At 37.6% G+C, this 121,896-nt stretch overlaps 5 protein-coding genes across 9 annotated transcripts in view; 1 reads left to right on the top strand and 4 right to left on the bottom strand.

Moving 5' to 3' along the window:
• Positions 1-536: 536 nt before the first annotated feature.
• On the bottom strand, positions 537-11,760 carry noxa1 (NADPH oxidase activator 1). Its single transcript, XM_065250248.1, has 16 exons — positions 11,637-11,760; positions 11,250-11,453; positions 10,647-10,729; positions 9,698-9,806; positions 8,758-8,892; positions 8,551-8,658; positions 8,164-8,223; positions 7,914-7,951; positions 7,623-7,761; positions 6,916-6,981; positions 5,263-5,344; positions 3,586-3,665; positions 2,744-2,898; positions 2,485-2,590; positions 1,418-1,541; positions 537-1,299 (listed from the first exon to the last, which is right to left on the bottom strand). Exons 2-16 carry the CDS (start codon positions 11,421-11,423, stop codon positions 1,220-1,222), a joined length of 1,539 nt encoding a protein of 512 aa, XP_065106320.1. The 5' UTR covers positions 11,424-11,453; positions 11,637-11,760; the 3' UTR covers positions 537-1,219.
• Positions 11,761-18,663: 6,903 nt separating this feature from the next.
• Positions 18,664-24,984, top strand: dpp7 (dipeptidyl-peptidase 7). The gene is made up of 13 exons (XM_065250247.2): positions 18,664-18,926; positions 19,204-19,348; positions 19,446-19,585; positions 19,716-19,879; positions 20,817-20,952; positions 21,284-21,365; positions 21,462-21,628; positions 21,926-21,986; positions 22,279-22,397; positions 22,483-22,639; positions 22,733-22,797; positions 22,962-23,032; positions 23,116-24,984. Exons 1-13 carry the CDS (start codon positions 18,855-18,857, stop codon positions 23,216-23,218), a joined length of 1,482 nt encoding a protein of 493 aa, XP_065106319.1. The 5' UTR covers positions 18,664-18,854; the 3' UTR covers positions 23,219-24,984.
• Positions 24,985-25,037: 53 nt separating this feature from the next.
• On the bottom strand, positions 25,038-38,248 carry man1b1b (mannosidase, alpha, class 1B, member 1b). Of its 2 annotated transcripts, XM_065250245.2 has the most exons (14): positions 37,914-38,248; positions 37,105-37,227; positions 36,913-37,021; positions 34,626-34,714; positions 34,330-34,478; positions 34,137-34,204; positions 33,819-33,998; positions 32,665-32,813; positions 32,232-32,420; positions 31,939-32,129; positions 30,030-30,150; positions 29,712-29,906; positions 28,128-28,259; positions 25,038-26,951 (listed from the first exon to the last, which is right to left on the bottom strand). In XM_065250245.2, exons 2-14 carry the CDS (start codon positions 37,201-37,203, stop codon positions 26,745-26,747), a joined length of 1,878 nt encoding a protein of 625 aa, XP_065106317.1. In that variant the 5' UTR covers positions 37,204-37,227; positions 37,914-38,248; the 3' UTR covers positions 25,038-26,744. The 2 variants fall into 2 exon arrangements, with proteins under 2 accessions (XP_065106317.1, XP_065106318.1); XM_065250246.2 differs by lacking the exon at positions 28,128-28,259.
• Positions 38,249-39,297: 1,049 nt separating this feature from the next.
• LOC135732300 (uncharacterized) lies at positions 39,298-80,953 on the bottom strand. Its single transcript, XM_065250244.1, has 63 exons — positions 80,834-80,953; positions 70,763-71,341; positions 69,233-69,277; positions 68,999-69,118; positions 65,184-65,222; positions 65,038-65,091; positions 63,902-63,955; positions 63,291-63,398; positions 63,023-63,076; positions 62,878-62,931; positions 62,611-62,655; positions 62,337-62,390; positions 62,193-62,237; positions 62,059-62,112; positions 61,738-61,782; positions 61,595-61,648; positions 59,327-59,371; positions 59,103-59,156; positions 58,124-58,168; positions 57,950-58,003; positions 57,752-57,859; positions 57,558-57,611; positions 57,412-57,465; positions 57,029-57,073; positions 56,894-56,947; positions 55,963-56,007; positions 54,889-54,942; positions 52,545-52,598; positions 52,417-52,470; positions 52,014-52,067; positions 51,848-51,901; positions 51,072-51,116; positions 50,932-50,976; positions 50,612-50,719; positions 50,438-50,491; positions 50,250-50,303; positions 49,614-49,667; positions 49,364-49,471; positions 49,218-49,271; positions 48,476-48,583; positions 48,240-48,293; positions 48,043-48,096; positions 47,873-47,926; positions 47,402-47,455; positions 47,208-47,315; positions 47,068-47,121; positions 46,892-46,945; positions 45,933-45,986; positions 45,784-45,837; positions 45,653-45,706; positions 45,529-45,582; positions 44,570-44,623; positions 44,418-44,471; positions 44,253-44,306; positions 43,673-43,726; positions 41,795-41,812; positions 41,643-41,696; positions 41,497-41,556; positions 41,025-41,190; positions 40,828-40,934; positions 40,665-40,742; positions 40,253-40,435; positions 39,298-40,162 (listed from the first exon to the last, which is right to left on the bottom strand). The coding sequence occupies exons 1-63, from the start codon at positions 80,918-80,920 to the stop codon at positions 40,007-40,009; spliced, it is 4,635 nt and encodes a 1,544-aa protein (XP_065106316.1). The 5' UTR covers positions 80,921-80,953; the 3' UTR covers positions 39,298-40,006.
• Positions 80,954-112,512: 31,559 nt separating this feature from the next.
• The window catches only part of cacna1ba (calcium channel, voltage-dependent, N type, alpha 1B subunit, a), a 163,776-nt gene continuing 154,392 nt past the window's right edge, over positions 112,513-121,896 (bottom strand). For all 4 annotated transcript variants that reach the window (XM_065250240.1, XM_065250241.1, XM_065250243.1 and 1 more), the window contains 7 exons: positions 121,871-121,896; positions 121,650-121,776; positions 121,445-121,555; positions 119,535-119,573; positions 117,667-117,877; positions 116,120-116,322; positions 112,513-115,504 (listed from right to left, as the gene is read on the bottom strand). The exon at positions 121,871-121,896 is cut by the window's right edge and continues 93 nt beyond it. In XM_065250240.1, the coding sequence (XP_065106312.1) occupies positions 114,986-115,504; positions 116,120-116,322; positions 117,667-117,877; positions 119,535-119,573; positions 121,445-121,555; positions 121,650-121,776; positions 121,871-121,896 (1,236 nt within the window). In that variant the 3' untranslated portion in view covers positions 112,513-114,985. The remainder of the gene's footprint in view (positions 115,505-116,119; positions 116,323-117,666; positions 117,878-119,534; positions 119,574-121,444; positions 121,556-121,649; positions 121,777-121,870) is intronic.

The following is a 121,896-nucleotide window of genomic DNA, read 5'->3' as shown; positions in this document are numbered from 1 at the left end:
GGCCATTGACTTCTTTTTGAGGCGTATGATACGAAGCTCGTCACAACATGTATGTAGCCTGTCTTGTATGGCTCGTCATTTCAAAATATGTGTGCTGCACGTCATGTAAACTTATGTGCATCACGTGTCATGTCAAAATAAGTGCCTGCTGCAGACCCTTCGAAGGGGTTTATGATAAAAGAGACGCTCGCATTTGCCAGATACTCGCTTAATTTCATGTGTAATCAGAGTTTAGTCCTACAACACTAATTTTTATCATAAACCCTTTCGATGCATGTGAAGCAGGCACGTATTTTAAATATGACGCATGATGCACATGGTTCACATGACGCAACGAACACATACAGTATTTTTACATGACGAGTAAATTTGAAAAAGAAAAGTCACCAACCACCACTGTATCTATGTACATATATCTATGCACTGAGTGAAATTGTGTTGAGGTTGAGACTAATTTGCATATTCATAGCGTATACTAATTAAGAAAAGGGTGTACAGTTACATTCAAGTTATTTTAAAGCATGAAGAAATCACTGTCACAGGAAAAAACTTTAATATATGCAGTTTTAAGAGATACAATTATTGACTACATGGAGACTTTAACAGTTCACGAGTTTGTGTGCTCATATAGTCTTAGCGTACAACAGTTTTGGCTGGCAGAGTACTCCCCCCTCCTTAACTGGGATAGATATACCAGCTGAGAGTGAGGCGATGCAGCAAAAAACTGTCACGGGACAGAGGTGAGCGATGGCTATAAATATATATAGATGCCTCTGTGCACTGATTGGTTGGATTACATGACCATGCTCCTCCCGAACTTAGTTAATAAAATTTCATAATATAGGAGAAAAGGAGGAGAGATGCTGAATTATCAGGAAGAAAAGAGTGCTTTTATATCCAGGGAATAATTTGAAGATTAGATGGGCGTACTCCTCCTCCTGAGCTTACATTTGTAAACGTCATTTAAAACCGTATATCATTTTTAACAAGACAGCAAGTACAGTAACTATAGGCACACTTCAGCAGAAAGAAAACACTAAAATACTGTTGTTTCAATAAATAGATACATTTTGGAAAGAAGAGTAATAGTTATCCCTATACAATGTTTATGCATATATTCTACAATACAATTTTCATCGATTCGATATGTACAGTATATGGCCTCTATTAATGTTTACGGGCTGTATCAGTGTGTTGATGCCTCACTTAAACTGATGCTTTATGTATCCAGATGAGCAAAACTTCGAGGGAAGATGCCAATATTTCCAGCAGTGTGTCCTTCTAACCATTCCTCATTCACTGCAAATGCATAAAGATACAGGTATACAGTATAGGCAAAGCACAGTATGTATAGATATATGTGCAGTAAGTTCAAATCTCTAATAAAACAAAATAATATAACTTTCTTTTGCTTTACCTTCACTGAGAATATCAATTGTGTCGCCTTCACTGAATTCCAGGTCTTCTGGGCCCTGTCCTGTGTAGTCATACAGTGCCACCATCTGATAGAGAATGGTTCTGTTGGCCAATGGGTCTTCAGGCTTAGAAAGGATGAAATGAAAAGACATACAATAATAAACGCTGTTTCCAAATTCTGTCTGCTACATTAGAGCAAACACCTGTACTTTCCTTTGTACAAGGAAAATAAAAGGACGTGTTAGGCCAGAGTAAGAGAATTACGGCCTTAGAAATCTGTACTGTAATCCACTTTCAATGCCCTTCAAAAAATTTTGTACTCTCTTCCAAGGAGGAAAGAAAGTCAATTAGTTTGAAAATGACATAATGGTGTTTTTTGTGTGGGAGGGGGGGGAACCCTTTAATAGATCTAACACAAAGGGGGTTTATGTAACCAATGGCATGAATTTGTGAAAGGGCTATATGTTTGTCTGACTAAAGCAAGATGAGGGGATATTTCATGCTCTTCAAACCAGATATTATTTTTGCAATTATATTTGGTAAAACTCGCAACAGTGGCGGCTTGTGACTGCTCATCCGAGGGACGGTAATTCAAAATAATTGTTAGAAGTGTCATGTGGTTTGCCTGCGCTTTCAAAATATGTGTTTGTTGCATCATGTGAATTGTCAAAATAAGTGCCCGCTGCACACGCGCCAAACCGTTCATGATAAAAGAGATGCTAACGTTCACAATACACGCAAGACACTTCCTTAACAGTAAACTGTGATTACGCATGAGATTATGCGAGTATCTGGCAAACACGAGCGTCTCTTTTATCATAAACCCTTAAGAGGCGTCCGCAGCAGGCACTTATTTTGACAAAACACGTGATGCACACAGGATCACTCAACGGGCAAGAAACATATTTGGAAAAAAGGAACCACACAGGATGGGCTACACACATGTTGTGACGAACTTCGCATCGAGCGCCCTCGAAAAAAGAAGTCACCGGCCGCCACTGACTAGCAATGCATAAATTACACACTTCACCTTTAATAACCGTTGTTAAGTGTTAATCAAAAGAGTACCTGACACCAAATTGTGGCACGTCCTAATTCAGCCACATCTTCAAGGCTGTCCAGTCCATTATCTAAATCCAGTGGAGTCAATACTGCAGAACCATGCTTTTTATGTCTGTGGGAAGTAATATGTTTTAGGGGTGGAGATTTGAACAATAAAAAATGTCAGCAGAAGCAACTCCTCCTACATACAGTACTTCAAAAACATTAGTTTATGGCAGCAGCAGAAAACAGGTCAGGAAAGCAGGCAGCAGGTCTGCAAAATTACCTAAGGCGAATGTTCGTCGCAGGCTGTCCTATTTTTTGAGCCACTTCCTCTTGCAGATCTCGGAAAGACGTTTCTAGGGGGACTTTCAGGGCCACGGTGTATTTGTAGTGTACCTTCACTATGACTGATTCAGGTTCCTGGATTGAAGTTGAGGTCTGGAAAAAAGGAATTCTCATATAAAACAATTGAGAGATACACATGCCAAAAACCTTTTTTTTTAGATAGAAATGTCATTTCACACGGATTAAGTTTACAGTACAGGAAAAGTGAACAGTTTTTTCCAAACTACAAAATGCTATGTGTATTGCATATTCCAAACTAAGTTTAGTCAAAAGTGAACCAGGTTTCTCTGTCAGGCAGTGGCCTCAGATAGTCCTGTTCAAATTTTTATGAGCTTTCTTTTTCTCCCTTGGGTGTATTTCTGACTGAATAAGGCCAAATCAAAGACCCGCTGCCTCAATACTCCACTCAACTTCATGTCTGAGTCACAAAAAACTCATTTTTTATCTCACACAAAAGATCAAGCATGACGGCCCCTGCATTAATCACATTCTGCTGCTATTTCCATCTGCGTGATACTTTCAGAAATATTAGCTTTCAAGCTTGCCAAATTGGGCAATGAGACAAATGGGTTTTCAGAAATGCATAATGCAATACAGAGCACACAAACATAAGCTGTGAGGTCAGAAAATCTTTTTCATTTTATGTATTATAGTGGAACACTGGAACGTCCATTTCTGGCAAAACCGAATGTGTGGGTGTAAGAAAAAAATTGGAGTTTTGTGTTTCTGCGGAAAGGTCAGCATTCTTTCATCATTTTTCCGTTGTGTTTCATTACTCACCTGCTGGGCAGGGATGTGGGTGGAGTTGTTGTTCATTGGAGGAGTTGTGTGGGCAGCACTGACACAGGAGGGGCGCAACTCTACAGGAGAGAGGATGACACATTACACAAAGTATGCAAAGACTTTTTCATTTATCTGTATTTCATTTGAGAGTTAAAGGGGAGACAACAGGGAGAAAAGTTTGGCAAATGACCCAAGATGAATTTAAACTCTGGTCACCCAAATATTTCAGAGCATCTGCTCTACTGACCAGACAATGTCCCAATTTAAACTTAAATGCTGTCACTGCAAATATCAGGAAAACCATATTTTTTTGAGAAGTTTAAATTAAAGGATTCTTCTACGTTCATAAGAATATTTCCTAATCATTTACTCACCCCCACGTCATCCAAGATATTTATGTCTTTCTTTCAATTCTTTGTCTCCTTTTTTTACATTCCAGGATTTTGAACCCTGGGTACTTAATTTAACCCAGTGGTGTAAAGGTCCAAATTCCATTTCAATGCAGCGCTCTAAACAATCCCAAACCAGGCATAAGGGCCTTGTCTAGCAAAACATTTAGTACTTTTTAACCACACCTTTTCATCGTGCACTAGCCCTGTGATGTGTGTCAACGACATTGCGTATTACATAATCACGGCAAAAGGTTGCGCATGACATAAGGGAAACTACTGCTTCAGTGTTTACAAGTGTGGAGAAGGAGAACCATTCAGAAGTTGCTGAATGACACTGTCTTTGTGTCAGTTTATTGTTAAAGGAATATTCAATTTTCTTAAAAGAAAAATCCAGATAATTTACTCACCACCATGTCATCCAAAATGTTGATGTCTTTCTTTGTTCAGTCCAGAAGAAATTATGTTTTTTGAGGAAAACATTGCAGGATTTTTCTCATTTTAATGGACTTTAATAGAGCCCAACATTTAATACTTTACTCAACACTTAACACTTTTTTTCAACGGAGTTTCAAAGGTCTATAAACGATCCCAAACGAGGCATAAGGGTCTTAGCTAGCAATACGATTGTCATTTTTGACAAGAAAAATAAAAAATATGTACTTTTAAACCACAACTATTTGTGTAGGTCGGGTCTAGCGTGACCTAACGTAAATGCGTAGGGACGTAGGGAGGTCACATGTTACATATATAAAACGCACATTTGCGGCCCTTTTAAACAATAAACTGCCACAAAGACATTAATTAGTATCAGTTGACATACAACAACGTAGGAACGGTCCTCTTTCAAGACGCTTGTAAACACTGGGGCGGAGTTTCGCGTTCGTCCTCTGTGACCTCTTGACGTCATGACGTATTGCGTGGGGTCAGTTTGGCACATCACGACCGGATCTACATGACGAGAAGTTGTGGTTTAAAAGTGTATATTTGTTATTTTTATTGTCAAAAATGACAATCGTTTTGCTAGATAAGACCCTTATGACTCGGTTGGAATAATTATGAATTTGTGTTCAATTGAAGTCCACTGTAGAGAAAAATACTGGAATGTTGCCCTCAAAAAACAAAATTTCTTTTCGACTGAAGAAAAAAATACATAAACATCTTGGATGACATTGGGGTGAGTAAATTATCAGAAACTTTTCTTATGAAAGTGGAGTAATCCTTTAATAATACTTTTAATCATTAACAAGTAATTTAAATTTGATCTGCAAACTTTTTTCTGTACCTGGTGGAGGTTGAGATAGTAAACCTTGGGGTCGATTTGGGGGTTTTAATGCCGGTGGGTGTGGAATGCCACTTGCAAGTTCCTTCCGAAGAAATTGTAGAGAAAAGCATTAGTAGTGTTATTGCTTTTAGCAACTTTAGTTCAGATACTGATCACAACATCAAAAGCTAGTCCTTCAACATGCCACAGAAACGGTTACAACAAGAACAATTTAAACTATTTCTTGCTTGTCTTGCAACTACAGATATGTGCAAAAGTCTTACGCCTGTTTCACACCGCATGCGTGAGCAGCGCGTATGCGTAGCGTGAGCAGCGCGTGAGGAGAGCATTTGCTGTGCGTGGCCATTGTGCTTTCACACCGGCTGCGTTTGCAGCGCATACTGTGCAGTTTAAATAACAGTATAAAAATCTCAAGTTCACATTACATTATTTTACATGCATTTATGAGCAAAACCTCTTCAAGACGCTTTTTGAAGGTCAGTGTAATTTATATAACTGTGATTTGTTTAATCCACATTGTTTTCGTGCTGTTCTGGTGCGTGTAATGACAGATATAGACACAATACACAATTATAGACATAAAAAGCCCATGGCACATTATAAAATCTGTTTCTCTGAAGTTTTACGATAAAATAAAGAATTCACTCAGTGATTGACAGCATATAGCAGTCGATCGTGTTTCCCTTCAACAGTTTAAGCATAAGATTTAAATTTATAGATGAATCTATTTCTCTGAAGATTATTAAGATAGATGAGGACTCATTTGCTGGGCAGAAAGTGAATGAACGCAGTCTTCTGGCAACAGTGTGTTAATATTTCATTGCTTTCTTTTAAATTGCTCAAAGTCATGATTGCTTCAAACACACTTGGCTTCACATTCGTGATTTTATTGTAAAATTACACTTTTTCGCGTCAATCCACGACCATTCAAACCATAAACAATGCACTGTCACTTTAATTGAGCGTGAGCAGCGCAGCAAAAATAGAGCCGACGGCGAAACGATAGCAGCACTGCTGCTTCAGCGACGCTCCTGCCACGCGAGCACGCGCTGCTCACGTGTGCGGTGTACATGCTTTAACTTGTTAACATGGGCGCCGAAAAAAACACGCGCTGCTTACGCATGCGGTGTGAAACAGGCGTTAGGGCCACCATGCCAGAATTACTGCAGGAACTCTTAAACCTAAATAAAATTAAATCCTAATTTCTAATTTTAAAGAAATTAGGCTTTTTATTTAATTCTGCTCAAAAATGCTCAAGATGTGTTTAGTGCCAAGAGAGGTCACACTAAACACTGACGATGCCTTAAGTAGTAATATATAGTAGAAAAATGTAATTTTTTTTAAACATTTCCTGTATTTTCTGTTTGTATCTTAATAAAATAGATTGAAAAAAAAATATGGATGGACATTAAAACTTCTAAAACAACAAGTCTGGTGGTGGTGGCCTAAGACTTTTGCACAGTACTGTATATTAAAGTGGTGAGATAACACTCAATCTTTGCCAAATCTCTCTGGTTTGCAAAGTCTGTAAGAACAGTTTTTAAGACCTTAAAAAGCCTTAAACTTGTCGCCATTCATATACTTTAAAATTTTATAAATAGCGTAACATATTTAGAAGAAATTTAAAAAAGAGGGAAAAACATAAACACTTACAGTCCGCCTTTTATCCTTGTTCTTCTTGGCCCTTGGTTCAAGCATGAACTTAGGAACCAGACCTCTCTGATAGATAAAAGGTAAAAAGGTGTCATTCTAAACACTAAAATTGGTTTATAAATCATTCACTAGTTATGTAGTTATGCAGCTATTTGCCAGTAACTTACTGCAGATTTCATTTTATGTTATTTACAGTTTGTTCAAAGTTAAATTAACATAAAGGTGCCAAAGAATGCATTGAAGTCCACATAGAAGGTTTGTAACTTTATTAAGTGTAAAAATTATCCAGAAATGTTTTACATGTCCATTTACAACCCTACAATTTGTCATTTGAATGAAATTGTCTATTTTTGCCCTATTTTGGGCCATGAATAATAATGTTGAGCTCTGCTCAGTTCATGCCAGTAGCTCACATTAGTAAACATGTTAGGTCATACATCTCCATTATTACATCACAGTCTGTGTTATGTTAAGATTGACCTGTTTTCCAGCAGTCTTTTCAGTTTTTAGAATGAGGAAACAAATGTGTTTAAGGCTCACGATATGTCATTACCATGTACAGAGCTCTTATTATTCATCTATGCCTAGGTAAATACAGTTTTTTATTCAATGGCACCTTTAAACATTAACAAGTCTTTGTCTTTAGAGAATAAAACTACAATATAACAGCCTCACATAACAATATAACAAAAAATAAGTCTCCCCACCTTTCCATCATATATGACTATTGCCAATCCATCCCTGTCCTCATCACTGTACACAAACAGTTCTGCCCCAGCAGGAACTGTTAGCTCTCCTGCTCCCTTAGCCACATATGAGTTCTTCATTGTCATGTAACGAGACTCCCTATGAAGCAATAATATAATATATAACATATTATAATCCAACAAGATTAAATTTGTTTTAAATTTGTGTTTAAAATAAGGATTTCATATAATCTTAAATGATAAAGACAGACTTTATATATTCTTGGAGAATTTTAAATAATGAATACTTACTGGCCTTCTTCTACCTTTGGCTCATAGTATCCTGGTTTCTGAAGAAAAATACATAATCATTGCAGTTTACTGACACACACACACACACACACACACACACAGAACATATTTCTACATAGTCATTTTTACTTTTTCACTTTTTGTTCACTAAATTTTACTTATCTTAAATAAGATTTCTTGGCAATACATTAAACCTTTTGCAATGCTAATAAAATATTGAGGTGGTATTTGTTGCAGGTGGTGAACGCACCTGTGGTCTGAGAGGATCAAAGCCTCTGAAGTCATCATTTGGAATCAATGAAGTTATGACCTGGTAGAAAAGTAGTTTGAAAAGAGTTTCAGTGCAATTTCTGTCATTAATCTAATAAGCATTTACTATATAAGAAGAATGAGAAGTCTCTAGTGTCCTAGTCTCTGAACTGAATGGGTTTTGTTTAAAACCACTTAGAGTACAGTATACAGCAACTAAGAGCCATGCCACTTAAACATTAATATACACAGTTTGCCATCAACATGTTAATTTCTCAGTATTTAATATGTTGTCTCGAAAACCGGTTCTTGGTGTGACTACATTTGCATTCAAATATTGTTTAGATAACTACATGTTAGTCTAAGTTCAATAAAGCAAATAATTTACCTTAGCTTCACCCAGGAAATCCCTTGGTTTAAGCTGCTCTACCTCCTTCTTCCTGGGACGAAATACTTCACCCTCTGGAACCAGAAGAGGTGTCAACACCTCTCTCCTCTGGGACACATACACACAGGATCATTAAATGACAACAAGCACCAAACCAGCATGGAAATGATGCTGGTTTTCATAATATAGATATCATATGGGCCTTACAGAAACAGTTTCTAAAGCTGCGTCCACCAGGCTGCTCCGTCCCACTCCTTTCTCCTCTAAAGCCGCCAGCAAGATGCTTTTGGCTTTGTCCCATTGCTGCAGTCTAGAGTGAACTGCTGCTGCGTTATAAAGGACCTATCAATCAAAGACACATAGTGTATACAGTTCACACACTCAGTGTATGCTTATATATGTGTATATATATATATATATATATATATATATATATATATATATATATATATATATATATATATATTGTGTGATATACTATATCAGCAAGAAAACAAAAGTTGTTGTATATGATCCTAGAGTAAGCAGACGTTTCCTACTGCTCTTTTATGAATCTGTCAATGAGTAATTTCCTTGTTTTTCCTTGTTACTGCCAGTACACTTCTGGTAAAGTGCATAATAAAACCTTGTCTAATGAAAAACAAGTGCTCCAAAGTTGGTGTGGTCCTACACTGACTTTTTGGCAAGTGCTTTCTCTGTGTGCTTATTTTTTTGATAAGTTGCCAAAAAGTTGCCCCCTAAAAAATGTCAGCTCACCTGTTCAGGCTAAAATAACAACTGTGGAATGCTGGATGTGTCTTATTTTTCTGCCCGGCATTTGACATGCATAACTTTTCGCTCAGCGCTCAAAGAGGCTTTGTGATCGTATCTGTGCAGGTGAATTCTACCAGCTTTCATGTTTAATGGCAGAATTGAAAAAAGGCTCAAAAGAAATTGTCAACAATTTCCTGTTTAATATATTACACTCTAAGAAATGTTGGGATGTTTCAAGCCACGGCTGAGTCAAATAGACAAATGAACTTTGGTTATTTTAAACTAACGGGGGTGTTTGTCCATATTTGACCCAGCAACGGGTAACAAAGTGAGAATTGTGTACATGATATTTCACCTAAGGTATTACATTTATTAAATATAGTTATGTTCTGACCTGCCAGCTGTACATTTTAAACCGAAGACCCAGCTGTTTGTAGTCAATAACAGGATTTTCTCTCATGTTCTTCTGAGCCCAAATACAATCAGACAATGCCTCCTCCAGTCTGGTATTAGATAGAGTGAGATAAATACATAAGAGAGAGAGAGAGAGATTGCAAAGGAAAAAAAAGAAAAGCAGCGTCAGATCCCATTTGGCAAAACATATGTTTTAAGCTTAATTAAATATATTTTTACATTTGAAAATATATTTAGTTTGAACCTTTTTGTTATAACCTTAAATATATTAACATGTATTTCAAAATGTATTTAAGGGGAAACAAATAATATTTTTTTAACTCATACGGCATACTGGGCAAAATATAAGAGTTTGTATAAAATGTATCAATTATAAGCATAAAATGTATTAGTATGTATAAAATTTTTGCAGTTGAAAAGTTGTTCTTCCAATGTACAGTAACATAAATATAAATGCTTTAAATTATATTTATTTTTGAAATATATAAAAAATACAAAAAATATATTGGTGAAAAAATGTATATAAAATATTTACAAAAAATATCTATTTTTTGTAATTTTTTTATATGGCAATTTTTTATATTTTGAAATATATTTTCAATTATATTTTAAAAAAAATGTTTTGCCGTATGGGATAAAAGTGAGTTAACTGTCGTAATACCAAATTAATTAAATGTTTACATTTACATTTATGCATTAGATGCTTTAATCCAAAGCGACTTACAGTGCATTACAAGGTATACATTTTATACCGGTGTGTTCCCATGCTTTACCAATTAAGCAACAGGAACACAATATTTAAAATATTTGTTTTGCTGTGGTGTAGCTGATACACCAGACAGACTGGTCTATTCCTTTAAGGAGTGTTTACTGTTGATGTTATGTAAACTTAGATGTTATGTAGAACTTAATTAAAAAAGCATTCTTACTTGTTTGCCATCATTTGAACGGCAGCCCTCTGAAAAAAACCCACAGCAAGACATTGATCCTTTGCGAGGGCCTGATCGAGAGCCTGAAAGGTCATATTTGACATTAAATGTAAAATGTCCCTGCTTTTTCCATCAGAAATGTTACACTTATGACATCACAAGTTATAACTCAACTGGTATAAAACAGAATATTTATATTATGATTAACTTTTAAAGGTGGTGTGTGTAAATTTTAGCGGCATCTAGTTGTAAGATTGCGAATCGCAATTAACTGCTCATCCCTCAATTTCAAAACGCATATGGTAGCCTGGCAGGACAAACATGTCTGGGACAACGTAGAGATGAAACATGATGGCGACTTTCATGTAAGAGAACATGCAGTGTTTCTAGATAAAACGTCTCATTCTAAGGTAATTAAAACAATACAAGTCATTATGTAAGGTCTTTATACACCACTAATAATACAGGCTAGTTATGTATATTATATTGCATTTGTGTCAAGAGATCCTTCTACAGTAAAAGTTACACACTGCACCTTTAAGCAAATCATAGATCTAGCTGTAATGCTCAATACAGGTAGATCTGTAAAAACTGTGGTCATACTTTAATGGCTAAGTCCAACTGGCCGAGGGCAATGTGTGCCGATGCAACCACAAAAAGAGTGCGACAGTTGTGATCAGTGATCTGGTTGAGTTTAGTGAGAGCACCCTGCCAGTCCCGGGCATCTATTAACCTCACAGCCTCATCCCAAAGCCTGATCAACTCTGTGTACAGCATGACTCTGCTGAGCAAGTCTAGTTAATATACCTAGGAAAAAAACATAACAGCATTTTGACACTAATAAATGAATTGAAATGACAACAAGACTGAATGAACTATAACTTGCTTCCAGCAAATCCTACAGTACATGTAAAACTAGCTATACAGGTTTTTTTTTATAATAACGCCATTACTGCAACAATCAATACTATTATAATAATTAAAACTTACCTCTGGACAGTAACCTTGACTTGCGTTCTGGAAACAACTATTCATAAGAATCACTCCAGCTAGTGGACAGGTGTATCTATACCGGAGCTGTGATCACCGGGAAAGGTGGTTCACACCCACTTACCATGTCATCAGGAAGACCTGCATTCCTAGAAGCAGAGAGAGAGAGGGAGAGAGAGATAGAGAGAGAGAGAGAGAGAGAGAGAGAGAGAGAGAGAGAGAGAGAGAGAGAGAGAGAGAGAGAGAGAGAGAGAGAGAGAGAGAGAAGTAGGTGAGGCACGTATACAATGGCCCTTTTAAACAATAAACTGTGAGTAAGTCAAGGAAATATAGTAGAGTCTGCCCACCAGGAAACACTTGGTTTGTTTTGGATAATTTTACCTGACATATATTTTGGATGAGTAAGACCAGAAAAATAGCCCGGGAATTCCACTATTGCTATAATAATATTATTAATAACTTTAGCAGTCCCCACACCAAATCCGGCGACATCACAACAGAGAAATAAAAATTACAATAATTTGTATACATCAAATATTATACACAAAATAATTTAACATAAAGTAATTTGACATAATAGATTGACGAGCAGAATAAAACTGGACTTTGTATTATTATTACTATTATCAGTGTATATCTATTTATTTGTATCTATTATATCTGAGACATAAAGACAACATTCTTCAGTGTTACCTGCATGTCTGGTCAGCAGATGGCACTGTAGATGTTTGGTATATACATCAAATTAATTCCTTATTCAAATGTACTATTTACATTTATTTACTTTGGCGGACGCTGTTATACAAATGAGGGAGAATGTAACATTTTGTCAGAGGAGCGAACAATAAGCTAATTCTACATAGCTAGGCTATATGTTTACAAGTTTAAGCTGTTGATGTAATTTTTTTGTGATGCTTCCTCTGACAAAATGTTACATAGGATATAAGCGCTTTGGATATAAGCGTCTACTAAATGAATAAATGTAAATACTACATTCAAAAAAATGAATTAATGAATGTATGTACCAAACATGATCTACGGATGAACACAACTTTTATGATTTTTGAATTCAAACTTCGGCTTTTTATATTTCTATAACGCATTTACACTTCAACATTAAAAATTGTATCAACCTTTGACAAAACGCTTTCTGGCGAGAGAAAGGCTGCGTCCGAAAACTCTAAATTGGTGCCTTCTGAGGCAGCATTCCAAGGCAGGAAGGTTTCGAGGCCTTCTGCGCATGCGCGTAATTACGTAAAAGAAAACGTCACGGTTTTCCTGCACTATCGGTGTCACGCATGGGACGAAACGCTTGACGGCCAGGCGGCATATTTGTGTAGGCTATTGCGTTTTCATTTAAAAGTTTGCGGCGGGTCTATTATGCTTTGCAATGCATTACAAAGTGTTTACGTGGTTTCCAATCCAAATTAATGAAGGGGTTGTTACATGAACCTGAACAAAATTTACATGTGGAATAAAGTCTAAATCTTTATGTCACTGCAAACCAATTCAGTTTCTTCCGATTTATTGCTGTATGTGTATGGCATAAATCTTACTTGATTTGCCGTGTTTCGGTCTGAGGTCAATAGTATTGTCAAATATTTTTTTTTTAAAAGCTGCTGGTTAATTGGTTAACTTTAATTTGAGTAATTATGTATTAGTATGGGTCTATAATATATCTATCTATTGGCTATAATCAAAACGAGGAAAATAATTCCTTTCTGTTGTGTTTACAGAGACAAAGACAATAAGGAACATAATAATATGACGATCTGCAATTAAATGAAGAAAGAACTAAACAAGTCTGGCAAACTGACAAACAACTTGAAAAAGCATAGTGTGCACATAGAAGTGACATGAGACCAGTGGTTCTCTTTGAAAGAGTAAAAAATCTTTATTTAGGAGAATAAAAATTGTCACACTGTCACACACACTCTCTCTCACAAACACTAACAAAATGTATATGGGTGACTGTGCACCCCAAATCCAGCATTTTTTTTCAGGTTGAGGGTGTCTTTGCAAACAAAAATGAAAGCTTCCATGTCTTGGATATTTTCAGAATTGAACTTGAAATGCTTCTTGTCATCCCACTCCGTCGACTCCATCAGCAACCTCCACGCATTCATTTGGTCATCATGATCCATCAACATGTAAGATGGTTCTTGCACCTGGCCAGTGAAAAGCCTAAGACTGTTCCTCACAATGTATTCTGCCTGGTACATGTGTTTTAATGTGAGGGGCAGCTACTCCACCTCTACTGGTTCTTCCTATAATACATAAAATACAATAAATTATTAAGCCATATAACATAAGATGTTTTGGGTCTTTCAAAAGGGACCTAAAGACATCTTTTCAGCATAAATTAAATAGTTATTATGAGTTATTGTTTGTATATTAATGTATTTTTTATTAGGCTATTAACTCTTTCACCGCCAGCATTTTTAAAAAAAAGTTGCCAGCCAGCGCCAGCGTTTTTCATGATTTTCACCAAAGTTTAATGCCTTCCAGAAAATGTTCTTCTTTAAATATATAAACATACAATATACCAAATGAAAGAACAGACCCTCTGCTTTCAAACAAAAAAAACCGTTTCATCCTACCTTTAGTGGTTCTTTTGCAATCAGCTTTTGAATATGGGTAGGTTTTTGCAAAAACACCATATTTTGAGCAAAAAGTAGAGATAATTCCATTTTTATGACGGACTTTTCATAGAGATCATATTCAGAGCGATCTTTAAAACAGACACGGACATGCAGCAGCTTGCCATAGGGCAATACTTCCGGTTTTAAAAAGTTGCGCCACCTGGTGGATAATAGCAGTATTGCGGAAAGACGGAAAATCTCGTCATTGGCGGGGAAGCGTTTTCTCTTAATTGACGAGATATCTCGTCAATGGCGGGGAAAGAGTTAACTGCTAATCTTTGTATTGTTTTTATTTGTAAGCCACTTTGGACAAAAGCATCTGCTGTGTGTTTTTGTCACGCACCTTAAGCGAATATTCATTTTAAACTTGACATTATGAAGTTTTTCCTGAACTCTGTCAACACGACTCGCTGTCAGCAGTCTGCCCTCATCTGTTTGTCACCCCTTAGACCATGCTGGCAAAATGATAACATCTTTAGATTCCACATTGTCCTATGAAAAAAAAGATCTCATTCAGATATCCATGGACATATCGTCACTTAAAGAGGTGCATTTGTCAACACATTATGCAACTTACTGTCAAACTAGGTTCCCTTAGTTTCCATTTAAGGACTTCAAATAGGTCAAAATAATAAAATTGTATGTCTGCATTTCATATACATATCTCTCACAAAATTCCCCCCAAAAACCACCCCTAACATTTAAACAAATACTCTGTTATATCTTTTAATTGGAAATATCCACTTACATCGCTTTCCATCTTTTTATCTAGTCCAAGGCTCCAAAAGTCCTCCCTTTGAAGACACACTGGGACATCCAGAAGAACAATTTCCTTTGCTGGACGTGCTCTGTCCAGTACATAGGTCAGTTAGAAATAACAAAAAATATCACTGTTAGGAATGAGCAATCACACATTTATTATTTAAAGCACACCAATGTGCATGTGAACTATCCAGGTAAGATTGGCACTCACCACTTGTTCTTGCTGTGGACACAACCTCTTGGACCACAGTGGACCATTGTTGGCATACTGGTGGTCCACTTGGCTGCCCTCAGATTCATGGCTATGATCTACACAACAGGAAAGTAAATACTAATCGTCATTGTCAAGTTTATATTTGCTATGTCACCAAGTAGGATTTATTACAATACCTTGTGGCTGAAAGTAGGGCCTTAGCTGTGCAACACTCACTTTCTGCATTTTCCCTAACATAGCGACGCTTGTCAGACCCTTCTCTGTCAGGGATGTGATGGTGAATGGCACTTGATGGAGATCCTGCAAACAATTTTCTTTCTTCATCTTATTTTTCGGCTCCCCAATTAGAACCTCGTTCCCTGGCTTAACTGAGCGCTGGGGAACCCCTTTCCTTTTCTTTGCCTCAAAAGCCTTTTTTTGTTCCCCCTGGGCCATTTGAATGTTTTTACGTACCTTAAAGATGAGAATATATTAATTACTATGCAAACATTCTTATTCAAATTGAACATGTCATCCGCACAACTCTGAACAAACCGTTTCATTGAGGGCTTTGACTCCAGCGAGTTTAAGCTCAAGCTCATCCTCTGGGTCCACCAATTCAAAGGCAGTGTCTGTTTCACAGCCATTTAATGCCCGTGGTAGACGGGGGTGCCTATTGTACATTAAAAAGTACGGGGTGTACTTGGTGGATCTCTAATTTGAAACAAAATGTTCTGTTAGATTGCATTGAACGACAAAATAAAACTCTTAAAAGGTGTATGCAATATACTTTATCTAGTGATTTTGAATAATAACCTGTTTTGTAGTGTTTATTCTATAAACTATGGCCTGCAGGTGGACGTCCCAATCATCCTGGTTCTGATTAACATATTTTCTGAGAGTCTCCTTTACACTTTGATTAGTTATTTCATCCTTCAATATAGAAAGGAATTACTACATGCACTTAAGTATAGACTGGCTAAAGTTGACTTTTCTGTTTTGCAGGACGTCATGATGGCACACTCACTTGGCCATTTGACTGGGGATGGTCTGCACTTGTGATGGCATGCTTGATGTTCATCGCTGCAAATATGTGTGCATTAAGCTGTACATAATTCAGACACACATGATTATTTTCGCTATTCGATTTTCGACCGCTTAAAAACAGCCTAAATTGTGATGATGTCATATGTCCTGTGTGAAGGGAGAGGGTAATAACACATACCTCGTTAACAAATGCACGGCCCGTGTCAGTGATGATTTTCCGGACCATAAACGTGTACAGCTTTGACACAAGTGCCTCAGCCACCTCAGTGCTGGAGCCACACTTCAAAGGCTCAGCGATAACCCACTTGGTGAACAGGTCTGTTACCGTAAGGACGTATTGATGGTCTTTCATGGTTTTTTTCAGTGGACCAATGAGGTCCATACAGACCACCTGCCATGGCTCTTTGACCTGTAGAGATATGTAATATTACCACATCACCTTATACATAACTAGTTGCTTCAAGTGGAACACAAAGGTAAGCTCTAACTTAATAGGGTGAAGGGCAGGAGACACAGTCTTTATGCGGTCATTCTTTTGGCATCTGTGACAGCTTTTGACCTGATAGATACATTTATTATTTAGACCCAAAGCCACTAAATCAATTCATTGCATGAAGGCCATAGAGTTAAATTCAATAAGAGTTCCAAAAAAGTACCCAATCTGCCACATCTGCCTTTATGGTACTCCAGTAGTACCCCGCAACAACCCTGTCCATGGTCGCCCTCACACCCCCATGGTTCCCTGTGATAGGGTTGTTGTGGCAACCCTCCAGGACACGCCGCCTCTGCTCCTCAGACAGCACAACCAGCCTCATGTATTGTGCACTGGGGCCAGTGTAGAATAATTTCCTTTCTGTGATAGACAAACAATGTTTGTTAAGTAATGATTTTGCTGCTTTGTTTGGTATTATAATACAGCACTATTATGTACACATGTGTTTTTGTTCAAGGATGCAAACACATGGCATGTGTGGTGTTAAATGCGGTTACTATGTCTGATAAGATGGAACGTCGTTACTGACATGCTCACATGTGTTAACTAAAACATTGCTGCTAATATTATTTCAAATACCGACAATCACTTACCAGTTATAACGAAATTTGCAGCCATTCGTGAGACCTTCTTCTTCAACGTCGCCTCCACCAAATATTCCCTAACGGCAGCGTAAACGGCAAACTTCTCATTTATTGCGCTGCACGCCAATATCTTTCGCTGTGAGTGAAACAAGTTCATAGACAGTAAAATAAAGTAGTTGTTTCGAGATACAAAGATGCGCATGCGTGTAACAGATCGTGCAGTCAGTTGCTGCGTCCGAAAACTCAAGGCAGTGACTCGTTGCCTCGCTGCCTCATGAGGAAATGACTTCGGAGGCATGAAGGCAGCTCAGAGAAAGACTTTCGGACACACTTCAAAGGCAGCGTGCTTGAAATTCAAACAGAGAGCGCCTTTGTGATAACTAATCACATATTTGAAAACTACAATACTAATTTCTCGCTAGAAATGCAATTAAAATGTGTAAAAAGTGAAAATTTACCTTTATTTACACTAAATTGGTGGTTCTTCCTGCCTTGGAAAGCTGCCTCAGAAGGCAGCAATTTAGAGTTTTCGGACGCAGCCAGTGTCGTAAATCGTGGCAAAACCGAATTACCATATGCTCATGCGCGTTATCTACTATGTCTACTAGGCATGCGCAGAACGGATCGTGTAGGAGGTAGGCTCGTTCGACTTCCTGCGGCGCCGCAAGAACTGACAGACGGATGACGTTAAAATGCCGCGAGAGCGAGACGAAATTACACTTCGTATGAGATCTCGAATCGTTCTCGCGGTACTTTGACGTCATCTGGCTGTCGTTTCTTGCAGCGCCGCATGAAGTCGAACAAGCCTAGTGTCATGATGGTCATGATGAGCTCGCGTCCTTCCGTCCTCGGGAGTTCGTTGTTCCTAGTCTGAATTTGCAAGTCCGAACTACGAAAAACGAACTTGGCGTACTTGTTGTTATTGAGAAACGCCCCCTGGCGACAACTACATGCAAACATTCGACCTTCCTTATCAGGGAATGTGTTTAATAAAGTTTATAACTGTAGGAAGCTTGGTGGTGAGGACGTTGATGTCGAGAGAACGTGACGTAGTTCCTTTGTAATTTTCTAGTAAACACATTAGACTTAATTCTTGTGTTTATCTTGTTGGACAACACGTTTAAGTATCACAAACTGTTGTTAAACAAATAGCTTATTTTTTTGCTATGATCCAAATGTCTATAGGGACAATAAATGGGCTTTTTAGGGAGGAATGTCCCCAACCTCCGCGTTGGCTTAACAATACGTAATCTCTGCGACACTCTATTGTTCGGATGAACGTGTACTTTATAACTATTCACAGAATCTGTACTTTTGACCCATACAACACTTAGGACAGAGGAATACGCAACAACAACAGACCCAAAGTACAGGAAGTTCGTAACATCGTCACATGACTCGTAATGTAATCACATGACAGTCAATAGACAAGACTTGTGAAATGTAATCATCCAACACTGGACTTCTTCTGCCTGGACTTTTGGGGTCTCTGTGAGAATGGCTGTGAAGTGGTTTTGTCTTGGACTCATTTTGCTGTTCCTCTGTTCAGCAGCGGAGACACGTTCTGTGGTAAGATCCGAAGCTTTGTAGAGAGCTGTAGTTCTCCAAATTAGATGGTTGCTTAAGAAACTGTTTTTGTTATGAGTAATAATGGTTGTAAAGATCATTCCTGTTATTAAACCATAGAAACCATCCCAGAAATTCTAATAGATTTAATTGTTATAATTACTTTGGTTTTAAAAGAATTCATTAGAATTTGTATTGTTTTTATTAGGCTTCTCTCTCTGCTCTGCTTTGTTAATCCTAACTGTGTCTCTCTTCTTGTGAATGTTATGTTTCCTTTTAGAGGGAAAAGCAAAATAATGAGGTCCGCCCATCTCACAGAGACCTCACACCTGATTTAAAAGAAAAGTACTTCAAGCAAATTTTAGATCACTTCAATTACAACAGCTTGGGCAATGGCACGTTTGATCAGCGCTATCTTATCACAGGTAATAATTTTCCAGACACACTATCAAACCATTGTCATTCAGGTTTTTTTTTTCAGTATTATCCATACATACTGCTTGCATTGTGTCTTTATTCTAGACCAGTACTGGAGAAAAGGCTATGGTCCCATTTTCTTCTACACTGGTAATGAAGGGGACATATGGGACTTTGCTTTGAATTCTGGGTTTATAACAGAACTGGCAGAAGTGCAGAGAGCTCTGGTGATATTTGCTGAACACGTAAGTTTTCCATTACTGTTGCTTCATGTGACAATAACACGATAATGAAGGAAGCTAGCAAATGAAAAAATCCACTCATTGCTTCATACAGTACCTTTCCACTCAATGGTATCATTGCTTTAAATTGTAGAGGTATTATGGAAAATCTCTTCCATTCGGCAAGGACTCGTTCAAAATCCCTCAAGTGGGACTGTTGACAGTGGAGCAGGCCTTGGCTGACTATGCAGTCATGATCACACAGCTAAAGGAGGAACTGGGTGCCCAGTCATGTCCCGTCATTGTTTTTGGTGGAAGGTGAGACTTTATTACTTCACTACATTTTTGTCTATAGAGCTGCAAGTTATATTCACTGGCCTTATAAATTGTTAAGCCTTGTGTCAAAATATTGCTTGTATTTATCATTTTGCATTAACATTTAACAGAGGTGTTTGCTTCTTGTCTTGTCATGTTTTATTTGTGTAGCTTTAAAGGAAAACACCACCATTTTTCAATATTTTACTATGTTCTTAACTCAACTTACACAAATAAATACATACCTATCTTTTTTCAATCCATGCCATTTAACTTTGTACAGCGTGTCGTGAATGTGTTAGCATTTAGCGTAGCCCCATTCTTTCCTTAGGATCCAAACGGGTGAATTTAGAAGCCACCAAACACTTCCATGTTTTCCCTATTTAAAGACTGTTACATGAGTAGTTACACAAGTAAGTGTGGTGGCAGAAAATAAAATGTGGTGATTTTTTTAAGTGGATAAAAAATGAGAACTATATTGTATGGCGGAAGAGCACTTAGTTTGCAGCACTTCAACCTCCTTCATTTTGTGCCACCATACTTACTCATGTAACTACTTGTGTAACAGTCTTAAATAGGAAAAACATGGAAGTGTTTGGTGGCTTCTAAATTCATCCCTGTTTGGATCCTAAGGAAAGAATGGGGCTAGGCTAAATGCTAACACGTTCACGACGGGTAAAATGGGTATCTATTAATTAGTCTAAGTTGAGGTAAGAAGTAAAAACATAGTAAAATGTTGAAAATGGTGGTGTTTCCTTTAAAGAATTCATTTAACTTTACAGATTTCTTTATTTTTTAATATTCTCCAAAATCAATGGTCATGTTTTGGTATGACAAAAAAACCTTGGAAGAAACCTAGATTGACTCTGTCCTATAACACACAACATTTCAATGCACTACATCAACTGTATAATTTAATATGGTTTTAAATGTCTTTCAGCTACGGGGGAATGTTGAGTGTTTACATGAGGATCAGGTATCCAAATATTGTGACTGGAGCATTAGCTGCTAGCGCCCCCATCCTGTCCACAGCAGGTCTGGGACAATCTAAGCAGTTCTTCCAGGATGTAACAACTGTAAGTTCACTTTGTTTAATCAAAGTAATACACTTTTCCCAGGTTTCACAGACAAGGCATGAGGCTAGTCCTAGACTAAAACACATGTTTGAGCTGTCTCAACTGAAAATAACTTGCACATACAGATCTTAAAATATGCCAGTGCCATTGATTTGTCTTAAGATACACACCAATAACACATTTTTCTATGGCCTGTTTATAAAAATGCTTAAATGTCGTCATTTAACCAAGGCCTTGTCTGTGAAACCGGGCCAAAACAAAACTTAAATGCTTATACCTACATTTCATAATATTGTACTGGTGTAAGACTGTGTTTTGTGTGTTTATGCAGGACTTTGAGAAGGTCAGCCCTGCCTGTAGAGATGCAGTAAAAGGAGCTTTCCAGATGCTAGACACTTTAGCACAACAGAAAGGTATAAATATCCATTCGATTAAAGATGGTACTGGACGTTCTTGATGCTGATTAAGTTTTTTCAAGTTTTTTATGTGTGTGAATCGCAACTCCACAGACTACGGACGTATCCAGTCTGCCTTCTCTCTTTGTAAAACTCCCTCTACCTCAAAGGACATCAAGCAGCTGAACGGGCTTTTACGAAACGCCTTTACATACATGGCCATGATGGACTATCCTTACAGTACTCATTTCATGAGCAACATGCCAGCTTTCCCTGTAAAGGTATATACCACACGTTACTAGTATGGTTTTAGAGCTAACTCCTTCACCTTTTGCATCAGACTCCACCAGTAGGAAAATGAGATGGCATAAAAATAACAGCATTTCATTATACTGTATGTACAGTAGTGATATCACCAGTGGATTATTTACAGGTGACTGAAATGCTTTAATGAAGGCAAACGTCATACAGGACCTAATGATGTTACTCAAATGTTTCTCTTTTGATTTGATTAAGTGAAACGGCGGGTGTGTTGTGATCGTTCATAAAGATAAACTACAGAATTTTTGCTTTTACAGGTGGCGTGCGAGGTCATGCTGAATGGCACCGACCTTATGTCTGCACTCAGAGATACAGTTGGTAACAAAAATTACATTTTCACATTAACTTTTTTACATTTTGATGAATGCAAAATAGGGTATTTTGATAAATGATGGTAAGCGCACAGTTGACGGTACCCATTGAATTCCATCGTATTTGTTTTTCCTACTATGGAAGTCAATGGTTACAATCAACTGTGCGCTTACCATCATTTATCAAAATATCTTCTTTTGTGCTCTTCAGAAAAAAGAAATTCATACAGGTTTAGAACAACATGGCGATGAGAAAATGATAGAATTTTTATTTTCTATTTCTTTGAACTATCCCGCAGGCATTCTGTATAATTCCACCGGTGAATTTCCATGCTACGACATCTACTCTCTCTATGTGGAGTGTGCCGACCCTACTGGCTGTGGTCTTGGATTCAACAGCTTTGCATGGGATTACCAGGTGCCTAGATAAGTGTATACATAACCCTTAATTTGAAAGTTTTAGTACATTCTGAATTGTGTTAAAAACTGAATTTCTTCATAAGGCCTGCACTGAGATCGAGATGTGCTTTGAGAGTAACAACGTGACAGACATGTTCCCCCCTATGAAGTTCACTATGGAACAGAGAGAACAGTACTGCCTCAAGAGATGGGGTGTTGTGCCTCGTCCAGGCTGGCTGAAAACCCAATACTGGGGAAACGGTAAGCTGACAAACTTTTTCGATCATAAAAAGGTGTCAGCATATACTGTATGTATCTGTGCCATGTATCATGCATGTTTGGGTTTTCCTTTAGATCTTTCTACTGCAAGCAATATCATATTTTCCAATGGAGACCTTGATCCTTGGGCTAATGGAGGGGTAAGATACTTGTACTACTGTATGCCACTAGATGACAGTATAAAGCAAACATTATTGCCATATATCAGCTTGCACAACAGAAACAAAAGGTTATATTGTTGCAGACTAAAATTCTTAACAATGTTTCTCTGTGAAACTATAATGGTGCATTACCTTTTTTGTAGATCAGAAAGTCACTTAGTTCGTCACTGATTGCGATCAACATACCGGAAGGAGCTCATCATCTGGATTTAAGGTGCAAACTTTCAGGATCTTCAATTAAAAAAATTGGCTTTGTCATGTTCAATTTCTAAAGTGTTTTCCTTCTTTTTTTAACAGGGGATCCAACCCTGCAGATCCTGAATCAGTGATCACTGCTCGCAAAATGGAGTCTGAAATTATTGCTCAGTGGGTGAAGCAAGCCAGGAAAAAGTCATCATGAATTTTTTTTTTACATTTTATTTGAAAATTTTTAATTTGAAAATATTTAATAAGGGGGCGTTACACCAATGCGTTTTTCCTACGGCCGGCGTATGTTTTCAGTTGTTTCCAATGGTGTTTTTCCGCGTTCAGCACTGAGCTCCAGAGTTTTGGGTGAAATGCTCAGCTTGTCAATCGCTGTGTCTTTTTCAGTTGGCTGTCCCATTTCAAAAAAAGAATTAGGACACTCCCAAATACGACCTTCTTTCATAGGAATTCGGAAAATGCATGAAATGCATCTTTCACTGCTGCAAAAACCCACATTTCCTTGCGTTGCCACAAACAATGTCATTTCTTTACGTCATTCTACACTGGCAGCTTTTAATACAGGAAAGCTGTGGTGTTTAAAGTCGCATATTGTGTTGACCTAAGGACAACATTTTTTTTAATAAAAACCTAAATCCACCCCAAACCCTAACCATAACCAAACCCCAAAATCAGAGGGACATGAAAAGTGAAAAACAATAGTCTAGAAACAGCTAATCCTGGTTGTAAGCTTAAACTTAAAACAAACTTACTTATTCATTTAGCTGACGCTTTTATCCAAAGCGACTTCCAATTGTTATATAGGTCAGAGGTCACACGCCTCTGGAGCAACTAGGGGTTAAATGTCTTGCTCAGGGACACACTGATGTATCACAGTGGATTCGAACCCGGGTCTCTCACACCAAAGGCGTGTGTCTTATCCACTGCGCCATCAAACGGTGAACTTATTTCTGAAATCTGATTAGTTGATTGAAATGCTGTCCCAGGGTCAGCATAATGTTGCCCTGAGGACATCAACCACTTGGCAAAATCAGGAGAGCCGTTTAAAGTCCTCCTGAACAGGAAGTTGCGATCAACGTTACTTCCGTGTTGGGACGTATTTCCGTCTGATATGGAATATCATGCAAGGAAAATATTGGGTGTGGCTTGTGTTTTCTACTGTGCTTTGATTGGATATATAAAAGTAGGCATTTCATTCAGAAATAGAACTGGCAGCAGACTGACCGTTGGAGGGGGCGGAGTTAAAGGATGCATATTTGATAGATTTTAATTGAAGTTTATAAGGATGCACATATAAATTGTTTGTTATAAACACTGCAATATAAAAAAAAGAATTGTCAGTATGGATTTCATTGGGACTTTAAATGTAAAAGTATGAAAAAGTAGTTTGTAAGTATTAAAGTAGATACGGTAAATTTAAATTAGTTTAGACACATAAATGAGGCACGAGAAAGAGGTCTCGTTTAATTTGAGGTTGAGGACCCTCCGTATACCGCATCTTTCAGCGGATGCAACCTCCAGAGGACGTAAAGGATGCAGTCTTTTGAAACAAGACGCAGCTAATGTAACTTTTCACTCAGCTGTCTAATTACAGTGGAGAAGGGGCGGGACAAATACCCCATCAACCAACTGGAGCATCGTACAACGACAAAACAGAAGTATCATAGCATCACTTTTTCACAAAAATTCACATAAAAAAAAAATGTGTGTACAGTCTCTCCTAAATCTGAGTTGAGGTGCTTCAGTCAAAAGTAGTCAATATAGTATATATCACTAATGTATCACATAATACAGTATGTATCACTAATGCTTTCCCATTTCAGATTACTCTTTTGAAATTTAAGGCACATCTTTGGTGTATAAATTAGTATTAAACCTTGTTGATCTGTCATATGCATGAAGCAGATTATTAAGATGATATTAAAACAATTGAGTGTGTAATAAAAAGCTCTTTATTTTAAATGAATCTTTCATTTTTTTTTAAATGACACACAGAAACATTCCACAGACTGTAATATAATCACAAGTGTTTATTCACAAAAAGCTTAGTTGTAAATAGCTTTAGAACAGACATGAGATGATAAAAATAGCTTTAGATAAAAACAAATCTCAGGATTTAAAATAGACATTTCTCATCATTGCTCAGCATTGATTCAAAGGCACACGTGAACCGTAACATCACACACAACACGACATTGACCAACCAGCGTATGCTCATCCCTTTATCATCAGCATCATAATCTGTAATGGCTACTGTACACACCACCTACACAAAACTGGGGCTAGCTGAAACTTAACTAAAGATTCGGCAAGGTGAGATTTAATCTTTCAAATAAAATGTACATAATACATGTGATTTTTACACACAGTGGGAATATAGCAGATGAATAAAACAATTTGCCCCACCTATTATTTGTTATCTTAAGACATTTTGTGCACAAAAGAGCATTTATTTACGCTCAGGCCCAACCAAACTGACCCAAAATCAACAGAGAAGAACAAACATCCTGCGACAAAGTGAAGACTTTTAAGTTTTGAGAAAAAAGTAATTATCTAAATTAATAAAATCTCTTAAATTACCTACCATATGTTAAGCAAACAATTTTACACATGTCATTAGGGCATACAAAACTACTACTGACAATCACATCTGATGTAGGTCCCCTGAAAAAGCGATAGAAGTACATAATATAGACTCTTGATTTTTAAATATTGTGCTTGACTAACACTCCATTACAGTACTTACATTTCTATCACAAAGATCTAATAACATAAGACCAAACTAAATATATAAGTGTGGAATAAGAATACAGGTTCATACAACCACCTGCTAGAAAACTATTTTATTTATAATAATAATAATAATAAAAAACCCTTCAACAAACACTGTACACAAAATGTACACAGGAATGGCAGTCAAATCCTTCACAGCAGGTTTAGTTTTACTCTCAAATCAAAAGAAATTTTAAAATAGTAAAATGCACAGAGAAACTTGGAATGTACAGTGCATTTTCCTTTTCTTACCGTAAAGGATTTGCTTAATCATAAGTTAAATGATTTACACTTGACTGAATGCAGTCTTATTATTGTATTTGTTACTGAAAAAGATCCTATTAATTACAATAAAAAAAACTTTACAAAGGAAAATAGTGAATAATCAACTAATGATAAAAGACCCCCTAAACCCCCAACAACATAAACAGCAGCAGGTCTTTAATAAAAATACAAACATGAAAACCCCTATAAACATCATAAAGTGCTTGCAGTCCCTGTAATGTTTCACAGTATGAATGTTTGTTTGTTTGTCTGTGTGTGGGCTGAGAAGACTGCAAAATGCACACACTGATTCAGTGGGCTAAATGAGCCAAGCAACAGCATCATTTGTACCTCTCATACAGAGATCACATCTGCCTACTATCCACAATAACTACAGATGTGTGCTTTAAAATCAAGCAGCACAGACAAAGATCGGTCGCTGAAAACCTTTGTTATTATCCTTTATAGAATAAATACCGTTACAGTCAGAAATTCCATTAACAGAAACATACAGACTGATCGTTTGTACTATTACATTGATTTTGTCATGGCTCTTATAAGTATTTCAACTATAAAGAGAATTCCCATTGTAGAAAAGGAGATATCAAAAGGACAGAGTAGGATCTGTGTGTGCTCATGGCCCTGAGAGAGGTGTGTTTGGTTATGAGTGTATGCCTGTGGGTCCATCACTCTTCGTCCGGAAATACGGGTAGAGGATGAGCCTCAGTGTTGAAGACATACTTGTCTAGGCTGATGAGGCTGGGGTCTTCTGAAAACAGCAGGTAGAAGTATTTGAGGGTCTCACCCAGAAAGAAGCTCTCCATTTTGTCTCGAGGGTTCGGATAGGCTGGGTCGCGAACGTTGTTTATGGACGTATAACCTCCGGTGGAAACCTGGCGGGAGAGGGACATTTACAGTGAGAATTGTTTGTGAACATTCTTTCATTTGAAATGTGGATACGAACTGAATGCCGAATGTGATGTTTAGAAATACAGAGATGGAAACTGTAAGCAAACACGGAAATGGAGCGAGACAAATGTTTGTATAAACCGTAATATGAGAAGTCAAGTAGAAGCATTTTTGACACAGGATAGTGCAGGATACGACAGTACAGTTTACATGTACCCTAAACATTGCAACAATTCCGATTAAAATGTTTGTTTACATGTACATGCAATATAATCCGAACCAAACGTCAAGGTTGCCAGATTCGTGTATTAAAACCAGCCTAATAGACATTTAAAAGCATCCCAAATACTACTAACTAAAAAACAAAAGTCTTTCATCTTTAACCTGCAGAAAAAAATCAACTTGTGAAAAAGTTTAAAAGTACCCCAAATCTAAAATCAGCAAAAAAGCAGAGGACCTGGCAACACAGCATCTCTCCTTCATTTCACGCTTTATCTCTGGATGTACAAAGTTAAAGTTAAGTTTTTTGATATAAGCAAAGAAAACACTTTGCTATTTTATTTGATGTAATGTTATAAAAGACAAGAACGCTGCAGAATGTACAGCGAGTGACCCCTTTACCTTAATAACGTGTGTTGCCATTGCCTTGCTATTGCATGTTTTTTATACAAGATGTTTCAAGTCATAAGTAAATCAGAGGTAAATATAAGCAGTGAACTCAAGCATTATTCTTCTGCGCATGTGCACAAGGTATTTTTGCATCCGATTAAGAAAATACTACAATTCATGCGTTTACATGCTTACTCTCTCCTGATGATCGAATCAGGCTACCACCCCTTCAATATGATCGGAATTTGCATCCGATCGACCTCAATCGTATTGATTAAAGCGTTTACATGATGGCTTTTCAATCCGATTGAGCCATCAATATGATCACAAACGAATTATTTGTTTGCACGAAACGTATCTAATGATACCACAATCAGGTTCTTGTTGGGTTTGTCCGTGTTTGCATGGGAAATTTATTCCCAAGTTTGGCGAAAACACATCTACATCCTACTCAGCGTGACTAGGAAATTCACTGGAAACAGAACGGCTTGCAAGAATTTGCATGTTGCAAAAAACACCTAAGGGTCAGAGAGCGCATTAAGGTCACACACCCTGGTGTATTTATTGAAGTTCTGTAAGATCTCCCAGCCCCACTGCTGGTACTTCTTATCCTTGGTGAATCTGTACAAGTAGAAGAGGCTCTCCACAGTCTCTGGACGTAGAAGGTTATGCCTGTCAGCAATCTGGATGAGATCACAAAATGATATAAATGTAATATAAATGTAATTTCACATCCTCATCAAACAAACCACCAAGATTCAATAAATATATTTTTTTCAGCCACGCAAAAAATTAAGAGACCACTCCAGTTTTGACTATAATCATCATTTCTTTATGTATTTTAACCATTTCAGTCCAGTATCTGTTGGATTTCTACAAAAGCAAACCTCGGGAGTGACACCCAACAGCAAATGTAAAAGACTGAAACATGACAAGACCCATGAAAGATGTGACTAAAAATCAGTGTTTTTCAAAAAAAAAAAAAAAAATCTGTATAAAATAAATACAAAAAACCCCATCATTAAGAATTTTGCAGAATTTTTTTAACTTAACATTTTAGTTAAAGAGTAACTAAGCCCTGTTCAGAGCCTGACTCCACCCACTGCAATATTTGAAAAATGCAAGAAAAGTCGGCAGATCCCAACGGAGATAGAGGGGACGAACAAGCTCGTACCAAGTGTGTGGTGAGATCGTAACAAGGGCGTGGTGAGCTTGAACCTGCTTACGTCACGAGTCATTTTTTGGACCCAACATCCAATAGGAAAATTCAACTGCAGTAGCCACCGTTCAACCTGAAGAGGGCAGCACTCAGACGTTTTTACACCATATATTGTAGTATTGAAACACTTTATATCCAAATGTCAAAAAACTTACTAAAATCAATGAACAGCACTAATAAAGCATCATTCTTACAGATCATTAACTAAAAAAAGTTGGTTTAGGGTTTAGTTACTCTTTAAACACATTAACGGCACATTCACACGGGGCGTCAGTATTAACGCTTCCCATTCACTTTTAATGGGTGATGTCATGCGTTGCAGAACTGAATTGTGGATCCGTCGGCGCCGCGTCAGTGCCGTTGCTCGCGGCAGAAGTTGAACATTTCGCAACTTTTCAAGCGGCAACGCGTGCTTCAGCCAATCAGATCGCCTTATGCAAATAACCTAGGCAGAGCCAGCCAATTACGTTTATGGAAGAACGGAGCATGTGTAGAGACCACTGTGATTGGCTGTTGGCCACGCTTTAGACAAGCCTTCTGTTAAGCGTTAACGCTTACGCCCCGTGTAAATGTACCGTAATAGTAATTCTAGAAAAACTGAAATAGACGATTAAAATGGTCTCTTATTTTTTTCTGCAGCTGTACACACACACACACACACACACACACACACACACACACACACACACACACACACACACACACACACACACACACACACACACACACACACACACACACACACACACGTAGATAGATTAGTAGTAAATTTAGATACAGCACATTTATAGAAATACGTTGCTATGAATATTCATATTTTAGTGGTGGATCCACTTAAAATGTTAGCAATGGCAAGTACAAATAGAAACTGAGTAGAGTAAACAAAACTACAAGGTCTTCCTAAGAATGAGCTCACCTTCACATCTACATCCTTTGTGCTGCCGTCATGCGTGTTGAAGTGAACTATCTCTGGGCTCAGACCCGTCTCCATCTGAACGTACATCTGGTAACAAGTCTCGATCAGTTGTTTTGCCAGCTCCATGTGGTCGGCAGGAAGACCGTGATGTGCTCCCAGTGCTAGTGTGCCAGGCAGGAAACATACCAAGTGGTCCTGCAAAAAAGGCAGAAGAAAGGTAACCACATAAGCTACAGTATATAGCGGTGATTGCAGATCTCTGTATCAACAAGAGACATATTTTCCCTTCCTAACTTCATTTAAGAGCTGGCTATATACCATTTTGGGACTCAACTGTCCATGGGTCAACTCTCCTGCAAACGTGAGGCCTAGAGGAGTAGTCTTTCTCAGCAGGTTCTTCTTTATCCCCTCCACAGCCTGCAGATAGTCCTCCAGCAATCTGAAACATAATTATAAACTAAAATCTAAACCCATAGCACCATAGTGAATATGTGTTGTGTAAACTATTGGTTTGTGCTTTAGGACCTAGACTTATGTTAATGTTAAACATTAAAGAAAATAGATTTAACGTTGCATGGGTTGCTTTATAATCTTGCAGCACAGTTAGTTTTTTTAACTATCTATGTTGGTATTTTGCTTACATTTGCACAAAAACAAAGTAAAGTTTAACTGATTTCAACGACAAAAGACATGAAAACAACACAACATTTTTATCCTTGGACCTGGAATCCGTATCTTTGCCAGCTATACCATCATCTCTTTTTGAAACATAAAATTGCAGGTTACATTATGTAGTTATAATTATGTAGCTTGAAGTCAGATGACGTCAAACTGACAGCTAACTGTTGCGGATATTTTAATCGCACTTATTTTTGCACCGCGGAACATTTCTCATTTGATAAGTTTCGGCGGACTGATTATACTGGAGCACCAACTAGCGTTCATGACTTCAGACAACAACAAACCACAGTGAACATGAACGAAGAAGCTGATGAGACCGCTTTGGTTGGCCCCGTGGATGGGACATTTTTTTATAAAAAACGAACGAATGGAAGCGTCGATAAGAGCATGGTTGTGTGTAAGCTATCCAACAAGGAATTCACATATCACCGCAGCACATCAAGCCTCAAGTATCATCTCAATGTAAAACATATAGCAGCTAGCGTGGACGTTAGCTCCGGGTACAACGACTTGGTTGAACAAAAATAAACAATATTTTGTTGCTTAAGCTTATGTATTCAGTCATTATTGATGGTATACTAAAAATCCATGTGAAAAAATAACTTAATGTTCTCAGGTCAAATATTTATATGTGATTAATTTCGATTAATTAATTACAAAGCCTCTAATTAATTAGATTAATTTTTTAATCGAGTCCCGGCCCTAATTTTAATACATTAATAATCTAGTATGTGTTCATTTTTCTGTTATAGTTTCTTCAAAATTATGTTTTATTTTAGTTTTGATAAAAAAAAATTCACCATGGCGTGTATGCCCCACCCCTTTGATTGCCCCGCCCCCAGTTAATCGAGTACTCATTTTCAGACCATGGATTAATCGAAATAAAAAAATGACATACATCCACATCCCTAGATTGCAGCTTTAAGCTTTTAATGTTTATCATAAATATGCATGGTTGTATGGTTGGCCACAGAAGACCTGCAACCTAGCTGACAATAGTACTGGATCACTTTAATTTATTTAACTTGCAAAACAAGTCAATTTAATCTTGCTTGTTTTGGTGAAAAATTTATGTGGGTTATGTGCTGCCTGACCATGACATACCAAAACCATTTTGTTTGAAGATAACAGCAAGAACTTTGCAATCTGAAAAAAGCAGTCTCCTATAAAACTTCATCATAGAAACAATCCTTAGCCGTAGGGGTGCTGTTAGATCTTATTTAAAGTGGAAATGTTTGCATATGTGAAATGTACACAAGTGTACATGCGTGAAATTATTTGGTACGCCCACATGAGGTTGACCAGTGAACGATTTTAAAATTCAAATTTTAAAAGACGACACCTCAGGCAATGAGTTGCTCTGCGCTTTTATCTGTGCCACTGCAGTGCAGTCTGGATTAAGCACTATTGTATCATGCTCAACCTTAAGTAGTTTCATGGCAATGCTGAAACAAACTCAAGTTCAAGTCACTTTGATATGAAGGCTACAGAACAGTGTGCCTAATACAGGACAATGAAAAATGTGTATAGATAGACAGACACTCACTCTTTCTCATTCTTGCCTCCTTGAATCCACTGCTTCAGCAAGTACTCGTAGTAGCTGTCTGCCCTGGCTCCCAGCGTGTAGACGCCCTGATGGGTAAACTGCCCATTATTGGTATTGATGAACATTGGTACTAAACCATCCTGCTTCCCATCCAGTTTATGGACCTGTCTCATCACCTCCATCACTGCCAGCTAGAAATGATGTAATAAAGTGTATATCAACATGACAGTAGGTATGTGGGACAACAGGCTTGAACCATGTATGTACCCTTAATAAAGAAAACCTGTCCTGACCTTGAATTTGGGGTCTCCTGTGAGTCGGCTGAGCTCTCTGAACTCAAGCTGAATGCTTGTGACCTCAGCCACGGTGCTGTCTGAGGTCCACCGAGGCGGGTGTGCCGTCCCCTTTCCGATATTCACATCAGAGTAAGGGATTTTAGATGGTGTGTTGAAGGCGGGCATCAGTCTAGAGCCAATATCTTTCTGAAAAATGATTCAACAGACAAAAATAGTGCCAATTCACCAGACTATAGTAACAGAACTGAATGAAGCTCTGTTCTCTGGGGGTTTAAATGGACAGACTCCAGCACTTTCTTCAGAATGCTGATGCTTAGAGAAAATAAATGGGTTTCGTGAATGAATACCAGGACAGGACAGAGAGGAGTAGACAGAGTGATAGCATATAAGTTTCTTCTCTATATCACCCCACCCACTATCTTCTCCTTACAGCTTTATCCAGGAACACTGAGTCTCCAGTCAGATGGTAAGTGCTCAGCAGGCCACCCAGGATACGAATGGTGCTCTCAAACAGATTAACTTCTACGTCCTTATCGAAGGACAGTTCTTTGGCCACCCATTCCCTGGCCTCTGCAAACTCTGTCGACAACATTTGAGTAAATAAAAAAAATAAGCAACATAATAAATAACTTCATGAAAAAATGAAAAACAAACAATTCAAGCAAAAGCAGCTAAAGGTTAAAGATGGGGGGTATGGCCAATGTTGAGAGGCCATGCATAAATGTTTAAAGCCACAATATGTAAGATTTTTGTAATAAAATATCCAAAAACCACTTGCACAGTGTAATACATTTCATGGAGTTGTGTACTTACATCTTAAGTAACTTAAGTCCCCAAAAAAATTGTAAATAATTATAAATAATGGCTCGTTCCTTGTCTCCTTTGTAATTGTCGCACTTTTAGTGATTTAAAGGGACACCACGTTTTTTAAAATAGGCTTATTTTCCAGCTTTCCTAGAGTTAAACATTTAATTTTTACCGTTTTGGAATCTGTTCAGCCAATCTCCAAGTCTGGTCTAATCAGATTCAATGGATTATGCTAAGCTATGCTAAAAGTGGTACCGCCAGACCTGAAGATCAGCTGAATGAATTCCAAAACGGTAAGAATCAAAACATTTAATTTTCGGGGAGCTGGAAACTTAGCCTATTTTCAAAAATGTGGAGTGTTCCTTTAATATCCGCGCTATCCTCAGTTTTCCAGTTGTAGAAACTATGGCAACATGAGTGGACAATGTGGATATGACGGGTATACGGTATTGAACACACAGGTGATGTGCCTTGCAGCTGATTCATTAGGATAAAATAATGTGATTAAATGTACAGGTATAAAAACATTAATTTATTACCTCATCCATGAACATGATTAGCGAATTCCATACGTCTCTGGATGGTGAAATAGCAACATCTAGTGGTAAAAATCCTACATATTGTGCCTTTAGTATAACTTTTCCCCTTATTTTTAATGTGCGTATCCTAATCATATTCATATTGTAAACAAATGTAAAAGAAATGCAACTTCCCCCAGTGACAGGGACTTTTTTTCCCCCAGGAATATAAGTTAAGATCACCGCAATGCTTAATTACCTTCTTTTAGACCCAAGATCCACATAGTATCCAGAGCATCAATCAGAGTAAGCCCAAGTCCAAACCACTCTCCATATGATTTAGAGATGGGTTTGAGCTCATCGTGACCCCAGGCGAAGTCTTTGTAACCCTTCCAGGCATGTCTAAATGCTTCCCTTACAGCCTCAAGCCTGCTCTCAGCTGAAACCAACAAAAATACAAGAAACAGCTGGGTTAGACAGATTGGCTACTTGAGAAACATATTTAGAAAGTACTGATACATTTGACTACTTCCTGTTCTAAACTGAAAGAAAACCATGTAATTTCTAGTGAACTCACCAAGTGCTAATAAAGAAGGGTCTGCATTGTTTTCAAAGGCTTCTTCTTGGTCTATTACCTCTCCATGCCTATACATATACAGGAAACAAAAATAAAAAACATAAACCCTTCCATACTCTGTTGTTTATACACAGATTGTGTATAAAACTGCTGTATATGGCATTTCTGTGAGAGTAGATGCTGAAAATCTAACCTAACAATTGGCTTTTCTCCCTCAGATCCTTTGTCCACATTCTTCAGATTTGGTCCATGATTTTCTTTCTCCAAAAGACCAGACACATTCGTTTTGCTTTGTAAACGGTTTTGTAAGACAGGTGGTCCACGTCTACGGTAGCCCTTCTTCTGTTTTTACAAATAGGAAAAAACACACTAATGCCACAAAATGCAAAAACCAGCACAAAGCCGTGACCGAGTTTTAAGAGTAACCTGACAGCTCAAGGTTGCAGACTATCCAAAAATGTAGACAATAAACAAATGGGTCACACTTACCTCAGAGGGCATCTCCGGAAGAATGGCCTTGTACTCATTTTTCAAGTCTAAAACAAATGTCTGTTTTCCATCCTCGCCATTTCCCCCATCTGTAAAAATGAGCACATGAGATGTCAATAATAAACCTTGATACAAACATAGTTTTACAGGGACAATATGTAAAACTTTTCCATGAACATATCCAAAAATAGCCTAGTGGTTAGATAGTTGAGCATTTAACCTAAAGGTTCACTTTTCGAGTCTCACAGCTGGCAGATTGCGACTGTGGGGCCCTTGAGCAAGGCACCTTAACCCCAGTAGCTCCCTGGACAGTGCAGGGATAGCCCCCCACAGCTGAGGCTGTGTGTGTTTATGACTTGCAGTGCGTGAGCCTTTTTTCAAAATATACATTTCTTTTGGGATGTTATATTACAATAGTAAATACTATTATTATATTTTACGAAATATTTTCATGTTAAGTTAGATTGCCATTTGACACTCCCCTCTACCTTTCGAGGTTTTTCACACAAGACTTTAAATAAAAGGGAGGGGGATTTTTCAGTAATAAAAAACTAATATTTGTTTATCTTAATGACATTAATTATGACATATTTTTATATATATGAAGAGTTTGGTTCCAAAATGCCTTTTTTAACTCTTTCCCCGCCATTGACGAGATATCTTGTCAATTAAGAGAAAACGCTTCCCCGCCAATGACGAGATTTTCCGCCTTTCCGCAATACCGCTATTATCCACCAGGTGGCGCCCTTCCACAACTTTTTAAAAACGGAAGTATTGCCCTATGGCAAGCTGCTGCATGTCCGTGTCTGTTTTAAAGATCGCTCTGAATGGGATCTCTATGAAAAGTCAGTCACAAAAATGGAATTATTTTTGCTTTTTGCTCAAAATATGGTGTTTTTGCAAAAACCTACCCATATTCAAAAGCTGATTGCAAAAGAACCACTAAAGGTAGGATGAAACGGGTTTTTTTTTGTTTGAAAGCAGAGAAACCTTTCATTTGGTTTATTTATTTATTTAAAGAAGAACATTTTCTGGAAGGCATTAAACTTCGGTGAAAATCATGAAAAACGCTGGCGCTGGCTGGCAACTTTTTTTAAAAACGCTGACGGTGAAAGAGTTAATTAGTTACCGCCCCTAAGGGGACATGGAGCAAAATTAAATAAAGTTTAGTTTCATGTGCTCATGTGAAACTTTCATGTGCTCACGCGAAACCTTCATGTGCTCACCAAAACCTTCATGTGCAGAATTTTTTGTTTAAGTTTAGTTTCGCGTGCTCACGTGAAAGCGATAGTTTCACGTGTGCACGCGATCGTTTCACGTGAGCATGCGAAACTAAACTTTTAAAAAAAATTCTGCACATGAAAGTTTCGCGTGAGCACATGAAAGTTTCGCGTGAGCACATGAAAGTTTCGCGTGAGCAAGCCATTAAAATCGAATAATTTACGTGAGAGGCACTCGGGCAAAGGGAAAATGTCGGCTGTTGCTTTTTCTCACACAACAGCATCAAGCTTCTGTCATGCTAAAACATGACCCCAGGGGATCTTATGAAAAACTTTCCATTATTTTACTCGAAGTCAAAGAAAATCAAGCAGACCCAAAACATTTTACTGCTGATCGCTGTCAAAAAAGATCAGAGACAATGTCCCAATAATGACAGCATCAATGAAAGTGTTCTTAATATGAAAAAGTAAATGTTTTGATTAAAGGCGGGGTGCGTGATCTCTGAAAGCCAATGTTGACATTTGAAATAGAATCTGGACCTTCTTTTGATAGACCTACCCCACACATACGCAATCCAGGCAACGATGTTGTTTAGTAGACATGCCCCTTGCTGATAATTGGCTACAAGTGTGTTTTGGTACTCGGCCCGACTCCCTTTTTTTCAAAAATCATGCATCCCGCCTTTAATGCCATTAATGTTTATTTTTTTTAATCAGTGTATATCACTAGTCAACTAAATGAATATAACATGGCAAAGATAAATGCACATTATATATTGATTCAGTAAATTTATAGCATTTCTTTTTTTTAATTGCATGGATTTATTGTATTTTGCACAAAATCAGATTTTATAATAAATATTTAAAAATCAAATTATGGATTTGAATTTGTAATGTTATTATAACCTAAAGATGCTATGTGAAGGTTTGTAACAGAAAATAGTGGTTTTCATCTTGTCATTTTCTTGATATAGAAAACACATTTTTACCCAAATAAAATTAATTTATTGCGTTTTGGAACCAAACTTTTCATAGATGGATAGATGGATAGATAGATCTCATCTCACCTCTCCAGTGTTCTATGAGAGTGGGAGATGTTGCTATTCCACAAACAAGCAGCAGCATCAATGTAAACAGGATCAGGCTACGCTGCAATCTGGATAGCTGCTTCCATTTCTGGAGACAAAATATAAAGAAACAGTGTAATAACAACTTCACATCTTTACAAATTACCGTCATTAAGATAAAGAAAATCTCACCCTCCAGCAGGACTGCCGGCGCCACTGCTTGGCGTTCGTGTAACCGACGCTGTCGCCCAGAGTCAGAGACACAAAATCCCTCTTCGATGGCGGGTGCATGTTTCCTTCATAAACTCAATGTGTCTGTGTACATAGAGAAACAGAAACTGCGTCTAAAAATCTAGAGACATGCCTGCAAATACAGCATTGACGGGCTGACTATGGTGTCCGAAATGCTAAGTAAGCTGTTGATTATTCCTCTGTGTACTAGACCTGTCAGGCTGGTCTAACTGACAGTGGCTGTGCGTGTGGGCAGCAGATGGACACTGACAACAGCAAAGTATTAACGTTACGTTTCAGTCGGTTATAAAAGTTTTAACAACATATACTATTGTAAAGTATTTTGATTATTTCAAACTGATATACACTCCGACATAAGCCCAATTTTGATTTGCAAAGCACGTTCATCTCAACATCATCCAGACCCAAATCCAAGTCATAGTATTTACAACAAGTGTCAGAAAACGCCACAGGATTTGTTATAGTAAAACTGTAGTAACCATTGTTTTGTATAACCATTATTTTTTTACTAAAAGTCGCAGTTAAATAATGGTTACTGTACTTAAAACTTAAAAATAGTTAATTTTCTTATGCGAGAAGTATTTGCGTCTGGCATAACTAACTTTTAAAGCTGCATTGATTATTTGGACACATCTCAAATGTCTCGATTGAGTAAATGAATAAAACTAACATTATGTGATACTTCCAGGCTTTTGTAGAATTAATAATACCCGTCAATGCGCACATGCTGATATGAATAATTAATTCACCTCTTTCTCTCTAGCTGGAGAACGACCAGCCTTGATGCTTCAGCGGTGTGATGCGCAGCTCTGATCGGCTCAGGATCTCACGACAGTCCGAGGCATTACGGAAGGGCCTAACTTACAGCTCACAAGCGATCAGTCAAAGAAATGTTACCCGATTCATGATTTACCGAAAATAACACGCGACTGTCCTGAAACGACTCGTTTCAAACACTGCAAGACTGAACTTTGCATGTTTCAGTCATGTTCGCAGCTGGCATGTCAAGTAATCCTAGAAGAGTAGATACAACCAGCTGTGGAAATAGGACGTGTGTGTATCAGACCGAGTGACTTGTGGCTTTTCTTCCAACTATTCCCCCAGAGGGCGCCAATAAAACAGTAACCTAAAAACCCGATGCAATTAGTCGAAAATCGACAAATAACAGTAACAAAATACGTGTTATCTCACTGCAATAACCGAATAGCATAATATTTTAAACGGTATTTATGACTCAATATCACGTATCAACACATTTAAATACCTAACACAATACGTTTTCAGAGTAGAGCTTTTAATTGTTTCAATGTAATTAATTAAAGGAGACATTTCACAAGACTTTTTTAAAATATAAAATAAATATTTCGTGTCCCCAGAGTACATATGTGAAGTTCTAGCTCAAAATACACCCATAAATAACTTATAGCATATTAAAATTGCCACTTTGTAGGTGTGAGCAAAATGTGCCGTTTTTGGGTGTGTCCTTTAAAATGCAAATGGGTTGATCTCTGCACTAAAACGGCAGTGCTGTGGTTGGATAATGCAGATTAAGAGGCAGTGTTATCCCCTTCTGACATCACAAGGGAGGCCACATTTCAATTACCTTTTTCACATGCTTGCAGAGAATGGTTTACCAAAACTAAGTTGCTGGGTTGATATTTTTCACATTTTCTAGGTTGATAGAAGCACCGTGGACCCAATTATAGGACTTAAACATGGAAATAGTCAGATTTTCCTAATATGTCCCCTTTAAATGTTTTTTTTTTAATTCATTTTTTATTTTTTTTCTGCTTCTCTTTAGTTGCAAAGAAATGTTATTTCTGTTCTGAGCCTGATGAATTCAATTATGCAGGCCATGTAAATTATATTCAAAAACACACGATAAACAGTACATCACAGGGGACAAAACAAGTGCACATGGCACATGCTAAATTTGTGTGTGCCAGTAGCTTTAAATGGCGCGTGTATGCAGTTTAATGTGAGTTGCAATGCACACATTTCAAAACTGCTAATAATCCATCTACTTGCTGTAAAATGATACACTTTTACATTTCCCTGTACTAATCCATCCTGCACCTACAGGCGTCATACAAAAACAAATCAACACCTTTGGTTTTCTTTCAGGTCATTTTTACTAAGGCAACCACATTGCAGAATCTGCAATAGCAAAATAGAAACACATTGTTTGCAATAAACTAGTATACAATGAGCTAAATTGGGACTTTGCTTTAACCAATTTTTATGACATTCTTTAAAAGTGTCACTATAATTACATTGGATACATCATAAACAATGTTCCCACAACAAACTGACCACACCTAACTGTTTTCCACTATTCCATTGTTTTCTGTAATCAGTCTGTTGGGTTGACATGCAGTGCCCGATATGCAGATTAGTGGCACATTGTCCAAATAGTACAAAAGGGATGGCAGACATCACAGTGCTTTTTATCATAAGGTGCAACAAAACCTGAATTAAAGGGTTTTTTAGATGAGTTATGATTTGTGGGATGTAAGTTATAACACAACAAGACTAACAAATCTATGACATTATATAAATAAACAGTTTTAAACATTTAACAGAAAATAACCATTGTAAACAAATATACAGTACAACTTCTCATAAGAAGCCGTGCACCAAACTACTGTTGCCGCTGGACAACAAATCAGTTTATTTTACAAACCGAAGTTGAAATAAAGACTTCATATGGAATCTCCATTCCTACAGCAGATGGAGTAGAGTTGAGTTCCTGATCATGGAGAACAGACTTTCTCTTTTTCTCAGTTTGTCCTTAGCTCGGTTTTCTCAGCAGAAAACTCTGCACAGCAACAGTTTTTGTGTTCTAGCTGAAGCAGACGTGTCCTATAGTAAACTGAAACTCGTTTGTCATGTCACTATGGCCAAATAAAGCCAGGTCTCTGATAGGTAAAAGCTCCAGGTCTTCAGTCTCAAACTGGAATACAGACTCCCGAGGCCCTGTATCCAGCCCACCTGTAGGCTAAAACATGATGGATTAAAATAAACAATGCAATTGTTAAACCTTAAAGTTTCAATTATTTACATCAAACTTATTCTGTAGTTCACATACCTCACAATCTCGTAATGTTCCCAAAAAGCTCTCTTTTCTTGAATCTGCAAGGAACTTAATCTCTCTCTCGCTGGAACCCTGCTGGCTGTTCAGCTGGCAAGAAAATTTGATGTTCTGCTTTGCAATCTTGCTGTTTAATCTCAGGAACCTCATCTGTACTATGCCAGTCCCTGTGTAATCAAACTATAAAAAGAATCTAATTAACTAATGGAAAGCACAGATTTGTCAAACTGTGAAATCCATGCTAAAATCTCATAATCTGACTATATATTAGGAGCATGAATAATCATTTAAATCTGTGACATGACCTAACTCAGTCGATATATGAAAATTAGATATCAATGTTATACCGTAGCCAAGTTTTTCAAAGACAGGGTCACATTTAGGTTATTTGTTCTTGCCTGAAACATACCTGAAAGCCACCGTCTTTAGAGCTAAGCCATGTAAAAGAATCTGGCCTGGTGTCTTGGAGCCAAGGTCTCATGGGTATCTGAAGCAGAGAGGCACCTTATTAAAAACATTATAATATATATAATACTACAAACAAATCTTAAGCTGATAAAGTGTCTGCTTACCTGCTGCTGCATAGGTGGCAAGCACGTTTGTCCACCTGAACTCAAGTTGCAGTACACCAGGAAAGCATCAGCAGAACTTCCCTGATTTGGGTCGATATAATACATTCCTGAGACAAGCAGTGAAACATAAATAATCTTTTATCAATCACAAAACCGTCAGGTCTATAAAGTGACAATAATATCCATAAGATTCTGACCACTCGAAAAGTTAGGATGAGAAAGCATCAACTCCAAGCAGGTGGTGGCTGGATGCTCTTTAGTCCCATCTGGAGGATCAATGAAGAATCGCAGGTCTTGCTGAAGGGCCTCAAGCAGGGTCCTAATAAGTGGATAATTGGGCTTGTCGGACAGGAACGTGAGGTCCTGTTTTGTATGAAAAAATACATGAACATCCTTGGTTCATATTAGAATAAAACTTGAAAAAGGATGAGCAAAGGATGTAAAAACCAGCTAAAGTAAATGTTTTGTGATCTACTGTTTTCTACATAAAATCATATTACATAGTGTAGAGAAAACTCTGTGAAAATATAACCTTAATATCTTTAATATGTCAAAGATTAAAATTAATGACTAAAATTAAACCTCAATGCCTCTTATCTCATTATTAGATTATAAGACTTTTCCCTAGATTTTACAGTCACATTTTTCAATCTAAAAACAGTCACCTACTTTTAACTGAGTCATTGTTAGATTTAGAGATCCTGGTGGCCCGGGAGGACCCGGTGGGCCCTAAAACAAATAACAGAGTTACAGTTAATACAGCTCAGAGATGAACGATTTAGTTATCATTAGTATAAAAGTGCTGTCAAACTCACAAGAAGTCCCCTCTGTCCTTTTGGTCCAGGAAGACCTGAATATCCTTTTAACCCCTACAGTTATAAAGTGCCGGATTTGAAACAAACACATCATCATCATCGACAACATGAAGGTTAACCAGATATGACAAATATGCATTAACTATGGATACCTTTTCTCCAAACAGACCCTGTGAAATAAGGAAATAAATTGAATTACAGTACATCTTACATTGAGTACCACACATGTATTATAGTGTTTTAGTGTTTAGTGTAGTTTATTTCAGTTTTTTTCTAGAATATATCTTTTTATTATCATTTTATGTTCTTCAATAGAAAAGATCAGGGGCCGTATTCAAAAAGAATTTTAAGGCTAAAAGTAGCTCCTAACTGGCGAATTTAGGAGCAACTCCTAAAAATACTGGGCGTGTCACTCCTAAATTTAGGACTCCTAATTTTTTTCACTAAGAGTAATTCACAAAGCATTTTAGCCTTAAAAGTAGCACCTAAGTCTGGGACAGCTTAAAAGAAGTCAAGAGGACTCCTAACTCACTAAGAGTTATTCACAAAGGATCTTAAAATGTCTTAGGTGCTGATCCTCCTTAACATGGACAGTTTCACCAACTCAAAAGCATTGCACATACTTAAAAGCAAACTTTAAAGGAACAGTATGTAAGAAATTTATATCAATTAATCATTAAATGGCCCTGAAATGTCACTAGACATTAAGAAATCATTTTCATTTCAAATACTTCTATCACTCACAACAGCGGTCCGGCCAGGATATTGTCATTTAAAAAGTGGAGTTGCAGCCCTCAACTGATGTTTATGTTGTCGTTTGGTATATTGGCCACCAGCTGTGTGATTGCAGTACCAGTTTTAGCCACACGTTTTGTGATTGCAATACCAGTTTTGGCCACAATCCTACATACTGTTCCTTTAATGTAAGCATATTGTTTATAACATTTGTTTCATAATTCATTACATTCATGGCAAGCAGAAAGTTTTTTAGAATTACATGAAACAATAATACAATTAAATATTTAATATTATAGGCATACCTGTTGCCATGCTAGTCTGTTTAAAAGCTGAAATCTCAACCCTCTACTGCGATACCACCGCCTCTCGCAGTCGTCCGGGGTTCGCGACACAAGCGGGAATGCTGCATTGATCTGCAACAAATCCTCTCCCATCAGTAATGCGCGGGTTGATCCGAAATGAGCGGATCCCTGAGGTCACCCGCGGATTTTTTGCAGTCCGACTTGCGGGCGGGTTAGTTGAAAACGTTGGTCGGGTGTCGGTTGTTTTGTACATTGACCCGCGCATCATTGTCTCGCATGTCTCACGCTTAGTTTTGCTTGATATCTTAGTGCCGAATTTCCCTTTTATTACGTTTCTTTTTTCCAGCACCAACTGGGACAGCAGCAGTAACTGATCTTGCATCCAGTTGGGCTTTCTTTTCCGTTTTGGCGAGTTCATAATCCACCGTCATTTATTTATTACATTAGGATTCTTCAATATGGGCAACATTTCCTTGCTTTAAGTAGTCTATTTAGGCTAATAGGATGTCAATTAATCAAGCAAGTGTTAATGTAATGTCGTTTTTTATTATTAGGCAATTGGCGTATTTCATTTGGGTATTAGGCTACCTTGATTTAATTTAATTTCATTCACGACTTTTCTTTAATATATGCATTTCGATGGCATTACTATTATTATTTTGTGTAGGACACAGACATATTTCGATGTTGAAATTCAATGATTTGGTGCGTCTGTGTTATGTTACGCATGACAGCCCTATCATCTAACAACCAATCACCGTGGTCATTGCGAGGCAGCTCGTGCATGAGAATTGACGTCATCCGTAGCAACGAAGACTCACTCTTAGTTTAGGAGTTATCATTTTTCCTTACTAAAAGTAGGTCTGAAAGGCGTTGTGAATAACTTTTAAGAGAAAACTCCTAGCTAAAATCTTTTAGTGCGATTTAGGAGTACTCTTAGTGGTAAGATAAAATGCTTTGTGAATACGGCCCCAGATATTGATAACTTACAGGCATCCCTGGTAGACCTGGTGACCCTCTATGACCCGTTGGGCCAATATCCCCCTAAAAAAGACATAAATTACTCCATATTATAAACGGTTTCAGTAGTTACAACATAAACAAGCGGCTGTCGTGGTCCGCACGTAACTTCCGGTAAACTCTGCTAAAAATAAATAACAACAAAGTTCTTTAAACGTAGTTTATTTATATAACAAGCAAAAAAACAACACATAGATTACTAAGAAACCCAAAACATTTGTTATTTTCGATGAGGCATTTGTTCAAGAGATCAGTTTAGCAACTAGTCAGACCATTAAAAAAACTAAACCGGAAGTAAAGTTCGGATCCTGACGTGTATCTCGTCAGCGCACATGCGACCGATGAAACAGTCTATACACTTTTAAAAAGGGGTTCCCCCCAGTCTGGTCTTTTTGGTTCCAACCTTAAATGTCCACAAGGCCTTTATGTTGACTATGACTATATAGGTTCAACGCCATTGCTGCAAAGAACCATTTTTGAATTTCAAAGTCTACATCAAAATAGTCCCATTATACTGTATAAGAAATATGTACATGTATAACCAAGTCACCTGCTCTCCCTTTGCTCCATCTCTTCCCTTCTCCCCATGCAAACCCTGCTCCCCCTGAAACAAAACAACGCAGACTCAAAATTACACAAAGTGCAGACAATTACTCCCTCGCTTTTAACATGATTGTTAGGGTTTTTAGAGGTTAGTTTTAATGAATGCAAGTACCTTTAGTCCATCCCTTCCCAGAGGACCAAGTGGCCCTATGTCTCCTTTTTCTCCCTATAGACAGAACGAAGATCAAGCTTCAAGGTTCTCCATTTTGTGCATTTTGTGTAACTACCAGTTTTACCATGACAATTCCAGAGTAATCCCCATACCTCAGAGCCCTTTTTCCCCATGTCCCCTTTCTCACCCCGGATGCCCGGTAAACCCTGAAACCATACAGAACAATCTGTGTGTTATGTTCATGCAGACCAGACAAACATTTGTATAGTTTAACACATTTATAATTTAAAGTCTTAATTAGGCCACAACTTTCTCTGTGTTTCAGCAAATGGAATGATTTTTGGTGACAAATCTTAAATTTACACATATTTTGAGAAAATGCTTTGAAATTGTTCAAAAACTCAAAAAGACAACGTGGGCAAATTTGCTACATTTTGTGTTGTAAGTGGATAAAACATTACATTCAATGGCTGTTAAAAATTATCAGATTCATTTTTTTTTGTTTTTCAAATTTTTTGCATAAAAATAAAACTAATGCTACACAAAAACTACCAATGCATCAAAGCCAATGATTTTACTAATCTTTGACATGCCCAAGACTGTGAAAAGGTAAAAAAAATCCAGTCCACAATCACTTTTATATTGAAAATCAATCAGTTTGTGTTTTTCCCCCACAAATCAGTGACACCACTTATGAACTTGGCAATTAAAGAGTTAAAATCATGATTTTATTATTTTTTTTGTAAAGATTTGGTAGTTTTGATTAGTACTTAGGTTGATTAAAAGATTTATTAAAAAAAAATTAATCCACTATACAAAAGGGTAGTGAATTGGAACAATGCACAAGGATTAACATCTGTTTAATTTTTACACACTTATGCCCACTCCCCATGTGCAAATGTGACTTGAGGAAAACTTTTGGAAAAAAAAACGTTTTTTCAGTTTTTTCGGTGTGGCACAAACTCCAGGGACTGCCAGCAATAATTGTAAATTATGCTTGTTTATCGGGTCATTCACTCAAATATGAGGCTAGATTTCTTCATTAATTATGTAAATGTAGCTTGTAAATAAAAATATACACAATAGAAATCAGGTGTATGTGTTCACCTACATGTAGTCCTGACGGTCCAGGAGGTCCAGTCATACCCACTGAACCCTGCTGTCCCTGTTAAAAATCAAACAAAAGCTAGTAAACATGCTCAAGGTTAAAAAGTGCAAAATCAATATGTATGTACCTTCTCCCCTCTGGACCCTCTGAGACCCCTGTGACCAGCTTTTCCCTTTTTGCCCTAAAAGTAACAGACTGTGATTTAAAAACAATCCTATAAATCATATAAATCACAACAAAATGTATTGTTGTATTTACTTTCTTTCCAGAATGTCCAGTTTTTCCAGGATGACCCTCTCGACCATCTTTTCCCTGGAGAGGATAAATGTAACAATTAAATAAAATGAAAATCTATAAAGTGTTAAGTATTTTAGGTTCCAAAGCCATATATTAGAGATGGCTCTCACCTTCTGACCTTTCTGTCCATCCCTTCCCGGGAGCCCTGGTTCGCCACTAGGACCCTTAAATGGTTAAACACAAACAGAACATGTAGCATCCAGACACTGAATTCAGTAGGGTGACCATACGTGCCATTCTTCCCGGACGGGTCCTGGCCAGAATTTCGGTGCGTCTTCTGGAAGTTGTATTTGCTGACCGCATACGCCATTCAGTTAACTCTTTCCCCGCCATTGACGAGATATCTCGTCAATCAAGAGAAAACGCTTCCCCGCCAATGACGAGTTTTTCCGTCTTTCCGCAATACCGCTATTATCCACTAGGTTCCGCAACTTTTTAAACCCGGAAGTAAACCCGGAAGCCCTATGGAAAGCTGCTGCAAGTTCCGTGTCTGTTTTAAAGATCACTCTGAATGGGATCTCTATGAAAAGTCCGTCACAAAAATGGAATTATCTCTGCTTGTTGCTCAAAATGTGGTGTTTTTGCAGAAACCTACCCATATTCAAAAGCTGATTACAAAAGAACTACTGAAGGTAGGATGAAACGGTTTTTTTTTTTTTTTTTTGAAAGCAGAGGGTCTGTTCTTTCATTTGGTATATTGTATGTTTATATATTTGAAGAAGAACATTTTCTGGAAGACATTAAACTTATGTGAAAATCATGAAAAACGCTGGCACTGGCTGGCAACTTTTTTTAAAAACGCTGGCGGTGAAAGAGTTAAAAACATAAGACATACAATCGTAGTTTCATTCTTACCTTAAAATGTAACGGTTGCTTTTCTGTAATAATAATAATAATCCTCTATTACGTATGCGGTCGACAAATACGACTTTCGAAGACAAACCCGAAATCCTGGCCAAGACGTCCATGAAGAATGGCACGTATGGTCATCTTAAATTTAGTTAGTGTGTTGGAATTTAGGCATTGATAGGAGATTTCCTTGATATATTTTAACTTTAAAAACACAGACCTGTAGGCCTGGTGGGCCAACAGGACCTTGAGCGCCAGCTTCTCCTGGAAGTCCCTGCAAACATAATCAAATAGGACTGAATTAAATGCAAGGTAGTTTGTTAAAAATATTACATTAGTAGTATTTTGGAAAATAGTTATACTATAATACTGTAGTATTTTCAAGACAAATTCTACCTCTGTGCCTGGCAATCCAAAGAGGCCTTCAGGGCCAGCAAGACCCGGTGGTCCCTGTACAAAAGATATTCATCAGCTGGCACCAAGCATACTTCATTTACACACTACATTGTCACAAACCACTGTATTCATAGCCTCACCATCTGGCCTGGAGGACCTTTTCTTCCTGGTTCACCTTTAGGTCCCTCTTGTCCTGGCATACCCTTCAGGCCCAATAAGCCTTCAGGGCCTCTGGGACCCACGGCTCCCTGCAATACGAGTATTACAGTATCTGTACCCTGTAAATCTAGCAGTGTAACTGTGATTTAACCTTGTAATAAGTAGCTGTACTTACTTGAGGTCCTGCTTTCCCCATAACCCCTTTTAAGCCTCTCTGCCCAGCCATTCCCTGCAGACAAAATAAGACACACAATTTGGTTTGACTTTCAGAGGCTCACCTTTCCTCACCCCAGTGTCGGTGATATCAATTGGCAGCCAATATAAGAGGGACTATAAGATGTCACCAGGGTTTACTGTAACTATAAGGTTGAGAGTCAACATGGAGTTCTAGTGGTTTTTAAACACCTCCTTAAAAGCCTTCTTAAATTGAAGTTTTTTTGGTTAATTCCAATATCATCATTTATGATTTTTGGCTAAACAAGTAAACAAAAAGACATACTGGCATAGGCAGGATCTAATTTACCCCATATAGTAACAATTTAGCCTCATATTGGGCCACCAAATACTAAAGTCAGTTCAGTTGTGCTTGCAAATCAGATGACATTATTTTACCCAAACTTTTGTTTTATGGAAAACAATCTTTTACCCGATCGCCTTGATCTCCTGGAAAGCCAGTCATCCCGGATGATCCAGTTTCTCCCTAGGTAGGGAGTTGGTGTGTTACAGTGGGAGACGTATAACTTAGGGTAATCTGGAGCTACTGTATTATAAGAAACATTGATGAAAGAAACATGAGGGAGGAAAGTTTAGTGATACCTTTGGCCCTGGCGAACCATTGTCTCCCGGTGGTCCCAAAAGACCCATCAAACCCTGCAAAAACAGGCACAGTTCATCCAATAGTATACAGAAACAAGCTGAAAGCATATTTTGCATCATACTATAATAGGTTCTTTGGTTATACAAACAAAATGTATTAAAACTAGGTTTATGCAACCTAAATAAAAAAAACTTACCACTAGACCCATCAACCCAGACGGGCCGATCTTTCCCATCAACCCATTTTGGCCCTGGTGAAGAGACGTTGATATTTTATTTTATTTCTTTGTTTTTAATGGCACAATGAAAATACAAGTCAGGTATGGGAGTTTCTTCTTAGCTAGAAGCTGATGGGTCTGTCTAATAAAAATATGATTTTTTATTGATGAATAAAAGGATTAACTTGAACACCAAAATATAGGAGGTTACAAACTTGTGGTCCAACGTAGCCTTTGTTCCCTTTTGGTCCTTCCTCTCCTCTATCCCCCAAAATTCCAGCTGGCCCTGGTCTTCCAGAAGATCCTTGATGTCCTATGTCACCCTAAAATGAATAAGAATTAAAAAAAGATAAGAATGTGGCTACTGTTGCAACCTTATTAGTGTATACTGTACACTTCAACTGTGCAATTTTGAAGAGCACCTATTATTGCTAAAAAACTACGTTATTTTGTGTATTTGGTATTATATAATGTGTTTGCGTGGTTTATGGTTAAAAAACATATTATTTTCCTCATACCGTACATTTTTGTAGCTCCAGATTCAACTCTTTTCCTGAAATGCACGGATTTGAAAAGCTCTGTGTCCCTGATTGGCAGCTAATCTATACGTTGTGATTGGCCTGAATACCTCTGATGTCAGATTCGGTTGCTAACAGGAGTTAATTTACAGGCTGTAAGTCTGAAGCGTGAGGAATTATGATAACGTTGGTCTTGTCTACATCACCAATCCCAGGAAGAAAACGATTGCCTACAATCCGTGTGTTTGTTGTTGTCCAAGAAAAGAGATTTACGTTGGAGACGATAACTCACGTCACCGTTTACTTGTGGAATATGTACTTTTTGCATTATCGTTAACATGTACTGATACACACTTACACACCAAAGGAAATTTAAAAACGTGAATCGGATAATAGGTGCTCTTTAAACTTCATCAATGCCTATGTTGAATTACAATACCTTTTGTCCTTTGCGCCCTGGGTCTCCAATATCACCCGGAGGTCCGATATCTCCCTGCATATAAAAAGTTATAATGTACATACATGCATGTACATAATGACGTTTAAATATGCATAGCTCAAAAATAGGTAATTAATAAAACTAACCTCTTTACCAATTCGTCCTGGCTCACCCTGCACTCCCTGAGAGCCAGGAGGCCCTTGTTCTCCTGAAAGTCCATTTGGGCCAGGCTTTCCACTGGGTCCAGGTGATCCCTTATAAACCAATACACCAATAAAATCATTTGAATTACAATATTGCGGATAAAGAAATGTTATTGTTTCATGGGTGGATGTAAACCGGCACCAATTTTCTGCATTTTTAATCTTTTAATAAATAAAAAACCTTCTAACTTACAAATTCCCCTTTTGCTCCTGGTGAACCTTCAGGACCAGTTGGACCAGGATGGCCCTACAGTACACAGACATGACAAAATAGTATTTACTCATAAAGTTTACTCATATTTTACTAAAATAACTGTTTAAAACACTTCAAGAAAACTCCAACACTTAAAGAGACAATAGCCCCTTGGTAACTTTCAATAGCAGGGGACTATTTTCGGGCACTGCGTAATATCATTGCGCCTCCTGCAGTTATTTTTGAGCACAATGCTAATGGTCTAATCATATTCAATGGATTGTGCTAAGCTATGCTAAAAGTGGTAGCCTACTGTAACACCAGACCAAGAGATCAGCTGAATGGATTTCAAAACGGTAAAAATCAAATCTTTCACTCTAGGGGAGCTGGAAAATTAGCATATTTTCAAAAAAAGTGAAGTGTCCTTTAAGACTATGTAAACTTTCCTATATTTGCACATTTACTTTATTTTCCGATATTATCTCCTCATATCATTAAAACAATTATGTTTGCTTTTGCTCAAAATACAGTTGCTTACATTTTGGTAATCTGCCCAAAAATCAAGGAGGTTGATTTAGGGCACTTAACAGGACTAATGGTCTTAACAGAAATTAACTGTATATGAAATGAACTGACCTGTGGCCCATTGAGTCCTATTGATCCAAGGTCACCTGGAGATCCTGGCATTCCCTTAAAATACAAACAGAAAAACCTTTTGAAATATTTTGAAAGATTTATTTTGCATTTGTCACTCAAAAAGGGGAAAGAAAGAAAATGTAGGCACCATATGCTATGAGTATAGAGTTTTACTGTAAGTGTCCTACCTGCTCGCCTTTCTCTCCAGCTTGACCAGCTCTTCCCTGTACCCCTGGTAAGCCCTGAAATATAAAACAACACAAGCAGAATACACACTTTATACTCAGATACATATTTAAACAGGTTACTTTGATAAAATTAATTGGAAAAAAACTACAATCAAAGTTAGGGTACCCACTCACTGGCAATCCAATTGGTCCATGTTTTCCCTGTGGCCCATGGGGACCAAGGCTTCCTGGGGGGCCTTGCTTTCCTGTCATACCATCAGCCCCCGGCAGCCCTGGGGGTCCCTGAATTTATAAATATATATACACATACTTGTAATACATCCATGAAAAGATAGAGCATCAGAAATCCTGTGATTATTTGTTGACTGCTAAGGACACAGATGTTCATCAGCAAGACATAATTCATACAAAATAACAAGATAAGCTTCACTATATTTGTTTTTACTTGCTGCTGCTGATCATTCTGAATATATAAACTAGAAAGAGTTACATACAGGTGCTCCTTGGAAGCCAGTATGTCCAATCTCCCCTTGGCGACCCTAAGTAATGGTGGAAAACATTATAGAAAACGTCTCTCAAAAGAAAAATGATATTAACTTTTTTTTTTTTTTAAATGTGAACGTTGTTAGTTTACCTGTGGTCCAGGGGGGCCTCTCTCACCAGGCGGGCCAGGTAAACCCTAAGACAGTTAACAAATGTCAAAAAATGGTCTCTAGTTGTCACTGGGGCAGTACCCTTTCAAAAAGTACCTAAAGAGTTCATACAAGTACCTCAGGGGTACAGTATAGTATATATTGTTACTAAAGAATGGACACTAGTATTTAAATGGTTCACATAAGGACCTTTATAAAGGGTACTGCTCCACTAGCTTGGGACCATTTTTTACCATTTTTGCTGACAGTATGCTGTACCAAAAGAAATATTAACTCTTTCACCGCCAGCGTTTTAAAAAAAAGTTGCCAGCCAGCGCCAGCGTTTTTCATGATTTTCACCAAAGTTTAATGCCTTCCAGAAAATGTTCTTCTTTAAATATATAAACATACTCCTACCTTTAGTGGTTCTTTTGCAATCAGCTTTTGAATATGGGTAGGTTTTTGCAAAAATACCATATTTTGAGCAAAAAGCAGAGATAATTCCATTTTTGTGACGGACTTTTCATAGAGATCCCATTCAGAGCAATCTTTAAAACAGACACGGACATGCAGCAGCTTGCCATAGGGCAATACTTCCGGGTTTAAAAAGTTGCGGAAGGGTGCCACCTGGTGGATAATAGCGGTATTGCGGAAAGACGGAAAATCTCGTCATTGGCGAGGAAGCGTTTTCTCTTAATTGACGAGATATCTCGTCAATGGCGGGGAAAGAGTTAAGAAACAATATTTACTGGCTGAAATACAAGGCCGAAATACTTACAGATTTCCCTCTTTCTCCTAATGGACCCACAGGTCCCCTGATCCCAGGTTCACCCTGTAAATGTAAATTCACACAATACATACAGTAGTATAACATCTTCAACTGAATGACTCGAGAAATCTTTGAAGTGCTTGTTAAATATTTACAGCAGATAGGAAGTACTAACCCTCTCTCCTCCGTGACCTGGCTTTCCATGAAGGCCTGGGGCTCCTGGATAACCCTGAGAGCGAAAAAACAACATACAATCAAATCCCTGCTACAACCATACATTTATGTGGACAATGTTCATCTGATGCTGGTTTTGGTGCATGTCACCAGCAAATATTTTAGCTGATGAACCGGCTACAGTATCATACAGATCACACTGGTTGACCAGCTTGCAACTGGCTAATAACCCGGCCTAAGTAGTTAATGAGTGTAAACATGCTTAAAATTTTAGGCCAACTTTCTGTGGTTAACCAGCCTCATAAGAACTAATCAGCACATTAGCAAGCCATACTGCAGAAGATCTCGATACCAGTTTCCAGAACACATCAACAGCTAGTGACACTGGACAACGTGACACTTACATACATTCCTACAGGACCCTGTAGACCTGCCATGCCTGGTTTTCCAGTGAAGCCCTAAGAAACAAACATTGTACTGTTATTTGCTATTAAAATGTTTTGATGATGATATACAGCTTTGAGAGACTTACCTTTTCACCAGGAGGGCCTGGGGTGCCATCTTGTCCTGGTCGTCCAATTGGGCCCTTATAAATGAGAAATCAAATTGTAACTTGTGTCATTCATTTAATAACCATCACTCTTTAGTCATATATTTCAAATTCTGTACTAATGGGGAAAACCGGGACACAGGGTCTCATTCATTACAGTAACAAGTAGTGATTGCCTTATTTTCCTCGTGGTGACGTATATCCGAATGAAACGGCTTTTGAGATGAAATAAGGCAGGGCTAGAATTGAATTTGTCCATCGAGATCTGATTGGATCGTTTGAAGTTGGGTCGTGTTGCTAATTGCTAATCGCTGCGATCTTCTCCTGAACCCCGCCCACCTGCTATACTTTTGACCGGAAGTGAAGAGAGAGCGTTTTGAGGAGGGGAGGAGATTTGCATTTTTGATTAAAGATTATGAGCACACACAAATTATTTAAAAAGTAATGAAGCTCACAGATAAGTCATTTGTTAATAATACCACAATTTAAAAAAAAATATATATAGTTTTTTGAATTTCATTGCGACTTTAAGACGCGTTTCCGCCTCATTCGCGCATCTAGATCACGCGAAAGGCGCGAATTGAGCGTTGTGCGCGGTACGCACAAATTATGCTTTTTGTGCATTTTGCGGTTCACGCAAATTTGCGGGTGACGCCCTAGTTGAAGCAATTGAACTTTGGCAAAATTTTGCGCCGCGTTAACCATTTAGGAGCCTGCTTGCTGCTGTGGTGGCAGCCCCGCCCGGAGTCACTCATTCAACCAACGCTTGATATTGTCTGTAAGCAGTCACCCGGAGCTACAGTATATGACACAAGTTCTTATTTCTATAGAGACAGGAATAAAAAGGACCTCGCATGAAAGAGTGTCAGTGAGGACTTTGGGCAACCTGGTAAGTTGTAATACACTCTTCACTTTAGAGTCACGTGACGTTTATCGCCTCACGCCGTTATTTTCCCCCTATAGTAAGGTTACCAAATACAAACCGGTAGCTTTCTGGATAAATGCACCATCAACATAAGTCATCTTGCAAACAGACAACTGCATAGCACTTGCCCTTCCCACAAGAACCGGATTTTGACTCTGACGCGCGTCAAATGCTTGCTTTCTTCGCGCGTCTACTCCGCTCTACACGCGCAAATGCATTCAAACTGTTCAAGCAGCAAACTAAGCGCAGTAGACGTGATTTTGACGCCTGAAACGCGGTTCGTGTAAACGCACCATTATACTTGTTCTTACGTTAGTGAATTTCGAGTGTTCGACATGAGCGGCCGTGTGCACAAGGTTCGTAATTTGCATAAAACACGCCCCAACCAGCTCCATATAAGGGCTATCCGCAGCGCTAGTCCAGAGAAAATTTTTGAGCAGTTTGTCATAGAAGCAAAAGAGCTCGAAAAGAAATCCATGATCATATTTATTATCGGTAAAGTACGGATTTCCTTTGCATTTTGTATTTGGGAGGTTTTGCTGTTGCTGGAGGAAGCCAGCACTGTCCACCGACCAGAGTAACATTAAATAAGTATTGGATGTGGAAAAAAATATGCCATTTAATTAATATGACAGAGACGCGCATCTGTATCTATAATAAAACAGACAGGAGAGCAAGTGATTGACGTTTGGACTTCTCATTACATTTACATGACGTTTACATTAGGCATTAAGCAGACGCTTTCAAATAGAGATTTAAAAAGTGAGGAAGCGTAAAGATTTGTCATAATGCAAATCTTCTTTATACTGTATGTATAGAAAAAAATAAGTAGGCTATAATAATGTATAATACAATGTACATAATAATAATAATATAGATCATGTATTATAATATATAATACAGTAAATATTATAATATAAAAAATAATCATGTTAATTTTATATCAACATTATTATAAACATCATAATTATAGCCTAGTATTTGATTATAGTTTACGTGATTATTGCGTACGAATGGTTTTAGTATTTTTTAAATGTTTGACATTTTAAAATATCCGTACGCACATTTCACGCACAAATGTGTGTTTGTACGCATGCTTAGTGAATGAGACCCAATATTTTTACAGAGTTTTCATTTTTGGTAACCAATCCCTAGCTAATTAAGAAAATACATTTCAAGACGACAAAAAGATCGAAAATAAGGATAGAAATACTACAGCATTTTTAAAGGTGCCTCAGAATCGTTTTGGACATTCTGAGATGAATAATAGTAATAAATACAACATTATATTTTTGACGAGCACATGGTTTTCATAACATTCAAATGTTGGCTGTCCAACTCCTTTTGCCTGCAAAAAAATAAATTTTGAGGTTTAAAGACCTTATCAGTTGTTACACTCACCTGTGATCCTTGAGGGCCGTGTTTTCCTTGCTCCCCCATTAGACCTCTCAGGCCCTAAAGATTAGAAAGAAGATATATGACTAAAAACATACAGTGGGGGGCAAAATGTTGATGGAAAATTGAAATAATTGACTTTCTAAACAACTAACCAAATGAAGAAAATGTATGAAACCGAGCTTGTTCCAAAAATCATTTTAATCAATAAAGTCTCCTATCATTTCTTGTGGCTTCAGCTGTTTGATTATATAGGCTATGTGGATTACAACAAACACTGCTGGTTAAACTGCAGAGTCAGGGACTACCTGTGACCCCCCCCAAACTATAACATAATTATAGTAAAATATATCCCTTTACATTTGCACTACTGGTTTAAGCCTTTGAATCCCACTATCAGCTGAACACTACCTGACTTACACAAGATAAAACACATTTGCACTTCCTGCTGCTGTCCAAGTGAAACATATTAATGATAAACTCAACAGGAAGTTTAAGACCTTGTTAAGTTTAACAGTCTCTGATCTTCTGACCCTTCTCAGGTCGGTTTGACCATGTCATGAAAGCTAATGGCTGAATGAAAACTGTCAATAGATTTTTTAAAGAACGGTCATTAAAGGTGCTCTAAGCGAATTGACGCGTTTTAGACCATAAAACATTTTTTGTTACATACAGCAAGCATCTCCTCACTATCTGCTTGCACCCTGTCCGCTGATCAAACTGTAAAAAACGCGATCTCTGTAGACAGCCCCGGCTTCACAAACGGCAATAACAACATAGTGGCCAAACCTACAAACTGAAACCATAACAAAGTGTTTCAGCCAATAAACAACAAGAAGGATGTGGGGGTAGGGGTTGGGCGCGTTCATGAAAGCACGGAAGGGAGGGGGAGGAGTTAGCTACGCTCCGTCTGTTTGAAAACAATTCAAACGTCAACAAAAACTAACGTCTCGCAGATTCGCTTAGAACGCCTTTAATACAAGCTTTCATAATATAAGTTTGCATTTTTTTCTGCAGCAGTCTGCTCTTAAATGTCTTAAATTGTTTAGATAGGGTTTATATAGATGCTGTAGAACATACTTGAGATCCTTTATCTCCTGGACCTCCGGGGAACCCAGACACACCCTGCAAAACACATGCATCACATTAGCACTTGACAGTTTACAATACGGTTTCATTTAAAATAAGGTTTCATTAATTAAGAATAGTTAATACATTATCTAATATAAATTAACAATGACCAACATATTTTCATATCAATTAGTCTTGTTAATGTTAGATAATACAAATACAATTATTAATTGACTTGTTTGTTGATTGATTTTACAGTCGCGACATTTGCAGGTTTTTTATTCCCAGATAAAAATCACCCAAAACTAATAACACAAGGTAACCCGGATTCTTCAAATCATTTTGGCAGGTACGGTTTAATATTACACAAAAATTAAATATAAATATGTTATAACTCTTAATAACATAAATGACATTATATTTAAAAATGGTTAAACCAAATAACATGTTTATGACATTTGAATGTCTTGACTTATCCTAAAACCAAAAGTAAACGGATTTTCCCCAAGAAAGGTCTGCATTCATATTTCAAATCAATTTTTAATGTTCCTTACCTTACTTATGAGGTCAATAGCAGTTAATAAGCTTGATAATGTACATACTGTTGTTATCGCGAAATACCCCCAGTGTGAATCAGTGTGATACAAGACCCTCCACGTCACGTTGGATCCTGATCACACTGTCGGGGATGTTTTCTGTGATAACAACCGGCTGCTTATACATTATCCCTTACATAACATATACAATGTTTTTTGGCAAGAATTTATTAATAAATGTTGAAAAAGATCTAATTTGTTACCAAAATATTTAAAATCCATAATTAAAATGTTTTGGCTGTAATGAGAAAGCATAGTCAAATACAGGTATAACTAAAAGAGCTACTGTATAACTGATATTTAAAATAAAACAAAACGTGATATTAAATGTATGAAATGGGAACCTGTGTACCAGGCTTTCCTTCTGGTCCCTCGGTACCAACCAGACCTCGCAAACCCTGCAAATAATAACAAAAAACAATAAACAAGCAATTACATAAATCTTGACCCAATTTACTAATAAAATTGTATTCCCTTACCACTATGCCATGCATGCCAGGAGAACCATGTTGGCCTGCCCGTCCCTATGCATAACAACACAGGTGATCAAACCAGACTTATTTGCCATAGACAATTTTAATAATCCATGTTGTACTGTACGTGAAAGTATAACATGAATGTTTATAAAATGTATAACATGAATGATTAGGACTGTCAATAGGTTTCATAAATGTATTATCTACTTTGTGTAACCATTTAATGACATGCATGGTTGTGGATTGACAAAAGCATACTGCAGTATTGCACCAATGAAAGAAAAGTCTTTATTTTGGATTTTATTTACAGGTAAAAATGAATGATTATTGTATTAATTTTACAGTCTTAAAATGTGCAACATTAGAAAGAATGCCATAATTTGTACCCTGGATCCTCTTGATCCCGTTCTTCCGTTGACACCGGTCTCACCTCTACTGCCCTTTGTTTCACAGGAAAATAAATAAAAAGGAAGATGATTCATGTTCACACCTAGAAGGTTTTCTTCTTCTGAAAGTCATAAACTGCTCTGACCTTTTGTCCTTCTTTTCCCAGCATTCCCTGAGGACCCACTTCACCATCTTGACCCTATGGGGGAAAAGTAAAAATGGTAAAATGTGAGAGCAAAGGTTCTTCCAGGAAACCTCAGTTGTTTCATCATTAGTTCATAAGTTCAATTCAGGCATTTTACAGTGAAGACTTTGTAACACTGCTGTTTCTTGTTATACCTGGGTACCTGTAGCACCTGGTTGACCTTTGACACCATGTAAGCCTGGAAGTCCCGATTGGCCCCTCTCACCCTGAGGACCCATGATCCCTGGTGCACCCGGTGGTCCCTTAAGACATCCAATCAAAGTGATAACTTCATTTTTATTTCATGTTTAAAGATGAAAATAATTTTAATGCATTGCATTTCCAGTTATTACTTTTTGCCCCTTGGGTCCTGCGTCGCCTCTCTCTCCATCTAGACCCCTATTGCCCTGCATGTAATACACTAATTAGTGAGGTAACTGATACATATAAACAATACTTGCAAATATTTAATATACAGTACAACAAAAGCATTAGAAACACAGTGAGGTTTGAAACCAAGATCTTACTGTGACACCTGGAAAGCCTTTTGGACCTGGAGCCCCAGCCATGCCCTATAAAAAACCAAAAGTATTTACACAAAATATTAGTTAATATCCATAAGCAGAGTTTCACGTTTGTGCTTTAGGGGTACCTAATGGCAAATAAGGGTATTGAAATACTTTAATATTAGCGAGTGCGACTTAATAAAAAAAATATGGTTTAAATAAAAAAAGTTACTCAAGCTACTTAAGTTACTCAATCTACCTTTTAATATATCAAGATAATACAAAATATATGACAAAACCATAAGTGGCTCTGGTCTGGGGGGGGGGCAGTGCGCCCCCTGCCCCTCCAAACTCTGCCTATGTTAATAACAAAATATTTGGCAAACTTTGTTTGCATTTAATATGCTTGATTGTATCTGCAAAGAAAGATTAGGATTGCTGTCAATCTTCAGTTGTTCATGTTTAAGATTTTTATCAGTGTTTCAAAAGAATAAACAATAGACAGAGTCTGACTCTTTTACCACTGATATATTATGGCATGTTCCCCAAACATGGCTCTGATTTCTATTTTTCATGGAATTCTCCCAGATTCCTTAAGCATGATAACAATAAGAACTCCAATATGAGTGGGCAAACTCATATTTGATCAAAGCCAGAGTGACCTTATTCATCTTGGTCATCTGTTAAAAAAATCATATTATTTAGAGTTGCTAAAAGTTCACTAAACGAGCGTATAAATTATAGGTAGCACTGTCACAACATACAAGTACCAACAATAACTATGAAATTCATAATTATTGATATTTTGTTATAGGGCACATATTAAGCAAAATGTACTTTACAAGGTGTTTGCTTATAAATGTGTGTTGGCAGTGTGTAAAAACAACAACCCTACATTGACAAAATGTAACCATGTAGTGAATGTCTGACACTGGCCTTGTGTATAAATGAGTGTTTTCTCTGCAGTAGCTTACACTTAATGTGTGACAAATGGACTTACCATGGGCCCTTCAATTCCTTGTAGGCCCCTGTTACCTGCTAGCCCGTCTGGTCCCTAGGCACAAACAAAAACATCTGTAGAATCAATTTAATAAACACCTGCCACACATTTCATTGTTACATGGCAGGCCATGTTTATTTTAACACGTTCATGATTGAATTTGTCACACATGTATAGAAAATATGATGGTAAGACAGACATGAACTATGCTTTTCAAAACTTACTATTTCACCTTTGAGGCCCTGTGGACCATCCTGACCTGAAAGCCCCTGAAAAAACATCCATAATGTTACCCTTGATTTATTTCCAGCAGAAATAACCCATTATTTTAACACCGGAATAGTTTTTTCTTTACAGACAGCACTTAAATCTGTCTACTAAAATGCTTTAAAGGTGCATTGTGTGACTTTTAGAAGGATCCCTTGACAGAAATTTAATATTATATACTTAACTACAGAGGGTAAAATAAGTATTTGACACATCAGCATTTTTATCAGTAAGGGGATTCCTAAGTGGGCTATTGACACAAAATTTCCACCAGATGTAGCCATCAAGTCAAATATTGAATTCATACAAAGAAATCAGCACATTTAAGTATACAAGTTGAGTCATAATAAATAAAAGTGAATTGACACAGGGAATAAGTATTGAACACATGAAGAGAACATGGTGCAAAATGGCATAGAAAGCCAGGAGTTCACCTAAAATCTGTCAGTTTTGAGAGAGAAACCCTGCCCCCTATCAGTATTAATTGATATCAGCTGCTTAAGTCCTAATTGATGGCCTATAAAGGCTTCTCATTCCCCAGGAGGCACACAGGAAAGACTTCATGATGGGTAAAAGCGAAGAACTGTCTCAGGATCTTCGTAATCTTATGGGGGATTGGTATAGGCGCATTTCCTGAAATGCTGAGTGTTCACAGCACAGCACGATCAAGTGCTCCACATAAGATCCCTGTCCAAGGAGTCCAAAGAATAATCAGTAGAGTTCCCCAAGAGCCAAGAACCACTCGGGCAGAACTTCAGGAAGACCTTGCATCAGCTATAAGCTGTGATACTAAAAGCAATGCACTGAATTGCCATGGCATCCATGCATGGTCACCACGCAAGACTCAATTGCTGAACAAAAAGCACGTTGAGGCTCGGTAAAAGTTTGCGAAAGAGCATTTGGAGAAGCCTGTGGATTATTTGGAGACTATAGTATGGTCAGATGAAAGCAAAATTAACTTTTTGGCAGTCATTCTACACACCATGTTTGGAGAAGAAATCGCACTGCCCACCACCCCAAGACACCATACCAACAGTTAACTCTTTCGCCGCCAGCGTTTTTAAAAAAAGTTGCCAGCCAGTGCCAGCGTTTTTCATGATTTTCACAAAAATGTAATGCTTTCCAGAAAATTCTTTCCAGAATTCTTTAAATATATAAACATAATATATACCAAATGAAAGAACAGACCCTCTGCTTTCAATAAAAAAAAAACTTAATTCCTACCTTCAGTAGTTCTTTTGCTTTTGAATATGGGAAGGTTTCTGCAAAACACCACTTTTTGAGCAAAAAGCAGAGATAATTCCATTTTTGTGACGGACTTTGCATAGAGATCCCATTCAGAGCGATCTTTAAAACAGACACGGACATGCAGCCGCTTGCCATAGGGCAATACTTCCGGGTTTAAAAAGTTGCGGTAAGAAGGTATTATCGGGTTTAAAAGGTATTATCCACCTGGTGGATAATAGCGGTATTGCGGAAAACCAGAAATACTCGTTCATTGGCAGGGAAGCGTTTTCTCTTGATTGACGAGATATCTCGTCAATGGCGGCGAAAGAGTTACATTTGGGGGTGGAAGCATCAAGGTTTGGGGCTGCTTTTCCGCAAGGGGTACTGTCAGACTTCATATTATTAAAGGCAGGATGAATGGAGAAATGTACTGGGGCATTCTGGATAAAAATCTGCTGCCATCTACCAGAAAGCTGAAAATGAAAAGAGTGTGGAAAAACACAAGGCCAAGGAAACAATGAAGTGGTTTTAAAGAAAGAAAATCAAGTTGCTTGAATGGCCCAGTCAATCACCTGACCTGAATCCCATAGAAAATCTATGGAGAGAACTGAACATCAATGTTTATAAAAAAGGCCCAATGAACCTTCAAGATTTAAAGCCGTTTGTGTGGAAGAATGAGCCAAAATCACTCCTGAGCAATGCAGACGACTGGTCTCTCCACACAAAAGGCGTCTAGAAGCTGTAATCACCAAAAAAGGCTTGTCTACAAAGTATTAAATAAAGTGTGATCAGTACTTATTCCCTGTGTCATTTCACTTTATTTATTATGACTCAACTTGTATACTTAAATGTTCTGATTTGTTTGTATGATAGCTACATCTGGTGAAAATTGCCGTTGGTTGCAATTCACAGTCTCAACGCTAGATGCAGCTAAAAATCTAAATGGTGGACCTTTAATTTGCCAACTAGTTTACGTTAATCACACAGGTTAAATTTACCTGAGTACCTGGATTACCAGGGGGACCTCTATTGCCTTCTAACCCTCTGGGTCCCTAAAATGATAAGAACAAGTTTAATATTATTTCTCTGCAGCAACAGGCTATATAAAATAATAAGTTGACACAAAGTGGATATACTGTACCTGAGGGCCTTTTCGTCCAACAGCCCCAGCAGGTCCAGCATCACCCTGTAACAGCAAAAGAGTTCAGGTTTACAATCTCATCTCATTATCTAATTATAAGATCTGCAGCATTAAAGTTTTAATTCATACATTGGTTTAAAGTTTCACATGACCTTACTCAAGTCAATGTCAAGGTTCACAGAAGGAGGATAAATCATCCATCATATTATGTAGAAAACAGTAAATCACAAAAAGCTGGGTCTTTACAGGTAAGGTCACATTTTTGCTAAGACCTTTAGTAAAGTAACTGCACTATGGATTCAGGAAGTGTCTATTACTTACTTCTGTTCCATTAACACCTTGTGCGCCGACCAAGCCGGTAGCACCTGGTGCTCCCTGGCAACACATAGAGATTTACTGAGCATCATTTTGTGTGCCATATTTTGCTGCATATATTAAGCATATACTGTACTCACTGCTGGCCCTGGAGGACCACGCTTGCCGTCATGTCCAATATTACCCTGAGGAAAAGATCTTTATATTATAAAAAACTACATATATTTTTAAGCATGATCAAGGATTATTGCTATAGAAAGGTATACAATATTCTGTAAACTTACCTGAAGGCCGGGTGGGCCTGGAATACCCTCAATGCCTTGCAAACCAATAGGTCCCTTATATAAAAGATGAGACAGATGGACATAATAAAAAAGGAAGAAAGAAAGACTTTAAGAAATGAATAAATGCTGCCTTATGTTTACCACAATCCAAGGAGCATCTATGGATATCAATCTAGTAAAATTTCAAACTAGCAGCTCAACAAAGTGAAATTTATAGTTATGTCGCTATAGGACTGTAATATCAAAATATTGCAAATAAAGTATTTTTACTTACCAGAGGGCCAGCCAATCCAGGAAACCCCATTTCCCCTATTGAGCCCTATACATTTTCATAAAATGAACAAAATTCAAATAAAATAACTGATGATGAGTAACCAAAAGAGCACACATACACTACCACCTTAAAGTGGTATCATTCACAGCATCTAATATATTTAGACTCAAGACTTACTTTTTTGAACCAATAGAGGGTGATATAGGTATTGGATTTATAGGAGCAGACACAATAAACTGCATTATAAATATTTCAGGTCTCTCTTACTTTTTGGCCAGGCTGTCCTTTGTCCCCACTGGGCCCAGGTAATCCAGGAAAACCCTGCTCATGGAAGAAGGAAGATTTTTTTATGCACATGCATGGTACAGCTCTTGTATGAGATGATTGCATATTCTTAATCTTTATTCTGTACCTCTTCTCCTTTGTCTCCAGGGGGCGCTGTTTCACCTTTGTAACCACGAGGACCCTTGCGTCACAAAAATGAACACAGAACATATGTTTTTCAGCACATGTAAGTACATATGCTTCACAGCATGGTTTTGTAGCTTTACAATACACGCTGAGAGCATTAACATATTAGGTAAGAATGTGCGTACAGACTTATGCCCGAAGTTGAACTCCGAAAAACTCATGCAATGCAATTGTAGCCATCACACGTCACCATTAAATATCAGTCTCACCTGAAGGCCGGGGAAACCTGGCGGTCCTGCCACTCCTTCCGACCCGTTCTCTACATCTCTTCCTTGAGTCCCTGCACGGCCCCGGACTCCCTTGGGTCCCATGGCACCCTATTTTAAAGTGTGCTTGCTTATAGTTACTTATGTATGCAGACTTGACATATGAACTCTGAAGTGTTCTCAGTATCAACTCTTAAAGCAATCAAATAAGGGATATTAAAATTTGGTTCTACCACCAGCTCTGATGTCAACTGAATGCGTGTGTACTCATAAAAAGTTGAAAAAGTGAACATTTTAAAGATACTGAGAAAAAAAATACTGATCCAAAAATACTGAGGACTCATCTTCCACTCAGTAGCATTTAAAAAGTCTTACTCCCATTTCTATTTTGAGCAAAACAGACACAGGCAGAGCAGTTGAAAATACAAATACATATGGTATTGTTTGGAATCATTCCGTACCATGCAGTTCTTGTAGCTCAATTGGTGGAGCATTGCATTAGCAAAGCAAAAGGTCATGGGTTTGATTTACAAGGAATGCACATACTGATAAAAATGCATAGCTTGAATTCACTGCAAGTCACTTTGATGCAAATTGTATAAATGTAAATGTACCATATCGCCTTGGTGCCCTGGTGGTCCTCTCTCCCCCGGGTCTCCAGGTAATCCCTTTAGAAATTAAACTTTTTAATGATTTACCAACATGTTACACAGAAAAAAAATCATAGTCATTATACATGCTTGTAATCAGATTATTATTATTACAAAAAAGTTGTCACAGACCAACAAAACAGTGAGTCACAGTAAAGTCCTATCATAATCTGCAACACAATTGAGTGATGAGTACACCTGCATTAAAGATGCAATCTTTTTTTAATTAAACACAGCATTGAGATCTCATGAACAGCCAAAATGTCATAAGCTTTAGTCCCCTATACTCTTACTGTATATAGTGCATTAATTGAGGGGGCAGCCATTTTTAATAGTGTCTGAAACCGATAGTGGACAATATCAAGACTCATTCAATCCCAGAATGCATTGCAATAATGAGTGCACAACTGATATACACTCACACAACTGATGCACAACAAATAACAGCTCATCCACTGTAAGGTTAAAAAAAACAAAATAAATCTGAGCGTCTGGGCAAAAGATGGCACTTGCAGTCAGTGGCGGCTCGTGACTGCTCATCCCAGGGGCACAAATTCTAAATAAGTGTTCGGAGTGTCATGTGTGTTGCTCATGTTTTCAAAATATGTGTTCTGCGCGTCGAGTGATCCTATGTGCATCACGTGTTTTGTCAAAATAAGTGCCTGCTGCAAACGCGTCAAAACCGTTATGATAAAAGAGACGCTCACGTTCACAAAATACATGCAAGACACTCCCTTAACAGTAAACTTTGATTACGCATGAGATTATGCGAGTATCTGCCGAGTATCTTTTATCATAAACCCTTTAGACGCGTCTGCAGGAGGCACTTATTTTGACAAGACACTTGATGCACATATGATCATCGACGTGAAGAACACATATTTTGAAATTACGAACCACACACATAACGGGCTACATACATGCTGGACGAACTTTACATCGAGCGCCCTTGCAGTCCTTTCAGAGCACTTGGTGTCTAAATTTGCTCTCATGTTTTCATTTATTCCTTTAAGTGGACTATATTAGTCGACTAATGTAGAGAATATTGTATAATAATATGTACATTTGGTTGTGTACAGTTTATCTATGTGTATACTCACAGGGAAACCAGGTCTTCCCATCTCACCAATCGGTCCAGGAAGCCCTGTCTCTCTCTGTTTGGTCATAAAAGTAAAATGGTTTAGCGAGAAATCACATCTTAATATTCTGTGTTGCAATCCATTTTATTACAATTGTAAATACTTACAGGCCAGCCAGCCATCAGTAACTGGTAGTAAGAAGTTCTCTACAAAACAAACACACAAAAAAGACAATGTTATGTACTGTAAATGACAGACTTTATCATGATGAGATATAAATAGCAGGCGCATGGGTACAGAAGTGTGTTGAATGACAGATCCTGAACCTAAGCTCTTGTAACACTTAACGCTTGGATTTCAAACCATTTCAAGGTGAAACGCAAGGGAGTCAGCATTGAGTGGCAGCTCTCCTGTTCAAACAGAGGATAAGAACTGAGGGACAGTGTAGCCTCTCTCTGCAGCGTGGACTGGAAAGCCAAAGCCTGGATCCCACACAGAGACACACACTCTCTGTCACCCTGTTATTAAATCACCCACGCTGCCTCAGCTTCATACAATATTTGCCTTGGCACATGCTCAATTGGCACCAGGGCAGGGGTTCAGGCTCACCGCCGATGCGGTGAAGGTGAGCTTAAGACAAGCTGAGGAATCGGACCTCCCCACGCACTCGCCCTCCTGGAGTCCCGCCGAAAGAGAGGAACAGAGGGATCTAAACATCTGTCAAAACCTCCTTACAACACCGTGACTTTTATGCAGAATGCACCCTGGGTAACTAACAGAGCACCATCAGAACAATGTTTGTGTGCAGACACACTAAGGGTTCGGCTTACAATACCTCAATGACAAATCGGGCCAGAATTACAGATGAAGACTCCTTTGAGATCTCATTTAGCATCTAAACAGGCACCGTACCCTGGTAAGAATTATACAAACATGACATGAAATAGATCACAGAGCCGTGACTTGACTGTAAGAAATATACTGAATCTATTTTTGTAATATCTTCAAGAAGTTGGATCAGTGATAATGAAATAATAGTGTACTATATACATTGGGATTTGAAAATAAGGGAAATCACTTACCAGAATCCTAACAACACCCCCACCCCTCATTCATTACTATGCAAGCGAATGGATGGGTACACTGCAAAAAATGACTTTCTTACTTAGTATTGTTGTCTTGTTTTCAGTATAACGATATATTTTCTTGATGAGAAAAATGACCTATGAGAATTCTAGTTTTTAGACAAAAAAATAAATACAATTTAAGTGAATTTGTGCTTAAAACAAGCAAAAAAAAAAAAAAAAAACTGAAAATGGGGTGAAAAAAATCTTAAAATAAGATTACTTTTTTTCATAAATAAATATTTCAAGAAAAAAATTTATGTAACTTTTCATACCCCATTAGCAGATTTCCTTGCTTGTTTTATGCACAAATTCACTTAAATTTTATATTTTTGGTCTAAAAACTAGACTTATTTTCTTAAGTCATTTTGCTTATCAAGAAAATGCATCTTGATTTAAGAATTCTTAGATACTTGTACTTAAATATAAGTAAGAAAGTCTAGTTTTAGACCAAAAATATCACATTTAAGTGATTTTGTGCATAAAACAAGCAAAAAAAAATTTCTTGAATTTTTCTTAATTTAGTGTTTAAGAAAAATTTTCAAGATTTTTTTGCTTACCCCATTGGCATATTGTTTGCTTGTTTTATGCCAAAATCACTTAAATTTGATTAAGACTTAATTTCTTGGGTCATTTTGCTCATCAAGAAAAATCTCATTTTCTTTTAAGAATTTTTAGATATTTTTACCGAAAACAAGACAAAAAATACAAAGAATTTATTTTCTTACAAATAATTTTTTGCAGTGTGGGCGGCAGTAACATATTATTCAAACAACACCCGTCAATGAAACAAGAAGAAAAGCTTTCCGAGGATGGGTGGAGGATGACGAGCCTCACGCAAACTTGTTTTCAGTGAAAATATGTAAAAATTCTTAAATTAAGATGCCTTTTTGGATGAGCAAAATGACCCAAGAAAATAAGTCTAGTTTTTAAACCAAAAATATAAAATTTAAGTGATATCGATCATAAAACAAGCTAAAAAAATCTGCCAATGGGGTAAGCACAATTTGGCAGATTTTTTGCTTGTTTTATGCACAAAATCACTTAAATTTAAGTATTTTGGTCTAAAAACTAGACTTATTTTCTTGGGTCGTTATGCTCATTAAGAAAAAGCATCTTAATTTAAGAATTTTTAAATATTTTTACTGAAAACAAGACAAAAATACTAAGATATTTTTTTTGAAAATAATTTTTTACAGTGTGCTTTACCGGAGATGAATGTAGCAAACATAGCATTTTAATAGATAAAAATTACAGGAGAAATACAGGAGAAATACTGGAAATTATTTAAACGGGATGATGGCGGGAAAGAATGGTAAAATACTGGAGAATCCCGGCCAAAACGGGAGGGTTGACAGGTATGATTTAATAAATTAAGTGATCAAACTAGGGCAAGCAAGAAACAGCATACATCTACCATCAGTGTAGTGGAGACTGCAACTAAGAATTGTTGCCAAAAAATGTTTACTTTATTTTCTAATGATAAAAATCTATATATATATTTCGCCACATAAAATCTGATAATCTTTGCCATTAACTTGAATTTAGCTATAAAATAATTATTTTTAAAATGATTACATTTAATAAAATCTAACCTTCACTGTTATTACCAGTGACACACAAAGATAAAGATCATACAAAACTGTAATAAAAAAACCTATGACCTAAATCAGCAATGTTTCAAACTCCCTCACCTACCACCCATGGATCAATCTACAAATAAGCCTCTGCAATGATGAATGGGTTTAGTCCTCAAGAGAAGTGGATTGTGCCAAATGATGACATCAAATATTTGGACATGCTTTTCAGATGACTGTGAAATACTGCCAGGTGGCTGCCGTACAATCACATGTCAATATACACAACTGCTTTTGAATAATGAAAAACTACAGGAAGCTCAGGGCTGCGGTTTTACAAATACACTTGAATATAAAGGCTTAGAAATACACTCTTTGGGTCAAGATTTGGGTCATTGGGTCAAAAAGGGTCAAGCGCAGGGTTAAATTTAACAATAAATGTTTATATTTGACCCAACAATGAGTTAAAATAACCCACCATTTTGGGTTAAAACAACCCAGCATAGGTTAAATGGCAACTGGGTTCTTCCATTTTTGACCCAATGCTGGACTGAAAACAACCCTAAATTTTTTTAGAGTGTAGAGAACAGAGAGAATACAATGTCTGGCAGCCAGGGACATGACTGGATCATCCTTAAGCATAAAATGTAGCGTTCCCTAGATCATATTGTGAGGGAAAAACATACTGGTACAATGTGTACCTTGAATGCCCTGTAAGTCACTTTGGATAAAAGTGTCTGCCAAATGCATAATGTGAATGGTGTCCCTCTCTGCAACCTTTGATGTCACAGACTGTCACTGTAATATAAAGAGTTCCAACGCTATCTTACGACAATTCGTAAATATTTTACAAGTTGAATCATTCGTTTTAATTCATACAACCACATTCGTAAGTTTTTATATTTGACTTTGTTGGGGTTGGGGTTAGGTTTTGGGTTTCGTTGTTGTTGTTTTTCATGAGAATCGTACGTTTTTGCACAATTAACTTCATATGAATTCTTACAAATTAGCCAACTCATAAAATATGCACGAATTCTCGTGAGATCAGACTGAGAGTTCAGATGCAAAAGCCGCTAAATGCCACTTTCATCAAAAAGATAAAATGATTTTAACCAAAGCTCTCAATAAGTACTATACGTTCATCAAATAATATTTTACAGAATCCATTAAGAGTCTTATAAAAAATGCTAACTAACAAGAAAGCATGTTTTGCATCTATATTTAACCAATGACTACAAATAATGATCTATAACCTAATATTTTACTACTATATAGATCTACCCTGAATTCATCCCAGTCCTCCTGTGTGTTCCTCCAGAGATAGAGTGCTGGGAGTCCTGGTGGGCCTGGAGGGCCTGTTATGCCTCTCAGCCCATCTGCTCCTCTGACACCATAAGAACCCTGTTAGGCCCATAAAGGTACAAATCAGTAACATGATTAATTTCATCTATCAGAATATTGTACCGAGATAACAGGTTAATAATAAAGAGCGGTTGAAGTATTTTATTTTCTCACCTTGTCACCCTTTTCTCCAATATATCCCATTTTACCTGCACACCCCTGCAAAAACAGTAAACAATCTCATTGAGAAAAACTGGTAAAGTCTGTGAGGATTGTGTAAAATGCTACAGTACATCTACACTCTAAAACAAATGGTGCTAAATAGTGGTTCTTGGCTCGTTATCATAGAGGAACCATTTTAAGTGCCATAGCAATGATGGAGTACCTGTGTAGTACCGGTGTAGAACCATATTGTGCTATGTAGCAGTGGCGGCTCGTGACTGCTCATCCGAGGGGTGCTAATTCAAAATAAGTGTTTGGAGTGTCATGTGAACAATGTGCATGACGTGTTTTGTCAAAATAGGTGCCTGCTGCACACGCGTCAAAACCGTTTATGATTAAAGAGACGCTCACATTCACAAAATACACGCAAGACACTCCCTTAACAGTAAACTCTGATTACACATGAGATTATGTGAGTATCTGGCAAGCGCGAGCATCTCTTTTATCATAAACCCTTTGCAGCAGGCACTTATTTTGACAAGATACGTGATGCACACATAATCTCTCGACGCGCAGAACACATATTTTGAAATAAGGAACCAAACACATGACGGGCTGCATAGATGTTGTGAGGAACTTCCCATCAAGTGCCCTCTAAAAAAGAAGTCACCGGCCGCCACTGCTATGTGGTGCTATAGTGGTGCTATATGACCCCTGTATGGTTCTTCATATGTGCTTCGTTGCACTAAAAATGTTTCCTCTATGATTACGAAACAAGAACCACTTTTAGTGCTATTTAGCACTGTTTGTTTTTAGAAGAAATATTAAAGTTTAAAATTAAGTTTAAAAAAAAGTGTCGGGTATAAATCTAAACAACCTACATCTTAACAACAGCAATGCTTTTGGAAAACAGTTGGAATTAGTGGTTGTATAGCTTAGTGGTGGAGCATTGCATTAGCAATGCAAAAGGTCATAGGTTTGAACCCAGGGAACACACATATTGATAAAAATGTATATTTACAGTCGCATTTGCCACAATCCATTTTTTTCCAGTATTTAAATACAGGCATGGAAATCATGGCACAGTAGCAGCAAAACATTGTTAAACCCACATGCCAATTAATAATTATAACCCAGTTTCCCTTTAATCTTATGTATATAATGTAATGTGACAGTCTTAGATCTGCAAATTCATAGACTGCTGCCAAACCTCTGGCTGTATGCAAAGTGCACATTAAAATTAAAAGAAAAGCAGGCCTGACATTTCCGTTTAAAGACTACCTATTCATAAAAGGGCAAATGCAATAATTAATGGTTATGTTGCTAGATCTGTCATGACCAAACTATCATCAAACATACGAAGGAAGAGGGAATGATTAAACAGCATTTGGTTTGGCAGTACTGTATTATGAACTACAGTGAATGACTGAGAACGGTCTGGATATGTAGTGAAACCAAGAATATGCTTGAATCAGCTACAGTAGGACATCCTGCTTCAAACATGTGCTTTCACATTACTTCATCTGCATTTTTGCAACTTACTCTTTTCCCTGGAGGTCCAGAAGGTCCTGGTGGCCCACTAAGGAGCCTATATCTCTTTCCATCCAAGCCTAATATAACATCACCATGTTTATGGGCAACTCTTTCCTTGCTTGAGTGTTTGTGCTCCTCTTGGGTGATGCCTACTGATGTTTCCAACTGTGAGCGAACATCAACCATAGCCTGTTGAATTACTTTACTGGAGGACCCAGAAAAACTTGTAGAAGGAACTAAGAAACCTTCCTCAGTCAGCTGGTTTAACTCCAAAAGTTCAGGCCTGACCAGATTCTTCCGATTCCAAATTTGATCCAGGTCAGAGGGCTTCAGAGGGCGTTCGCCTAATTCTGTTTTCAGTTTTTGAGAAATTAAGTTTTCCTCTGAGGATTTAGAAGTGGTGGATTGGGTCTTTCTGTCCCTGGTGTCCTTATTCCTGCTTTGTGTGCTAATAAGAGGAGATGTGATAAGGTCAGACTCTTCCACCACTACAAAGCCATGGGCTGAATGCTTTGAAGTTCTGTAAGGTTGAGATGAGGTGTTTGATTCACTTTCAAGATCTTTATTCTTAGAAGACGCAATCGAGTTCTGGAAGGGAATGAAACAAAAAGAAGAGATATGAGTGCATGTCAGCATAGCATACAAAGTTATAAAAATACTAAAAAGATGCAAAATTACTAAATAGTTATACTATTTACATGCAAATATATCGCCAAAGCATTAAAACCAGTTACAGTACAGGTATGTAGCCTATTCAAGTAATCTATTAAGTCACACAGTAAAAAGATTTTAAAAAATTAAACAGGTATGATACCTGGGTTGCCTTAAAATTTTAAGTTCATTTAAATGTAAAATATTAGCAACATTTTTTTTTATTTAACTAATATTTTTAAGTTGAAATAACTCAAAAAGTAAGTTAGTTGGTTGTCTCAAAGGGATAGTTCGGCCAAAAATGATATTAAACCCATGATTTACTCACCCCCAAGCTGTCTGAGATGAATATGTACAACATTTTTCAGACGAACACATTTTCAGTTATTTTAGAAAATGTTTTAGATCTTTCGGTATTAAAATGTAAAGTTACGGGGTCCACACCTTTCAAGTCCAAAAAATGTGCATCCATCCTTCACAAAATAAATCCAAACGGCTTGACGACGATAATCAAGGGGCTTCAGAGGGTAATCTGTGCGGTGTTGTTGTAGAAATATCCAAATTTAAAGCTTCATAAACGAAAATAACTAGCTAGTTATTTTCGTTGGACGTGGACCCCGTAACTTTACATTTGATTAACTGAAAGATCTAAAACATTTTCTAAATAACTCACGGATTGGTAACTCAACTGCTTTTTCCTATTTTCAAACCATTGTCGTTTCGGTTTAGGGTTAGATTTGGTGTTTGCTTTAGTATGTCACTTTAAAGGGATACTTCACCGATTTAGCATTCAGCTTTGTATCTGTAGAAACCCGGCAGTATTACTGAATGACCATGTTTCCCTCCATCATTTCCCCCTGAGAGGAGAGATATCTGCATTTTGGTTCTGCAAAAAAGTCCTCCGATGATGCAAAAATCGTCATATTACATCATCGGAGGACTTTTTTGCAGAACCAAAATGCAGATATCTCTCCTCTCAGGGGGAAATGAGGGAGGGAAACATGGTCATTCAGTAATACTGCCGGGTTTCTACAGATACAAAGCTGAATGCTAAATCGGTGAAGTATCCCTTTAAGTATTGGTTTATACTATTTTTTCTTATGTATTCTTATATATTTTCTAAACTTTAAACAATTGTCGCCTGATGTTGGGGTTAGAGTTGGGTTTGGGTAGGGATGTCATTTTATGTAAATCTAACCCTAAACCAAAGCGACAATGGTAAGAAAATAGGACAAAACAGTTGAGTAACCAATCCGTGAGAATGCCACGGAAAAGAAAGTCCTTGGCAGGGCCACGGAAAAATGCGGAGATCCGTGAGAATGCCACAGAAAAATGAGCAAAAAATTCTGTTACTATGCCACGGAAATTTGTGAGATCAGGTTGGTTTAATATCATTTTTGACCTAACTATTCCTTTAAAATTTTAAATAGAACCAACTTTTTTTACAGTGGCATGCACAACAAACCGTTCTCATAAACAACCACTCAGGACCTGGAAGTAGGGCTGGGTTTCGATTTAAAAAAGAATCGATTACTCGATTCCGAGGCGTTAGGAATTGAGAGTCGAATTCCTCTAAGATTTTTTTTTAACACAAACCGCGGACTGTAGCCGATTTCATTTGTTAACACAATCACGTAACCTGTAAAGAAATAAACTTCAGACTAAATAAGTGGATCTAGACGTGTGTAGGCGGTCAGCGCAAAGACTGACCCAATGAAATATTTAAAATCGGTTGCTGGGCGGAGTTGATCTTGCTCGTTGTAGTTTAGGACAAGAAGTATAACTAAATCGACAACAACAAGTCACACTCACGCGAAGACGAATGCCTCCAAGGTCAACATCAGTAGTCTGGTGCTATTTTTTTAAGTTTATATGTGTAAAGAACTAAAACGTTTGTATGTGTAAGTGTGCATGAGTCTGTTCCTGAACAGAATGCTTTTAGATTTTAACAGGTATTTTAGCCATAGTTTACAATACTGGATGAAATATATGTACCACAAATAAATAATAATCTAGTATCCACATACATAAGTGTATGTATATGTGCGTGTAGGTATGTATGTATTTAAATAGAATCTACCGCATATAGTGAAAATATTCCTAGTCTTTACATTGTGTCTGACTACACCTGACGCAGGAAGCACGACATGACAAATCTCTGAAGTAAATGCCTCATTATATTTATGACCAAGCAGCACTCACAACACGTCTAATAGGAAGGAAATTTATTTGCAACAGTCGCTTTTTGTCATGCCCGATGTAACATTAGAGACCTTACCGCTGTGTGGCACGGTAAGACGCGACATTGTTAGACACGGTGCTGGCATAAAAAAGAATCGAAAATAACAGTGAGGAATCGATTCTTGAAATTGATTCTTTCGATTCCAGAAACAGGAATCGATTACAAAAAACCCGGAATCAAACAGCCCAAGGCTACATGGAAGATCTACTGCATTACAATTACCAATTCTTGGGTTTAACCTGCTGGGATTTTTCAACCTATGGCTGGACATTTATTAGATCAGTTAAATCTAGCGATTGGGTTAGTCTATATTTTACCCAACTGTGGGTGGAAACAACCCAGCACAGATAGCTTTTGTAAATAAGGTTATGTCGTCATGCCGCGCATAGAAGTAAACTCCCCTTAAATATGATTAATTCGTTGCAGGTTGCATAAGAATGATGAAAGAAAATATTAATTTCCAGTACAGGAATCAATGCAAGATGAACACCAGATTCAATGCATATTGAACCAAGCGAAAAGATTATAATTTATGATGGAAGCTACATGTTATTCAAAGCTCTGAGACGCATAGGCTCCATCCCACTGTCCATCTCTACTGCTGTAACAATAAGCCACAGAGAAAGAGCAGTCAGCCACTTAACACTGATAAGCGGCTGCCTCAGATGAGAGCGACACCCGATCCTCTCAAGGGTGACACAGCTCCCCAAATAATTGTTTTACCCTCCTCAGTGCTACGGGTTACATCTCTGGCTGGAAGAACACCGGTACAACTCCTGGAAGAGACGCTGGAGCATTATCAGACGCTGACAGACACAATTACACTTTGTTCAGAAAGTCAGTCACTGGGTTGTTTGGAAGGAAGTAAGTTACTAATAGAGATGTTGCACATGGCAAACAAACATGCACATTTTAGCATCTTCAGTGGTTACCTTTGTCTAGTGCAAAAATGTCATCTCAATATTTTATCAAAAATACGCTTTTTAAACAGTATTGATGGAGATCTATTTTGGGCTGTTGTTGACTGCTCTTTCTTCATTAAAATTCAGAACAAGCCAGCCATATTTGAAAAACATATTTAAAACAATTCAGTTTTGTAATAAAAAATAATCTTTGGACAGTTATAGCACGGACCCCTTAGTGAGAAAGTGATAAGTCCTGTAGCATTGAGGTACAGTACAAAAAATATAAATAAATGTTTGACAGAGACAGAAAGTTTAGAGCTCATAGCCCTGGGCAGGATATTATCAGTCGTCAGCATGGCTAAGCCACCAGTAAAAAAAAAATAAGTAGAGCTGCCATAAATCTTAGTTAAGACACAGGTATGAGGAAAATCTTTACAGGTCATTGAAGGACCCAGCTGGGCACATCTGAGACTCCATCAAGAAAATCACTTGATCGCAAAAATCACAAAATTTTTGTGGATCACAAAAGTGCAGTGACATCAGACAGGAGACCAGGGTGCAATCGTAAGCACACACATTACACAGATACATGCAGGTCACCTCAGGTCAATCAGATAAATTGGACCAAAACAATAAACAGCCACTTTAGTTGTTGCCCTTAGATTGTATTAGCTTATTACGATGTCCTGAAAATCAATTAGAGATTCCAGCCTATTGTCATTTTAAGACCAAAAGATCTAAGCAGTGATAAGCTTATGAAAACAAACTTTAGATAAATCAGAAAAAGCTATACAAAGATTAAACAATACAAGCAGATTCATCCTTTTTACCCTGTATGTTTGTACTTTTATCTTGATGTTTTTATACTAAACACTGTAAAAAAGTTGGTCCAACTTAAAAAAGTAAGTTCCCTTTCGAGGGAACTCGCGCTGCGTCGCCATAGAGACGCTATGGGAACGCCTTCAGGTGTGAGTGCGTCTGAATGTGTATATCAAATCCAACCAATGGTGGGGCGTGACGTCACCGGCGGGGTGACGCAGGAGCCGGAAAGCATAAAAGGCGACGTACAACCACGCCCACATTATCTCTATTGCCTCAGACGGCTATCTGTGTGTGTGTGTCAAAGGGTGTGACTGAATAGTTTAACTGTGTGGCTGATAATGAAGGAAAATAAGAAATCAGAAAGTTTAGGAGCTGAGCACGCTAACGCCGCTCTTGAGGGAGCGGTGTGACGTGTGTTCATTATGATAACTTACCTTTCAAAATGCTCCGTTGTTCCTCCTCTGGGTGTGGAAGCCTGCACTGCAGTCACTTCCCCTCATTGAGAGGGACGTGATCTCGTGTAATCTTCCCCCGAGGGGTTTGATGTATTCGAGTACTGGGTGGTGAGGACGCATAGCTATCCTCCCTCCGCAATGTAATGATTTAATCAAGCTCAGTATACGAGCTGCATGTGTCGAAGTTTAATCCGAATGGCCGGAAGAGCGTCCGCACGATAAGCTGCCAGAGCACTTCCAAAATGTTTAAACTCAGCCACACACCACTCGGGCTGTGTGTCGTTGTTTTGATGAGTCAAGACAATGATCGCGTTTCTCGCGGCTTAAGTCCTGCGTCCACTGAGGTGGTGTAACGTTAGTGTACTTTGACCGTGAAAGCTCTGCCTCGGGAGGGTTTGGAAGCACGCATTGCGGTCACTTCCAACCCGAACGGGAGCTCTATGCAATGTTTTACCTCCGAGGAGATATATGTTGTAAACACAGCCCTTCTCTTCACCGACCGGTTCACCGCGTCCGCTAAGGCGGTGTGCACTTATCATTGCTATCGGGAGGGATTCGGGAGCCCGCATGTCGGTTTCTCCCGCCCCGATCGGTAGCCCGTGCTTTACTGTTTGACTGTGTCAGACGATGTTCGCGTGTCTTGCGGTTCGAGGCCCGCCTCGACCGGTCTATTAAATGAGAAGTTTATCGAGGTTGTTTCTCGTAACTGCTAGTTTTAATATGTATGAACCAGCATATATATATATATATATATATAAAATATAAAATATAAAATATATAAATAAATATATATATATAAAAAAAAAAAAGAAACTATATCATCCAGCAAATTAGATGAGAGTTTTCTTACAAAATAAGTGCAATCTCAACACCAGAGGCTTTATTTCTTTCCTGAGCTCCATTATTATGCAAGTCATGGAAAAGACCATCTGACCATGTTTACACAAGCACTTCAGCTAGCTTTTAAACATAATAGGCTATATTTAGAGGATGTTTTTATGTTGCCATGAGTGGCTTCATCCCTAAAGCCTCCAACATTGTCAAATATATATATATAAAGCCCTATCAGGGTATGCCCTCCTGGGGAGTGTGGGTTGTATCCGCCTTTTACGGGTCCCCACACTTCTCAGTTCCCTCCTGTATTAACTGTGAACACTCTGCCTCTTGTAGTACAGAGCACAGTAAATCAGGTTCCCTTGGTAAAAAATATAATAGCATGGAAAAACATTCCAAACATATCTCAATGGGTGTTATGCACAGAAAATTAGGCTATGCCTAATTTTAGAGCAGGAATTGGAGTTCCTTTTATTCAAAGGCTACACGAAACTGTCGCAAAATTATGGTTCATGATGTTGACAGTCACTCACATTTATCTCAAATCAGATCCGAGGACTGGTTTTTGTTAATGGATTTTTCCTGCTCACAGAATTTCAGGTTTGCCTTTGGGGCATGGCATACCAATATCAGCCTTCCCTTCGGCCTAGATCTATCCCTTCACACATTTACAAAATGTGTAAATGCTGCCCTGGCATCATTGCATCTTTAGGGCATTTGCATACTATTTATATTGATGATTGGCTAATATTAGCACAGTCAGCACAGATGGCAGCACAGCATCGAGATGTTGTGTTTGCACATCTAGATACCTAGCGTTGAGACTGAACACCAAGAAAAGTATGTTAGTCCCAACACAGGTGATCACTTTTTGGGGATATTATGGAACTCTACGATGATGCAGGCACAGATGTCTCCTGCTCGTGTCATGTCCATTTTCAAATAAGTGAATGAGTTGAAGCTAGGTCAATCGCACACCAAGTGATGGTTTTAAAATCAGGGTTTTTCCTCGAGGGGCAACCCTTTTTGCCTATTCAGGGTTACGCGCACATGTCTTCGTACTCTAGAATATGTAAAGATTTCGGGTTTCTGTCTCAAAGCCCGAGGTGAGGTGTGGTCTGTCGCTGCATGACATTAATGACAGATGCATCTCTCTTAAGCTGCGGATCAGCTATGGAAGGCCAATAGGACAAAAATGTCCAGTCAGCTAAAACGCCAGGAAAAGTGTGCTTCTCCAGTACAGAGGACCTCTTTTCTGGGTGTAGTATGGATTTCTACGATAGCAGGCACTGTTGTCCCCTGCTCGTATAGAATCCATCCTTTAACCATGGGGTTCCTTGAGGGGCAACCCGTTTCTCATGATCAAGGTCACACGCAGATGCTTTGTGCCTTAGTATTATGGAAGAAACAATGGTTCCTTTCGGCCAGTGTTGGCCGTTTTACCATGTTCAGGGTTACGCGCGCATGTCTTCGTGCCCTAAGAATATGGAAAAATGCTGGGTTTCTGTCTAAGTCCCGGAGTGAGGTGCAGACTGTTGTCGCATGACATTAATGACAGATGCATTTCTGTTAAGCTGAGGATCGGCTATGGAAAGCCAAAAGGACAAAAATATCCAATCAGCTAAACGCCAGGAAAATTGTGCTTCTCCAGCACAGAGGACCTCTTTTCTGGGCGTAGTGTGGATTTCAACGACTGCAGGCACGTTTGTCTCCTGCTCGTATAGAATCCATCCTTTAACCATGGGGTTCCCTGAGGGGCAACCCGTTTTTGCATAATCAAGGTCACACGCAGATGCTTTGTGCCTTAGTATTATGGAAGAAACCATGGTTCCTTTCCCATGAAGGCCAATATCGGGGGCTCAAGGTCGTCACATCAGGCTTACGACGGATGCATCCCTCTAAGGCCGGGAAGTGGCTATGTAAGACCATAAGGTCAAAATCTATGTAAGTCCACATGGAGCAGACGTTCTGCTGCGGCAGGCGTTGAGCTTGGGGAATGAAGACTCCACCCACATGTGGGGGAGCAAATTTGGCTCAGGTTCGGCCAAGCGAAAGCTGACCTATTTGCAATTCAGGAGAATTCACATTGTACTTTTTGGTTTTCTCTTTTTCACCCAGTCCCACTCGGACTGGTTGCCATGACACAGGAAGGGTCTGAGGGCCTCCTGTGTGTTTTTCCCCAATTGCTCAGCTCCCGGGAGTTCTGGAGAGGGTCCGGCAGCACAGGCGCAGCTGTTGCTCGTAGCCCCGTGTTGGCTGACCCGAGTGTGGTTTTCGAACCTGGTCTCCCTCCTAGACGGCTCCCCATTTCAGGGGCCGATCTGGAGGGATCGGTAGTCTCAGGCAAGGGGCACTGTGTTTTACCCCTGCCTAGAGTTTTTGGTTCTGGCCTCTGAGGAGGACAGACTCATAGAAATGGGTCTCTCAACTGAGGTTGTGCAGACTATTTTATTTCCAGAGCTCCCTCCACCAGGAAATTATACGCATTTGAAGAAAGACTTTAATTACGTGGTGCCAAGAGCACTTATATGACCCAGTTAACTGCCCCTTGGTACAGTTCTGGAGTTTTTATAAGAGCAGTTTGCAGCAGGGCTGCCTCCTTTGACCATTAAGGCTTATGTGGCAGTTATATCTGTCTTTCATACCTTAGTGGTCGGTCCCTCATTAAGTAGAGACCATCTATTCATGCGTTTCCTGTGTGGCACTCGGAGGCTGAGGCCTGCGAGTCATTTTAGGATCCCTGCGTGGGATCTGTCTGTGGTCCTGGAGGACTTATCGGGGCACCATTTGAGCCATTGATATAATTTCAGAAAGTTTCTTACTCTGGAAACTATATTTCTCCTAGCTATTACCTCCCTTAAGAGGGTAGGAGATTTAGAGGCTCTCTCAGTTTCGCCAACCTGTCTCGAGTTCGCTCCAGGCATGGTAAAGGTTTTTCTATACCCTAGATCGGGCTACGTTCCGAAGGTTTTGAGCAACATACCATGCCCCATAGTCTTGCAGGCGTTCTGCCCTCCACCATTTAAGGACGTGAGCCAAACAAAGCTTAATTTACTCTGTCCAGTACGAGCACTGGACATGTACGTGCTCAGAACAGCGGAGTTCAGGAAAGCAGAGCAGTTATTTTTGTGCTTTGGTTCGGCCCGGAAAGGTTTCCCGGCCACAAAGCAAACTTTGAGTAAATGGATAGTCGAGGCTATCTCTTTTGCTTATGGAGCCTCTGTACGGCCCTCTCCTTTAACCGTCAGAGCGCATTCAACTAGAGGTATGGCAGCATCTTAAGCCCTGTGGGCAGGTGCCTCTGTCCAGGATGCCTGTGATGCGGCAGGCTGGTCCTCACCGCTCACTTTTGTACAGTTTTATAAGTTGGATCTCACTCCTACTCCTGGATCTTTGGTGCTTAGGTCTTAGTTGTGCTTTTTACACACAGACAGGCACTCGTAGTCTGGCGGATTGGGTATAGCGTTCCCATAGCGTCTCTATGGCGACGCAGCGCGAGTTCCCTCGAAAGGGAACGTCTCGGGTTACGTATGTAACCCTTGTTCCCTGAGAAGGGAACGAGACGCTGCGTCTCCTTTGCCATACTTCCTGCGTACCTGTAAGCCGTCTTCGGCAATATTTCAGATAATGTGGGCGTGGTTGTACGTCGCCTTTTATGCTTTCCGGCTCCTGCGTCACCCCGCCGGTGACGTCACGCCCCACCATTGGTTGGATTTGATATACACATTCAGACGCACTCACACCTGAAGGCGTTCCCATAGCGTCTCTATGGCGACGCAGCGTCTCGTTCCCTTCTCAGGGAACAAGGGTTACATACGTAACCCGAGACGTTACCTAGTTGCCTTAAACTTTTGAGTTAATTCAACTTCAAATGTTAGTTGACACAACCATTTTTACAAAACTTGAAGTTGAAAAAAGTTGAAATACCTCAATAGTTTAAGACAACCATTTAACTTACTTTATTAAGTCGAGCCAACTAATCGTAACTTTTTTATTAAAGAATTAAAAAATAAATCTCAAATCACTTTTGTAACACACCCAAAAAACGATTCAAAATTGTACGCAATATACTTCCACATCATACAAATAAAAAATTAAGCATAATTAATATGAATCATTATTAAAAAGAACTAAAAAGATATATACATTAAGATATTTACATGTTTCCTACCATAGCTTTCCCTTTGCCCTCCACGTATAATCCTATTAGAAGCAGATCCAGTACAAAGTAACATCCAGTGCATGTAAAGCACACCATGACTGCTGGTCATACAGACTGGACCAATGTCCCTGTATTCCTGTTATGGCTTCCAGACAGTGAAAGCTCTCTGTAAGTGCCCTCCCAAAGAGAGAAATTCCCGGATACACCCAGAGAGGAACTGTGCCCAGACTTCACACGCTCAAGCCAACTAAACCTTCAGGCAGGCATTAAGATGAACATCACCAAATGGCAATATCCATGCAAATGTAACTAAATGGGCTTTTGGGTGGTATTTACTGAAGCAACGAAAGAAAAATTCTTGGCCGAACCCGAATAAAATGAAAAACTCAGCCGAAGGCCGAAAACAAACAAATTTTTTTTTCATTTTTCTAATTATTTTGTCACTTTTCTCACCATTGCACAAGTTACATTAAGAATGTCCTTTTTACTATATTTACATTTTGTAACATTCCAGCAGTCATTATAGGGCGTTACACCTGGTCACTTCTCTGATTAGATAGCTATAGATAGACTTGGTAAAACTGTTCCATTTACATTCGACCACATAAATGAGTCTTGGCTAAACGGATATTAATCTGATCTTTTAGTCCTGCACAACATGCAAATAACCTATTGATTTCTATGCATTAAGAAAATTGCAACAAAGCTTATGCAGCACTGTACTGTATGTTTAGCAGCGCAAAGCGCTCAACAAAGCGGCCTAACAAAAAGTTTATTGTTGATAAACATTTTACATTTTATTTCTCATTTAATATTAGCGTATTTGTCTTTGCAGGACTTTAATGGTTCTAGGAAGTTTTTATTACATACTGCAGTCGCTAGTAGAGCTAAAGTCTCATGTTCTCTGTGCTTGTGGATTCAGCAGACAAATACCGGCAGACGGTCGCCGGCCGTGTATTTCTCATACGCTGCATGGTTTTCAAGATGTCTTTATTTTAATTTCTAACTGAAACTTGTAGTGCTGTATGCTTTTGCAGCTTTCTCGGACACTTTAAAATGCTTTCACCAACAGGTTTGCTGCATTTGCGCGTCCCTCCACTGGTTGCCATTTCATCGTGCCATCAAAGACCTCATTATTCTGTAAAATTTATTCTGCACATATTCGGCCGAACACCAGATATGAGTTTTTTGCTATTTTCAGGCGAATAATTTCGGTTACTGAAAATTCAGTGCATCCATAGTAGTTTTGAGGGTGACAAAACAAAGTATTGCATAGAATAGTATACTTTACATGCGATTTGTATAATCTTCTTCATTTTAAAACAGGGGATACATTCGAAGGCTTTTAATAAAGGAGTGGACCACCAAAGCTGTTAATGAAAAAAAAAATTCAGTCATTATTTACTCACCCTCATGCCTTTTAAAGTCTAACTTTTTCTCTGGAAGATGAAATTTGTAACTGAACATCTGGGCTGCTCTTTTCAATACAGTGAAGTGAATGGTGACCATGGTTATTAGGTAAAGTTTTCAAGGCAATATTACAACAAGTAATGACTTAAATATCTGTTCCGCACATAAAGCTACCGTATGGTTGAACTATAGTGTCATTGTGCTTTTATGGTCCTTTTCATCTTTTTACTCCTGGTCCCCATCCACCTTCATTGTACCAAACAGAGCAATTCAGACAATCTGTTAAACTTCACCATTCATATTCCACAGATAAAACCCATGCATTTGGAGCACATACGGGTGACTTATTATTGACAAAACTAATTTTTTGGTGTGTGTCAGACACGGTTCACTGATGAGGATGAGTTTCATCGAGGCTCTCTGGGATCTAGACTAACAATGTAATTCCTAGAATTAAATTGCGGATTTCTTAAATTGTGTTCAAATATAAAAGATGGAATATTTGAAAGTTTAATCAAGTTAAATTTAGCCTGTAAAATAACCAAAATAAAAGCTACTGCAAATTTAGCATAAACACAGGGGATTTCTTCATCACTGTTTAACCATGAAAAGCACCAGAAGACAACTAAAACTGAAAAGCTAAATAGATTTATGAATGCACTGGTGTACCATCAATTAGAAATAACAATCTGTCCCAGAAATAAACTTGATGAGGTTACTTTGATTCAAAGCAAAGTCAAAATCAAAGCAGTGAGACGCTGAGAGACAACAAGGTCATTAAATCTGTGAGGATTTGCGGTAATGACTGCAATATAACAGAGGTTACTCCGAGAGATCAATCACAGATGGCGAATTTGTACCCTGACTTTCTTTGGGACCCCGACTCTCTTGAGGTTTTGTAATTTTCACTATAGACCCCTTCAAGGTTTGTAAACATTGAATGACTATCGGGTGTGCGCGCAGCATGGGGTCAAATTGTTCATACCATTAGGCTTTCTAGTTTAATCTAACAGGGCTGAAAAATGAAGACTTACCTGAAATGAAGTGAGCTACATACACAAGCCTCTTTGATCTTTGCATTGTCCCAGTCTGCACGTTTAATTGCTTGCAGCACAGATGTTGTATTTTTTTGATTTTACGATTCTGCAGGAATCCCGAAAAACTTAACGGCAGACCTGGTGCGATTTTCAAAGCCCACGACCCAAGTAGGCATTTTTGACGATACCGGAAAATACACAACTCAATCTGCTGTACTGACTTTTCTGACCCCGATATGAGCGGTGGGAACCGCCTGTGACGTGAACTGTGAAGGGGTCTATAGTGGTGTTTGTTGGAATCCATAAATTTACATAACCAATCAAACAGCTGAGACCACAAGAAATGATAGGAGGTGGCCTTTTCATTTGACATGTTTAATATAATGTACACTTACAGTATGTACACTAGGGTCAGGAAAGTCTAAGCCGGCTGGTAATATTTTCACTATTTTCACCTATTTTTTTTTATTACAAGTCATATTATCAGCAGAACAATTTCAGTGACAGGATGAACTGAAAAATGACCATGAACTTAATTTCACCCCTTTGCTTTTATGACAAGCAGGCATTGTTTGTGCAAAATCCAAGTTCATGTTATCACAGCATGATATGAGGATTTTCCAAACATGCTCACTAGACGCCATACATTCTTTTGTACAAAGAAAATAACAAGCACAAGGTTAGAACACAAAAACAGAGAATAAAATGTTGTACAGTAAAACAAATAATCTAAAAACAAAATAAAATGCATTCCCAGTTATAAAAAAAATCTGTGAACATTGTGTTTCATAAAGCCATATACAAGACTGAATAGCATAAATATAAATTTTATATCTACAATACCAGACTCATTTTAGCATCAGAAGGGTACGCTAAATTACAGCACAGAGATCATAATTATATATCTAACTTTTATAAAGCCAGAAAAAATAAATGATATGCAAACATTGCCAGGAACATTTGCATGCAGCGTTTATGTGCATAACAGAATCCCCACAATTTCTCTGCCTCATATACTATGTAATTTCTTTATCCACGATAACCTAACTAAACTCTAGGAATACATTTGTATTTTGTCTTGTTTGGCAATATTATATATATTAATCTAACGCACAATTTCTGACTCTTGGCCTAGCACATTATTGGAAAAATTAAGTAAATAGTCATCAAACGTCTAAAATTATTTATATTTGTATGTTTTCTGAGAGGTGTACCATCCTGTAAATACAAATGATGCGTGTCCATCCTCTTGAGCGTCTGAGATTTCGGTTTTAAAACATGCAGGAATTAGAAAATAAAGTGCAGGACTTGCTTGTTGTTAAAATAGTATAAAATAGTATAAAAATCTCAAGTTCACATTACTTTATTTTACATGCATTAATGAGCAAAACCTCTTCAAGACGGTTTTTGACAGTCAGTTTAATTTATATAATTTGTTGTGATTTGTTTAACCCACATTGTTTCGTGCTGTTCTGGTCCGTGTAATGAGACACAATACACAATTATAGACATAAAAAGCCCATGGCACATTATGTAATCTGTTTTTCTGAAGTTTTACGATAAAATAAAAAAACACTCAATAGCTGCGTTTACATGGACATTTGTAATCCGTTTAAATGATCAATCTGAATAAAAATGTCCCATGTAAACACCTCAATCGGACTAAAAAGTGCCAATCTGATTAAAAATCTAATCCGCTTGTTAGGGGTGGTTTATACCTTTTTTAATCCGCTCAAAAGGACATGTATACACTTGATCGGATGGATAACTGAAACTGTTAAGGTCTGCGCATGTGCTATCTTTTTTCTTTTTTTAATGGCGGTTGGCAAACCCACTGAAAGGTGCATTTCCGCCACCTACAGGATGGGAGTGTGGAGCATATGCACACGTGCAATGACGTAGAATTGGTGTAATGACATGTGACGCAAATAACTCGAGTTTGTTTTGTTGAAGGAAGTCACAAGAAGTGATTGTCTTGTTAATATTGTTCCTATTATCCTTCCAATTCCCCATAAAGTGATACAAGACAGCGTTGTCCGGTCAGTCCATGATTTATACTTTGATCCACAACGCTCTCGCGAACGGTCTCTGCAGCACTGCGTGAAGTAAAATAAGCTTTTTGGGCACACGTGAATGGGTGTTTTTGCTGCTGCTTTATAATCAGTGAGACACAAAGCAAATCTTGAAACAGTGTGAAACTGTATTTGTGCAATATGCGCATGTCAAATGATCAAATCTGATTTAAATCTTGTGTCATATAAACACGCACATCAATCTGATCACATTATTAATTGTTCATGTAAACGCTATGATAGGATTTATTAATCGGAAGGATTTTAATCCGATGGAGGCAAAATGTGTCCATATAAACGTAGCTAGTGATTAACATCATGAAGCAGTCGATCGTGTTTACCTTCGACAGTTTAAGCATATTTATAGATGTATCTATTTCTGTGAAGATTATGGATGAGGACTAATTTCGTGCTGGGCAGAGAGTGAATGACAGCGCAGTCTTCTGGTGTTTTAAATATTGATTGCGTTCTTTTAAATTGCTCAAAGTCATGACGGTTTAAAACACTCTTGGCGTCACATTTATGATTTTATGGTAAAATTACACTTTTTCGCGTCAATCCACGACCATTTAAACATAAACAATGCACTGTCCCTTTAATTGAGCGTGAGCAGCGCAGCAAAAATAGAGGCGACGCCGGAACGATCGCAGCACTGCTGCTTCAGCGACGCTGCTGCCATGCGAGCACGCGCTGCTCACGCGTGCAGTGTACATGCTATAACTTGATAACATGGGTGCCGAAAAAACACGCGCCGCTTACGCGCTGCTCACGCGTGCGGTGTGAAACTGGCATTATGTGTAACATTATATTAGATCCTTGCATTACAGTAGATATTAAAGCTGTCTGTCTTTTAAAACAATAAAAGAAAGAAAAAGGTTTAACATATATTGATATTGTTTTTGACTTTGTGTGTGCCAAATTTATTTGTTTTAAAAAAATCTAGTTTTTCTAAATTATTTTCTTAATTATTGATTCTTTCACTATGATAAACATATATTTGCATAAAGCATCCATATTTGCCAATGCCCCTGTTCATTAGAATATTAAAAACTTGAAAAGTGTTAAATAAATGTAAATTTAGAAAAGATAAAAATGTGAGATTAAGTTGCGATTAATCATGAGTTAACTCATGACAATCATGCGATTAATCTAGATAAATTAAATATATTAATCGATTGACAGCTGTAATATAGGCTATACACAATGATATTTGACCTCAAAGCGGCCTGCTGTGTAAAACTATAACAGGACACAGAAATCATACTAATGCTGTGATTTACACAGGTTCTAGTCCAAGCACTTGCTATTTTTCCTTTTTTTCTTTATCTGTACATTCTTACAAAAAATACTAATCATCCCTTAGCTAGGTATACTGTGTTGGACTTGATAAGACTATTTTCAGTTAAAGTTGCTCTAAGCGAATTGACGCGTTTTAGACCATAAAACATTTTTTGTTACATACAGCAAACATCTCCTCACTATCTGCTTGCTGCCTGTCCGCTGATCAAACTGTAAAAAAACGCGATCTCTGTAGACAGCCCAGGCTTCACAAATGGCAATAACAACACAGTGGCCAAACCTAGCACCACAAAACAAAACAAAGTGTTCCAGCCAATAAACAACAAAAAGGATTTGGGGTGGGGGTTGGGGTTGACGTTTTAACAATTCAAACGTCAACAAAAACTAACGTCTCGCAGATTCGCTTAGAACGCCTTTAACTTATTTATTGCTGTTCTTGTGTTTCTATAATTGCTTCTATTGTTTACCTCATTTGTAAGTCGCTTTGGACAAAAGAGTCTGCTAAATGACTAAATGTAAATGTACATGTAATAAAACCCATAATAAGCCAAATGAATGTCATTCATTCCCATTGAGCTTTGCTCACTTTTTTCAGGTTTGCTGTAACTGTAATGATACTTGTTGTTTTGTGACCTTAATAGTCTGCTGTCAGTATACTAAAGTGATAATCTGATATATATGAAAATAAACAAACCATTGTGAGTATTTCAGATCATTTTAAATATGCTTGGATAATGCTTGCCTCAGTATTCTGCAGGATTGTTGACACATGTTTTAAATGACGTATGTCCACATTAAGAGTAATAAATGTCTATTTAATGAGAAACAGTTGATCATTTTCTCTCCATATACTCTCGGGATTCTAATCTAATTTGCTCCTTTAAATTCAATAAACATCAATAGTTTTTCTATAAAATGCCTGAATGTGCTAAAGACTGTGGCTAAAGCAAGAATCCAGAAAGACATCACAATACTTTCAAATACGCCTCTGTTCAAAACACACAGGAAAACATCCTGAAGAGAAGCTCTTATGACATGACTCTCATGTATAATGTAAAAATGAATCGAAATGAAGAGACATGGCTCTGAAAAAAACAATGATCTTCTTTAGATATTTGCAGATATAATTTTCCTGCAAGTGTTTTGAATGTCAAGATGTCCAGCAAATTTGATAAATCCAAACTTCTGAAAAGCAGTCTTAAACAATAAAATTGTAATATGCAACCCTTTGTCAAAACCCGGGTAAAGTCATTATTTTGTGATTTACTGTTTTAACAATTTTTGAAAACATTTTACGAAAATATAAAACTGATAACGTTAATATTGATTGAGTAAGGTCATGTCAAAAATTAAAATAAATTAATAAATTCAAACTTCAATGCTCGTAATCTCATAATTGGATAATTAGATGTACAACGTAACCCAGTAAGTATATCCTGCAGTGTATAGGGCCCACTTGAAATGCAAAGTAATGAATGTGTCCAATGACTTTCCACACAATTTCCACCATTTGGAACCATTCCTGAAGCGTACCACAGGCTCTCGAGCTGCCTTGTCTTACTCTCCCAGAAGGACTGTTTGTCAACCTTCCCTATCCCTTTATAGCACCGATCCCCTCTGCTACATCACTGTGCTGAAATGAGACGGTTCCCATGATGCTAATTTATCATTCCTCCCTTGTGTATGAAAATACGACTACAGCTTCATGAGGACAAATGGGAAGTCTGAATAATCCCTCCTTTCCCATTCCTTCATCATCCTGACCTCACCTGAAGCCAAGGTTGCTTTTCAGCACAATGCATTCAGCCTTTATCCATTCATAGCTTTCCATGACTCACCGTATGAGTGATGTCCAAGTGGTTTATGTGGTTTATGCTATATTTCATGCACAGATCGCTCATAAACTGATTTTCTGGGGTCTGTAATTAACACTGTAATGTTTCTCATCATCTCGCACTTACCAGATTATGGGATTCTCTGAAGTCAGGCCGGAATCGTCGAACTGAACGCATATCAATGATGTCATCTGGATCTGTTAAGGACTCTGATGGTAAAGCTTGGTCCCCTGTCAAGTCAGCTAAGGACAAGAAAGGGCTCTGATAGAAAAGAACAAAGGAGAAGAGAATGTTTGTGAATAAAACACTTTATGCATTAAGAACGTTTCACCATATAATGCAAAACTGCTTTTAAGCAGATAAGTTTTTAATAACTATCAGATATTTAAAAAAAAAAATCGGTTCTTGAACTCTGAATGGTCTGTAGATAGCATTTTAGCCCCTTAAATGGATTCTTGAGAATTTGCTATTCAAAAGATTTAAGTTATAACAGTAATGGGATAAAGAGCTTTAACATAGGGCTGTAATGATTAAATAATCATCTAATGATTTCAGATCACCGCAATGATTGCACATCTCTCTAAAAAACACAAAGGGGAGCTCAAGCGCCTGTATAAAAGAGACCGTATCAGATAGCACTCCTTTACTTACAGTGTAATGCAATACATTGCATAGCCATTCAATACAGTGGAAAAAACAGCATTTGAAGAAATGCTGCAAAATGTTGATAATGAACTGTCAAGTAAAATATCCATTTCCAAAACAGTATTTCCAAATTTAGGGAAGTGAAGGATGATATTCTTAAGGATCTGCAAGGAATTTATTTTTTTTACAGACATGTGGTCCAATATGACCTCAGTAGGGTTGGCATCTATTAAAGGCCTGTTCTGGTATATTTAGTTTTTTTTATTGAATTTTTATTTTCAGTTATTTTTCAGACACTTTATTGTGATTATTTATTATGAAGAATTTTCATTTTTTTTTAATATATTTTCATTAAATAATTACTTTTAAATATGTGTTATGTTTATTAATATTTACTGCCAGGTAAACCTTGCAAAAGAATCACAACAATGTGTGAAAATTATTTCATGAACAAACCAAACACCAGCATTGGTTTTGGTTAGGTTCGTTTGTAAAAACTACTTTAAATGTCCTAATATAACTAATATAAGGCCAAATCCTGGATTAATCTAAACCCTGTCTGGGAAACTGTCCCATAGGATTACAAAAGTCCTTTAAATTTAGCTTATTAAAGGGATAGTTCACCCAGAAATGAAAAATTCTGTCATCGAACTTGTTACAAACCTGTATAAATTTATTTGTTCTGATGAACAAGATCCTTCTTGTTCATCAGAACAAATAAATTTATACAGGTTTGTAACAAGTTCGATATTTTGAGGCTGTTTACACTTGGCATTAACATGCGTTTTCATCGATCGGATCACAAGTGGACGACGTTAATGCCAGGTGTAAACGGTGTTCAAAACGTTTTGAACGCGTCCACTTTCGACAACTTTCAACCACTTTCAGAGGTAGTCGAACCCCCTTTCAAACGGATTGCTTTTGTAGTGTAAACGCACATGTGGTTGAATGTGTTCGAACAGCCACACGCGACCGCCTTCCCTCCGCCCATTTATCTAATCTGAGGTACTAAACACAATGTTTTACGTCTTTTCTGACTTCTGGCTATTCAGAGCTATTTTTAGCTTTCATTGATAAAACTAAATGGTCTGATCTCCGTAGTTTCGTTTTGAAAGCGTGTGAAAGTTGTGTGATCAAATTTCATCAATCACGCTGAAAATTCAGAGGAAACTGTGCAGCATGTGAACTTGCTAAACAAGCAGTCGACTCTGACATAATATGAGTTCGCGTCCATATGAACTCATAATTACTCCCGCTCGCGTTTGAATGACAGCAAAGAGACTTGCCCACCGTCTCGACAGACCACCCCTTCACAGTATTCAGGACAGAAGCGGTCGAAAGTGGACAAAAAAGACGGATTTAAATACCAGGTGTAAACGTAATGTGTCTCTCTCGTCCACTTGTGATCCAATCGATGAAAACACATCTTAATACCAAGTGTACACAGCCCCTTTGAGGAATGTTTGTAACCAAACCGTTCATAGACCCCATTGACTTTCATAGTAGGAAAAAAGAATACTATGGAAGTGAATGGGGTCCACAAACGGTAAACGATGACAGGAATTTCATTTTTGGGTGAACTATCCCTTTAAAATCTTCTTTAAAGCGGAAATCCACCCACAACATTATGCTCCAACATTATATTTCTTCACATATGTAGTTGATTGTGCTGCCATCAAATGTACTAACCCCATATAAAAAATTTAAGATTTTAACTGCTACAAGAAACGGTGAAGAAAAAAAATGCACGACTACATATTTTAAACGTTTTAAATGGGGGCGGGTCTTGAGGCGAAATGATTGACAGTCGATGATATTGTTCTTTGATTGACAGCTGCACAGGATGAGCTAACGTCATATAAACAATAAAAACTCCCGGTGGCCTGAATTTTGTTGTCCTTACATCCACATGCTGTACTGCACAGGTTCTAGTCATCTTTTATCGAGGGTTTTGGTGATTTCTTCTTCAGAGACGGTAAAAGCAGAGTTACTCTTTGGTTGGGTTCATTTGCTGGTTAACTTAAATTTGACTTAAATTAATTTGAGTGCAGATTGAGCGATATAATAAGCTATTAGGCTTGTTCAACTTCATGCGGCGCAACACGAATCAACAGCGGATGACTTCAAAGTACCCCGAGAGCTCTCGCTGAACCTTGACGTCAGCTAACGACGTCAGCTAAAGACTCAGTTTCGCCCAGTGCATTCTGGTTAATTGAGTCCATCAAAGACCGTTAAGAAAATTCCGCTTCAACACACTATCAATCTAATAATCGAAATCGTGCAAATTTCTTTTTTTTCTTATGTAAAATGCAAAATGGACATAAATTACCCATGATAACAGGCTAAAATGTCTAGGGTTCAATTCCGCTTTAAGTATTGATCTTTCAAATTACATGGTATTTTAATTAAAATATAAATGATTTTGTTGTTTTAACAGCTACAACAGGCATAACATTTACATGATCAAATGGGTCACTGGTGTGAGAGCCGACAGAACTACAGTAACTTCTCAATTCTACCTCAGTGCTCTTTCCAGTATCAGTAAAGCCGTGTCCTATCAGAGGTTCACACATATGCTGGTAAAAAGCACAGTGATCCTTGGCAGCATTTGAGTCTCCCATTATGAAAGTCATCTGTCTCAGTTCTCCCTGTGAAGGAGAGAAAGATGTCAAACATGAGCTATGACAACATCCTGATATGCTGTCTGATTCATTCATTTTTAAGTTAAGGTCATTAAGATGATGGATCTCACAGCCGGGAACCAAAGTGATGTGGCAGCCAGACACATTTCCCATGATGCATTGCTACAAATGTTTTATACATAAACATTCTTTATCATGGGTTGCAATGAGATCTTTTAAATCAGCTATTAATCAGGGAAGAATAATTACTTTAGGAAAGACTGTTACCATAACTAATTCACAACTTCAAGTAAAAATTACATTATCTTTGTAATACACATATTGATCTATTTAATACAAGGACTTGAAGCGAAGCCTTTAAAAGTACTGTGCATTTTTAACATATGCACAATACAAAAGAAGAATTGTAATTTACTCTAAAGAACATTCTGTGAAAACGAAACCTTAATATCTTTAATATCTTAAAAGAAAACACCACCGTTTTTCAATATTTTACAATGTTCTTACCTCAACTTAGATGAATGAATACATACCTATCTTTTATCAATGTTGTGGCAAGGACATAGTAAAATATTGAAAAACGGTGGTGTCTTCCTTTAAATATTGACATAATAAGGTCATAAGACTGAAATTTAACTAAAATCAAACTTTAATGCTTCTTATATCATAATTAGATTATGAACTTTAACCTGGATCTCACAGACATGGTCACAAATTATATAATCATGCCAAGCAGATTTGACTATTCTTCTCATATCCATTTTTAAACCTCACACTTGTCTAACCTATTTTCACACTCTTCTTTCCTAATGCATGAATGTGTGAATGCAACTCACCTCAAAGGGCGTCTCAAACCCCTCTAGGATGCCTCCCACCATCAGCAGGCCATCTGTAGTGATACCCATGTAAGGGTACATCCAGCTCACTTTCTCCACCAGCACACAGTCCAGATACACAGACAACCATTCAAACGAAACGCCAAAAGAGATCCAGTGCCACTGAGAGTCAGACAGGCCTGACACTGAAAACCTGATGGAAAAAAAACAGACATATGCTTAATCCTTGCTGATGATATATTATTTCATTGATATTATTATTTAATTATTTAAAAGGCTCAGTGCTTATACGAGTATTAAGGTGGTTGTACTCATAATCACGGTGCTGTGTGGTGATGAAGGTGATGCTGTGTGGGCCTATACGGATCTGGAGTAAAATGTGATTATAGAAGTTCAGCAAAGTCAACAAACTTCGGTCCACGTCCTGCGAGCTACGCAGCTGAATCAGTACGCTGAATTCATCTGCAAAGCTTTGAGAGCAAACAGACACATTCATACAGAAACACTTTGATTATTTATGAGACGTTTTGTGTTGATACTATAGAATTCAAAAATAATATTTTATATAGTTCTAACCCTAAGTCTAGCTATTTTTATGAAAATTAGTATAGTAGAAAATTACTACAGAATATTATAGCAACGAGGATCTAATGCACTGTAATCCACTTCAATTTTTACGTTTAATCAACTTGAATGTACAATTTAGTAAGAAATTATAAAAATAAAAGTTTTTTCAACTTTATAATACATAGTAACTAACTATTCAAAAAAGTTGAAATTAATTGTTAATTCAAGTTGATTAAACTTAAAACTATAAATGTAACAAGGAATTTTTACAGTGTGAAAATAAGAAATGTTCCTGTCGCTCAACTATTGTTGTAGTGTTGTAATGTTAGGTAACACTTTACAATAAGGTTGTTTTTTAACATTCATTTAACATTTAACATGTATTTTTTTAAATTCATTAGCTAACATGAAGTAACAATAAGCTAAACTTTTTTGGCATTTATTAATCTTTTTTAATGCTAATACAGTTATTAATTTTAGCTCACGGTGCATTAACTAATGTAAACAGATACAATTTTTGATTTAAAAACATGAATTAACCTGTAAAAAATTTAAAAAGTATTGTTAGTTCATGTTAGTTAACTAATTAACTAACTGCAAATTTCAGTTTCATCCCCAATCAAACACTTTCTAATCAAGTTGTTCAGGGCGGTTGTGGCTAGAAGGGATGCAGCTATGGCCAAAATCTCGTGAAATCTCACCAGATGAGCATTGTTTTCATCCTAATCCTACCCCCAAATCTAAGCCAAAACCCAACATTTCACGGGATTCAGGACGTAGCTGTATTCTATCTAGCCAGAAGCGGTGTTTCACATGCTAATCTCGCAGTATTTGGCCGTAGCTGTATCCCCTCTATAGCCAGAACCATTGAAGGCTACCTAAAAATTAGAAGCAGGTGTGTAGAAGTTGGCTTGGAACTAAAATATGCAGTTGGAGACCCATAAACTAACAAATACAACCTTACTGTAAAGTGTACCCTATTTTGGAATGCAAAACCATAATGCCCTTAAAAAAATGTTTATACAATACAGTTTATTCATTTCATGTCGAAATTAAATGCATAAGAGGCATTTTCACCTAATGAAACTGAAAATTTGGATATCCTATGGACTAATTTCATCAGACTGTTTCAATTGAATGTAAACAGTTCTGGTATAGGACGGGCCGTGATATGTTACTGCCTTTATTTCCTTTTTTCTTCTCTTAATTTATTTTTTCTTATTCTTATAGAGATAAAAAGACATAATCTATATGATTGTAAATCAATTTTAAATCCATTTGTGTTCTAATAACGCAAAAAAAGTGAAAATTGTAAAAGTCAAACCTTGATCCAAATGCTTGCAGAGTTGGCATAGTAAGAGTTGCATACAGGCCAATGTCTAGCACTGGACAGCTCTGATTGTCCTCATAAAGAGTCACGTTCCTGCTGTTTGGTACCAAGCTTGACATCTTCTCCAGTAAATCCACCCTTTGTGTGAAGATATTCAGATGTGTACTAAACTCCTCTGTGAAAGGTCAGAAAAAAACAACAAATGTTTTATATGAAACTGCATGTAAGAACTTCTCCAAAAAACAAATAATGAGACCATGTTTATCCTACAAATTAATATATTTGCGGAAAAATAAATCACAAAGTACAACTTATACTAATAAATAAGACAAACCAAATGTTGCACTGTACATAAGAATCATGGTTTAACTCTTGAATTTTTGAGTTCATCATAGTGGAAAATGGCAAGTCTCGAACTGCCTGAATCTCGAGGGCTTATGTAAAGTAACCTTCTGCATAGATGACCCTATAATGCACAACCAGTACTGTTGCTGATGAATGAGTCTGAGGTGAACCATTCCCATTAAGGGCTACATTTTAACCCACCTGATCCCCACAGGACACAGAGGGATTCCTGGTTAACTTTCCATCCCTTGCCTGCACAACAGAGCCCTCAAGCACATTTAACAACTAAAGGCCATCCGTCCAAAAGCGAAAAAAACAGAACTTGTTTCGATGGGCATACAGTTAAATAAAAACCATGAAGTAATTTCAAGAAGCAATGCAAACATTTTTATTGGATGTCAGAAATATGGTCGTCTGGGAGAGAAAAAGATGTCTTGAACAAAAATCAAACAGAAAGTCTCATAACACGGACCATTTACACGATTGATGCAGAAATAACTCCCTGTACATTTAACCTCTCCCAAAATTCCAACGTAACTACGATTTGTACCCCACAAGACATGATACAGGGTACATGAGCCATAACGGATTTGAGAGTGTTTCCTCTTTAGCAGTGGTTGATCTTTTGTTTCATTCATGCTGGTGAAAAGAGCTTTTTACACCCCTCAGCAGACCTCAGTCGTCACTCATATTGCTGTTCAGCACATAGCAGCGTTGTTCATGGCAGTCACACATCATCAAATCTGATAACCTGATGAAAGCCGTCATAGCCACCACATACCATGAACACACAGAGAGAACTTTCACACTTTTGGGGTATATGAATGCTTTCCAAGACAATGGAGAGATGGGTTAAAGGGAAGAGAAGATCATTCACATCTTAAAGAGGACATAGTATGAAAATCTCACTTTTTCCATGTTTAAGTGCTATAATTGGATCCCCAGTGCTTCTATCAACCTAGAAAATGGGAAAAAGATCAACCCAGTAACTTAGTTTTGGTAAACCATTCTCTGCAAGCATGTGAAAAAAATTGCTCATTGAAATTTGGCTCCCCTGTGATGTCAGAAGGGGATTATACTGCCACTTAATCTGCACTATCCAACCACAGCACTGAAAATAGGCTCATTTTCCAGCTCCACTAGAGTTAAACATTAGATTTTTACCATTTTGGTATTCATTCAGCTGATCTCCGAGTCTGGTGATAACACTTTTAGCGTAGCTTAGCATAATCCATTGAATCTGATTAGACCATTAGCATCACGCTCAAAAATAACCAAAGAGTTTCAATATTTTTCCTATTTAAAACTTGATTCTACTGTAATTACATCGTGTACTAAGACTGACGGAAAATTAAAAGTTGCAATTTTCTAGGCAGATATGGCTGGCAACTATACTCTCATTTCTGCATAATAATCAAGGACTTTGCTGCCGTACCATGGGTGCAGCAGGCGCAATGATATTACGCAGTGCCCGAAAATAGTCCCTACTTTCAATAGCAGGGGACTTTTTGGCACTATAAGAGTCAAGTTTTAAATAGGAAAAATTTTGGAAGGGTACCGGCCCAGTTAGGGACAATTGTTAGACCATTTTTTCTTGACAGGCTTTATTTATGTTAGAATATAATTTAAGAGATTTATTTCAGTTGTGTGGGTGCAATGTTCAAAGCTAATATGTTAAACTTTACCATGTGCCTTGACACCACAATAAAACATGTACAGTAAAGCTGCGATGAGACTTGAACTTCTCCCCTTTCCTAATCTGTCAGATGATGCTATAAACTTCTGGCAAACTGTCACAGACACTTACAAACCAAAAGCCTCAAAGCATGGATGACAGACCCAAAAACTCAGTCAGTCATATGTTTCTTATTTATAGGACAACAAACGTCAGAACGTTAGTTTTACTTTTGTACAGCTTTTTAAAATTGGCTACATTAACATTTAAAACAATAAAGAAATATACTGCAATAATACCCGCCAATTACTTTCATAGGTGCTGAAGATTCTGCTCAGATTTAGGTCAGGTGTTAGTCTGCATTCATTTCCCATTTAATGCCCAATTTCAACCCCTCGTGCCAGTTTGTATTTCATGTGCTTGGACAACAAAGGTCTTGAGGTAACAATTATGGATTGAAGTTGGATGGGACTCCATTTCCTAAGCTGTTTTCCTTTTTTCCTAATTGTGCTGTGAAATGTAATCAGAGAAGGTCTGATAGCATTCATCCCTTCATTATGAGCTTAAGGATGGGACACTGTCTGACACCTAAACTGAGGTAAAGTAACAATAAAAGTAAGAGAGATGTCTCTAGAGGGGATTCATTGAAATCCTATATCTATCTGACAGTCTCTGCAGATCAGTGTCATTACATTGGCAGGTAGTAAAGTTTTTAACAGAGGAACATTCTTTTGCCTTCTTCACCTGAAACCCTACTACAACTACAAACACTTTCATTTCCCCCTTAAGGTGGAATAATATTTAAAAATGACAGGGTAACCCCAAGTAATTCAAATCCCCCTGAACTTTACAGTACGTCGCTTCTGGTCCTTACTGTGGTATCATTTATATTTACTGGAATATCGAGATCCACATTTAATAACGAAATCTAGAGCAAAATGGCCCTTTCTCAATCCGGAGGCTGCATATCAAGCCAGGTTTATTTAAGTTAACTGAGCATTACATTTACAATCACTAAGAACAACAATCAACAACAATCATATTCAAAAATAGACTTCAGATTGAGAAATGGCTTATAAATTGCAGATAATCATGCACAGGTAAAGACAATGATCAATGATGGTGGATCACGGGGTACAAAGGATGATGGGAGGCAACCTAGGGAACTGATTGGCCCTGTCCTAAATGGCGCACTTCATGTGGACTTTCAGTCTTATGGCCTTAAATTGCGCGTGTTCGCTTAGTCCAGGAGTCCGTAGGGTGTCCCATTTGTTATTTTTACGCTCCGAAGTGTACTCATCACTGCTGCATGCTCCACGCACTTTACCTACACAGAAGTCCTTGCGAAAGAGCAATCAGACACGGATTGTAGGAGATCACACTGATGGGCAACTTCTCTTCCTATGAACAACAAATCGGGAGTGTGCCATTTGGGACAGGGCAATTGAGACACAGAAAGTCTTCAAAACAAGCATTTGTGCAGCTTAATTTGTGACGGCGCATTCACATGGGGCGTAAGCGTTGACGCTTCCCATTCACTTTTAATGGGTGACATCATGCGTTGCCGAACTGAATTGGTGATCTGTCGGCACCACGTCAGTGCCGTTGCTCACGGCAGAAGTTGAACATTTCTCAACTTTTCAAATGGCAACGTTATGGGTGTCTGGTAAAATAGTTTGAGATGAGAGAGGGGCGTAACTCCACTTAGACGTGAGTGGAAAGACACCGTAAGGATAGTGTTCAACTAGCTCTGGCCCGATTTACTTTACATAATCTGTCGTTCACAGCCATGTTCATTCGGGTATTTCACTTGATGGCTTTGTTTTCACATCATACGTGTGTTTTACAGCAGAAATTCGACGCGGCTGAGCCGGCGCATAACGCACATCATAACCAAACGTTATGTGATTGGCTTACGTTTAGACCAATGATTTTAAACTTCAGACAAGCCCCTCCCACAAGAAGGAAAATGATTGTCAATTATGGCCAGCCAGACTCTGTCTATGAAGCGAAGCAAAATAGCAAAGGATGGTATGACCAGGCTAGAAATGATGTGTAAACTATACGAAATGGTGAAGCGGTTACTGTTACGATACTAGTAGAATATATCACGGCTATCAGCTAGTCAGATTCAAGAACCAAAAAGAACTGTTGTAAAATGTAATATAATATCCTATAATGGTCTTTTCCAGCAAGAAAGACCAGTCAGAAACCTGTGAAACTCTGTACTGTTAAGGCAATTGGGAAACACATTAGGAATTAGGAATAGCTCCAAGATCAACATTCACACTAGATTTCAGGATGTTTCTAAAAGCTTTCCATCTTGCTGTTAAGCATCCTTGTGTGTGTGTTGATGAAATTTGTATTCCCCAGAGGCATCTAAATCAAAGTCGTGCCCTTCTTTCATTTTTGTAACCACTGACAGCATCACTCAGTTTGGAAGGTTTGAAATTTTGTTGCGATGGAAACGACACCAAATCCAGGACAAAAAAAATACAATGGATATATATAATAAAAAGATCTGTTTCCTGTGAATCTCATACAATTAAACGACAGTTTGAGCCTGTATAAAGAATAAGATGATTGCAGAACAAACAAGAGCTGCAGTATAATATACAGTCATGTCTATGAGCTCAGAGGGTCCAAGAAGTATTTTCACAGATGGCATTACACAGAGACTTTTCCCATTGTGAAAAATGACAGCAGTTCTAGGGTTGCACCTGTTACTTTTTCCATACAATCATTCATTGCTGGAGAATTTGTAATAGTCAATCAATGTGTCAAATAAGTCATAATGTGAGAGCTGAGGTTTCCATGATATTTTGTTCAAGCACTGAAAACCATGACTGCCTGTGTTATGAATATATATAAAGACACATTTATATTTTTTTACATCCAATCAATTGAAAAATCTTTTGGGGGTGAATGAAATGGCTTGTAACTGTTAATTGTATTAACCCTTCTGGGTTGTTGAGGCCATTTTTGTTTTTTTTATATCTTAATTTGGCCCCTTTCTCTGTGTTTCAGCAAATGGAATGATTTTTGGTGACAAATCTTATATTGACACATAATGAGAAAATGCTTTGAAATTTTTCAAAAACTCAACAATATACCGTGGGCAAATTTACTACCCTTTCGGGTTGTTCGTGTACAAAAAAGCCACTAACTTAAATGGCAGTTAAAATGTATCAGATTAATATTATAATATGCATTATAATATTCTTTTAAAAAATTTCATTATAATGGAAGTCAATGGGGCAAAAAACAACTAATGAGGGAGAAAAAAATTAAAACTGCACAAAAACTAAAAATGCATTAAAGCCAATGTTTTTTACCAATCTTTGGCATGCCTTAGACTGTGAAAAAGGTACAAAAAATATATTGTATATTGTTTAATTTTGTGTGGGTTTTTTTTCCCCAAATCAGTGACACCACTTATGAACTTGGCAATTAAAGAGTTAAAATCATGGATTTTTTTTTATTTGGTAGTTTTGATCAGTTCTGAGGCTGATTAACAGATTTATAAAAAAAATAGAAAAAAATAATTAATCAGATACATTTTTACAGTCGTTTAATTTAGTGGCTGTTTTTGTACACGAACAACCCGAAAGGGTAGTGAACTGGAACAACCCACGAGAGTTAAGGGTTTAATGCAAATAAAATATTTTGGTTTCTTTCTAAACTCTTCAGGGATTCATGTCAGAGAATTCAAGATGTTTAAATGCAGGAAGATGAGGTGAGAAACCCACAAAAACTTAACCAGACAAAAATCAGACCGTAAATTCATTATCACCTACAGTATACACGATATTTTCCAAAGGGAATTTACTTTTCCAGATTTCTCTACCTGTGCATTCCATACTCATGGGAATTTAAACGGATAATCCACTTAAAATTATACATTTCATCCTCATCCTTCCTTGTATCATTTAAAACCAAATAAATTTTGGGCGTGTTTTAATTCAAAGTAAAATCCGGCTCTCATTTCTTATTTTACATTTAGGCATTTGGCAGACGCTTTAACATCAACCCAGGGGCGTCATGCACCAATTTTTTTTAAGGGGGCACAGTGTCAACAGCTCACAGAAATTTGTGCATACACAGACATCAAACGAAATATTATAGAGCTTTCAGTCTTTTCCATGGCACTTACATTTCTAACAATCTGAAAACCCCCGCTTTCATGTAAAAACCTCCAAAATAAGATTGATGACTAACTTTAATATCAAATATTCAATCGGAATAATGACACATTTGCATCATATTTACATCTGAAACGGCATGTTTTATTTATTTAAGTCTTAATGGCTTGTTTAATTGTGTCATTAATGCATTTTGCACAACAACTACATTATCATATAAAATTAATGTAATTTTAAATCCATAAAGTATATAAACAACGAAAATGACATAAGCTATAGCCACGTGATTGAGTTTAATGTTCAATAATGATTTTAAATTATATGTTTAGATAAAATTATTAGAGTAACGGATTAAATTTTTGCATTAAATTTTACCTCATGTAAGCATGTGAGATTCCGCGCCCGCGTGAACTCTGGTGAACTTTGGCATTGTGCCAAGAAGATGAATCTCTACTAATATAACGTTGAGACGGTCACATTTAAAACCAGACATGTTCTACACAGAGAAGGTTAACTGCACATTACCGTACTGGGGTTTGGAAATGTTGTGAGCGTTTCTAACACGTTTTAATTCCTCAGATAGCCAAATGCAGCAGCAAGCCAGCAACAGCAGAGAGCTCGTGAGCGCGGCCAGACGCTGATGACGTCTGCGACTGCGCTCTGACTGCAGCGCCAGCTGCCGCCAGAATAAAAGTAATGTAACATGATCAGAACACTATCAAAATGGCGAAAATCTCCGAAAAGTGACAAGGATGCAGCACAGAATGTATAATATTGTGCATATTAAACAGATTAAAAGTCAAATAACAGATTAATGGACGCTTATTTGATTTTGAGGTTGGATGCAAAATCCATTGGCTCAAAAAAACCAAGGGGGCAGGTGCCCCCTCAGTTTGAATGGGCATGACGCCTCTGCATCAACCCTCCCGTTTTTCCTGGGATTCTCCAGTATTTTAGCATTCTATCCCGCTATCATCCTTTTTAAATATTTTCCTGTATTTCTTAACTATTTTACATTTTTCTATAAAAAAATGTTTTATATGTTTGCAAAATATGTTTGCGATATGTTTGCTATATTCAAAGTAAATTCCGGCTCTCATTTCTTATTTTACATTTAGGCATTTGGCAGACGCTTTAACATCAACCCTCCCGTTTTTCCTGGGATTCTCCAGTATTTTAGCATTCTATCCCGCTATCATCCTTTTTAAATATTTTCCTGTATTTCTTAACTATTTTACATTTTTCTATAAAAAAATGTTTTATATGTTTGCAAAATATGTTTGCGATATGTTTGCTATATTCAAAGTAAAATCCGGCTCTCATTTCTTATTTTACATTTAGGCATTTGGCAGACGCTTTAACATCAACCCTCCCGTTTTTCCTGGGATTCTCCAGTATTTTAGCATTCTATCCCGCTATCATCCTGTTTAAAAAATTTTTCCTGTACTTCTCCGCTATTTTACATTTGGTACAAACATTTTTTTTATATGTTTGCTATTTTCGCCTGCTCCTCTGTGCAACTAACATTCAAGCTATACAACTTTATCAGTACTATGTTTGTGAACCGAAGCACTGCAAACACAATGCTTAACCAATTGAACTACAGGATCTCAATTTTGCCAAGTAACTTTGCACACAATGATGAACAATCTCTTTAAGTTGTCTAACAATGTGTTGTCTTTAATTAATTTCTTCACATAGACAAACCTCTCATTACAAAAATCTTGTGAGTCCCCTTGACCAGTAACCCCAGAGGTCCATGGCACCAGAGCGGTGACAGCTCTGGCTAGGCACATTTGGTGATGATAGAAAGGGTTGGAGCTCTGTAGGATGTAGTACAGTAGTAAGGTACACATTCCAGCCCCTGATGAATAAAGGGTGCTGAACACACAGGATGTCTGCAGGTTGACAGCAGCTTATCAAAAAGACTTCTGGCCACTGGCCCGACATCAACCCCAAACTTCTTTTGGACTGGGATCTTTTTGGATCGAATTCAACAATGCACATCTTGCATCAACTTTGACAATGAATATAAGTATAAAAGGATAAAAGTGAAGAACTGAAAGGCTTTTCATAAAAGGCTTATTATGGGTGATGTGCAAGAAGGATCATAGATAAAGCGCAGCAGTGTATCTGAATACAGTAGGCCATTTCACTGTTCCAACAGATTGAATTATCCCATTCCATGAAAATCCTGATCCTTGGACATTTTCTCATCATAACCCTAACTCTAAAGACCAGCAAATCCATAAACACACAGAATGTAATGAATGAAAGGCAAGCCAAAGTCTTGCCAGGCGAGCAATGGAATAAAGAAAAAAGTTAAAGCGTCATTTCTTAAAGTGATAGTGTTTGCTTTTAACTACAAGACCAACTCATGGCATTGCTCTTAAAATAAAATGGTTACCTAAAACGGTCCCAGGCTGAATTTCTTAGTTTGTATGAAGCAAGTTAAAATACTCACATTCGACTGGTCTGATGTCAAAAGTTGACTCGATGTGACTTAATGTAACTCTGCAATCTCAAAGGATTATGACAAAAAACACATGAATTTTACATGATCACATGTGAACAACATGAATAAAAAAACATGTGATGATCACATGTGAAATTTGTGTTTTCGGAACATTTTTGAGTGCATCCCATGTGAAACACATGTGAAACCCATGTGCATAATGTGGTGACATTTGTTCACATGTGGACAAAATGTTACCACATGTACCACATGTGATCCACTGATTTCACATATGATCACATGCGTTTCACATGGGAATTCGCATGGGATTCACACAAAAATGTTCCAAAAACACACATTCACATGTGAATTTGCACATCATGTAACATTTCAGGTTTTCCCGAAGGAGAGAGAGTGCCAAGAAAACCCAAAAAGCGTCATTATCCACTCTTACTTTCCTTACAGTGTTAACAGGGCTGTTCCTGTCCACTAGCCACAAATCAGCCACACACTGAATTTCTGCCAAGTCTTCATTTAAGAGTGAAATTCCCACCAATCCATTCAGTGTTTTGAATGCTGAATGACTGGCATCAGTACCATCCATGGGCGCCCGGCAGCCCGCAATATTCCAAACCCATGGAACTAAACGCAGGAGAAATAAACATCTTGGTAACATTAGGATCAGACCCCACAGAATTTTTAATTGACATTAATATTAAAGGATTTTCATTAAAGGCATACTATACTACACTGTAAGATATAAATAGTATAGCTGGGATGGTACCTTTCAGAAAGGTCCTTTGAGTACTTCCCTAGTGACATTTTTAAGTGATGGCATTCACATGTGAAAAAGTATACAGACAGATTTTAACATCATAAAAAATATGAATTTTCCAAATTCCCAGACCAATATTAAAATAACCACAGTCCTGGAGAGACATCTCCCAATCAGGGAAGTTTCAGTATTTATGGAAATAGGAATTATGGCGTGCATGGCACCTACTATCAAAAATAAAGCTACAGAAGCTGTCATTGGCATCGTGCCCTTTATAAAAGAACACATTTGTATTTAAAGGATTAGTCCATTTTCTTAAAAAAAAATCAAGATAATTTACTTACCATCATGTCATCCAAAATGTTGATGTTTTTCTTTGTTCAGTCGAGAAGAAATTATGTTTTTTGAGGAAAACATTCCAGGATTTTTCTCATTGTAATGGACTTTAATGGACCCCAACACTTAACAGTTTCAAAGCAGTTTCAAAGGACTCTAAACGATCCCAAACGTGGCATAAGGATCTAGCGAAACAATTGTCATTTTTGGCAAGAAAAAAAAATGCACTTTTAATCCACAACTTCTTTTCTTCCTCCAGCTGTGTGTCGTGTTACATATAAGAAATGCACATTTGCGGACTATTTTAAACAATAAACTGACACAAAGAAATTAATTAGTATCATTCCACATACAACAGCATCGGAATGGTCCTCTTTTTCCACACTTGTAAACATTGGAGCGTTGTTTCGATACATCATCCGTGACCTCTTGATGTGATGACGTATTAGGTGAGGTCGCGCTGGCGCGTCAGAGGACTGGAGGAAGACGAGGAGTTGTGGTTTAAAACTGTTAAGTGTTGGGGTCCATTAAAGTGCATTAAAATGAGAAAAATCCTGGAATGTTTTCCTCAAAAAAACACCATTTCTTCTCGACTGAACAAAGAAAGACATCAACACTTTGGATGACCTGGAGGTGAGTCAATTATCTGGATTTTTTTTTTTTTTTTGAGAAAATTGACTAATCCTTTAAAAGGTGCAGATTACCTCAAAGATACATATTGGTACCAAATACTGTATACATATATACAGTGTTCGAATTGAAGGGGGTCTGGGGGGGTCCCGGACCTCCTATAAGCCTTAAAGTCGCCATGAAACGGAAGTAGCGATTGCCTTATTTTCCCCGTGGTGACGTATATCCGAATGAAACGGCTTTTGAGATGAAATAAGGCAGGGCTGGATTTGAATTTGTCCATCGAGATCTGATTGGATCGTTTGAAGTTGGGTCGTGTTGCTAATTGCTAATCACTGCGATCTTCTCCCGGACCCCGCCCACCTGCCATACTTTTGACCGGAAGTGAAGAGAGATCGTTTTGAGGAGGGGAGGAGATTTGCATTTTTGATTAAAGATTATGAGCACACACGAATTTTTAAAAAATAATGAAGCTCACAGATAAGTCATTTGTTAATAATACCACACTATTAAAAATACATATATAGTTTTTCATTTCAATTTCATTGCGACTTTAAGGGACCCCCCATAAAGCACAAAAATATAAATTAGGGGGGTCCCCTGGTTTTTATTAAAATTAAAATACTACATGAATTTAAAATTCTCATGTTGCGTGTCACAAAGCGAAACTGTCTTTATTTGTCCCAATTTCGCAATAAACTAATTCAAATGACTTCTGTCTGAAATAAATAAACTCGCAAGTGCGCCTCATGCTGTTTTCTGGAGGAATTGACAAACAAACAGTGGCAAATCTATCCTCTCAGTCTGACGGCTGGTCCACCTAGTCACACAAAATATTTTATTGGGGAAGAAGAAGAAATCACGCTTAAATGATAATAAATGATAGTCTCTTTAATACTTAACACCAGGGCACATAAATTGCACTTGAGCGTGTTTGTGACCAACCCTCATTGACGACAAGCACACATACATAGCCTTGCGCGTTTGTGAGCGGCATTGACAAGTACATAAACCCTGTGCGTGTTTGCTGGGATTGTTTTTAATGATAGAGAACACGAACCATTTGATATTTCAGATGAAATAAAACTTATCACTAAGTTAAGCAGATCTTACTTGTAATTGTCATCTATGTGACGCGACAGATCGGCACTCAGCAGCACATCATCATTTCAAATCCGTTTACAAGATGAATTCTCTTGTTATGTTAAATATGAAGTTTACATTGCGTTGTAAAAATGATGAAATTATCTTCATACGTGCTTAATTCATAATGAGAATGTATTAATACAAGCTTTTTTATGCTGCTATATTATATAACAAAATAAACAATACATGTCATTTTATATACAAACTATAATTCTATCTTGACAAGCACATTATAAGGTAAGGTAAGGTAAGGTAAGGTAAGGTAGTTTTTATTGTCTCCCTTGGGAGAAATTTGTCTCGGACAAGAGAACCGCTGCAGCCTACTCACAACACAATAACAAACAGAGGTTACACTTTATTTTGATAGTCCACTTTAGACATTTTACTAACTATAAATAACTTGGCAACTACATGCCAACTACCTTTCAATAATTTGCAACTATACGTCAACTAACTGTCATTAGAGTATTAGTAGACTGTAAGGGTTGGGGTTAGGGAAGAGGTTTGGGTTAGTGGAATAAGTTGACATGCACCTGAAAAGATACTTATAGTCAGTTGAATGTCTGTTGAGATATCATCACAATAAAGTGATAGTAGATATTAAGCAGACAGTCTACTAATTCTCTAAAGATTGGTAGTTGATATGTAGTTGCAAAGTTACTTATAATTAGTAAAATGTCTAAAGTGGACTATCGAAATAAAGTGTTACCCAAACAGACATCACAATATAACAATAAATTATCTAAAAAAGAAAGAAATTAGGTAAAAGAAAGAAACCAGTTGTACCAGCAACTGCACCGGCCTATAGCTATATTCCTGGCAAGAACCCGGTGGTTCACACATATTATCAACCAGCATATGTGGCTATACTCATTACAAAAACTCATTAATTCCTAAAAACCCATTCTATTGCAGTTGCTTGTTATCAAATTGGCTGACAGTGGGACAAATGAATGTTTGTACCGATTATGCCTGCACAATGGGACCCTATATCTCCGGCCAGAGTTCATCAACGTATATTCGGAGTGCAAGACATGTAAAGGGTCCTGTAGGATCTTATTAGCGCACTGAACCGTACAAATCTCAAAAATTTCTGGTAAGGAACTGAGTGTCTTAATCCCCATAATTTTCCCCGCTACTTTCACCAAGTTATTTATTTGAGCTTTCATTTGTACGGTTAGATTGCCGAACCATGCAATAATGCCATATCTTAAAATAGACTCTATTGATGCTCTATAAAAAATTAGCATTATATTGCTGCTCACTCCGAACAGTCGTATGTTGCGTGCTTCATGTTGGTCCGGTTTAATTCAGAGGACTCATTGCTTTGGTGTATTCATTTTCATTTTAAGGCTTTAAAAAGTAATTATTTTAGATGCAATTTTGTAATATTTATAGCTTAAATTATCTAATATAATTTTTAAAACATTTAAAATCATTTTGCAGAATTCCGCAGATTTTTCCAAAACATTTCCAGAGATAAAGCAAAAAAGTCTGCATATTTCATCTGGCCCTGTTTATCGCTCAAATACGCATCATTCAGAAATAAATAACTATATTTATAGAAAGTATCTTTTGCATATGTTTTTTTTTAAACCTTGCAAATGTTTACATGCAAGCGATTTTAAACAATTTGAGCGGAAGATGTTAAAGTGGCCTGTTTTATGTGCGCAAAGACAAGGACGCGTCACGCACACATACTTAAATGGACGCAACACTCATAAGCGGACGCACGGAGAGGCGTGATTCCTAAAGCATGCAAACACAAAATTATTTGGAAATACCACAGTCTTGGCACCTATTCTCATAAAAACATTCAGTTATGTTTTAAAGTAAGTGCAATCAGTTCAGAAAGAAATCAGATGTTTGTGTTGGTCTGAAAGTAGCAGTTCTTATCTGCTTGTGTTTCTGTTTATATTGATTAAACAACAGAAAACAAAGGAAAATCACTTCTGTATCTAAAAACAGATTAATTATTCGATGAAGAAGACAGTGTTATTATTCATTTGATTCTATTTATGTACCTAAATATATCTTACTTTATTTGTAACTTTGTTCTTTTCTATTTTTTATGCTCATAATTTCTTAATTTGTTCTTATGTTATTTTCCCACCCCCAGTTTTGCTGATCTGAAAAGTATTCGATCTATGACTCAAAAAACGCAATGTAATCCATTTAACCACTACTATACTGTATAGTAAAATTATGTAATTTAAAATGAGGTCCACCCTATTTCACCCCTATTCTGTGTAAAATTTCTGCCCTTGCCAGTGTTTCACACTAATTTGAGGGGTAAAAAATGTTTTAGAGTTTGAGTTAAGGGTAATTTGGGGTTTCTTTGATTAAAACCAGGATCAGATGATTACTGATCAAGGACGATCACATCTTACTTTGTGAAATCACAGCGACCCTATGATAAGGGGGTGGGGCTTGGCCAGGGGGTGGGGCTTAGCTAGGGGACCCCCCCATAAGCTTTGACATAATTCGAACACTGCATATATATGTACCTAAATAGTAGGACATTTTAAAAGTGTACCATCCCAGTGACAGCTTTTGTACCATTTTTTCTGAGAGTGAGTGCATTTTTTAACAGTGTGAATAACATTAATAATTACAATGTGCCTAGTCTAGTAAGAGCAATACTGTTACCATTCAAACCATTTTAGCTGAGGTGAATTTACTCTGGTGCCAACTTATTTAGTAGTAGTATCAGCATATAATATGGATGCAAAATAAAATTATTGCAATATCCCACAAAATAAGCCTCTATTTCCATACAACAGAACCTTTTTAGCATCTCTCATGAGATTTAAGATAAGTCTTAAAACATAAACCGTAGATACAGTAATTTAAGTACTGTATCTAGCTGAAGAACAGATTCAGCTTTGTACCTCTTGGCTACTAATGTGATTTAAAACAATGGTGCTTCCAGATAACACTGTTCAGATTAGGTCTAGTCTCCATGGCTGCAGCCCAGACAGTCAGCCTACACTGAAGTAATGGCCTCCAGACACATAAGTAAGGTTTGAAGGGCTTGTTGCAGCCCGGTCGCTCATGGTTATCAATCAGAGACAACATTAATTATGTCTGGTACGACAGTATGAAGCTCACACAACAGGTCTTTGATTTACAGTCAAAATGAGAAGAAAGAGCGGGCTGTGTTCAGAGCAAACAGACCATAGCCTTGCTTTTGACAGCCAGTCTTTCTATTAAACCCGTGACATCATGCAGAGTCACGATGTTTGTATATTGTACTGTAATGATTGAGTATAGGAACAAGCCAAGTTATAGTATATGTTATAAGAATACAGTTAAACATGTTACACTGTGTTTGAGGAAAAGCAGGTGGTGTTTTGAACAGATGTTTGGACTTGGACATCAGCGTATTTGCATTGCATTTAAAATTTGATCAAACTTTTCTTACATTTTTTATTTTTTATAAACTATAGATATTTTAAATGAATCCCACTTGTTCACACTAAACATAAATGAGACATACTTTTAAAAGATTACTACATGGGCAGTTTCCCGGAAAGGGTTTATCCTAGTCCCAGACTAAATTCCATGTTTGCGCTGACATATCTTAACATATACCAATGCCAGTGTTTTGTCTCAAGATACACACCCATATTGTTTTTGTAAGGTTTGTTAAAAAAAACTTTTTTTAAATATTTAAATGTCCTAATATAACTAAGGCCTAGTACTGGATTAATCTAAACCCTGTCTGGAAAACCGCCCCAAGAGGTACAAGATGGTCCTGCTTAAAAAAAGAAAGATTTTAAATACACATCTGCATATCTCCAAATATCCAATATTGCTAAAATTAGAAAATGCCAACAAATACATTACAGAGAACAGAGCTGACACTCACAATCATCTCTGAACTCCTCAAATAAATTCAGGGCCTAAAGCAAGAGGAAAATCATTGACAGAAACACATCTTCTAAAATGCATCTGCCTCACGATGAGTAGTTTAAATACGTTGCTGGTTTATGAACCAATAGGTTCACTGAATAAATAAACATACTCATATATGAAACATCTTATAGAATGACGTAAATTGTGTCATTGCACTGCAATCAGATAATGACTTTTGCAGACCCACTTTCATAATCCCCAGATAATCCACAACGGTCTCTAACTACAGAAAAGACAGTCACTATTCATTGGGGCAGGTGTCTGAAATAGGGCCCATGAGAATCTGTTGTAACATAAGCTGAATTAGAAAACTGAAATTAGACTCCTTTCTCCAACATATGGACATCTGTAGGCACAGACTGTGTCCTACTGGTTGGATTTCGGAAAAATGTTAAGAACTTGCATGCGGTTATGGTATTTCACTAAGAAATGTGTTCAACAGCTGTAGGACAATCATGCCTAGAGCTTTACACCAACAAAGTGTGTCCATTTAAATTGATGTCAGATTAAAAATACTATAGTCTGTAATAGTTTTTAATCTGTTAGTAACAAGTAATACATTTTGTACAGCAAATTTCAGTATGATACAGGGTAATAATGAACAAATGAAAAGTAACAAGTTCAACATTTATAAGTGTCACTACAGCGCCCCCTCGGGTCAATATGAATTAAAACATGTAACATTGTTTTAAAATGAGAAGACAAATTACAGCTGCAAGAGTGTCAAAATCTAATTTGCATTAAAAATTAATGTAAATGTGCGTTTTTCAGAGGTTTATTACAAAAACAAATGTATTAATACCACTGGATATATAAGGTCTGTTAATATAAAGAATAGATAAGATGCATCTGTATAAAATGTATGCATGGATATTTAAGTAGGACATGCAAGTATATACTCAATCATTCGTGAGGGACTAAGTGACGTTAGGCACAGACTAATAAACTATACAGTACAGCTTTGTGCCTAATCTTGCTTGATATGACATTATACATATTATATGATCAATAGACTACGACAAGAAGGCATGTTGATTGCAACTTCCACTTATTAGCAACTTATCACCTGTTAATATTTAAACGGATAAACTAAAATGATTTGTCCTGCTATTTTGATTATACAAGAATTCAATATTTATAATTATTATTATTATATTATAAATTATTATGATTATTATTGCCACCTGTTAAATTGTTTGTTAAAGCAAACCATGTTATCATATTTGTTAACGCAAAACTCTAATTAGCCAATCACGTGGCTGCAACTTAATAACTTAATGCATAAATATTTGACTAAATAAATGAAAATACAGCGTCAACTAACACGATTTGAAAAACGACACGCGCCTGCACGCTTTATTTGTTGATGATAAGAGAGTTTAAGTTTTAAGTGGTCAAATTGTGGCAAAAAAATGTAGAATATGAAATAAAATGTCTCTCTTCTTACCTGAGTCCGGTGCCCCAGATCCAGTTTCAAAGTCCGCGTGGAAAGCTTTTATCAATGCACACATTGCTAAAATGAACAACATTTTTGAAAACCAATGTTCCTCTAGTACTAACTGCAATATCGTAAATTAAAGAAAGGCATCTGAGAAAAAAGCCTTAAAATAAAATATAGCCTGTAAAGTTTAGTGTTGGTTTACATCAATTTTGCCCGTGTGTCTGTTATCGATGCACATCTAGTAGAAGTCTTGTTCTGCAAGTGCACGGTTCTCAATCATCCTTCCTGTTCATCCACGCCCACATTACATCACTCATCCAATAAGATGGCAGAAAGCCTGTCCTCCAGAAACCACAGGTGGAACCTTCACTCACCTTGACATATTTCACTGATATGATTCAAGTTACACATAATGAATATGCAGTACTCTACACTTCTAAAAAATGTTGTGTTGTTTCAACCTGTGGTTGGGTAAAATATGGACAAACACAACTTCAGTGTGATCAATTCCATGCAAATATCAACCATACCCCATACCTTAAAAAATAAATTAATATAAAAAATGTTAAAGTTCAGCATTCAAAAGGGTCACAATCATTAACAGTGAAATGTTACATACATGCTTAATGTTGTTTTTTCCCCATAAATGCGTATTAAATTTTTTAAACATTATTTTGTTCTTTATAGAGCCATTCTTTAATTTTTAGGTATTATTGCTTCTGGTTTGTGCATTTTAATTCACAAATTTCTACAAAGTATTTAGTCTCTCAAAACCTTGTTTCCTTCCTGTCACATTCATAACACATGTATATTTCCCATGTATATATCTAAAATAGAAAACATGAGTATAGACATTTTTCTGATGTCTGGACTCTATCATGTGATTTAGGAAAATATAAACAGATGGTTCAAACATATTGGTACTGCAATAAATACATTCTCTTAGGAATTATATTTGAAATTATGCGCGAATGTGAATTGTTTCAATAAACGGTTGGGTCAAATATGGACTTTTTAGGTTAATTTAAGCCAACTGTTGGGTTTGTTCATGTTTTACTAAACCATGGGTTGAAACAAGTTATATCTGTACTATATGCAGCACACATTCTCTAATGACCACAAATAAAACTGTGTTAAAAGTACTTTTTTTAATTCAAGGACTTTGCTTCATACAAAATGGTGTAGTAGAAACTGCAGATTTCAAAGTCTGGCCATGAAACAGAAATCAGGCAACAAACAGTCAGTCGGTAGCAGATAAAGAAAGTCCCAGCTCGTAAGCATGAACAGAGCTGTCAAGATAGTTCAATACTGTTCTCTTTTATCTATAAACTTTTTTATTTTTTTGCTTTTCATCAAATTCCCCAATTCATATCAAAGGTTGTTTAAAAAAATCTAACCAAAAAAAAAAGAATACACTGTATCAAAAAGTATGAAGATAAACCATGGGTATTTCAACATGCACATACATTTTTTAGACCATGCAAACATTAATCTTTCCAAGGAAACAGCCACGTTAAGCTTGGTTGGTGCAGGGGAACATAGCAAGTCCGATTTTGGCAATACATTTGGTTGGTGAATATGTTCTTTATCCGAATCAAAGGGAAGCCGAAGTAATGAGTTCATCGACAGAATCACAGTCTTGATCCACAATGCCGAACAACGATTGATGGATGTGCTCGCAGTGCAAAGATTTGTGCCACAGTTACACATGAACAATGCAACAACAACAACATCAGCAGCAAATGTTCAGCACATCCTTCAGTCCCACAGTGTGTGTAGAAAAATATCAGTTGCTTGGAAATGTTTTTCCCCTGACAAACTTGACATCTCTGGTGCATGCACATACATAAACATTGCATTTTTGTAATATATTTGTGTTTTGCTGATTTCTGCTTTTTAATCATTGTGCCTTTATGCATTCTAAAATATACATTTTCGACATTTTTATATGAAAAAGATTTGGTCACTACCATGCTAAAGCCTGAATCTGGGTTTCCCAGCAGGTAAAGCTACAAAACGAACAAAGTACATGTTTTTAAAGTGTCATCTTGTTGCATAGCCCTACATAAACAAAGTTTTAAAGAAAATGCATTTGCTGTCAGCGGTCCTGACACACCAGTAGACGAGGAAAGGACTCTCCAAGATTTTACTTTAGTGTAAAACTCATGTTATATAATGGAGAGAGCTCATTAGCCCAAAACAAATGATATCACTCACATCCTCCATTCTCAACCGCGTCCCAATACAGCAGCTTATTCTGTCATTGACAGCCACACCTTCTCCATTCAGCGGTCAAGGTGGCTAAATATTCCTCTCATATTACCAGACTGATAAAAGCGATCCGGCCATATTTCTATACAGCCGGCAGCTGGGTTACGGCGGCAGAATGAAAGCTGCGAGTGTGTATATGGATGCTTGGAGGAGTGCCATGGAGGGGAAAGTTTAACCTTAACACAGACCAGCCCACTGTACTGGTGCCAGGACCCTGACTCAACACAACTCAACACACAATCACATCAAACAACCTGCTACACAAGCAAAGCACTTTTCAGCTTTCGCTCCATTTCTCATTTTTGCATGTAATCGTAAAGATCAAACAGAAAGGAAACGGCAACACAGTCTCAGCTGAGCATCTTCATTGGGATGGGAATGTACATTGTAAATGTTTCTATCGCGATAACCGCAGTTAATCAGATTGAACTATTTTTTTTTTACATGCATTTTCATAACTGTGGTTATAAAGTCTCATCAGGACCAATATACAACTACTGCAGTTTTTTATAGTCACCCCTTACTAATATATGCTTTTGGTAATGGAATTTCCAACTTTCATTCAAGTACTAAAATTGTACAAAAAGTCAATCGAGGAGACAAGAATTAAAAAACGAAAGCGATCATTCTCTCATTACCATTTAAAACCTATAACGTGAAATCAAAGGTACTGTATCTGCTTTTTTAAGGCTTGCGATCGTAACACCTTGTAGTTTCGGTTACACCTTACAGCTTGTTCAGTTCACTCTCTCTAGTGTTGATGCACTAAAAAGGCTGAGGTTGCATCACAACTACAATATATTCAAAAGGTTAGGCACTTTGTAATAACATCTGGAGCAGTCGATAAAAACTGTTAGACCTGACAGTATGGTGAAGCCATAAGCGATTAACGTACAGTAAAACCGTTCATCTATACAATACAAATCAATAGATAAAATATCTACAACAATTTAATATATAACAAAGTACACTATGGTATTTCTAAAGATTTCACACATAGTGATATGTGCTAGGATTTGTTAAATCAGCAGCAATATGAACAATCTGCTGTATGAACAATGTGGTTCATGTACTATATGTGCAGTCGGGCTTTTGTACTGGTCATCGGACTTCAATTTTCTCATATTTTCCAGGTCAAATTTGGGAGTAAAAAAGGGAGGCGATTTCTCCCTTTTTATCTCACATCTGCTGCCTGGTCAGCGTACATTTTATGAACAGTGAGAAAACAAATACATGTACACAAACATTTACACTGTATTGAACACCATCCAACGTACTGTAAGAGATGATAAAACTCATCATGATTGTAAAAAAAGCATCATAAAGAGAAAACAGTGTGTACGATAAAGCCGTCCTAGCACCAGTCGTCCGCCTCTGGGTAGTACTGCCGTGCCCTGCCCCTGCTGGAGCCCGTGGTGAAGTGGTATCCGTTTGGCACCCCCCTGAACTGCTGTTGTGGAGGTGGAGGAATTGCCACAATCGGCATCCCTACAGTCCTAGGAGACCGGCCTGTCTGAGGACTCGGATCCTCTTGGAAGACAGCATAAGCTTCGGGCTGGAGGCCTGCGGTGTAATCCGGAGGGCCCAGGAAAGGTTCTGAGTTAATGCGACTGACGGCGGTCGGCAAGCTGGAGACGGAGCCGCTGTGTAAGAGGGCGTTGTGCTCGGACAACCCGCGACTTAACCTGCCGGGACTCGGGGGAGGCAGGCCGGTCTGAGAGCCCAGAAAGGGCACAGGGGAGGAGTTGGCAGTCCTGTAGGCCACGGAGGGGCGAGGAGTAAGAGGGGTCTGGGGCAGCTGTCTGCGCCCACGACTTGGAGTGCTTGCCCCTGAGGTCAACAACACTGGGCTTCCTTTAGCCCACCCGCTGCCCTGGATGAAAATGAAACAAGCAAATCAAAACCAAGGATGAGAATGCCCAAACGGTTGGAAAGGGGACCAGGGCCGAGAAAGATAGGAGGAAGTAAAGAAGTAAATAAGAAGAAGTATGCACGTTGGACAAAAGATAAAGAACACAAAAAAGACAAAATGAAAGAGCCAGACAAAGAAAGGCATGACAGACAAATGCACAGTGAAATGGTGTGGCAGAAGATTGGAAAGAGAAGTGAAAGGCCATGAGTGGCTGAACTACAAACACGAAGAAGAGAAACTTGAGCTTTCATTTCATGCCATCACAATATTCAAAGAATATCAAAAATACTAAAATAATTGAACTTCTTTATGAGGTATCTGTGCATACTAAAATACTACCCTACAGCAAATTTGGATCTAAGCTGTCCATCTAAAGAGGGAAACAAATGCTACGGATGCTCTCCAACACTAAAAAACAGTCAATATGATCAGGGTCATTCATCTTTACCTCACCTCACATCTCTAAGGTGTCTAACATTAAATTGAATTATTTTCTAAGTTCACTCTCATAACCTTTGACCCAGTGCTTCTTTGACCCGCATGATGTCCCTAACCAGTCTCGACCCCCCGTCCCACCTGCTTGTTAAGATTTTCCTCCTGGGCTTCGTTGGGTGAGGTGGCACAGCTTGCCACAGCATTCTTGCTAGGACAGTGTTCTCGACTGCCATAGCGATCACAGGAGTAATACCGCTGTCTGTCTGCTGATGACGAATGGTGCTTCCTCTCGTGAGAACGACCCCGGTCGTGAACCCTCTCCTCGACGGGGTCAGCCGCCGTGCCTGAGAGGCAAGATAAAATAAGAGGACATTTAAAGGCAAACGTTTGGATACTGCCCCGCCAAATTTTTTTTATTAGGGCTGGGCGTAGATTAATCTCATATAAAATAGAAGTAATTTTTTTGCATAAAATATGAGTATTAAATATTAAAATAATAAATATTATCTATATTTAAACACACACACACACACACACACACACACACACACACACACACACACACACACACACACACACACACACACACACACACACACACACACACACACACACACACACACACACACACACACACACACACACACACACACACACACACACACACACACACACACACACATATATATATTTAAGAAATGTTTTATTTATATATCGTTTATATATATATATATATATATATATATATATATATATATATATATATACATATATATATATATATATATATATATATATATATATATATATATATATAAATAAATAAATGTATTTACACATTCTTAAATACATACATGAATGAGTGCGTGTGTATTTATATATACACAATAATTACACACAGCACAAACTCATATGTCATGCAAAAAATTACTTTTATTTTGTATGAGGTTAATCTAGATTAATCTATGCCCAGCCTTAATTTTTTTATAATTAAAAAATATATTTTTATTAAAAACAAATTAATTTGGTTGAGTATTTGACATCTTGTCACAATGTAAAAATGTGAACCTGTCTGTGAAATCCAGGTTCAAATCTCATAATCTGAGATTAAGAGCATCAAAGTTTGATTTCAATCAATATTAACCTCCTAAGACCCGAACTTTGTATTTTTTTCACTTGGAAAAAGTTTTCACAAACGAATCGCTGCTAAACTCAATATTTGTTGGGCCATCCTGGTGATTTTTTTTTTTAAGAGAAATGAATGCTGGAAAAATAAAACAACAGGAATTTCTTGAGCTATTGAGCCCTGCTGTGGCACATCTCTTACATCTCCCCTTTCTTCTGGATTTCCCATTTTTCAACAAAAAAACAGGATGCACACCGGTAAAAAAACCTGACCGCCTCTGAATTTTTCTTCCCTGTTCTCGATTGGCCTGCTGAGAGGTAACCATAAATTAGCAGGTCATGGGTCTGCATGTCTGTCAGCCCCTTTTATCCGGCTAATAGAGGCCAGCTGCAGCCCAACGCTCTCACACCAGGCCCTGCTTTTGCTTCTGCACTGCACCAGTCCATAACAAAACCTGCCTGGGTCTAAGATTAGTCAGAACATTGCAATACAATGTGCAGCTTTGCTTTGACAACACGCCACAAGATTTAAGACTTAAAGTGACTTAAGATTGAATATTGACCTGAAGCCTTGTGGTGACCGGTCGGCGACCAGTCCAGGGATCTCTGTCTCTTATCCTTTTCTCTTCGATGGTGACATCTGTGATGATGGTGATGGTGGTGATGTCGTTCGTGAACGGGTTTCTCCACAGTGTAGTCGTTTAGAGTGACCTCCTGAGGGCGCTGGGGTGCAAAAGTGGATGCCGAGCGTCTCATAGGGGAATCTGGAATGGGCTGAGACAGAACACAAGGCTGTGGTTAAATAAAGCCAAATACATGCTTTCAGTCATTGATATCTTGGTATTATTACAGAGAATATCTCTAATAACATTGTGCTGTCTACCGAACCGTCATTTTAGCTCAGATGCATCAAAGACAGGGATGAACTAAAAACCACAATAGGATTAAAAGCAGTATAACATCTGTAGCAGCTGATCTAATTCTCTTTGAGGAATAAACTTATTTTGGGCTTCAACAGGTGCATTTTAATGGTGTCTGCGTCTCTTAATCTGTGTGAAATGATCAAAGGTCAGATGTTTCTTCTGAGACACAGTGCTAGACTTACTTTGATATCATGTTTTGTAGTACTACTTATATTCGACGCACAGTATGAACAAGCAGTGCTGTGACTAAACTAATAACATAAAAGTTCAGCTTGGTTCATTTTTATTTGATCAAGAACGTCTAGAACAGGGATCCTCAAGTGGTGGGTCAAAAATTGAAATGGATCACAGCTCTTTTATGACAGGGTCAAAGTCAGGGACAACTGTGAAAAAGAAATAATAAAATACCAATAACCTTTAAATCGTGAATATCTTGGATAACCAAATAAATAGGCTTAACGGCTTTAAAATAAGAAGAAAATGTGTTTCCAATGTGTTTTGTTTTTGATGGAAATGCTAGCGTGACACCCTCACCCTAAAGAAGAAGACTACATTGGTATTGTATTTGTAATTTGCATACATTCCTCTACAAATGAGAAATGATTTAAAGGCTCTGTTATGGTGTTCCTGATTCTCAACCTGTGGATGTTTTTCATCGCTAAAAGGGAGTTTGGGAACTTACAGCAAAGCACAGATGACAACAGGTTTACTCGAGACAGCGCAAGCTAGCATGAAGGTAAAGCTAATCTTTTACATTATAACAATGACGCTGGTAGTGACGAATCGCTCAGACCAATAAGTGATATTATGTGTTTTTGCGTCACATTTTGGTATCAGCTCGGGACACTTGAAACCCCAGCCGAGATGGTACAAAAAAAAGAATTGGGAGCTACGTACTGCACCCAGTGGAAAAGCCCCCAAAAGTAAGCTGACCCGACCCAAATCAATCCGTGGGGTCCTATGCAATGCAAAAGCGGCATTAGAATACGTGGATCTATAAATATGCAAATTAGTCCATAGACCATAGATATATATGTACATAAATTCTACATACAGATTCTCTGTAATATTTAAGCGTTGATATTAACAAGTTACAGCACTGAGAAAATACTCAGCAATGGGGTTAAATGATGAATTTGCACATGGCTTGTCTTAAAACATATTAAAACACCACATACAGTAGATATATAAACAACAATAAAACCTGATTTTCCCCACATTGGGACTTTAACATTTTGTCTAAATAAAAGATCTGGGCCTAAAGTTAAATCAGAAAAACACTGGTCTGAAAAGAAATCGACCCTGTCTGTAAAATCCAGAGATTTTTGAGATTAGGAGGATAAAAGTTTGATTTCACTATCACTTCAATCTTTGACATGATCTTACTTAGGTTATATTTTCACAAATTGTTTTCACAAAAACGTTTCACAAAAACCTTATGTAGAAAACATAAAAAAAATGACTTTATCATGTTTATTTGTAATAGATTGAAAATGTGTTGGACATACTTCCAGTAAAGTTCCAGGAGAATGACGGGAATGACTCCTCTGAAAAAGAAAACATGTCAGTAAACAAAATGAAAGGAAAGACAATAAAAGAAAATTATCTTGAATAAAAAAAGAGATTTAAACCATCATGCACAATAGTCTCTCACCTTAACAATTCTATCCTGATGAATCACATTGCTCTACTTATTTACTATAGATATAATAACCACATCACCTTTTATTTCAAAATATACTGTGTTATTTTAGATTTATATTCTCTTTCCGAATCAACATAATGAATTATTAACTGTGCGAGATGAACAGTCGACTTGCCTTGGCTGATCTTACATGCATGCAGTTTTAAACACACACCCTTTCATGCCTGTATGACACAGTTAAGCTTGTGATTTCTTTAGGAATTTAGTGTTTGAAGTTTTTTGGCTCTGTTGCAGTTCCTCCCATCCCTCGAGCCGAAGGGCTAGACATGGCCAGATGCCAGTAAAGAAGGGCTTTCCCCCACAAAAGCAGAAGGATTGGGGCATATTAGCAGGTGCTGAAATGTTACATACAGCATTTAATGTCTCTTATCGGCTAGCACAGCACTTTAAAGAGATTTGGGCTTGGATGGGAATCCGATTTGGGAGTGAAGTAGAGGCACTCAGGCAGCCGTAGCCACCCATTAGCACTGGAAACGTGTGGTAAAAGTGTGATTTGATAGGAGGGCTACCCTGATGAGTCTTAATGGACTGTTGTTTTTTTCAGAGTCCAAATGGAATGCGAATTTCGACTCTTGCTTACATGGTTTTAAATCTATTTTTCCAATGCTGCTGTCAAACCGACACTGTTCATAACATTATGCACACTGAGTGTCGAGAAATCACAACAACACAATCCATTAGTAAAATCCATTAGTCCTCTTGGCAGTAAATGACATAAAGGATGTCATTTCGAATTTTGAAAAGGACCTGATTTTTTCCTTATTCAGAATTCATCTCAAAGATTTTAAACAGTATTCATAACCTGTTTATTTTAAATAACTTTTATTGTGAGCTCTCTGTACTTTCTCTTAGACAGCATAGGCAGAAAACAGTTTCAGGGCACAGATCTGGCAACCTACTAATGAATAATTGTATTATGCTTTACTTCCCCTATGCCCTCAAATAGAAAAAAAACGTTTTTATTTTTATTAGCGCTGAAAATCTGTAAAAACAATACATTTTTGTGCATCAGTAAATCTACAGTTAAGCTGTTAGAAAGGAGTAATATTAAATATTAAATAAATAAATTAGGGCTATCAAAAGATTAATTGCGAATAATTGCATACAAAATAAAAGCTTTTTTTGCGTAATATATATGTATGCACTGTGTGTAATTATTTTGTATATATAACACACACAAGTATATATGTATTTATGAAAGATGTACATGTATATAAATATTTATTTAGATTTTAATATGTTTTATATTATATATAAATAAAAAAAGATACATAAACAACATTTTTCTTAAATGTATAAATGTATGTGTGTATTTTTATATAGATGATAATTACACACAATACACACAACTTTATTATGTGCAAACAAACTTTTATTTTGTATGCGATTAATTGTGATTAATCTTTTGACATCCCTCATACATACATAAAAACCTTAATTTTGTTTTACGATTATAAAAAGCCATTTAGATTTGAAATTATGAAGTTTTTTACTGTTATTTCTCATTTTAGGTGAATGATTTTCAGAATTTTTGTGAACTGGTCCTTTAAGTTCATGTAAGCTTTTATTACTTCACATCATAGACATGTAAATAATATATAAATATAATATAAATACACAGGCAAAAATAATATTCCACTCAATGACACATAAATGTATGCACATCTATGAGTCCTGATATTTAACATTCATCCTAATATTGATTAAAAGTACCTGCATCTCTGCGTTGAGTTTTGGCATGGACACTGCACGTCCTTGGACCTCAAGGTTGGCAGAAATTGGTGTGTTGGCACTGTTCTCCATCTTCCTCATTTCTACCGACTCCTGTCACATACATGCCAACAGTGAGTAATTTAATATAAAAAAATGAAAGACGCTATTGAGTGTGATAAACAGTTACTATTTAAAATCTCAGAACCTGGGCAGTGTTTGCGTTTGAGGCTTCCTCCGATTGGCCCCTCGAGATTGGCCGTCTTTTAGATTTGGGGACGTCCTTTGACTTTTCTGAGGCCCATGATAAAGATCCTTTAATGGTGTTGTCAAGACTAAGCAAGACATTTGAGATATAATGTTAGTGTAGAAACACACATCATGGTAAGTGAATCTATGAATGTGTATGAGAGATGTTTGTGTGCTCACTGTGTGCGTCCGTTGAGTGTGGTCGA

This window comes from Paramisgurnus dabryanus, chromosome 5, assembly GCF_030506205.2.
Source record: "Paramisgurnus dabryanus chromosome 5, PD_genome_1.1, whole genome shotgun sequence".
In the NCBI taxonomy this organism is placed as follows: domain Eukaryota; kingdom Metazoa; phylum Chordata; class Actinopteri; order Cypriniformes; family Cobitidae; genus Paramisgurnus; species Paramisgurnus dabryanus.
This window is presented reverse-complemented; position numbering and strand designations above follow the sequence as displayed.

Bases quoted from the DNA above. Each gene is read 5' to 3' on its own strand.
- noxa1 (XM_065250248.1), bottom strand. From the start codon at position 11,423: ATGCTGTACACAGAGTTGATCAGGCTTTGGGATGAGGCTGTGAGGTTA. The intron at 9,807-10,646 runs GTAAGAATGCTT...ATCTAATACCAG, and splicing joins GTTCAAATGATGGCAAACAA to ACTGGAGGAGGCATTGTCTG. The intron at 2,899-3,585 runs GTGAGTAATGAA...CCTTTTTTCCAG, and splicing joins CCCACATCCCTGCCCAGCAG to ACCTCAACTTCAATCCAGGA.
- dpp7 (XM_065250247.2), top strand. From the start codon at position 18,855: ATGGCTGTGAAGTGGTTTTGTCTTGGACTCATTTTGCTGTTCCTCTGT. The intron at 19,586-19,715 runs GTAAGTTTTCCA...TTTAAATTGTAG, and splicing joins TGGTGATATTTGCTGAACAC to AGGTATTATGGAAAATCTCT. The intron at 22,798-22,961 runs GTAAGATACTTG...CCTTTTTTGTAG, and splicing joins ATCCTTGGGCTAATGGAGGG to ATCAGAAAGTCACTTAGTTC.
- man1b1b (XM_065250245.2), bottom strand. From the start codon at position 37,203: ATGCACCCGCCATCGAAGAGGGATTTTGTGTCTCTGACTCTGGGCGAC. The intron at 34,715-36,912 runs GTGAGATGAGAT...TCATTTTTACAG, and splicing joins TCTCATAGAACACTGGAGAG to ATGGGGGAAATGGCGAGGAT. The intron at 30,151-31,938 runs GTGAGTGTCTGT...ATTATGTTTCAG, and splicing joins GGAGGCAAGAATGAGAAAGA to ATTGCTGGAGGACTATCTGC.
- LOC135732300 (XM_065250244.1), bottom strand. From the start codon at position 80,920: ATGGTGTGCTTTACATGCACTGGATGTTACTTTGTACTGGATCTGCTT. The intron at 63,399-63,901 runs GTACATTTACAT...ACTTTAAAATAG, and splicing joins CAGGGCACCAAGGCGATATG to GGTGCCATGGGACCCAAGGG. The intron at 45,838-45,932 runs GTGAGAGCCATC...TATCCTCTCCAG, and splicing joins ATGGACAGAAAGGTCAGAAG to GGAAAAGATGGTCGAGAGGG.